Below are 144,179 nucleotides of genomic sequence, written 5' to 3'. Positions count from 1 at the left end.
CTTAGATTTTATCTGCAAGATGACTCTGATAATTTTTACATAAGATGCCAAACAGAACATGAATGGGAAAACTGCATATATTAATAAATCTGCATAGATTACAATATGAACATATTTACTGCCAGCACAGGCGATGTTAAGCAGAGCTTTAGCATCACAGGAAAACTGGTGTATGGTGCGAGACTGACAGAAGGACATGTGCGATGCTGGGATTGTAATCAGAAGTGAATTTAAGCATCCTAATATCCAAGTGCCTGATGCCAATAAGAAACAATGTTTCCTATTAAAAATATTGCTATAGTGTAAAGGATCACATATAGCAACATATCTATCATATGACATAATGAATATAACATAAACCTCTGAAGAATCAGCCAAAACATGAAAGTACATCTGGGTGAAGCATTGTATGAAGGACACTGTATTATCTCCAGATAGTAACATGTACAGCAGGTTAGGGACAGTAGTGGTTGTATAACAGATATCTACTAAGGCCAGGTTACAGATGAATACATACATGGGGGTGTGTAAATGGTAATCTATGTATATCACTGCTATTATAATAGCATTAATCAGTGATCCAAATATATATAGGAAGAAAAATACACATACAGAAAACAATATATAATTTGATTTTGCATAAAATGGTAGCAAAAAGAATCCTGTCATGTAAGTCTGGTTCTCCATATCATATCCAGGTTACTGTGTAAAGAAACATACACATAACTTATTACGTTAAACAATTTGTATGGCTGAATGGCTATAGCTTCCTCAATAGAACAATCTGTCTTTTGTATCACAAAGTATATAGGTCAGTGTTAGGCAGCCAGACATCTCCACTCATGCAGGTGTGATGAAGATGTAGCACAGGTGAGACAGGTGACATGATGTGCAGTCACAACTGATGGGAATAATGGGTGTTAAGATAACTTCATTGAAAAAACTATTCTTTCACATGCTTCTTCCGTCTAGTATCTATATCAGTTCTCCTTCTTGATCAGTAATCTTACTTGTCCAGAAGGTAGGACTGACTGACAGTGTTAATCATTAGACCACATAACTTCATTTAGCTCAGTTCTGGCCAATGTTGTTCAGTGGTTCCAGTCAAGAGCCCAAATCTAACTCAGAATCTTACAGTTTTCACTAGGAAAATGGACTGGAAGGGAAAACAAACTCAATCGGCAGATTCCATACAACATCTGGTGAATTGACTAATTAAACAATAAGTGACACAAGGTCAAGTGATGCATTTCCTGGAAAGGGACTCTCCCCGTCTTACACGTGACAGAGCCACTTCTGTTCTCAAGAACCTCAAGTTACTGCCAATTGCTCTATTCCTCTTCTTAATCTACCTACATTAGAGAAAATTGCTGGCAATCCTAAACTTTACAGAGGAATCCTTAATCATTGTGGGTTTCATTTTGAACTACAACTGATCAAATGTCCTTAAGCTCGTACCATGATGATCGCTTACAGTTTATTATTTGTTTGCTTTCGTGATAAGATTTTGTCATTACCCTAGTAAATAAATAGGATACAAAAGGGCTTACCAGCACTCGTTGGTTCTAGAGCAGCCAGGAATTTTATTACCTCAGCGATTGTTCATGAGATGGACAATACTGTAAGATCTTTGCAGATACCTACAGTATTTGTCTCATCATTGCTGAAGGTAGCTGCATACCATTACTCATCACACTGTCTTTCTATTGTGTTGGCCGATTAGCATTCAATCACCTCACAATAGTATCTGACAGTCTTCAGTTGAGAATTTGGACTGAGTGTTGATGTTCACCTGTATTACTTTATTTTTTTTACATCTATAATCTGCTATATATATCATTTGTTAATAGCTACAAAACTTGCTACCCCTGTATTGTGATATTAACTTCAGGTTTTATGTTCTTTTTTTATACCACAAGATTTTGTACTTTTCAAATATCAATTCATTCTTAATTAATTAAATTTACAACAGTATGAGACTGTGAGAGTTGGGTCTTTAAACAAATGAAACCAATACTACAGTAGCTGACATATGTTGGAAAATGTAATCAACAGAACAGCACTAAATCAGTCTAAATCAAACATCCAAACTTTTGAAGAAACATTCTAGGGAGATTGTGAAAGTAACATTTACTGTATAAGGACGTGTACTGCTACATTTGAGAGGCTTGTCATAAAAATGACTTACATCCAAATAAAAATGATTCCCAATGAAGTTAGTATGATCTACTTGTTGGTTTAAAGACAGATCATTTTCAGGGCTTGAACATGTAGTGTGTTTACAAGAGGTTCCATATAGGTGGCCATGAGAAACATAGCCATAGGGATCATTGTGCCTTATACCCAATGCATAGAAATGGCACTGATGATCCCAATTGAATGTATAACTCTGATGTATATTTCTTCCCAAAAATATAACAGCTACATAATGTGGGTAATGGGCAAACAGGGAGATTTGTAGACTCTTCAGGGTGGCAGCAAGATTGCTATCATTTTAGGGAGTCTCACTGTCAATCAGGGAGAGTTGGTAAGTATGGTCTAAATACTCAAAGTGGGGGAAATGTTGTAGCATGTGGCTTGCAGGCATTAGTGAGATCACGGTAAGTATGCCACATTAAAACATTTGGCAGACTGTCAGATTTGTGACAATGGCAGGCTGTTATATATCCACCCTCAGTCTGTATATTTTGCACAAATTAGATTTCTTTTGCGCTTACACTGTGCCATTTTGTTGCAGGCTGTCGGGCAGATGGATGAGCCTGCTTGTTTGAACCATAAAGTATTATTCCCATGACAATATGGCCCTATAACGTTGAGGCCTACTGGTAAACTGGATCATGCAACTGCAATGCCAATACCCTGAGATCCATGTGCATGCACAGAAGGGACCATAGATCCCAGTTCTCACCTTGTCTGCCTCTTTGACTTGCATAGCCATAGAATTGCCCTGTGGCTCCCATCAGCACCCACCTAGTGTGTGATTTTACAGGTGTAACAATGATGCTATTTATATGGGATGTAGTCAGGATCCCGGCGGTCAGAATACCGATGCCAAGATCCCGACCACAAGAATGCTGGCAACGGTGCCACGGCTATTCCCACTAATGGAAGTCCACTACACCCATAGAATGGGAATATAACCTTTGGCAAGCGCAGCGAGCCACCAAGCCCGCGGGGTGGCGGGCAGGCCAAGCCTGTAATGGGGCTTCATTGAGCTTATCTCCAAGCTGGCATAATGGCGGTCAGGATCCTGTTGCCGAGATCTCAACCACCGGGTTCCCGACTGCCGGGATCCCGTTTCCAACGCATTTAGATTGCATGCAACCGATATGTAGGAATGTACTGTAAGTTTTACATTTTTAAAACACTGGCACACAAACTCTCTTCCAGTTTAAGGGCCTAATTCAGACCTGTATGTAACAGCAACATTGTTCTCTAATGGGAAAAACCATGTGCAGTGCAGGTGGGGCAGATGTAACGTGCAGAGAGAGTTAGATTTGGGTGGGGTGTGTTTAAACTGAACTCTAAATTGCAGTGTAAAAATAAAGCAGCCAGTATTTACCCTGCACAGAAACAAAATAACACACCCAAATCTAACTCTCTCTGCACATGTTTTATCTGCCCCCCCTGCAGTGCACATGGTTTTTACCCATTAGAGAAAGATTTTGCTTTTGCGATCAGGTCTGAATTAGGCCCTAAATACAGTAGAAGTCTTTTTGTAAGGGAAGAAGAAAAAAAAAATGTGAAGTAACTTATGAAGCTGTCATTTTATTTACTCTTTTCCTTTATGATGATGGAACATGAATCTGTATTTCTGTATATAATGTATACTGTAAGTATATTAAAGTTTTGCACAAACATTCCATTTTGATTTTTACATGACAAAAACTTATATATTTTTGGGATGACATAGAGAACATATTGTATCTATTTTTTTAAGCTGATCACAGCTCTCAGTTGTTTAAACCTTGAATGACATAAACATGCTGTCAGGAATCGACTCACCACAGCCACATCTGTCCGTCGGTGCGGACTCCGTCCGGGGTCCCTACGTTCTGCTGTCGTCCGCTCCTCTGCCGCCAGACGTCATCCTGGGCCTAGGAACGCTCCTGTAACAGCGGGCGTGTGAGCACGCTGCGTTCCCGCCGGGCCGCGGCATGGGCGCCGCCATGACAGTGTCCATCGGTCAGAGTACGGCGGCCAATCCGGAGCTTGGCCGCACCTCCTTTTTCCACTCCAACCAATGTCTGCACACCAGGGGTATATCAGGAGCTGCAGGGTGAGCCTGTGGTTGTCCTGAACTTTGTGTCACTCCTGCGACCCATGTGCCTGGATCCTCCGTGTTCCTGGTTACCTTCCTGTTTCTCCGTGTTCCTGGTTACCTTGCTACATCTCCGTGGAACTACAAGCATCAGCAACCCCTGCATCTGTATTTGGCTCCACACCTAACTACAACCACAGTGTGCTTCAGCCTCTGCAGTAGAGACTCTCTCCAGGTGCATTCCATCACCTCACCTGTGAAGCAGCTTGCTAGCTGCCTGTGCTTAACGAACTGCACTGTGGACTTCCACCTGAGTCTCCTGCATCTGCTACCAGGTTTGCTACACATATATCACCATCTCTGCTGGCTCCACGTTTTAAACCATTCTGATTCTCACACCAGTGAACTTATCCATCATTACCATTTCCTCCATAGACTCTCAGCTTCCAAGCTGCACCATTTCCATTGCATACTTTTTATTGTTTATTCCTGCACGTTATTCTGCTGTCTTATTGTGTGAACTTTTATGTTAATAAAACACCATTGCGCTGATGCGCAGAAACCCAATCCAGCCTCCTCACTTCTTCCATCCTACCTCCACTGACCCACTAGCGCCCCCTCCGGGGACACAAGTAAAACCGAACCTGACACATGCCTAATAACACGTACAGTATATACAGGATGAATAACTTTTATATATGAATATTTTCTCAATGTACTGTATAATATATTAATGTTTAGAGTAGTTAAACCTGTATTTTATAGATTGTAGTTATTTTTTATTTTTATATTAACATTGATTGAATTAATTGGATGCACTTTATGTGAGGACTATAATTATGTAGAATGTAGAAATGTCTATATTAGTAATAAATTACGGGTGTGTATTGTGTGACTGGTGGTGAGGAGACTGCCAGTAAGTATACTGATGCTGGCATCCCGGCAGCGGTATGCCGGCAAAGGGGGAGCGCAACAAACCCCTTGTGGGTTTGCTGCACTCGCCACGTTGTGGGCTCGATGGCAACTTATGGTCGCCATAAGTTCTATTCCCACTCTATGGGTGTCGTGGACACCCACAAGTGGTAATAGTCCCTGATGGTTGGTTGGCATGCCACCGTCGGGATTGTGAGGATGCAGGATGTAGGGGGAGGTACTGTGACCGGCGGTCTCCTGACCGCCAGTCACATATCTACATTCCCTAACTTACACCACTACGATGTTATGAGACACATTACATTAATTTCTTTTTATGTTCATTAATTATTCAATTATAGATAATGTGAATGTGTTTTCATTATTGGGGTTTTTAAAAAAAAGATTTAGTTAACATTTTGATAAAACATTTATAATTCCAGTTGTATCTTATTTATATTAAAATAATAATAATAATAATAATAATAATAATAATAATAATAATACATTGTTATTTTTACTGTTATTATTATTATTATTTAAAAAAGCAAATTTTATCATTAGCATATACAAATGTTTGATACTCTACATTAGTTGCTATAGCAATTATTGGTTACATTAATAGATTAAAGTGATAAGCTTCAGAGACAGGATGATTTAGACAAATAGTGGACATCATTTGGGTATGTTGATAAATGCAGTACATTAAGACTGATATTGGGCCTTATTGCTTGAAAACCAAAAAAGTTAGCAATTGGGTAAAACCATGTTGCACTGCAGGTGGGGCAGATGTATGTGCACAGAGATTTAGATTTGGATGGGGTATGTTTAAACTGAAATCTGAATTGCAGAGTAGAAATTAAGCAGCCAGTATTTACCATTCACAGAAACAATATAAACGACCCACATCTACCTCTCTGCACATCTTACATCTGCCCCATCTGCAGTGCAACATGGTTTTGCCCAATTGCTAGCTTTTTTGGTTTGCTAGGATAACCTTAATAACCCCCATAGTCTTATAGGTTTATGGGAACTACTATAAATAAACTGTTACTAAAGACTTGAAATTCAGCTGTGTTCTTACAGCCACAAAAAACCACGATGCAAGTTAGAGCTAGAAAACCAGGGTCGGCCTTTTATGGAAGTTTTATGTTTGTCAAAACACTTAGACTAGGTGGGGAAATGCATTCCATGTGCAAGAAGACAAAGGAATGTGGTACAGTAATGAAGATACTATAAATATATTGTCCTTATATTCCTTCTGCTAGCATTGACCCAAATGTCCTTTTGACTGATCATGTTAGTAAGAGTGGATTTTTTTTTTAAATACAATTTTTTATTGTTTAAAGATAAAGGTGTATACAAACAAAGGATGTATCATCAAATAAACATAATGCAAGAATCCAAATTTCCAAAAATAATCAATATGTTGATACATTCAGTTTACAATGTATTAAGTCAGGAGGAAACATCAGCAAGTACAATGCAGATTAGGCTACGACAAAGGATTCGAGCATTTTAGTGCATCTAAAACAATAACGATACCTAATAGAAAGGTAATAAAAAAGAAAAAATGAGACAGGGGAGGGAAGGGAAGGGAAAGGGGGTATCTGATCCTTAATATCAAAAAGAAATCTGATATGAAGTAAATCAACCTATGCTAAGTTAAATAGTAAACCAATGTCAATGTGGCATTAGGAAATGGCAATGATGCATAATAAATGCCATTCCATATTTTCATACACCTTCATAATCCGATCTTGAGTAGCCAGATCTAGAGATTGTATAAATGGAGACCATTTAGTATAAAGTTTTTCAACATGTCTACCCATATCGGGAAAAGTATTGTTTCTATCAAAGCAAAGGAGTTGTAGTAGCTTTAGTTTAAGTTCCTGTAAGGAAGGAGAAGAACAGGAAATCCAATGTGTAAGAATGATTTTCTTTGCAAGTGTCACCAACAACGGTATATGGGGTGAAAGTTCTCTATTAGGGAGCCAATTTTTTAAATTTGCAAATAAGCAGGCTAAAGGATCAGGGAAAAAATGTGTGGAAAATAAGGAGTTTAGATAGACAATTACTTTTTTCCAGAAGCGCTTTATTTTACCGCATTCCCAAAAACAATGGAAAAAGTTAGCGTGTGAGCAATTACATTTAAAACAGGAATCTGGTGTGTTCGGTAATATATGTCATCTTTGAGCAGGGGATATGTAGGCTCTATGTATAGTTCTCCTGTGCACTTCCTGGAGATAGGAGGATTTCAAAAATGTTAGAGTTTTATAGCAATGTTCGGTAAGTATCAGGGAGGAATCAATGTCAGGGACATCCCCTTGCCAGGTTAACGCCAGTGATTGCCATGATTTCGTATTAGAGATAGGTAATAGGATAGTATAGAGAAGTTTAATACAATAGGGGATAGTATCAATAGAGTTTAGATGCCTAGTATTAGAGTCTAAAGAAAAGACATAGTGTCATGTTTGTAAGTACATGAAAAAATTAGAAGTGTGTAAAGAAAATTGTGTCTGGAGAGTGGAGAAAGTCAATATTTGTCCCCCAGGATCAAAGACCTGTGAGGTGAGAGATAGACCCTTATCTTTCCACGTGAGGAAAATTGGATTAGAAAGTGAAGGGTAAAATGAGGGATTGCCCCAAAGTGTATTGTATGGAGAAGAAGATGGATTTCTCGCCAATGTTTTATTGATAGTAAGCCAAACTGAATAAGTGTCATGAAATAAAATATGATGTAAAATATTTGTGGGAATGTCAGATTTTTTAGAGTGAAGAAGAGCGCTGGGAGAGTAAGGACTAAAGAGAGCAGTGTCTAAAGAAATTGAAGTGTAAGAGGATTTAGAGAGTAGCCAATCTGAAATATATCTAAAATGAGTAGCTAAAGTATATAATTTTAGATTTGGGAGGGACATACCTCCATGAGATCGATGAGTTTGCAGTTTGTGAAAAGCGATTCTAGGGCGTTTATTTTGCCACAAAAATATTGAGGTAAGCTGGTCAAAGCGTTTCAAGTCAGAAATATAAAAACTAATTGGTAGCATTTGTAGTAAATAAAATTTTTTAGGAAAGATAATGCATTTAACTACAGCTAACCTACCAAGAATAGATAGTGGTAAGTTTAGCCAAGAATCATAAAGCGAGGATATTTTAACGAGAATCGGTGTGTAATTGAGTTTATATAGAGAGGATAGATCAGAAGGAATGCGTAAGCCTAAATATTTAATATCTGGTTTGATTAAGGATAAGGAGAGAAAGTTAGGGGGAAGCTGTGTGACAATACCGGGGTCTGCAATCGGCAAGATTTCTGACTTAGAAGTGTTTATCTTAAATCCTGCTTGGGCACCAAAATTAGATATTAAAGAAAATAGTGAGAGTAGCGAGGAAGAAGGGTTAGATAAGAAAAGTAAGAGATCATCTGCGTAAAGGGCAAGTTTTAATGGGATATTTCCAACTAGAATACCTTGAATGCTAGGGGAGTTCCTGATAGAGATTGCTAAAGGCTCGATAGCTATAGCGAAAAGTAAAGGAGAAAGGGGGCAACCCTGACGAGTACCCCGAAAAACCGTGAAAGGAGCAGATAATTGTAGGTTGCAGTAGAGCTGAGAAACCGGGGAGGAGTATAGGGTTTGTATAATGGAGATAAAGGATGAGGGGTAACCAAAGAGTTGCATAGATTTAAAAAGATGGGACCAAGTCAAAAGATCAAATGCCTTTTCTGCGTCTAAGGATAGAATAATATTGTGTGTCAGTGTGGGGTATGTTTTCAAATGTTGAATTACAGAAAGTACTTTGCGTCACAGAATGTCGGCCCCAAATAAAACCAGATTGGTCCGGGTGAATTATGTGAGGAAGGGAGAATTTTAGACGGTCAGCTATGATTTTTGTAAAAATTTTATAATCCGAATTTAATAGAGAGATTGGGCGGTAGGAACTTGGGAGAGAGGGGTCCCATCCTGGTTTTAAGAGAACTTTTATTATGGCACTGTTAAAGTATAAGGGGAGAGACTTGGTAAGAATTATTGAGTTATACAATGCCAAAAGGTGCTTGTCAATTCTGTCTATTAATAATTTATAAAATTCACTAGAAAAACCGTTGGGTCCCAGAGCTTTATTAGGTTTCAGGTGGCTAATAGTGGAGCGAACTTCTTCTAACGTAAAGGGGTATCTAGAGAATCAAGAAAATCAGGAGGTATTTGGGGCAGCTGAGGAAAAGACCAGGGTTGAAGAGTCTCATCAGGGGGGGATAAACATTCAGAATACAAAGTTTCATAGAATGATTTCATAACAGTTGCAATGTTTTGAGGGTCATTAGTTAAGGAACCATCAGGGAGTTTTAAAGGGTGTACTATCATAGGTGGAGAGGTACCTTTCAGAATATTAGTAAGAAGCTTACCTACTTTATTTCCGAATTTATGAAAACAAAAGTCGACTTTGAATTTATATTTGTCCCCCATCAAGGAGAGAAATTCATTAAACTGAAGTTTTAACATTAAATATGCAGATTTAGTGGACGGTGAGGGACAGGTTTTGAAAGCTTGAAAAGCTGCAGTGAGGGCATGTTGTATCTCTAAATAGGACTGAGCATATTTTTTCTTCAAGGCCATGGAATATGAATTAATGTTACCCCGAAGTACTGATTTAGCTGTTTGCCAAAATAGAGGGGGTTCTATTTCCGAATGTTGTTCATTTGAAAAATAAAAGGAGTCCCATGCAGCCTGTACGGAGTCACAAAATTTCGTAGTTAGAAAGATGAGAGGGAAATCTCCATTGAGGGGTCGGAGTGTAAGAAGGTTGTAAAATGAAAGAATACCAAATCATAGCGTGGTCAGAGATAAAAATGGGTTCGATGGCTGTATCTGTTACTGTTGGGAAGAGATGTTGAGATCTAAACACATAATCAATTATAGAGAATGTATCGTGAGCAGAGGAGTGGCAAGAAAATTATCTTTCTATCGGGTGAAGTGCACGCCATATATCAGTTAGCTGTAAAGTTTCAGAGAAATTAGGTATTCCAAGTTTAGGAAGGTGTTGAGGTGTCCTAGAAGTATTGGAGCGGTCTAAGTAAGTAGAAGAGATTAAATTAAAATCACACCAAACGATAAGATTATCATTGGAATATGGAGTCAGTTTAACTAGCAACATCTGAAAGAAAGATTTTTTATAAATGTTAGGGGCGTAAATATTGCAAAGGACAAAGACACGTGAATTAATGGAAAGTTTAGCGAGTAAGAACCGGCTATTAGGGTCTATATCAGAAAATAGTACATCAATGTTGAGGTTACGTTTTGCTAAGAGAACAACCCCCCTAGATTTAGAATTGTATGGAGCTGCCGCTATAAGGGACCAGTGTGACATCTGCAATTTCATGGATTCCTGTTGTGTTAAATGAGTTTCCTGTAAGAAAGCAATATTAATATTTGTCTTGGATAAATACATAAGAATTTTATGGCGTTTAGCCGGGGAGTTAATACCACCAACATTCAGTGTACCAATTTTAAGGTCAACCAATCGAAAATTGAAGATGGGTAAAAAAAGGAGTAACATTATATTAGAAGAATGGATCAGAAATAAGAAATAGGAAATGGGGATAGGGGGGGAGGGGCATAGGGAAAATGCAAGTACACATGAGGAAATGTGATAATTGTTTGACAAGCAAACAAACTTCCGGACCAAAAATAAAGCATGAGAGCTGAAATTAGACTAAACATAACTTCTAATCCGGTAGAGCACCCCAGATAACTTCCCGACAGCGGTATCTGGGTAAAATTAAACCATTTAATATAACGGAGCTAAGCCAATAAATGTAATGAGAATAATGAGAGATATTAAGTATTATACTGCCTTTAAAGAAAAGCATCTCCAGGTATAAATGATTAATATAATCACAGATGAGAAACAATATAACATGAAAGCCCACCTTGGCTTCACCTCCCTTTTTATATGATAGTTAGGTGGATAAAATATAGATAAAACTACTTAGGACGTATTCCATTATGGTGAATATTATCAGAGGATAAAACTATATTGAAACTTATCTTATTTAAGGGAACCAAACAGAGAGTGAGCAATAACCCTTATAATCAGGGCTTCTGGGTGGAGCTTAAGAATCAAGTGTCTGTGTTGGGGCTGACATCAGTAATGTCAGTGTGGTCATCCGCGGACCCCTCATGAAGGTAAGACGCTGCATCCTCTGGAACGGTGAAATCCAAGTGCTTGTCTCCATCATAGATCCAAAGTTTAGCTGGATAGAGTAGAGAGAATTTGCGTTTGGCAGATACTAATTTTCTACAAATGGGGTTAAAAGCCTTTCGAGCTCTTGACAGTTCGGCAGAAAAGTCTTGAAATATGAGCAGTCGGTTGTTTTCCCACTGAAGGGACCAAATCATTCTAGACGCAGTCCATTTGGCGACTTTGTGCAGATAGTTGAGGCACCTGAACAAAGTGACCTGAGGGCGACCATCAGGGGAACGAGGATGATACCCTACATGGTGCACACGTTCAATTACTAGGTCTTTGCAGACGTCAGTGATACCAAGAAGGGTAGGTAAAGTAGCCTGAACAAATTGAGTGAGACCATCACCTTTCACCGATTCTGGTAGGCCGACCAACCTAATATTATTTCTTCTAGACCTATTGTCTGCGTCGTCTAGCTTCATCCAAAGCTGATAATTTTATTTTTCAAGACGCTTAATACAGCCCTGAACATTAGCCATATCATGACAAAGACTGCCAATTCTGTTCTCGTTAACGGAGACTTTATGTGAGAGATGTTGTAATTGAAGTGAGATATCCGACACTGCCTTAGACAATAATGGAGATACAGCTTGCGTAATGGCTTCCGTCATATCAGCATACGTTATAGGTGAGTCAGGAGAACGGTCATTTAGTGGAGAACATGAAAGAGACTGCAATGCTATTAATTTTTTAGGAGCTGGAGAAGAAGGGGGGGGGTAGTAATGCCTGGAGCCATGGTAGAATTAGCTCTCCTTTTTTCCTGTCGAACAGGGAGGGAGGAAACTGGGCCCTTAGCTGCAGAGTTGGGGGACAGGAAACGGTCCATCAGTTTTAGCAGGGTAGGGAGAAAAAGGAGAACTGAGCACCATTAAGATGTCACTATATCCAGCGCAGGGAGTATTGTGAAAATGCTGGGTGACGCATTGAGATGGCCTTTTGGTAAAGGGTAAACGCAGTGAGTTGTTTATGTATAGCAAAATCTGTACCTTATGCTTGCAGTGTCCCTGGGGGTGACTGAACACTCTGTTTATCCATTGGCGGGACTGGGCTCCCTGAGGTGATGAGACGTGAGCGGTTGCTAAGGTGATCTCACCCGGCCTCGTGAATGCGGCTCACAGTATCCGTCCTCGGCGGCTTCCCAGGCTATGTTTACCCGATGCGCTGGCTGGCGGAGACCCCACACGGCTGGAAGGAATGCTGCAGCCTAAGGTACACGACCTCTCCCATTGAAAGCTCCGGGGAAAGCAGCTGATCACGCGCTGATCGGCGGGGGGTTCCAGCGATACTGTAGCGGCCTGGCGTGATCGGCTGATGCCGGGGGTGTCTCTCGGCATGTCACCGCTAAGGATGTAACAAGGTGGCTGGCTCTTGGAGACTGTGAAACAGTCGTTATAGCGATACTGGTGTCGGGTGTTATCGGAGCTCTGCTGTGGAGTGTCTTCACAGCATGAGACAGGAACCGGAAGTCAGTAAGAGTGGATTTATAAATTTGGCAAAGGCAGCCAATTAATCTACTTTTTTATTTGGATGAAGTCACTATCCCAGCGTTTGGGATCCCGGAGGTCAGCATACCGACGCTCGGATCCCGGCCACCAGAATGCTGGCAGGGGGCTAAGGGATTTTTCCTCTTGTGGGTGTCCATGACACCCATAGATTGGGAATAGAACCTGTGGCAAGTGCAGCGAGCCACAGAGCCTGAAAGGAGCTTCATTGTGCTCACCCCCCTGCCGGCAATCTGGTGGCCAGGATCCCAGCATCGGTTTGCTGACCTTAATATTTGACCTTCCCCCTCTCGCCGGCCCTGGGCACAGCTCACTGAAGTTGAGTGTTTTGTGCCATATGGCATATTGAGGCTTGGGGGTAAATTTACAAAAGCTTATAAAACAGAGAATTGGTGATGTTGTCCATAGCAACCAATCAGATGCTGTCTATCATTTCTTTATTGCCTTTTAGAAAATGATAGGCAGCAACTGATTGGTTGCTATTGGCAACATGGACAATTTTCTGTATTAGAAGCTATAGAACACTTACCCCCTAGTGTATGAAGTCACCTCTCTACCTACCTCCATAGATGAATCTCAAGTACTTAAAAAAAGATTTGTGAAGATCATGTATGTGTTTTTTATCATTATTATTTGGGCCAAAACAGGGCAGGGATGGTGAATTTATTTCCAATCAATTTTTAGCCTTTCAGAAAAATAATGTATTCAAAATGATTAAAAAAAATGTAAAATAAATAAATAAATCAAACACTCAGGTTATTATTATTTACAAAATTAAAGCTTAATTATACAGGAGTAAGTTTGTGACATACAGTATATATCCCAAATGTCATCCTGACTAGTCAGCTGTTTGATCCCATAGTTTAGGAACTTCTGTTAACCTTTTGCCATTAATTTTGTTGTTGGCTTTCCCTTAGTAAATTGTTTCATATGTCACATATATTGTTGATGTAAGTCAACAGAGAGGGAAAAAAATATATCATTATTTTAAAAGCATTTTGAAAGTTAAATGTACTGGAAAAAAATGTGTATATATTAATTTTTCTGTTTTAATTCTTCTTTAAAACCCTGGAAGCATTTTTAAAGGGACAATTATTTACAAGGCAAAACCAGGATGGAACAATAAATGCACTTACCTATAACTTCTCACCTTGTTATTATCACATTTACAGGAGTAATCTTTTAGTTGTTCACTGTAGTTACATGATTGAGAAATTACTTAATACTTTCATGTGGTGTCTAAGCAAAAAGAAATAAGACACTAATTAGACATTTTTATTTTTTTCATCTTCATTCAATAATAATATTTTTATTCATTTGAATCTTTTTGTTGTGCTAGACACGGGCACAATATCAGTCAATCAATCAATCAATCAATTTTGCAATCACCCTTCATCTCCTGCGTATTTGTTGTCCCATGATGACCCAGATACAGTAAATCATCAGCATGTTTACAGAGAATTTCAGAAGAGCAGCATCTAACCTTATATAATACAGCGACCTGTCCCTCTGTCTGATTGTGTATGAGAGGACAGGTCTGCATGTGACATGTCAGTGTTATGCTGTGAAGATGATCAGACACACAAGGAGGATAGGTAGATGGAGGGAAGAGCTGGGTCTCCCTTTAGCAAGGACTATTGATAGGAGGCTCCTACTGTGTATATCTGCTGCAGGGAGATTGTAGTTTCAAACACCAGAAATTAAATAAAGGTTTTACAGTATATATCACATCTTCTATCATTATAAGTATGGCTAATGCATGTAGTAATGAAAATAAACTTTAGTACTAGTATAGTGTAATATTAGGGTTTTATACTATACCTGGCTCTGTGGGATGTTTGTAGAGTTTTATTTAGAAGCAACTCTGTACTAAGAAGCTCAATTTCATAATCTGAAAATAACTCTATAAATGTATATCCAGACCATTCATTCAGAGAATACATTTATTCTATAATTGACGTTGGAGACATATATATATATATATATATATATATATATATATATATATATATAAAAGCATTTATGACATTAAGCAAAAAGAACAGGAGGATTACGTCATTAAAAAAAAGTCTTGTACAAATCTATAATTTCTTTCCCCTGTTTTCCCTATTGTGAATCTATGATCTAGTCAGTGATACAGAACTGTTTTAAAATTCTCATTTTTAAATACTATCTTGTAATATCTAGCAATTTGTTAAAATGCACACATATTGAATTCTTACACATTGTATTTACTGTAAGTATAGAGCTTAGTGCACTCATAAAATCCTGTGTAATCGGCCTCTTCATGTATCATCCTACAGAGATCCACATAGAACCTACAGATGGACCAACTCTAGTCGTGGCTCCGTCTGTACCAAGGCGTGCTTAAGACTCGGCATCTCCGTCTCCAATTGGGCTCACGCGCCCGTGACAGAGACGTTCTGAATGGGAGCGTCTCTTTGCACTCCCAGCGTGACTAGGTGGACGGATCACCTAGTCACGCCATGAGTGCCCGTTTGCGATGGAGCCGCTATAGATAAGAGCGTAGATGGGAAATATTCCTAAGTCAGTTATAATCTTATATGTTGTTAAATTATTTTTAAGCTCTTGATACTTTAAAAATACAATTTGTAATGAAATCTGTAATTATTTTATATAAGACAATCTGTATGCAATGTACACGGTCATAAAATAGTTGTACAGTAGATATAATGTTTTGCATTACCTCAAAAGAAGCACCAATGAGAGAAATTATAAAGTAAGAACAATATTACACAAAATGTTCTTTAATACCAGAACCATCACAGATATAGATCAGGTAATTTGCATTATATATGATGATGTAGTAGTTGGATCAAAACTCACCTTTAGATTGCCTTTTTTTAAAAAGGACCCAGGAAAGGACAGACACTTATTTATACAGTGTTGATCCATAATCAATGTGTATTTAGGATGTTACTATGTGGATTTGAAACACTGAATTGCATCACCCATATATTTTGCCTTTGGGATTTGATTAAAAAGTTTGTAGAACTAAATTAGCAAAACTTTTAAATTATACTTGTCAGTACTAACTTACAGTAAAGTTTTGTTGTTATACATTAACATTATAGCATTCATTTTAGTCAAAATATTGTAAAAAATTTACAAAATTCAAACTGAATATTTTACCACATAGCTTGACAATATTTATATCATCTGTTTTATTACAAATAAATAAATAAAATATGAAGATAGAAGGTGTTTCAGCTACATTTTGGAAAATAAACTACTCAGCTGTTTTAGAATACATTTATGAGCGAGGGTTTAAAATTTAAGGAGCATTTACTCATGGATGATTTGTATAGTTCTGTTACAATTAATGGGCTGAGTTTTGGGGATGAGTTGATGGATTATAATGGTGGTTTCCTGTTGGGTGTTCTCTTGCCTCTTTGGAAGTTCCCAAACTCACCCACCTACTGTACTGTAATTGTTGGGTTGTGATTGAATGATTCTAGTGGCTATCTTTTTATAGGCCTTGAGGTGATATACAAGATTATACTGATTCAACTATATTGCGGTCAATGACTCCACAGGTCCCAGTAGGCTTTTTTGTGCAATATTTGCAGAGGAATTTGTATATCTTGAGTTGTTGGCAATGGGCCGGCAGTGTACCACCATTTAGGCTCTTAGTTGTTGATGATAGGCTGGCAATTGGCTCCCATCTAGCATTGAGTTGCTGGAGATGGGCTGGCATTTGGCTTCCATCTAGCCTTTATTTTTGGAGATGGGATGACATAAGACCCAATCAAATAATTGAATTGTTAGTAATGGGATGCCAGTTGGCCCTCATCTAAGCTTTGAGTTGTTGGTAATGAGTTGGAAGTTAGCCCCCACCTACACCTGTTATTGGATTATTTGGGCAAGATGGCGATACTGTGTGTATGGCCATTATCTCTTCACCACCATTTCTTGTTTACTCCTTTCAATAAAAAATAAGTTAAACTGACCCTTTTCCCCTCAAATCAAGTGGAAGCATAGGTTATATAAAATGGAATTCTGACTTTTTGTTTTGGCAATTACATGGACTTACTGTACCACTGGAACATAAGGATGCACTGACTTTTGTTCTGGCATTACAAGAACATTTTTGCATTTTTAGATTTGCACCCAGGCAATAAATGCTTCTGTTTTGTAAAGAAGTCACTTCATCTAACTATTCCATTACTTTTATTAGAAGATTCAAAGAGTAAGTAGAGCCATGTACTTCTGGAAAAATTGGACACATTCACACAAAGATACCGCATCTGATGTGACACAACATCACATGTGATTCATGGAGGCAACCTTGACAAAATATGCAGCAGCCAATGTGTATGGATCTATCTCTTATATAGGCCTAAAGTCTTCTATTAAGTCTACTAAGCTGAGTGAATATATGGACACAATTAAGTGAATTCATAGGATATTCTCCAAGTATCAACACTACTGGGTGGCGATTGCTCCACTTGGGAAAACTACAGTGCTGATAACAATAGCAGCGGATGAATATGTCACTACAGAATATCATTATATACAGTAGCAAGCACCAACAAGCAGGCCAGTCAGTTACAGTGTACTGTAAGAAGTGGCACCAAGAGGGGGGGAGTGGATAATTGTTATGCAGGTCCCACTGTCCTTCCCCTTCCCCGCCACATGTCATATGGGGAGAGAGGACTGGCCCCCACTACAACAGCCTCTCTTCCAGCCAAACACAAACTGGCAAGCACTGGGGAGAAAGGCAGCCCAACAGTGGCCAGTCCTTTCTCCCGTGATGAAAGGAAGGGGAGAGATCAAGCCTTCACTTCCGCAACCACCTACTACCCACAGGCTCTGACACTGGCACCCCCACCCTCCCCCATGTGGCCTGAAATAACATAGTACAATAGCGTGGTGAAAGTGTCACTTGAGAACAAATCTGGATGTATTGTAAATAGGTAGCAGTAGACTTGCTGTTAAAGGAACAGCAGAAGTGGATGTAGTTTGCTGCAATGGGTAACCACAGAAACACATAGACATGGCAGGAGCCTCTATACAGATCAGGACCAGATACGAGAGTAACAAGAGGGCCACGGCTAGACAAGTAGCAGGAATGGACACTGGATAGCAGGTAAGGGCAGAATCCAGCAGGGCACAGATGCAGGACTGGTAGGGACAGCCTACTGAGGATTGGGGCAGAATACAAAGAAGCAAGAACATGATGGCAGGGTACCAGGATGCAGGAACAGACAAGCAGTCTGGGGACTGTACAGGGTACAGTGACCATATGACAAGCTCACTAGGTGCAGGAACTAGATATTACCAGTGGCAAAAGGAACTGGTCAGAATCCCTAATGCAAGGGAGAGCAACCAATCACAGGAGTCATCATCATGTAGTCAGGGAATGAGGCATTACAAACAGGTGTGTTGCTACACGTAGCAGCCAGCATCCTAGTTGCTAGGAGACAGGCAAAAATATAAACAGGAATGAGCCGCAGTGACTCTTAACACATGGCTGCTCCTGGAGCCCACCATTTATGTGCAAGCTTGCTGCAGTATCACTGCATCTCTGCTGCAAGTCACTGCCAAAATTACAATGTCCATGAGCATGGCATAAGTGGTCTTGTTGAAATAACATTAGATATGTAAATTATACAGTTCTTAATATGCAGCATAATATTGATAACTTCTAAATTGTTTTAAAAAGTGTAATCATATGAATTATCTTGGAATCAAACTTGGGTGTAATGGTATGCGAGGTTGCCACACTAATGCTAGACCAAACAAGCCACATAGTTAGCTTTTGCACCACACCAGCAGTGACATAATGATGTAACTGATTGAAATTATTATTATTGAGACTTCCGGTGCATGGACCTACTTAATGGCTGCATTTTAGTGGAGCTCTCCGCTCCCACAGACCATCACCACTGGTATCCGGTATCCTGCATCCTCTACCTACGGGCACCTGAGATAGAGGTGGGCAAGAGGATGTGGTTCCCCGGCTCCCCACCACCTGGTACACACCAGAATCTAGGCATTTGGAGGGATACCTTATGATGGGCAACATCTTGTAGCCCAGTCTCCCCCCTTGCTCCCGCTATCAAACTACTCCATAGAGCCACCTCCTACCTTCCTCCAGACCGTGGTTTAGAGGTGCAGGACATTGTGCTGCTTCACTGCACGGGATATTTGCTCACCTCTGGCTCCCCGCTGCTCTGTCTGCACTGATCACGCGGTGCCTGTGGGATAGGTTCGCTGCGGCTGCCGGATTACAGCCCTGTCCATCCCCATACCATCACCTCACCGCTGCTGTATTAAATACTGAGGCACAACACCCTGCCACCTCACTTTTAAGTAAGGATTGTGCCTGCAGCTCAGTAACTTAAAGAGACAGCCGTGGACACCCACACACTCCACTGGAACTGTTAACACCTAACTCTGTGGCTGCCATCCTGCTACCTGCATCCCTTTCCATATCACCACTGCTCACCTGCTATACTAGAGGCTGGGACACAGCAACTTACTATTGCCATATAGGTAATTGTTTGCACTTAATATAATATTAGGGTAATGGATATTGTTTTAATTCAAATATAATTCATTATAAATAGGTATTTTAACCATAATGAATAGTACAGGTCTATATATAATAAGGAATAGTTATAACATACAGTAGGTTTGAACATATGAGGCAATGTTTAGATGATTTAGAAAAAAATTATTTATATATGTGTTTATATTAGTGATGTGCACCGGACATTTTTCGGGTTTTGTGTTTTGGTTTTGGATTCAGTTCCGCGGCCGTGTTTTGGATTCGGAGCCGTTTTGGCAAAACTTCCCTGAAATTTTTTTGTCGGATTCGGGTGTGTTTTGGATTTGGGTTTTTTTTTTAAAACCCCTCAAAAACAGCTTAAATCATAGAATTTGGGGGTCATTTTGAACCCATAGTATTATTAACCTCAATAACCATAATTTCCACTCATTTACTGTCTATTCTGAACACCTCACAATATTATTTTTAGTCCTAAAATTTGCACCGAGGTTGCTGGATGACTAAGCTAAGCGAACCAAGTGGCCGGCACAAACACCTGGCCCATCTAGGAGTGGCACTGCAGTGTCAGACAAGAGAGCACTTAAAAAAAGTCCCCAAATAGCACATGATGCAAAGAAAAAAAGAGGTGCACCAAGGTTGCTGGATGGCTAAGCTAAGCGACCCAAGTGGCCGACACAAACACCTGGACCATCTAGGAGTGGCACTGCAGTGTCAGACAGGATGGCAATTATAAAAAAAATAGTCCCCGAACAGCACATGATGCAAAGAAACAAAGAGGTGCACCAAGGTCGCTCGATGGCTAAACTAAGCGACACAAGTGGCCGACACAAACACCTGGCCCATCTAGGAGTGGCACTGCAGGGTCAGACAGGATGGCACTTAAAAAATAGTCCCCAAACAGCACATGATGCAAAGAAAAAAGAGGTACACCAAGGTCGCTGGATGGCTAAGCTAAGCGACCCAAGTGGCCGAACAAACACCTGGCCCATCTAGGAGTGGCAATGCAGTGTCAGACAGGATGGCACTTAAAAAATAGTCCCCAAACAGCACATGATGCAGAGATAAATATACATATATATATATATATATATATATATATATATAGGAATCGCAGGTCCGGCACTCCATGCTTCAAACTGTAGCTGCAGCTGTGCCCTCGCAGGAAAGGAATATAATTTGCAGAGTTGCGGCACTCATATCAAATAACGGAAACTCAGAGCCGTGGTCAATTTTGCATCAACGTTTCAATATTTACATATTGTCATCAGGATCCTGATGACAATATGTAAATATTGAAATGTTGATGCAAAATTGACCACGGCTCTGAGTTTCCGTTATTTGGTATGAGTGCCACACCTCTGCAATTATATATATATATATATATATATATATATATATATACTGGTGGTCAGCAAAATTCTGCACTATCCTCCTACTATAATACTGCGTACAACTACAATACAGCTCAGATATGGATAGTATACAAAGATAAGTGTCTTAGATTGCTAGATGATGTCAATAATTACTGTAAATTAACAGTGGATCCCACGAATAGATTTAAGAAAGAGCTATGTGCTTTAGTACAGGATGGAGTCAGCAAGGGTATTATTGATAGTAATACTAAAGCCTTTTTGTGTAAGACAGCGCCGACTGTCCCTGTTTTCTATACCATCCCTAAATTGCACAAAGATCTGCAGCGGACCCCTGGTAGACCAATCATCTTTGCCCGGGGGTCGCTTTGTCAGCCGGTATCTAGTTTCTTAGATTTCTATCTTCAACCAGTTATTCAACATACTGACACACATCTGAAAGACACTTCTTCATTACTTAGAAATTTTGCAGAAATTACTATAGTCACTGAAGTTTTAGTGATGGCTAGTATTGATGTTACCAGTCTTTACACATGTATACCGCATGAGCTGGGATTGGCAGCAGTCTTTAAACTGATTTCCAGTAATGCGGTATACACGGGTCCTGACGTGGGTTTCTTTTGTTATCCTTCAACTTAATTCTTCAGTGAGTCCAGCCAAACTCACAGCTAATATTAGTCAGCAGAGAGTCCATTTTCTAGACGTAGATATCAGTGTGGTGGATCAGCAGCTGGAAACCAGTCTGTATGTTAAACCCACTGATCGTAACACTCTACTTAGCTACAATAGGTTCCATCCACAGGCCACCAGAGACAGTTTGCCGTTCTTACAATTTGTGAGAGCATGTCGCATCGCCAGTGATGCGAGTGATAGAAAGGCACAAGTGGATAGCATTGCCAATAAATTTCTAGCCAGGGGATAACCCAATGAACTATCAGATCAGGCCAAAAGCAGGTCTTTTTCTCTTGACCGACAGGACCTAATTAAAGAAAAAGTACCCAAATCGGTTACTACACAGAGGTTTCCATGGGTTAATAGATATACGTCCAAAAGCAAATATATATGCAAAAAGGCCAAACATCTTTGGCCTATCATTAGCTCGGATCCCGAATTGCTATCTCTGTGTGATATATGGCTACTCCGCAGCTTTACTAGGAATCCTAGCATTAAAGATCTGATAGTGCACACAGACATCACAGGTATAGGACTCCCTAAACAGCATTTTCTGTCTAGACAGGGAGGTTGATATAGATGCATAGGTTGCACTACGTGTAGTGCACTTATCACGGGTAATAAATTTAGTCACTCGTATTCAGGCAAGCAGTTTATCATCAAGTCTGTCCTGTCATTTTCATATAGGTTTGTTGTCTATCTCCTGTCTTGCCCATGTGGTCTTCACTATGTGTGCAAGACAGAGAGACAATTTAAAGAGAGAATTGGCCAGCATCGTGCTGCCATTAGGGCGGCACTGCTGGTAGGTACCAGTGACCAGGCGGTGGCAAGACATTTTGCGCAGGCCAGGCATGGTATGTCGGCTCTGCGGTACAGAATGATTGCACAGGTCCCGGACTCTTTACGTAGGGGAGATCGAGCTAAGAAACTTCTTCAATTAGAGGCGTGGTGGATCTATACGCATGACACCGTCAGTCCAAAGGAACTTAATGAGTCCTTAAGGCTTTCTGTCTTTTTATAAATTATGGTTATTGTTTTGTAAGGTTATACATTTTTACTTGGGTGTTTAATAACTGCATTTTCAGTGATAATCTTGGGAGATAGCTGTTTTCTTTTTCTTTTTAAAAAAAGAATATATATATATATTTAAAAAAATATATGTTTACAATATGCTGCAAGCTAGACATGACTATATGGATATATTTTTACCCTAAGCATAGAGATGCTAACGTCTTTTTGAGTAATGAATAGCGATTCCGTATAGGTCATAAATATCTGCGTGTGGTCAGGTAGGCTGTGCTGTTTTATTGAGGTAGTTACCACATACATGTATCAGTTATGTTTTGTTTTGCACGTAGTTTTTATTGTGGGGTTTGTTCCCGCATCTTAAAGGTTTTTTCACTTGAATGTTTACATGTTGCTATGGTAACTTATCGGAGTTCTGTTGCTTTTTCCTAGACCCTCCCGGCGCAGGTCACATCTCTCCTTGTCTTCCACTGATGCCAGTGGTCCAGTTCACTGACGGAGATCGTGGCGGCGGCCGGTGACGGGGGGGAGCACAGAAGACCGGTGAGTATAAATCTGTTCACTTTGTATTAAGTGTGTTATCCTGATGATGGGGTGAGACCCCCCGAAACGTTGCTATAAAGTTTCTTTTTCACCTTTACAAGTCTGGGATTGCCGCCTGTGTTTTACAATATATATATATATATATATATATATATATATATATATATATATAGAAGAGAAAAGGTGTGGGCCGGCACTCCTCCCAATGGCTGGAAATTACCCTGGTGCCCTCTGGTAGAAATTTTTGCAGAGTCCCAATACAGAACACAGCGGCACTTGGGGATTTTCAAAAATGTAAAGTTGTATTCAGAGTGTACAAGAAAGCCGACATTTCGGGGCTCACCCGCCCCTTTGTCAAGGTGAGTAACAGTAAAAACAAGCAGAAACATACCTTATATCTAGAAGAAGCCCGCCAGTGCTCGTGCGCGGACCGGAGTCGTGGCTTCCCGCTGCACTTCCGGTCCCACTGTGATGACCTCACTATGGCTACGTCTTTTGGTTGTCAAGGCAACCCTGACGCTCCTCCGTGTACAGGTCCATTCTGTTGAACAAAAACAACGTGACAGAAGTGTGTCCTCACAATCTACAGAACCCTCCACCTTATCACTGATTAGAGCGCACATCTCATTTCACCTATTAGGCAACCCGGTCTGTGTGTATACAAATACATGTATAATAGTGATGTCCAAAATAGACATACTTCAGTACCAGCTCCATAACTGTAAACTACAGAGGCCTCTCTCTAAGGGCCGGGGTCTGTGCTGGCCTCGAAGCTCCAAACTGGGCAGCTGTCCCCTTGTGGGTAGTGTACAGTGTGCGCACAAAAAAGGTGTGTGATGCTAGCCACCTGTGACCTATGTTAGGTATGCGGGTGGTGCATTATAATACAATGCACGCAGACGCCGACCAAGTGTGATGCAGTGGGGTGTGTGTGTGACACACAGTGAACTTCAGCCACTGGCGAGGGATAAAAGGTGAAAACAATTAACATGAAAAAAGATAAGTGAAAACAATAAAATGAAAATGACCCAGTAACCACCCCTGTATAGTAGAGTGGAAATTTTATAACTATATGGAACAAACCAAAATGTACAGGCATCAGAAGGTCAATGCTGTGATAACTGCTAAATGGTGTTAGGAGTGCCTCACTGGCAAGGCCCAACACATAGTGCCCAAAGGTGCAAGTGTGTGGATGGACTATACTGAAAGCGCCGAGGGGTTATGTCCGATAGTGTGAAGCTGCAAAAAAACAAAAAGCCGACATATAAAAACCAACATCTAAAAACGTGCGGGTTGCCAGCTTACCGGTTACCTTAAGGGTTCATGAGAAGTGCGCTGGCAATAAACAAGCAACTTGTTGGACAATAGTCCAATCCAACATGGATCTAATGACCATACTAGACAGTATCCAATGGAGTAATAGACAGATGCAACTTGACTCAAAGTCCTCAATCATCAGTTAGGATAATTTCAAAAACTTGAAGACTCAAAAAACTCTGATGGCCGATAACATGATCCCATTTTTTCTGTTAGCATGAAAAGGCCAATCATCGTCTGTGGGGAGCTGAGTGCAGACTTCCTTTACAGGAAGACATTCCATGAGAATTTCTCGTTTAGTCCTCCCGGACTGACCGTGCCCAGCTCGTGGATCCACTTAGATTCTACTTGTAGAAGCTTACGGTCGCGGTCGCCCCCTCTGGGGTTTCTGGGTACATGGTCAATGATCTGATGTTTCATGTCACTAAGGGAGTGGCCCGCAGATACATAGTGGCGCGCCACCGGCTGATCTGATGCTTTACCCGACAGTGCATGCTTAACTTCCGTTCTGTGCAGGGCCATTCTCTCCCTCATTGTCCTGATTGATTTCCCTACATAAACTAACCCACAGGGGCATGTGAGTAGATATACTATGTGCGTCGTTGTACATGACAGCACATGTCTGATGTGGTATCTCTTTTCGCTGTGGGGATGTTTGAAGGAGGTCCCTACTATCATACTGGTACATGTTGTACATCCAAGGCACTTGTAGCACCCTGGTGCCTTGGACAAGAAGGAGGACAATTACTTCTGTGTCTCCCCTTGGAACCCTGTGATGTCAGTATGGACGATAATATCTTTGATATTCTTGCCCCTGGAGAAGCACAACATGGGTCTTTTGCCCTTCATTGATGGAAGTGTCTTATCAGTTGAAATGATCGACAATAAAGCCCTAGTCGCTCTCTGGAATATCGGGCTGGCGGTGTTGAAAGTGTTTACAAATGGGATCACTGCTTTGATGTGTTTAAGGGTGGGTCTCAAGAGAGTGTCTCTAGGGATCAGCATGACTTCTGCCTTTTGTTGCTGTAATTTATGTGGATCATATCCCCTCTGCTCAAACTTCCTCACCATCAGATCCAACTCCTGGTCCAGGAGGGAGCGGTCACTAATGATTCTGGAGGCCCTTATCATTTGCGACCTTGGAAGGCCGTCCTTAAGTGGCTTCGGGTGGTGGCTGTTGGCACGCAGCAATACATTTTTGTCTGTCGGCTTAGAGTAAAGACTGGTCGAAAGTCTGCCTTCTGTAAGGGTCACTTTGACATCCAGGTAATTTAAGGTCTCACCATTAATTTGATGTGTATATTTGATAGTAGACTGTCTGTTGTTAGTATCCGCCATCAGTCGTTCAAAGGCCTCCCGACCCCCAGACCACAATAGGAACAGGTCGTCTATGTACCTGGTGAACATGAGTATATGCTGTGAAACTGCCTTGTTGTCAAAAAAGACTGACTGCTCTTCCTGGAAGATGAAAATGTTGGTGAACGATGGGGAGACATTGCTCCCCATCGCACACCCCGTTTTTTGGCGATAGAATTTGCCATTGAAAAGAAAGAAGTTCTTTTCAAGAGTCATGGTTAAAAGTTCCATGAAGAGGTATATGCTGATGACTTCCATTTTTTCTGCAATTAGGAAATTCCTCATGGCGCATAAACCCGCCTCATGGGGGATGCTTGTATATAGGCTATTAACATCAATGACGCACAGCAAGGTGTCTGGCGGCACTGTCCCCACTTAATTGATCCGCACCAGTTTCTTTTTCACATTTACAAGTCTGGGATTGCCGCCTGTGTTTTACTATATATATATATATATATATATATATATATACTGGTGGTCAGCAAAATTCTGCACTGTCCTTCTACTATAATACTGCACACAACTACAATGCAGCACAGATATGGATAGTATCCTTGATGACACAGAGGTAAAGAAATGGACTACTGTACCATACTGCTATATATATATATATACTGGTGGTCAGCAAACTTCTGCACTGTCTTCCTACTATATACTGCGCACAACTACAATGCAGCACAGATATGGATAGTATACTTGATGACACAGAGATAGAGCAATGGACTAATGGACCATACTGCTAAATATATACTGTTGGTCAGCAAAATTCTGCACTGTCCTACTACTATATACTGCGCACAACTACAATGCAGCACAAATATGGATAGTAGACTTGATGACACAGAAATAGAGCAATGGACTACTGTACCATACTGCTATATATATACTGGTGGTCAGCAAAATTCTGCACTGTCCTCCTACTATATACTGCGCGCAACTACAATGCAGCACAGATATGGATAGTATACTTGACACAGAGGTAGAGCAATGGACTACTGTACTTTACTGCTATATATATATATATCTATATATATATATACTGGTGGTCAGCAAATTTCTGCACTGTCTTCCTACTATATACTGCACACAACTACAGTACAGCACAGATATGGATAGTTTACTTGACGACACAGAGGTAAAGCAATGGACTACTGTACCATACTGCTATATATATATATACTGGTTGTCAGCAAAATTCTGCACTGTCCTCCTACTATATACTGCGCACAACTACAGTACAGCACAGATATGGATAGTATACTTGACGACACAGAGGTAAAGCAATGGACTACTGTACCATACTGCTATATATATATACTGGTGGTCAGCAAAATTCTGCACTGTCCTTCTACTATAATACTGCGCACAACTACAATGCAGCACAGATATGGATAGTATCCTTGATGACACAGAGGTAAAGAAATGGACTACTGTACCATACTGGTATATATATATATATATATATATATATATACTGGTGGTCAGCAAAATTCTGCACTGTCTTCCTACTATATACTGCGCACAACTACAATGCAGCACAGATATGGATAGTATACTTGACAACACAGAGATAGAGCAATGGACTAATGTACCATACTGCTATATATATACTGGTGGTCAGCAAAATTCTGCACTGTCCTACTACTGTATACTGCGTACAACTATAATGCAGCACAGATATGGATAGTAGACTTGATGACACAGAAATAAAGCAATGGACTACTGTACCGTACTGCTATATATATACTGGTGGTCAGCAAAATTCTGCACTGTCCTCCTACTATATACTGCGCACAACTACAATGCAGCACTGATATGGATAGTATACTTGACGACAAAAAGACAGAGCAATGGACTACTGTACCGTACTACTATATATATACTGGTGGTCAGCAAAATTCTGCACTGTCCTACTACTATATACTGCGCACAACTACAATGCAGCACAGATATGGATAGTATACTTGACACAGAGGTAGAGCAATGGACTACTGTACCTTACTGCTATATATATACTGGTGGTCAGCAAAATTTTGCACTGTCCTACTACTATATACTGCGCACAACTACAATGCAGCACAGATATGGATAGTATACTTGACGACACAGAGGTAAAGCAATGGACTACTGTACCATACTGCTATATATATATACTGGTGGTCAGCAAAATTATGCACTGCCCTCCTACTATATACTGAGCACAACTACAATGCAGCACAGCAATGGACTACTGTACCATACTGCTATATATATACTGGTTGTCAGCAAAATTCTGCACTGTCCTCCTACTATATACTGCGCACAACTACAGTACAGCACAGATATGGATAGTATACTTGATGACACAGAGGTAAAGCAATGGACTACTGTACCATACTGCTATATATATATACTGGTGGTCAGCAAAATTCTGCACTGTCCTCCTACTATATACTGAGCACAACTACAATGCAGCACAGATATGGATAGTATACTTGACGACACAGAGGTAGAGCAATGGACTACTGTACCATACTGCTATATATATATACTGGTGGTCAGAAAATTTCTGTACTGTCCTCCTACTATATACTGCGCACAACTACAGTACAGCACAGGTATGAATAGGTTACTTGACGACACAGAGGTAGAGCAATTTACTACTGTACCGTACTGCTATATATATATATATATATATATATACTGGTGGTCAGCAAAATTCTGCACTATCCTTCAGCTATATACTGCGCACAACTACAATGCAACACAAATATGGATAGTATACTTGACGACACAAAGTTAGATCAATGGACTACTGTACCTACTGCTATATATATAAACAGGTGGTCAGCAAAATTTTGCACTGTCCTCCTATTATATGCTGCGCACAACTACAATGCAGCACAGATATGGATAGTATACTTGACGACACAGATGTAGAGCAATGGAATACTGTACTGTACTGCTATTTATATATATATATATATATATATATATATATTGAAAAAAATAGGCTGCGGCACTCGAGGTCTTGTAAAGCAGTCAAATGTGTATTAGCATCACAAAATAAAACACCAATGTTTCGGGGTGTCTAGCCCCGTTGTCAAGATGTAAGAGTGAGTATAGAGAAGTAACTACTTACCCTTGTAGAGACAGAACCTGCCAACCCAGAGGGGAAGCCGCCTACGGTCCCGGCGTGCGCGCTGCGTGTCGCTGATTGATGACGCATATGCACGTCATGGGACGTATCTGTGTTGTCACGTTGCTAGGCAACGGACCAAGCGCGAAGGCCCGGAACAGTGCGGCTGTGCAGACCGAAAAGCATAGTGTGAACACCACTTAGTGAACTGTACAAATGAACCAAGCACTAACGGGACAGGCTGCTGTGGCCACTACAAAGCAAATAGAAACTGCATAGGCTGGGCTACCCCATATGTACTGCTGTATATTTTACATTAATTTGGGGGCCGTTCAACGAGTAGTGAATCAGCCTTATGCATTAATCGAACGTTAGCAGCTGAAGATATATACGGGGAACATGAAGAAAAAGCCTCACACAAACCCCTATTCAGTCATAGAAACAAAGATCGAGGTAGAAAAAGAAAAGTAAAGGGAAACTAAAAGTGCATACACCTAGTGCAATATAAATACATTGATATGTAAATACAGTAATTTAATCAAAAGCACCAGATGGGTGTTCCTCATGCCATGTCCGCCTTGGGGACCTGCACTCAATCTGTCACTTATACTGCACAGAAGCCTGTTGGCCACATATGCTGCAATGTGACAGAGAGCGGGGTCCCAATTGCATATCTGGAACAATATTGTCTGTGATCAGTGGACATAGTAAAGTCCTCCACTAAAAACTACCCGAAGATGCTCCATGTTATCCTCTCATTTAGACCAGTTGGGTGTATGCTGTTAAGCTTAAATATCCAGGACGCCTCCTTGCGAAGGAGCAGGCCCTCCCGGTCTCCTCCACGCAGGGATCTGGGTACATGGTCTATGATGATGTGTTTAAGGTCAGAGAGCCGGTGTTGGGATTCCTGAAAGTGCCTGGCTACAGGCTGGTCGGAGGAGTTACCAGAGATGGCCGCTTTTATTGCCGAGCGGTGCAAGGCCATACGTTCCCGTAGGGTTCGAATAGTTTTTCCCACGTAGCATAAGCCACAGGGACAAACAATTAAATAGATGATGAAAGAAGACGTGCAGGTTAATGTGTGACGAATATAGATCTTCTTGTTGGTTAGAGGTACGGTAAATACGGCTCCCGTGATCATATGGCTGTACGTGGTGCAACCCAGACAACGGTAGCAGCCAGGATTTTAAAAAAAAAACGTATCGGTCTGCGTTTGAGGGGGAGTCCTGGCAATGCTGGTTATATCTGCATGGACAACCATGTCCTTGATGTTACATCCCCTCCTGTAGCACATCATCGGGGTCTTTTGCTTGAAGGGAAGATGGGTATCTGAGGAAACAATGGGCCAAAGGGCCCTGTTGGCCCTGTTGAGCACCGGACTGGAGGTATCAAATGTCGTGTTCCAGATAATTCTATTATCAGTGGATCTTTCTTTCGTATGCATTAAATCGTTGCGTGACATTTGGAGCACCTCGTGCTTGATGGTTTTTAAAGAGGTGCAGGTGTATCCTCTAGCTGTGAACTTTGACACCATCTTGTCTAGTTCGCTCTCTAGGCATTCCGCTTGACTATTGATCCGGGCAACCCTGATCATTTGTGACTTTGGAAGTCCAAGTTTCAGTGAGCGTGGGTGATGACTATTGGCCCGTAAAAAGGTGTTTCTATCAGTGGGTTTGCTGTACACTCCTGTCTGCAGTTTTCCATTGTGGATGGTGACTTGGACATCTAGATAGTGGATAGTTGTGGTGGACCACTGAAAGGTGATCTTGATTGGAGAGGGCCTGAAATTAATGGACTCCAGCAGCGTTTGTAGAGTTGATTCTCCTCCGGTCCAGATTATAATCAGATCGTCAATATATCTTGTAAAAAGGGCTATATGCCTTGCCATATTGTGATCTTGAAAGAACATCTGTGCCTCCTCTTGGAGCATGTAGATATTAGCGTAGGAAGGAGCTACATTACTTCCCATCGCACATCCGGTTCTCTGTTGATAGAACCGGCCGTCGAATAGGAAGTAGTTCCTTGTTAGTGTTAGCTCCAATAGGGTCAAAAAAAGGTCCAAATCAACATCATACATCTTTTCTGTAGTCAAAAAAGTCTTCATTGCCTCCAGGCCACCCATGTGCGGGATGCTGGTATAGAGACTACATATATCAACCGTGCACAGGATCGCACCTTCCGGAACCGTGCCAAATCCATCCAGCAGCTTCAAAAAGGAGGTTGTGTCCTTCAGGCAAGTACGCTGTTTTAACACTAAAGACTGGTTGGTATAGTGACTGGCAAGCTGAAATAATCGGGCGTCCGGGGGGTGTTTGTGGGTTCTTATGAATTTTGGGCACGGTGAACAGCAACGGGACCAGTGGGAATTTCTGCGTGAGTGCCTTGTGTAGTTTATCAGAGATTAAGTCTTGTGAGAGAGCTGTGGACAGAATGGCATCAAGTTCCTGCTTATATGCTGAAGTGGGATCATTTTCCAAAAGACTGTACGTATTGGTGTCTGCCAATTGGGATAGGGTCTCCGATCGGTAGTATTCCATGTCAAGAACAACTACCCCGCCCCCTTTATCGGCGGGGCGGATAACAATGTCGGTATATGCTCCTAAGTTCTTGAGGGCTGACCATTCTTTTTTGGAAAGGTTACGATGGACTTGCGGTTTTGCTTTGGTGTATTTGCTTGCAGCTTCATCAACCAAACGGATGTAGGATTTAATAGATGGATTAGTGGATGGAGGATCGAAGGAAGACTGACTGCGCTTATTTAAAAAGGGCTGAAAAATAGGGTTGGGTGTAGAAGCTTGCTTCGGATGGAGAGCAAAATATTCCTGTCTCCGTAATCTCCTGGCAAATTGGTAGAGATCAATCTTCCAGTCAAGTTCTTTATGCTGGTTAGTAGGGACGAACGAGAGGCCGTAATTCAGCACATCTACTTCAACTGGAGTAAGGATGCGTTTGGAAAGGTTAAAGATTAAGTTTTGTTTTTTGCAGCTCGTTCTATTGAGTCTCGTGTTCTACCCACCCCGACGGGTGGGCGCCCTTTGGTTTTGGAGCCTGTTCCGACTGCTTGACCTAAAGGGGCAGCCTGGGCTCCCTGCGACCCATCCGAGTCTGCTACTGCGAATTCGCTGTCGCTGTTTGACGATGCTGTTGGTTTAGATGCATTCTCCCTACGACTGCGCCAGCCCTGTCTGGGTCTGGGACGGGATGTTTGGGAATTGTCGGTGCCACTCCCCATCAGCCACCTGTAGACTCTGTTGTTATCATAGTCGTCTTGGACCGCGCTCAACTTGTTCTTCTTGAATTTAATAAGGTCTCTGCGATAATTATCGCATTGAGAGCGTAATTTTAGGAGCCAGTCGTGTGATTCATCTTGCTGTAGGGTAGATAAGTGGTCCACTTCAAAGGTGGTGATTTTTTCTTTGACCACCTTGAGCTCCCTACCGGCTTCCTCTATCACCAACAACATAAGGTCCAGGCTACATTTGTTGGTGATGCCGATCCACTTCTTACAGAAGTCGGGGTTATATCTCCCGATAGTCGGTGAGTTTCTGACCCTAAAACCCCTAGGAATCATGCATTCTCTGTGGTAATCGGACAGAGAGATGCCATGCAGCAGGAAGTCTATCTCTATCCATTTTAGTTTGAATAGTTGTTGGTACAGCTCATCAGAACCCTGCTGCTGGTCGGTGGGGGAGAGTTGTTCCTTAAAGCGTAGTCGGTCGGCGTCCTCGTCCGTGAAGCTATAGACGTCTCCTTTCTTGATATCAAGGTGTTTGAATCCACGGACATCCTCCATGGTATAGTCTAAGGTGCTGTTAGTTTATGCAGGGCTGCAGACACAGGGCCTGCAGCATGCAGTGTCCAGTAAAGTGCAAGAACGTGTTGTAAAGTGCTTACTGCAATATAAAAGTGCCTTGTGCCATTAAAGAAAGTGTTTTCAGTGCACCAACCCGTGAAGGTAATAGTGGGAAGAGCTCCTCCGCAACTGCGTGAGGCAGCTACTCTTTCATCCTGCTGCAGGGAGAATGGTAATAGTTTATAAAAAATGTTGGGGTGCCTTGGTTCTGGCAGTGAGCCAAACTGATGACTCCTGAATGGATATTGTAGAAAATTAACCCGGCACTCCTGTAGAGGATCTACATGCCCCGGTGCCCTCAGTAGAACTGGATATTGAAAAAAATAGGCTGCGGCATTCGAGGTCTTGTAAAGCAGTCAAATGTGTATTAGCATCACAAAATAAAACACCAACGTTTCGGGGTGTCTAGCCCCGTTGTCAAGATGTGAGAGTGAGTATAGAGAAGAAACTACTTACCCTTGTAGAGAAAGAACCCGCCAACCCAGAGGGGAAGCCGCCTACGGTCCCGGCGTGCGCGCTGAGTGTCACTGATTGATGACGCGTATGCGCGTATGCGCGTCATGGGACGTATCTGTGTTGTCACGTTGCTAGGCAACGGACCAAGCGCGAAGGCCCGGAACAGTGCGGCTGTGCAGACCGAAAAGCATAGTGTGAACACCAGTGAACTGTACAAATGAACCAAGCACTAACGGGACAGGCTGCTGTGGCCACTACAAAGCAAATAGAAACTGCATAGGCTGGGCTACCCCATATGTACTGCTGTATATATTAAATTAAATTGGGGGCTGTTCAACGAGTAGTGAATCAGCCTTATGCATTGATCGAACGTTAGCAGCTGAAGGTATGTACGGGGAACATGAAGAAAAAGCCTCACACAAACCCCTATTCAGCCATAGAAACAAAGATCGAGGTAGAAAAATAAAATTATATATACTGGTGGTCAGCAAAATTCTGCACTGTCCTCCTACTATATACTGCGCACAACTACAATGCAGCACAAATATGGATCGTATACTTGATGACACAAAGTTAGATCAATGGACTAGTGGAAAGTTTGGGAAACATAAGGCATTTCACAACTGCTATCTGACCTAGAAGTGACAGTGGTAATTTTATCCATGAATCATAAAGCAAGGACATTTTTGAAAGGACTGGGGTAAAATTAAGATTATATAAGTAGGAAAGATCTGAAGGAATATGTAGGCCTAGATATTTTATATCTTTCTTAAGTGTAGTTGAAGAAAAGGACAAGAGGAAAGCTATGGAGCTGTATCTTAAACAGAAACGGTTAGGTTTTCTGATTTGGAGGAATTTTTCTTAAATCCAGCATGGGCACCAAAACGACCTATTAAAGATAGTAATGAGGGGAGCGGGGTTTGAGGATTGGATAAAAGTAGTAGATTTTCATCCGCTTAAAGAGCAAGTTTCAGAGTGACATCACCCACCGACATGCCATAAATGTTAGGGAAATTTCTGATGTGAAAAGCAAGGGGTTTAATAGCTAAAGCAATAAGTAAAGGTGAAAGGGGATAACCTTGACGAGTACCTCGATATACAGTGAAAGGGGTAGATAAATGTCCGTTATAGTATAATTGAGAGGTAGGTGAAGAAATTAATGTCTTTATAAGGGAAATGAAGGATGGAGGTTAACCAAAGAGCTGCACAGATTTAAAAAGATGGGACCATGTCAAAAGGTCAAAGGCTTTTTCTGCATCTAAAGCCAGTATGATATTGTGACCATGTGAGTGTAGTGTTGATAAATTTTGAATTACAGATAATATTTTGCGTACGTTAGTCACGGAATGTCGATCCCAGATAAATCCAGATTGGAATGTGTGAACTGTGTGTGGGAGAAAAAATTTAAGATGATCATCAAAGATTTTTGTGAACATTTTGTAATCCAAATTAAATAGGGAGATAGAGCAATAAGAACTTGTAAGAGAGTAATCATGGCCAGGCTTTAAGAGTACTTTAATTATAGCACTATTAAAATATAAGGGAAGGGTCTTAGATTTTATTGTGGAGTTGAACAATGCAAGAAGATGTATGTCAATTTTGTCCAATAATAATTTGTAAATTCACTAGAAAATCCAATTGAACCTGGTGCTTTATTGGATTTCAAGTGTTGGATAGTGAAATGGACTTCTTCTAAGGTGATTGGTTCGGTGAGAGAAAAAAGAAATTCTGAAGGGATTTGAGGCATTTGAGGAAAAGACCAGGGGGTAAATTTAAGGTTTCGATTTTGGTCGAGTTTTTTTTTTTTCCCCCAAAGTGTCATCTCGGGAATTTACGAGACACAAATCACGGCAGAGATGATGGCATTTGTATTTTTTTTTGATGGCAGAGTCCACAAATACGAATGAATACACCATCCGTCAAACACAGCTATTTAGGTATACAACACAGTAATTTACCAAGCCTTCATATTTGTAATCTCCACCGTGAAAGGGCAATTGCGACCATGAAAAAATATGAAATGTTAAAAAACACTGAAAAAAATAGACCTTCTTTTGTGAAGCGTGTTTACATGTGTTTCAACTTCACCATTAATCACACCTGCATTTTTGAGCCTTTAAAAGAGGCCTAAGCACATTATTCAAATCCCTCACTCTGAAATGGCTGCTGGCCTCCGTAGCAGTGAAGTATTGTGTGCTGTAGGAATCCTGAGACTGCTCCATCAGTCTGGAAGAAACCAAGGTCATGAAACTGAACATGGTCAGCAGGTTGAACAGGTTTGGTGGAGGCTGCGCAGGCCTCATTTTATTATTGGGCGTTTAAACTTAAACACATTGGCCGATGACCAGGTCATACAGATGTTCTGGCTTCATAGAAACAACATTATCTTTCTGTGTGACCTTGTCAAACTGGATCTAGACCCTAAGATAGCACGCTTTCACTCTGTCTCAGGCCTGCACAAACTCCTGGCTGTGTTGCACTTTCTGGCTACTGGTAGCTTTCACGCTGTGTGTGGTGATGTCATTGGAATCTCAAAGCCCACCTTTTCAAAATAATTCAATCAGGTGAAGTGTACGATACATACTCCTCTATGGGAAAGTATTTTATGTGTAATGTTACATTATACAGTGTTGTTATTAGTACTAATGTCACTCACCTTATTTGTTCAAATGTACATACAGATGTTGGATGCATTGCAACCCCACATAGATGCCATCTATCAGCCTCCCTACCCAGGAGTCTCAGTGGCATGCAGTCAGGGTAGCTTTCTATGGGCTTGATGGCATGCCCAATGTGCTCAGTACCATAAATTATACACACATTGACCTGAGACCACCTAGGGGCAGGCAGTATATTTATACTAATTGACAGCTTGACCACTCCACTATTGTCCAGGTGGTTTGTGATGCAAGCCTTAAAATAATGAGTATTGTTGCAGATTACCCTGGTGGCTGCCATGATTCCTTCATCCTCAGTCAGTCATCCCTCTTTGATAAATTTGAGGCCGGACAAATGCCCGACAGATGGCTGCTGGGTATGTAACTAAATATGTGTGTAAATCCTTTTTTATAAAAACTGTACATTTTGTCAGCAATGTGTCACCGAATACCTACTTTACAATCTAGCATAAATATATATTTCAGGTGATGTGGATATGGCTGTTTCTCTTGGCTTCTGACTCCATTGTCCCGTCCTGATTCCCCTGCTGAACACAATTACAATCGTGCACATAAGTCCACGCGGAATGTGATAGAAAGATGTTTTGGGGTACTGAAATCTAGGTTTCGGTGTGTTGATAAGTCTGCTGGCCTTTTTTTGTATAGTCCTTTAATGGTGACTTGGATTGTGTTCTACTGCTGTTTTCTTCATAACATGTGTTTGAAACAACATCTGCCACATGTTGAGGATGAGGAGGATGATGAAGAAAATATTCAGCAAGTAGGGTAGTGAGAAATATCTGGAAACACTTTGAGTACAGATGTAGGGAGGCAGGTAAGGCAAGAATTGATCCAGCACCATTTTAGCAGTAAGTATACGTGTTTGTGGTGTTATTGTTGTAGATTGTTATTTCCACGTTCCAAATGAGTGTTCTATATTTCTCTCTCTCTCTCTCTATATATATATATATATATATATGTATATATATATATATATACACAGATATATTTAGAGTTCTTGACCTATATATGTGTATCTCTATATCTATTGTGTCACAGTTGTATCTATCTGTCTATCTATCTATCTATCTATCTATATACAGATGTGTCCTCATACACCTCTCCTATATCCTGCCATGTATATTATGGTTTGGCATGCCATAGAGTCAGAGATTAGCCATGCTTTATTATGCTACTTTATACATATTCTATTATGGGAAACAACATTTTTTTTTTTAAATCCATACACTCGCTGAATGCAGAAAAAGTTTAGCCATGGTATGTATAGAAAAGGTGTAAGTGGACACATCTGTATATACATTTATATATTTATCTACATATATATATATATATATATATATATATGAACTAAGCCTTCCTCATATATCAAAGATGTATGTGTGTTTTTTTCTTTGTCCTTGATGTTTTGTAAAGAATATGTGTGCTGCTCATGTGTTGTTCAGTAAGCCAAGCATGTTTTTGATAGTAGACCACATTTATTGTGCATTTTTCCATGCTTAAGGCCACATGATTGTGTGGCAAAACCACACTGTACCAATACAAGTCATTAACTCACTCATGCCTTTTTGGTGTTATAGGTCAATTGACTCGATGTGATGAATGAATGATGACATTGACATAATGAACAAACATTACAACCTAACAAGAACTTTGCCTTTTGGCACAAACCACACACATCATACTCAAGTATGATGAAATTGTTTTGTACATGCAAACAATATGGGTAACGACCGGCGAGTTTGATTGTAATAAGGAATGCATAATATCTGGTTACAGACCAATAATTAATGATTATTGCTTTTAGTTAGGACTGCAAAGAAGTAGGATGCTGACCAGTAACTAATTAGTGATTATTGATTATAATTAGGACTGCAAAGAAGTAGGATGCTGACCAGTAACTGATTAACGTTTTATTTAGTAATATTAGGCCTGCAGATTTTATTGTTACTAACCAAGCCATAATGGCAATAGACAAAGGTAAAAAAATCTGTATTGCCAACATTATCAAAATATACATTAATACATTTTTTTTTAAATGATATGTATAATTGAGGCTGTTAACTATTTGGTTATTCATCAGGGTAATATTATGATTTAAAATTATAAAAATAACTGTCTGAATGGTCCTGTTAGACTGACAGTGAATCAGACTTCCATCATAAAACAGAAAGCGTGACTTAAATTATGTACCAAGCTCAATTTCAGTGTTGGTCATACACTTCAACTGACACTGTTTTTCCCTCCTACACAGATTCAACCTGCAGAGGGGGAGTCTATTTTTGGGGTGAAAATTTGGAGGCTGCAGTGTCTTTCCCAGTCATGTTTGTCCGTGTCCGGCTGGATCTCCTTATTGGGGAGGTAACTGGGGTCATGCTCGGAGTTGTGTTTCCTGAGCTGGTGCTTGCTTGTCTAGGTTGGAGTAAACTTGCTCAGATTCATAGGTATGCACAGGGGGGGTGCCTGGTGTGCACAGGCACCCCCTAATGTCTGGCACCCCGATCTCACATGCCTGATGCAGCGATCGCTGAGCAGGCTGATTACTGTCCCCTCTGCGCTGCACCCTGTCAGGACTGCATTACCGACCGGACGCCTAGGTTAATCAAGGGTGCCACTGACACCGGCTTTCAAATTCCCAGCTCCACCTCCATGTATAAAAACATGCCCACCTCTCTCCTTCTATGCTATGCCAACACCAGCCACTGACTATGTATCTTCTTTATTAGGATTGGTACAAAGGGGATTATTTTATATGCGTTGACAATCAATGATGGTGCTAGACACGCCCAAAAGGCGGTGCTAGACACACCCCTCCAACGGTGCACCCCTAATAAAATGTGCTGCGCACGCCAGTGCTCAGATTACTCAGAGTAACATTGAGTTCTGTGGTTGTTGCAGTGTGATTTTCAATTATTTGGCTAATGCTTTCTTTTATCATTAGGATGTTTTCAAGAATGTTGATGTAGTTTTGCTGCTATACAGAAATGGGTTCACTGAGGTGTTAATATGAGTCGAGGTGTGCTGCTGGTAATGAGGGGTGTCCCACCCCACCTAAATGGTAAGTATACAGATGTGGATGAATCCACAGGGAACCAGCGCTCAACCCCTAGTTGTAGTAGTAAATTATACGGTTATAAGGTGGTGTTAAAACTAAAAAGCACTAATGAAAAGGCAAGTAATGTACTTAAGTTATTTATTCAAAGGTGCTAAGAAAATGTCTTTCCTAAAAAGAGAAAAATCAGTTTAAATATTCAATGGGTGATTAGAGCATGCTCCTGGTTTGAGCTTAGTTTATGAAATGCAAGGTTCAATTGAAAGAGTAAATGCTGTAATCTTTGCAAAGTCGAAAATGAAAAAAAGGAAAAAGAAAAAGAAAGAAAAAATGCCACAAAAAGTGTACTGAGGACCCAACAGTTTATAAAGTCTGTACAGACTGCGGTATCCCGCTGGTCTGTGCTTTGATGTAAAGGATTCTCTTGTACAATGATGAACAGTGGACAGCGGTAGTGTGTGCTTTGGTTAAAGTGGAGAATAAAGACCCTGGACTGTCGCTCTTCCTCCTGCAGCGTGTCCCACAGTAGAGCGCCTGAATCAGACATGCTCTGTGGGGCCGCTGGCCTGGGGTGCGCGCCTGTCATGGAGGTGAAGTGAACCCGGCCGGAGCTCTCCGAACGGCTGCCCGTGCCTCTCCTCCTCCTACAGTGACTTACCTTCTCCCTTCCCCTCCACCTTCCACCACACGCTGTCTCGGGCTCCTTCTGTCGCTTAGCAACCGGTTGCTTCCGGAACTCCGGATCACGTGACCGGACGGTTTGCAGAAAAGATTAGCTGTGCTGTCCCTCCTTGCAGGGAACATTCGTCCTCAGTCCAATATAGTTTACCTGGGTAACTCCAACGTGTTTCGACCTATTAGGGTCTTCCTCTGGGAGTCTATTTTTGGGGTGGAAATTTGGAGGCTGCAGTGTCTTTCCCAGTCACGTTTGTGCGTGTCCGGCTGGATCTCCTTATTGGAGCGGTAACTGGGGTCATGCTCGGAGTTGTGTTTCCTGAGCTGGTGCTTGCTGATGTTGTTGCTCAGATTACTCAGAGTAACATTGAGTTCTGTGGTTGATGCAGTGTGATTTTCAATTATTCGGCTTATGCTTTCTGTTATCATTTGATTGTTTTCAAGAATGTTGATGTAGTTTTGCTGCTGTCTGTGTTGTTCATCCATTACTCTTTGGAAAGTGTTCATCATATGTGTGTTATCTGCACGCATTAGTTCCATAGTATTGGCAATTCTTGTGATTTGCACATTATGGCGGCTACTATTCCTACTTACTTGGGGAAGCTGATGTGGCAGACTAGCAAGAAATAGGGTTTGTCTGTACAGAAAATCAAGATTATTGGACTGTTTGGTTGCCCAACTGTTTAAAAAGGCCTGATCCTGTGTTGTAGCATGTGGTGATGTCGGCTCATTTGTGGTGCAGGTGTTTTTTGTGTTGGTGGTGTACTCACAGGTGGCATTGTTTTTCTTGTTGGGTCTATTAGCTGGATTTGAAGGACAAAGGTTTCCTCCATTTCTGTGTCCTGCTGGGTGTCCGGGGACATGTTGTCAGCACCTGTATGTGGTATAATGGGACATCATTTTAGTTACGTTAGACATATATGTACCCACTGATAGGAGTGAGGAATCGGATGCTGATGGCGACATTGTTCCTATTTAAAGTCCTAAAGCCAGATTGTGCACTGCCGATTGCCAACTTGTTTTGTGGGGGTCCAAACAAACCAATAATTTCCGACACAAGTGACGGTCCATGTTGCTGAAATGATTGGTTTGTTAAACTGTGCATGTCCTGCTTAATGTACAACATAATTGTGGGAGGGCCCAAGGACAATTCCATATTGCACCTCTTTTCTTTGCATTATGTGTTCTTTTGAGCATTCTTTGGCATAGTTTATAAAACTGCCATCCTGTCTGCCACTGCATTGCCACTCCTAGAAGTGCCATATGTTTGTACCACCCATTTCTGTCGCTTAGTCATCCAGCTACCTTGGATACCTACCTTTTGGCCAAAACTGGATAAAAACAATATTGTGTGCTGTGAGATGTTCAAAATTAACTGAAAATGAGTGGAAATGAATGTTATTGAGGTTAATAATACTGTAAGAACAAAAATACTGTATCCCTAAATTCTGTTATTTTGGCAGTTTTCTGGGTTTTTTTTTTCAAAATAATCCAGATACAAAACCAAACCAAAAACCGCAAGGGTGGTTATGGTAAAACCCAATCTTGATACAAAACACGAAGGAGATCCAGATTTAAACCCAAAACCCGAAAAATGGCCCGGTGCAAACCCCTAATTACAGTATGAAACAATTTACATACTGATTTTTTTTATTTTAATATGCATTCCCTTTTACAGCTCCATGTAGACTTGTATGCCAGATTGAGTACTGATTATATTATTTCAAAATGCCACCAAATTTTCCCCAAACCTAGGTAGTAAAATCTTATAGAATTCTGCTGTTAGGCGATCCGGACCAGGGGCTTTTAGGGGTTTGGAATGTTGAATAACTCTTGTGACTTCGTCAATGGAGATAGGGGCCTCCAATAAATGTGAGAATTCCTCAGGGAACTGTGGATGGGAGGGAAACGTCCAAGAATGAGAGGAGTCATTAGCAGTGAAGGGAGAATTTTCGTGATGAGGGTCAGAATATATTTTTTCATAGAAAGATTTCATAACATCAGTGATCTGGTCTCTCAAATTTGCTAAGAAGCCATCCTCACAATGGAGGGGGTGAACTAGCATTGGTGACTGTGAGCCTCTTAGTAGATTGGAAAGAAGACGTCCCGTCTTGTCTCCAAATCTGTGGAATTTGTAGTTAGTAGTGAAAAGTGAGCGTTCGCTTTTAAGTTTAAAATATTCATCAAAGTGAACTTTCGCTGTGGTATATGCCAATTTATTAGATGGTGAAGGGGCAGATTTATATGCTTGATAAGACTCAGTCAATTTGGATTGTAAATCCAAATAAGATGCAGCTAAACGTGAGATAATGACACCGCGAAGGAATGCCTTACCCGTTTACCAAAATAAAGAAGGACCAAGCTGGATTCGGGATCCTGGTTCACATATAGCATGAAGATGGGTGATCCTGGCTTGAGAGCTTGATGGAGCTGTCTTGAATAACGTCCAATGCTCAGGAGCAGTGCTCCTGACCATTGGACGTTATTCAAGACAGCTCTAAGTAAGGAAAATTTTCCAGGATTCATTTACAAACGGAACACAGCGTGCTGGACATTAAGGTGTCAATCAAAACAGACTGTGAACCAGAATCCATTCCACAGATAAAGACCCGGATCCGGATCCATGTATTGGAACACCTGATGGGTAATTAATCACACTGGTCTTGGTGAAAATTAGACCTTGTGTCCAAATATTATCATATGGACCTTTGCCTTAATAAGGTTATTGCTGAGGAGCCTATTATATGTCCATGAATTGGTCTATGAGCATTTTATTAATTTTATTCACATTTGATATATCAGTCTGTTTTAATGAATAAATCCATATATCATTAGCATCAGTTGTATTAGCGCTGTAATTCTTTTCTATTCTTCTGTTTATGTAAATAGTTGAGACAACGAAAAAGGGCAACCTGTGGGCAGTTAGCAGTAGAGGACGACTGGTGACCCACTCAGTAAACTCTTTCTATGACGAGGTCACGGCATTCAGATTCAACCCCCAAAATGGTCGGTAGGGTAGAACGCACAAAGTGGGCTAAGGCTGGGCCCTTAACTGATTCTGTAAGACCCACAAGGCGAATATTATTTCTTCTTGACCGATTCTCCAGGTCGTCTACTTTATTCCAGAGATGATAGTTATCCTTCTCCAGTTTGGGAACTACATGAGTAAGATGTGAAACGTCTTGAAACAAGGTGCCGACTCTGTGTTCCGTTTCTTCAACACGATGAGTGAGTCAGTTTAATTGCGAGGTGATATCCGATACTGCTTGTGATAATAATGGCCCCATGGTCGCCTTGATTGCCTCCACCACATCATTGTAAGTAACATAGGTGTCTGGAGGAGTAACTGACTTTTTGGCAGCCAGAGATAAAGCCATAGTGTCTGCGTCAGAAGTTATATTTGCGTCTGCTCTATGCTTCTCTTGGCGTTGTTGAATAGGCTGCGTGGATGTAGAGGATGTGAGGTATTTTTCCATATAAGCAGTAACAAGGACCCAGGAGGCAAGTGTCGGAGTTGTAGTGACGCTGTCTAATTGATCAAGCTGAGGCCTGCGAGGAAGGCTATCAGCGCATTACATAAGCACAGTTACATATCAAATCTTGTGGATGATTTTTCCTGTGAATGCATCCCTGGCAGAGCAAATAGAAATCTCAAATTGTATTGTAGCGAAGGACTGTAGTCTGACCAGCAGCACCGCAGTTTCCTCCACAATGTATTGAAAATCACAGGGACTGAGATTGGGATATTTATCTTTGTAGATATAGAAAACTCAGGAAATGTGGGTTAGGAGTGGATGATGATAAAATCCACAGGTAGCAACAGACCGGGTGCACTGGGGTACTGCAGATATAGTGATAAGGTCTATAGTAATATATTAAACTGCGGTGTAAGTCCAGCCAGTGAAATATGCCCTTGCAATGCTGATGTGAGGATTTTGATATCTAACAACAATGCCAAAGAAAACAGCACAAGGAGGGAGGGTGATAAAGGGTATGGGATAGAGTTATACATGTATGATGCATAAGTGCTGGGGAGAGCTTGCAAGTCAGATATAAAATGGCTGCAGCAGCAGAAGAGGCCAGTATGAGTGTTCCACAGCTCAGAAAGACTCTTCCCTCCCTTGTTGTGATGCAGGGCTAACTACCCTGTGCGTCAGTGAAGTCCGCTGGGCCCCTGGAGGTGAGACAGGCGCTGTAAGGCTGCTGGATGGTATGGCAGCGGTGCACACGGTTCCATTTCCCCGCAATCTCTGGTGTGGAGCTCAGCCGCCGGGCAACCGCGGAAATCGAGTCCCCGGCTTAACAGGAGATCAAGGCCGCAACCCGTAGAGACCTCTAGTAGCGTCTCCCGGCTCTGCAGCTCATCGCAGAGTTGACTGCTGGTAGCAGGAGGTAAAGGGGTCAGGGCAGGGAGCACAATCACAGGTCTGTAGTAGGCAAAAGTAGCACTTTTATCAGATGTAAGGAGGGAGCTCTGCAGAAATGCTGCTATCCGCCATCCCGGTCAGGCCACGCCCCATATTTAAATTATTTAAAAAAGAAGTAGTATCAAGCAAAAAGCTAAATTAATCCTGTATGAGCGGTTGAATTAAACCATCAAAATAAATAGCCAAAGGTTGTAATAATGAGCGTCTATTCAACACAATAGGCCCACAAGGGGGTGGATCCAAATTCTTATGGATTTTGGGCAATAAATAAAAAATAGGAACCAAAGGAAAAGAAGAAATTAAAGTATCCATTATTTCTTTACTAAATAATCCCACTGATAGTGCTTGATGTAAAACATCCAGCAACTGATTTTTACACGCAGCTGTTGGATTTGCATGAAGTTTGATATATACATCAGACAGTTTCTTTAGTTGCTACAGTTTCTATTCAAAGTCTAGGAGGTGGATTTTGCCATGGAGGATACAAATTACCAGGGCAGTCATTTTAAATATCCCATAGTAGACACTTACTCATATTCAGAGTCAGACGCTAAAGCAATTCTTTACACTAAAGGGATGCAAGATGAGGCTGAATAAGCAGTGTCCCCCATATTGTATACAGAAACTTATTGAACCTCAAGAAAAAATAAATTGATTTCTATTTACTTGGTCTTTCACTTAGTGATTACTACAAATTGAAAAATATCCCTAGAGGATTTTGCGTTTGTAATTGCCCCACCATTGGCAGACATGATGCCACCTTTTGTCACTGGTGGATTGCAATATTAAATAAGTGTTTGCTAGATCTAATTCTATTGGTCATAGAACAATCCACACAAGAATTAGAGACCACCAGAAAGAAAATAACTGCCTTTGAGAGTGTGAATGTATCAATTCCTACTGTGGACCAGGAAGGCGATTGGATGAACATGATTCAACAACAACTTGCCCAGTTCAAGAAAGAGCTCATTGACTTGTGAAAGTGGAAATTGATTACGAGAGACATATGGTGTACCGGTGGTTGGGAATAGATCATATGAGAATAAATTTCCTTTTTTTCGGAGATCCGACAAATTCCAGTCCAGATTTGACACAGATTCGTCTATGGACACAAAGAGTGAATCAGAAAAATCCAGCCAGACTGCAGCCCCTTTAGGTGTCACCACAAGGGCTACAATAAATGTAAAAAATGCAGATATATGAGAAGAGGCCACCAGCACGAAAGGCAGAGATCGAGCAGGCAGACCACCAACTTTAAGAAAGAAGTAATCTGTAATATATCCTTATATGAATTGTCTGATTCTGAAATTAGTTTGCTGAGTAAAGGCTTATCATTTATGCCTTCAGTACCTTTTAATCACTTACTATGGAATATTGAGAAGCATGCATTGCAGCGGAAAATTAAACTCAAAGAGTTTTTTGACCCTCGTGAGACATCTGATAAAACAAATCTTATTCCCCAGAAACTGCAACAATTTCATCCCAAATCTTCATTTAAACCAATAATTCAAGCTTCAAAACCTGTCTGCGTATTTTGGAACATGAAGTAAAAGACACGGACATTGCTGGAAATACTATACACCCAAATTTAACAGTCTTGGAGAGAAAAGCTTTGGACTCGTCAAGTAATCACAATCTAATAATTAGACCAGCCAAAAAGGGTGGCGCGGTAGTTCTGCAGTACTTTCAGGATTATAATGAGGAAGCCTTGTGACAATTAACTATGTCTGATGCATATGTCAAACTTCATGCTAATCCAACAGCTGCATGTAAAAATCAGTTGCTGGATGTTTTACAGCAAGCACTATCAGTGGGATTATTTAGTAAAGAAATATTGGATACTTTAATCCCTTCTTTTCTGTTGGTTCCTTTTTTTTTATTTTTTGCCCAAAATCCATAATAATTTGGATTCACCCCCTTGTCGGCCTATTGTGTTGGCTAGGGGCTCGTTACTATAACCTTTGGATGGTTTACTTCAACCGCTCATACAGGACGAACTTAGTTTTTTGCTTGATACTACTTATTTTTTGATTAATTTAAATACAGTCCTAAAAATACCTGATGGCTGCTGGCTGGCAACAATCAATGTTGTCAGCTTTTATACTTCTACACCATGTGCAGTACGTTTAGCAGCAGTGAGACGGTTTCTGTTTAAGAAAAATGTCTTTAACATGAGTAAAATGTAAGTAATTTTGCTATTACTGGAATTAATTTTAATTCATAATTTTTTCCTATATGATAAAAATGTTATCTCCAAATCCAGGGTGGCGCCATGGGTTCTGCCGTGGCACCGACATACACAAAATATAGTGATGTTTGCAGTAGAGGAAGAGATCTTCTACAGTAACCCTTGATTTAGCTCACAAGCAATGTTATTTAATCTTTATATAGATGATCTCTTCGTGCTATGGATAGCAGACCAGAAAGAGTTAATTGGCCTGTTTGAACAATTTAACTCTAATATAGGATCTATTAAATTTATGTTTACTCTGAATCAAACTGATTGATTTTTTAGATGTGAAGATTAAAATAAATGAACGGTCACTTAGTACATCCATTTTTACTAAGCCAACTGACCGGAATCAATTATTACATGCCCACAGTTGTCACCCTCCCTCTTTAAAAAGAGGTCTACCATATTCTCAGATGGTCCGCATCAGAAGAGTCAATGGCGATACAGTTCTGGCTTCTAAACAGATTGATGATTTTATTAACAAGCTGTTATTTAGTGGTTACTCTAGAAAATTATTGATAGCAGCTAAATCTAAGCCCACGGCTCTGGATAGGGAGGTGATTCTTAAGAAAACTATGAAGCCAATGTACCAGCAAAATAGATTTCCCTGGGTTAACAAATTTACTATACAGTCAGGGGCAATTTCCAAAGTAGCTAAGAAACTGGCCCAATATTGAAACAGATACTCAATTACATATGTCTGGTACCAGATTAAGACCATGCTATTCCAGAGGGAGGAACCTTAGGGATTATCTGGGAAAAACAATATTTCCAAAATGAATGTGGATAAAGATCAGCCAGTGCGACAGTTCTTTCCAGGTCATAGCAAAAAATTAGGATGCATAAAATGTTCTTGTGTAACTTGCCAATATTTGGTGATTATTTTAATTATCCTCAAATGGGCAAAACAATTATGATTAGACATCTGTTAATGTTAACCTGTAACACAATTTATGTAGTTTACCAAAATGTATGTCCATGTGGTTTCTGCTATATCGGAAAAACCAAAAGAAAGTTTAAAGAATGTATGACGTGTCATCGTTCAGCTATCCGCAATGCCTTGGAGACTGGCAGCAGTAAGAAGCCGATCACTAGGCATTTTGCATTGATGAAACATCCGATTAGCAGTATTCTTTATCGCATGATCGACCAGTTCTCCTGGATATCAGGGGTGGCGATCTTGCGTCAAATCTGCTTCAGCTTGAGGCTAGATGGATTGCTAAATTAGATGTAATTCAACCGAAGGGGTTAAATGAGTATGTATCCTATTCCTGTTTTGTAAAATAGATGTAGTTTCCTGCTGTAGTATTGAAAGTGTTACATTACACTGGATGGTACTGTTGCAATGTGATTGTAACCAGTGAATATGCTACTTTTATATTTTGTTATAGAAATCTGTGCAGCGCATGCTCTCTCATTTCATGGTGATGGTAAACTTTTGCTTAGCATGATCTCAGCCCTCTGATGTCATGTCCGAAGATAAATGGCGGCACTCATCAGACTTGATGCAACAGAGTTACAAATATTCCATTTAATTCCGCCTTAGGGCCCTAAGGCGGAATTAAATGGAATATTTGTAACTCTGTTGCATCAAGTCTGACGAGTGCCGCCATTTATCTTCTGCATTGCATTGTGATAATTTATCACCTGGAGGTCACCACAGCATTCAAGCAAGGGGATTTAGGAGTGATGGGCCTTTTTTGGACTCCCCCCCCTCTCTCTCTCTCTCTCTATATATATATATATATATATATATACAGTATATTATTATTTTGTTTGATCTCATGGATGTTTAAGGATTACAGATATATGTCCTATGAATCCATTACTATGCAGTGAATAAAATCCCAATTTTTAAAAGCTTCATCATAAAATAAATTTACCATAAATTAATGGATAAATAACTGATATTATATGTATTAACATTTACTCTAAATTATAATTGACTCCATGGATGTTTAAGGATTGCAAATATATATTGTATAGTAGCCACATCAATTACAATAGGCTAAATTCATGAATGAAACTCTTACATCTATTTAGATTCCTGGAGAGGGGATACAAGGAAAAGGAAGTCAGGTAACTAGTAATGCCTTGACAAAGCCTCATGGTGAAATGGACATAGGTTCTGTCTAATTGGGGGCTGTTGTTCTTATTATATGTATACACTGTGAATGTCAGAATGCACCTGTTAATATCATAATAATGTAACCCAGGCTAACCAAGTGGCGGAGCTACTGCCGGGCGCCGGGCGGCACACATTAGGCAGGCATAGACAGTAATTACAGAGAGAAACAGAGGCACACATGAGATACTTACAAGTGAGCATGCTGACATCTAGATCAGCGGGGTGAGAATAGGCATGGAGGGAGCAATGGAGCCATTATTGTCCTGGGCCCCATCCTAAACTAGCGTGATCTTACCACTGTGCAGTATACATCACCAAGACAGGGAGCCACTGAAATACGTGGTACCACGAAGATTGCCTAATATACTTACCCATGTGCTGAGAAAGCGCCCACATACTATAGATATACTGTAGAAACTGATATCTGAAAAAATTATTGTGAAATCTGTATGTCTCCACGGTAATTTCTAAGAGCATCTGCAGAGTAACTAATATCCCTTTCACACCGCACAAATAACCTGGTATCGATGACTGACCCCGTAATTCAACATGGAAATAATGAAGGGTTATTCTTGAGTTATTACTGGGTCAGGTGCATCGTGAACGGGTTTTCCAGGTTGATGAGACCCGGTACCCATATACAGCATAGGGAGAGGCGACGCAGAGGTGATCTCATCTCGCAGCGTTGCCTCTACCCCCACCCCTGATGGCAATTCAACCCAGCATATTTCCTGGTCGGTAAACCACTCCTCAGGGTCTTATGCTGGGTTGTACCCAGGAAGGACTCGTTTCCAATTCCCGGTGAGAGCCAGCATTTACGGTGTCAATGAAGTAAAAAAGAGATAACACGACAGGATAGCTGTAACAGGTGGAACTATTCAGTGATAACAGAGTATTCATTAGTTGCATGGATCATCTACATTATATTACAAGACTCCTCACTGTGAGAGATGACAGTATTTTACTCAAGTCACTGGCTAAACAAATGTTACAGTGTATCAGTATATAATATGTACTTATGAAGTGATTGTAATATACCAGAAAAGAACGATACAGACCATGATTAGTTTTCTTGAAAATGTATTTTCATATTTTATACAAATTTCTATCTTTTTTGCACATCTTTCAATTTTATATTTCATCAAATTTGTTCTTTAATATGTATCATTTCAATATTTAGCAATAAAGTTTAAATCTTGTAATTAATATATTGGTCCGAGTGTACCCTAGAGACTACTTATCTTTTCCTCTTTGTTTTTGAGTTATGTTGAAAATTAGAAGTGGGTAGCAACTCGGATAAGAGGGAGAATGTACGGTAGGGATGACTAATCCAGACCACGGATAATCCAGAGAGAAAGATTTCCCTAATATTATATACACAAGATAATATACTGGTGCAGGATTCATTGTCCCTAAATCTAGAGATCTGTGATCCTGCATTAGACTGAACATTTACTTCATTTTCGATCTGGATGACTCACATTGTGATTGGACAGCTAATATAATACAGTAGTTGAAGGTTATTATAGTTTTTGCAAAGTTACTATTAGATATTGTTTGCTTTTGAGCATGTGATACATTTAGTGTATTGATTCAAGTAATAATATGACTCTCCACTTCTGGAAGGTGGTTTTCTATATATTGATTGTTTTTTTGCTTGAGAAAATAACATTTATATAATTTACACTGATGTTCTTGTGTGTAATGTTTTACACATGACATTAAGTTATTTTGCACAATGATGATATCCTTAGGCATAAGAGTGCAAGTGTGTACACATGACACAAATGTGTGTGGTTCATCAAATCGACAGTGTCTAGGTCAACCACTATAGGTCGATAGTCACTAGGTCGACATGGATGGAAGGTCGACAGGGTTTCTAGGTCGACAGGTCTAAAGGTCGACATGAGTTGTTGTTTTTTGGGTGTCGTTTTCTTCGTAGAGTGACCGGGATACCAAATTAGTGCACCGCGTCCCCTCGCATGGCTCACTTCGCTCGCCATGCTTCGGGCATGGTGCCTTCGCTCCTCTACTGCTTCGCTCGGCACACTTTACCGTTCCAATCGTAGTCCACGTGTATCGAAAAGTATGAAAAAAAAAAAAGACAAAAATGTGAAAAACTCATGTCGACCTTTAGACCTGTCGACCGAGCACATGTCGACATAGAAACCCTGTCGACCTTCCATCCATGTCGAACTAGTAAATGTCGACCTATAGTGGTCGACCTAAACATTGTCGACCTAGACACTGTCGATCTTCAGACCGGATCCCACACAAATACTGTACTACTATTTCTAAACAGGACTTATCTTCATCTATGCCCAACTCAGCATAATGCATAAAATAAGACAGTAATTATTCAGTGGCATCACAATGGGAGTGTGAGGTGCAGGACACATCCGAGTGACACCCGCCGATGGGTTACACCAAAATGCCGGCACCACCTGACTGGAGCCGGGTGCTGCAGTGTAACATTATGTGCAGCAATCGGCTCCTGTAATAGTGTAGGACCTGACACTGCAGACTGCACCGGTCTCGGGGGCAACCTAGCATCTCCTAATCCCTGGAGGTATGGGTCGCTAGGCCATTCCCCTGTCACATGAGACCAAGCCCCTTTTGCCAATGTGTTCCTTAGGAGAATGCAGGGACCCTTATACTGCAGCAGGTGTTGTAAGACGTAGGAATGCCTTTGAATTGGATTGTAAGCTATTTTTCTGAGTGTGTTCACAGTGCAAATGTGTCTAACTGTAAATGTGCCGCACAGTGAATAAGCCACAACAGAACAAACTGGTGAGACAGATGTCTTAGAATAAAAGGCTCAGCAAGTTCAAATTCAAAAACTACTGTATCATCATTTAATGTACTAAAAATAAATAGCTTAAAGATAGTTATAAATCACATAGTTTTATTTAAATATTTCCCAAATTCTCTCTCACTGTTCAATATTTTTTTTGCCCCCCATAAGTCTTCGCAGAGCACTTTTCACATCTTTATTCCGTAGACTGTAGATCAGAGGGTTTATCATGGGAGTGACAACTGAATACATTGCACTAGACACTGGTTCTATGACATCGGAGTATTGTGATGTTGGTGTCATGTACACAGACATAGCCGTCATATAGAACATAATGACAACGGTAAGGTGGGATGAGCAGGTGGAGAAGGCTTTCTTTCTGCCATCCTTAGATTTTATCTGCAAGATGACCCTGATAATTTTTATATAAGATGTCAGACAGAACATGACTGGGAAAACTCCATATACCAATACAACCAAATAGATTGCAATATGAACATCTCTACTGCCAGCACAGGAAATGTTTATCAGAGCTTTAGCATCACAGAAAAACTGGTGTATGGTGCGACACTGACAGAACGACAGGTGTGATGCTGGGATTGTAAGCACAAATGAGTTTAAGCATCCTAATATCCAAGTGCCAGCTGCAAATAAAAGTGAGTGTTTTCTATTAAAAATATTGTGATAGTGTAAAGGATCACATATAGCAACATATCGGTCATATGCCATAATAAATATTACAGAAACCTCTGAAGTATCAGCCATAAAATGAAAGTACATCTGGGAGAAGCATTGTATGAAGGACACTGTATTATCTCCAGATAGTAACATGTACAGCAGGTTAGGAACAGTAATGGTTGTATAACATATATCTACTAAGGCCAGGTTACAGATAAATACATACATGGGGGTGTGCAGTTGAGCATCTATATATATCACTGTTATTATAACAGCATTAATAAATACTCCAAATATATATAGGAAGAAAAATATACATATAGTTGACAATATATAATTTGATTTTGCATAAAATGGTAACAAGATGAATCCAGTCATGTAAGTCTGGTTCTCCATGCCATATCCAGGTTACTCTGTAAAGAAACAAACAGTACTTATTACTTTAAACAATTTGTATGTTGTTTGGTTATAGCATTCTCATCTGTCTTTTGTATGACAAAGTATAAAGGTCTATGTTAGTTAGCTAGACATCTTCACTCATGTAAGTGTGATGAAGATGTAGCACAGGTGAGACAGGTGACGTGATGTGCAGTCACAACTGATGGGAATAATGGGTGTTAAACTAAATTAATTGAAAAGACAATTCTCTTCACCTGCTTCTTCCATTTAGTATCTATATCAGTGATCCCAAAGTTAACACTGAATAATGGTGTTTGTTATCAGACCACATAACTTCATCCAGTTCAGTTCTGACCAGTCTTGTTCAGTGGTTCCAGTCAAGAGCCCAACTCTAACTCAGAATCTTACAATTTTCACTAGGAAAATGGACTGGAAGGGAACACAAACTCAAACGGCAGATTACATGCAACATCTGGTGAATTGACTAATAAAACAATAAGTGACACAAGGTCAAGTGATGCCATTCCTGCAAAATGTTTCTATCTTTATGGACTCTCTCCAACTTACACGTGATAGTCACTTCTGTTCTCAAACATCTCAGTCACTGCCAATTCCTCTGTTCCTCTTCTTAATCTACCTACACCAGATAAAATTTACCAGCAATCCTAAACTTTACAGAGGATTCCTTAATCATTGAGGGTTTCATTTTGAACTACAACTGATCAAATGTCCTTAAGCTAGCCATACATCAGGACGATATCTTTCCAACCAGCCAACTAGTTGGCTGGTTGGAAAGATAATGTGGCAGTGTGTGGGAGCAAACGATTATCAGCCGTTTGCTCCCACACGCTGAAAAACGGACAGAAACGGTCTGTCCAACTAGTTGGGAAAATCAAACCTGTTTGATTTTCCCAACCAATCGTTCAGGTGTAGGGGAAACTTTCCCCCCAACTGAACGATAAGTAGGCGGACACTGCCTGCCAGTGTCCGCCTACTGCGCCGGCAGCATGAAAAGCCCCCCCCCAATACCTGTGACAGCAGGCTGTGCAGTGCGGGGCCTGAAAAGGGGGCGTAGCTACGGCGGCTCGAGGGGCGGAGCTACATGGAATAGAGGGGCGGAGCTACATGGGACCAGACAGCTTTGTAGTGACGGCCAGCCAGACTTGGCAAGTGGAGGGTGAGAGAAAAGTGAGTGTGTGTGTGTGTGTGTATATGGTGGTGTGTGTGTGTGTGTGTATATGGTGGGGTGTGTGTGAAGTGTGTGTGTGTGTGTTTGTATGTATGTTTGTGTGTGTGTGTGTATGGTGGGGGTGTGTGTGTGTTTGTATATATGTGTGAAGTGTGTGTGTGTGAGGTATGCCTGTGTGTGCGCACTTTATGGACGCCACTGCTGGGGGGGCCATTACATGCAAGGACGCTACTACTATAGGGGGGGCATTACGTATAAGGATGCTACTATTGCTGGGGGGGGCATTACATATAATGATACTACTGCTGGGGGGGCATTATGTATAAGGACGCTACTATTACTGGCGGGGCATTACCTATAACAATGCTACTACTAATGGGGGGCATTATGTATAAGAACGCTACTACTACATGGGGGCAATACATATAACGATGCTACTACTACTGGGGGGGCATTATGTATAAGAACGCTACTACTACAGGGGGGCATTACATATAACGATGCTACTACTACTGGGGGGGCATTATGTATAAGGAGGCTACTAATACTGGGGGGGCATTACATATAAGGACGCTACTACTGGGGGGGCATTATGTATAAGGACTCTTACTACTGGGGGGCATTATGTATAAGGCCGGTGCTACTACTGGGAGGGCATTACATGTAAGGATGCTAGTACTACTGGGGGGTCATTATGTATAAGGATGCTACTACTACTGGGGGGGCATTATGTATAAGGACGGTACTACTACTGGGGGCACATTACGTATAAGGATGCTACTACTACAGGGGTGGCATTACGTATAAGGACGCTGGATCAGATGAGTATAATTATCTTTTATTTTCAGGTACCCGTGGATTCTACTTGGAGAAGAGGACCGACTGCTTCGTGTCAACATAGGTAAGTATGTGTGTGTCGACATGTGTGAAATAAAGTTTTACTGTCACGGTGTGTGTCTCCTGTTTTTATTTGGGTATTTTTTTTCCATTAGAACTACAGGTACAAGTGGGCCCGTTTTTCTCAAGCATGCTGGTACTTGTGGTTCTCCAAGTACCAGCTTGCGGGGGAGGCTTGCTGGGATTTGTAGTACTAATGGAAAAAACAATATTCTTTCAATTTTCTCAAGGCTATCAGCCCCCCATCCGCAGCCTTTGGATGGGGGGGACAGCCTCGGGCTTCACCCCTGGCCCTTGGGTGGCTGAGGGGGGGGGACCCCTTGATTGAAGTGGTCCCCACTCCCCCAGGGTACCCCGGCCAGGGGTGACTAGTTGGATATTTAATGCCATGGCCGCAGGGCACTGTATAAAAGTGACCCCCGGCTGTGGCATTATCTGTCCAGCTAGTGGAGCCTGATGCTGGTGTAAAAAATATGGGGGACCCCTACTCTTTTTGTCTACCGTATTTTTTGCACCAGTACCAGGCGCAGAGCCCGGTGCTGGTTTTAAAAATACGGGGGATCCCCTGTCCATTTTTCCCCCGGATTTTTAGAACCAGGACCGGCTCGAAGAGCCCGAGGCTGGTTATGCTTTGGAGGGGGGACCCCACGCAATTTTTTTTCGGGTTTTTCCTATTCCATTTAAAAAAAAAAAAAATCTATATATATATATATATATATATATAATAATCTTGTAAAAAATATATAAATAATACTTGTGCCTCCAAAAAAGCGGGCACCAGGCAAGCTGTACATTTTACTACATTGGGAGTGCCGAATATCTAGATCATATATATATATATATATATATATATATATTTGCCTTGGCAGCCCAACCATGCTGGTATCCATAGTTCAGTATAAAAATAAGTAAATCTAATAAATGTATGGTGGTGAAAGAAAAGCCCAGTTTCACTGAAAAAAAGACACTTCTGCATGTTTAGAAATTAAAAAACAAAACTGAAGAACTGTAGGAAGGCACTGTCCGCCTACTTCGGTGACATCACAAGTTGGACAGAAGTTGGAAGGTTGGTTGGTCTGATGAAAAGTTGGTTAGATGTGTGGAGCACTGGTAAAAAGTTGGTGAGATGTGTGGGGCACTGTTTTAGTTGAACAGACAAGTTGGATGGTTGGAAGTTTGGAGTGATGGAGAAAAGTTGGTCTGATGTATGGCTAGCATTAGGCTGGTACCATGATGATCGCTTACAGTTTATCATTTTTTTGCTTTTGTGATAAGATTTTTTCATTAACCTAGAAAATTATATGGACACAAAGGGCTTACCTGCCCTTGTTGGTTCTGTAGCAGTCAGGAATTACATTACCTCAGCAATTGTTCATGAGATGGACAATACTGTAAGATCTTTGCAGATACCTACAGTATTTGTCTCATCACTGCTGATGGTAGCTGCATACCATTACTCATCACACTATTGTGTTGGCCTAATAGCATTCAATCACCTCACAATAGTATCTGACAGTCCTCAGTTGAGAATTTGGGCTGAGTGTTGATGTTCAACTGTATTACTTTATTTTTTTTACAACTATCAGCTGCTATGTGTATCATTTGTTCATATCTACAAAGGTTGCTGCCCCTGTATTGTGATATTCACTTCAGGTTTTATGTTATTTTTTATACCGCAAGATTTTGTACTTTTCAAATATCAATGAATTCTTAATTAATGAAATTTGAAAGAGTATGACACAGCAAGATTTGGGTCTTTGAACAAATGATACCAATAGTACAGTAGCTAAAATATGTTGGAAAATCAAATCAACAGAACACCACTAAATCAGTCTAAATCACATGTGCAAACATTTAAAGAAACATTTCAGGGAGATTGTGAAAGTAACACCTATAAGCGCGGACGTGTACTGATACATCTGAGTGGCTTGTCATAAGAATGACTTACATCCAAATAAAAATGAGCCCCAATGAAGTTTGTATGATCTACTTGTTGGTGAAAAGACAGATAATTTTCATGGCTTGAAATGTAGTGTGTTTACAAGTGATTTCATATAGGTGGCCATGAGAAACCTTATTTATAAATGTATCTAGCTACAGGGATCATTGTGCCTTATACCCAATGCATAGGAAGGGCACTGAGATCCCAATTTAATGTATAATTGATGCATTTTTCTTCACAAAAATATAACAGCTACATAATGTGGGTAAGGTGCAAACAGGGAGATTTCTGGACTCTTCAGTGTGGCAGGGAGATTGTTATTATTTTTGGGAGTCTCCCTATCAGTCATGTACAGTTGGTAAGTATGGTCTAAACACTCAAAATGGGGGAAATGTTGTATAATGTGACTTGCAGACATTAGTGAGATCCTGGTGAGTATGCCACAATAAAACATTTGGCAGACTCGTCGATTCCAGGCTGTCACATATCCATCCTCAGTCTGTCTATTTTGCACAAATTAGATTTCTTTAGAGCTCACACTGTGCCATTTTGTTGCAGGCTGTCAGGCAGATGGATGAGCCTGCTTGTTTGAACCACAAAATATTATTCCCACCACAATCTGGCCCTATAATGTTGAGGCCTACTGGTAAACTGGAATATGCAACTGCAATGCCAATACCCTGAGATCCATGTGCATGCACAGAAGGGATCAGAGATCTCAGTTCTCACCTTGTCTGCCCCTATGACTTGCATAGCCATAGAAGTGTCCTGTGGCTCCCATCAGCACCAACCTAGTGTGTGATTTTACAGGTGTAACAGTGATGCTATTTATATGGGATGTAGTCAGGATCCCGGCGGTCAGAATACCGGCAGCAGTGCCACAGCTATGCATAGAATGGGAATATAACCTGTGGCAAGTGCAGTGAGTCCCTAAACCTACATCGTGGCAAATGGAGCAAGCCCGCATGGGGCTTAATTACGCTTGCCCCCCTGCTGGCACACTGGTGGTCGGGATCCCGACTGCCAGGATCCTGATCAGCGAGAACCCGTACCCAACGCATTTAGATTGCATACAACACACAAAATCTCTTCCAGTTTAAGGACCTAATTCAGACCTGATTGCAACAGCAAAAAAATTATTTAATGGGCATAACCATGTACACTGCAGGTGGGGCAGATGTAAAACGTGCAGAGAGAGTTAGATTTGGGTGTGGTGTGTTCAAACTGAAATCTAAATTGCAGTGTAAGAATAAAGCAGCCAGTATTTATCCTGCACAGAAACAATATAATCCAGCCACATCTAACTCTCTCTGCACATGTTATATCTCCCCCCCTGCACTGCACATGGTTTTGCCCATTATAGAAAAATTTTGCTTTTGCAGTCATGTCTGAATTAGGCCTTAATACAGTAGAAGTCTTTTTCTAAGGTAAGAGGAAGAAAATGTGTAGTAACTTATGAAGCTTTCAGTTTATTTACTCTTTTCCTTTATGATGATGGAACATGAATCTGTATTTCTGTATATAATATAGTGATGTGCACCAGGAATTTTTTCGGGTTTTGTGTTTTGGTTTTGGATTTGGTTCCACGGCCATGTTTCGGATTCAGACGCGTTTTGGCAAAACCACCCTGAATATTTTTTGTTGGATTCGGGTGTGTTTTGGATTTGGGTGTTTTTTTACAAAAAACCCTCAAAAACAGCTTAAATCATAGAATTTGGGGGTCATTTTGATCCCATAGTATTATTAACCTTAATAACCATAATTTCCAATCATTTCCAGTTTATTCTGAATACCTCACACCTCACAATATTATTTTTAGTTCAAAAATTTCCACTGAGGTCGCTGGATGGCTAAGCTAAGCGACCCAAGTGGCCGACACAAATACTTGGCCCATCTAGGAGTGGCACTGCAGTGTCAGACAGGATGGCACTTCAAAAAATAGTCCCCAAACAACACATGATGCAAAGAAAAAAAGAGGTGCACCAAGGTTGCTCGATGGCTAAGCTAAGCGACCCAAGTGGCCGACACAAACACCTGGCCCATCTAGGAGTGGCACTGCAGTGTCAGACAGGATGGCAGATTTAAAAATAGTCCCCAAACAGCACATGATGCAAAGAAAAAAAGAGGTGCAATGAGGTAGCTGTGTGACTAAGCTAAGTGACCCAAGTGGCCGACACAAGCACCTGGCACATCGAGGAGTGGCACTGCAGTGTCAGAAAGGATGCCAGATTTAAAAAATAGTCCCCAAACAGCACATGATGCAAAGAAAAAAAGAGGTGCAATGAGGTAGCTGTGTGACTAAGCTAAGTGACGCAAGTGGCCGACACAAACACCTGGCCCATCTAGGAGTGGCACTGCAGTGTCAGGCAGGATGCCAGATTTAAAAAATAGTCCCCAAACAGCACATGATGCAAAGAAAAAAAGAGGTGCAATGAGGTAGCTGTGTTACTAAGCTAAGTGACCCAAGTGGCCGACACAAACACCTGGCCCATCTAGGAGTGGCACTGCAGTGTCAGGCAGGATGCCAGATTTAAAAAATAGTCCCCAAACAGCACATGATGCAAAGAAAAAAGAGGTGCAATGAGGTAGCTGTGTGACTAAGCTAAGCGACCCAAGTGGCTGACACAAAAACACCTGGACCATATAGAAGTGGCACTGCAGTTTTCTAGCGAGAGGATGAGTGCTTCTGTCCTTATGTGAATCTGAACCACTAGCCATGAACATAGGCCAGGGCCTTAGCCATTCCTTGCCACTCCGTGTCGTGAATGGCATATTGGCAAGTTTACGCTTCTCATCAGACGCTTTTAATTTTGATTTTTGGGTCATTTTACTGAACTTTTGTAGTATACTTGACGACACAGAGGTAGAGCAGTGGACTACTGTACCGTACTGCTATATATATACTGGTGGTCACAGCAACATTCTGCACTGTCCCCTCCTACTATATACTGTGCACAACTAAAATGCAGCACACGTATGGATGCATAGTATACTTGACGACACAGAGGTAGAACAGTGGACTACTGTACGGTACTGCTATATATATACTGGTGGTCACAGCAACATTCTGCACTGTCCCCTCCTACTATATACTGCGCACAATTAAAATGCAGCACAGGTATGGATGCATAGTATATGTGACGACACAGAGGTAGAGCAGTGGACTACTGTACCGTACTGCTATATATATACTGGTGGTAACAGCAACATTCTGCACTGTACCCTCCTACTATATACTGTGCACAACTAAAATGCAGCACAAGTATGGATGCATAGTATACTTGACGACACAGAGGTAGAGCAGTGGACTACTGTACGGTACTGCTATATATATACTGGTGGTCACAGCAACATTCTGCACTGTCCCCTCCTACTATATACTGCACACAACTAAAATGCAGCACAGGTATGGATGCATAGTATATTTGACGACACAGAGGTAGAGCAGTGGACTACTGTACCGTACTGCTATATACAGTATATACTGGTGGTCACAGCAACATTCTACACTGTCCCCTCCTACTATATATTAGTGATGAGCGGGTTCGGTTCCTCGGAATCCGAACCCCCCCTCGAACTTCACCCATTTTACACGGATCCGAGGCAGACTCGGATCCTCCCGCCTTGCTCGGTTAACCCAAGCGCACCCGAACGTCATCATCCCGCTGACGGATTCTCGCGAGATTCGGATTCTATATAAGGAGCCGCGCGTCGCCGCCATTTTTCACTCGTGCATTGGAAATGATAGTGAGAGGACGTGGCTGGCGTTCTCTCAGTTTTGTTCAGGGGGCTGCAAATATCGGTGCTCACTGCTTTATTGTGGGGACTGGGGATCAGCAGTATTATAAAAGAGGAGTACAGTGCAGAGTTTTGCTGACCAGTGACCACCAGTATTATACGTTTTCTGCATGAAAAACGCTCCATATCTGTGATCAGTGTGCTGCATATATCTGTGCTCACACTGCTTTATTGTGGGGACTGGGGACCACCAGTATTATATAGGAGGAGTACAGTGCAGAGTTTTGCTTACCAGTGACCAGTGACCACCAGTATTATATGTTCTCTGCCTGAAAAACGCTCCATATCTGTGCTAAGTGTGCTACATATATCTGTGCTCACACTGCTTTATTGTGGGGACTGGGGACCACCAGTATTATATAGGAGGAGTACAGTGCAGAGTTTTGCTGACCAGTGACCAGTGACCACCATTATTATACGTTCTCTGCCTGAAAAACGCTCCATATCTATGCTCAGTGTGCTGCATATATCTGTGCTCACACTGCTTTATTGTGGGGACTGGGGACCACCAGTATTATATAGGAGGAGTACAGTGCAGAGTTTTGCTGACGAGTGACCAGTGACCACCAGTATTATACGTTCTCTGCCTAAAAAACGCTCCATATCTGTGCTCAGTATGCTGCATATATCTGTGCTCACACTGCTTTATTGTGCGTACTGGGGACCACCAATATTATATAGGAGGAGTACAGTGCAGAGTTTTGCTGACGAGTGACCAGTGACCACCAGTATTATACGTTCTCTGCCTGAAAAACGCTCCATATCTGTGCTGCATTGTAGTATATAGTAGGAGTACAGTGCATCATTTTGCTGACCACCAGTATATAATATATAGCAGCACGGTACAGAAGGCCACTGCTCTACCTACCTCTGTGTCGTCAAGTATACTATCCATCCATACCTGTGGTGCATTTCAGTTTTGCACAGTTTGCTGACCACCAGTATATAATATATAGCAGTACGGTACAGTAGGCCACTGCTCTACCTATCTCTGTGTCGTCAAGTATACTATCCATACATACCTGTGGTGCATTTCAGTTTTGCACAGTTTGCTGACCACCAGTATATAATATATAGCAGTACGGTACAGCCGGGGAGGAAATGCAGCGGCTGGTGTCGGGTTTCCAGGCAACGCATGACGTGTCTCCAGGAGACCGCCGGCGCCCGTGTGCTGATGTCACCGGAGGCGATCAACGTGGACGGACATGCTGCGGGAAACCGTCCGGATCCGGCTTCCTTCAGCGCCGGGGGTTTTGGTATTTAGGTAAGTGCTTTTGTGCTTATTCTGTTTATTTCCACAGCTTGTCAGTAAGCAGCTTGACAACGGTACCTGCGTGTACCGAAACGTTGCAGCCACCTTTTCTTGCTATGATGATTGTGTAAATCAATACATGGTTTACAATTGGAGTGCCGCAGCTTCTCGTGTCTTATTCTATATATATATATATATATATATATATATATATATAAATTTCAAGAAGAGCTGGCACTCACCCCAAATATGTTGCTCCGGTGCCCTCTGGAATAATAAGTATAGACAAAATTGGAAACATGCAGCGGCACTCAGAGACTGATCCCAAAAGTTAAGGTGCAAAAGTAGATTCTTTAATCCATAAAAAGCAGCAACACAAAAGGTGACAAACGTTTCGGGGCACTGACGCCCCTTTGTCAAGAAGATACAAGTGTACACAACATCTACATACCTTTAAATAAGCCAAGAAGACCCGCGAACGGGACACACGCAACGGAAGGAGAGTGAGGACAGAGTCTGCTCTGTGCGCTTCCGGGTGTGGTGACGTCAGCACGCTCGTACGCCGGAGTCCGTCACTTCCTGGATACCCAAAGCTTACCCAGTCGCCTGGGGGACCGGCGCTGGATGGTAACCATAGGACAGATAGACGTAGGTGTAGCTGGTGAAAAAAAATGTGAACCATGTATATAATCAACTGAGTGAAAAGTGTTTGACAAAAGCAGAACATAAAAACATAAAATTTGCTGTAAATTACATTAAACACGAAAATACCTTGAAATGATAAGCTAATTTTGGGTGCTAGAAAAAACAAGATATAGAGCTCAGAGATAAATAGCTGGATGCAACCTGCAAAGAAAAAGGTTAAAGAGGTGTACTTCTTTAAAATCACCTCAGAAAAACTTTTCTTGCAAAAATAATAATAAATTGATGTAAACAAGTAGATTTCAGTTAGGCCTACTGAGGTAACACTGGCATAAGATTAACCACTTAAACTTGAAACACGCTCCAGGCAATCTTATCATTAAGACCTTTTGGTCTGATGGTATCGAGAGTGTAAATCCATCTAGCCTCAAGGCGTAAAAGCTGTCCCCCACGGTCACCTCCACGTATGGATTTAGGAATATGATCAATGATCTGAAAATTCAGATCATGAAGTGAATGTTGAAGTTCAGCATAGTGTTTGGCAACCGGTTGGTCAGAAGACTTCCCTGAAATCGCATATTTAATGGCGGATCTGTGCATAGCAAAACGTTCTCGGGCAGTACGCACGGTCTTGCCCACGTATTGTAGCTTGCAGGGGCATGTAATTAAATACACAATGTGGGTAGTAGTATGTGTGATAACATGCCTGATATTAAATGATTTACCGGTAGAGGTAGATAAAAAAGATGGCCCTGGTTGAATATTGGCACATGTCTTACACCCGAGGCACCTATAACACCCTGGAAGCTTAGTCAAAAAGTTAGCTGCAGGTTGTACCCCAAAACCCGTTATATCAGAATGCACCACATAGTCCTTAATACTTCTATTTTTCTTAAAGCATGTAAGCGGTCTCTTTTTCTTAAAGACAGACAACTTCTTGTCAGTGGATATTATAGGCCACATTGCTTTGAGGGCTCGTGGTACAACAGGGCTGGCGGTGGTGTATTTGGTGACTAGCGGCACCAATTCCTCTTGTTTCTTGGGTCTTTGCTGTAACAGCTCCTGTTGCGGAATGGCTGCAACTTCTAACTTGTGTTTGGAAAGTTCATTTGCATCGTAACCTCTGGCTGTAAAGCGATTCACTACAGTGGACAAAGCCTGTTCCAATTTAGCTGGGTCGCTGGTTATTCTTGCGGCCCTTATTAATTGGGACCTTGGTAGGCCTTTTTTCAATGCTCTTGGATGGTGACTGTTAGCTCGCAGTAAAGTGTTCTTATCGGTGGGCTTGTAAAAGATGTCAGTAGTAATATGGCCATCGATAATGGAAATCTGCACATTCAGATAATTGAGGGTATGTGCATTGCTTTCTGCTGTGATCTTAATTGGTGAATCTCGATTGTTAATTGTGTTAACCAGTTGTTCAAAGAGCAATTGACCACCCGTCCAGAGGATGAACACGTCATCAATATAGCGTGAATAGTGTAGAATATGGTCACGGATGGAAACATCAGCAAAAAACATGTCATATTCCTCCTGCATCATGTATACGTTAGCAAAGGAAGGGGAGACGTTACTTCCCATAGCACACCCGCTTGTTTGGCAATAGTACTTCCCATCAAACAAAAAATAGTTCCTAGTTAAGGTAAGTTCCAACAACTTAAGAAATAAATCCAAGTTGAAGGTAGCCAGATTTTCTTTAATAAGGAACTGCCTTATGGCCGCCAGGCCCTGGGTATGGGGGATGCATGTGAATAAACTACAAATATCGATGGTACAAATTAAAGTGCCTTCAGGTATATTAGACAGACCCGCCAAGCGATTCAAAAAGGAAGTAGTGTCCTTCACAAAATTGGTCTGTTTCAAAATGAGTGGTTGAAGTATGCTATCCAAAAAAACAGACACAGGTTGATATAGTGATTGATGGGCAGAGATTGTGGGTCTGCCGGGGGGATGAGTGGAATTTTTATGTACCTTGGGCACAGTAAACAAAATCGGAACCTTGTGATGGTCTTGTTTTAAAGCCCGACATAATTTTGTAATGTATGAAGACTCACAGGCTTGTTCCAAGATGTTGTCTACCTCCTGTTTATACTTGAAAGTAGGATCAGAAGGCAGACTCTTATAAACAGATTCATCACTCAGCTGCTAATATATTTCTGTCTTGTAATCGGCCAGATTCAATATCACAGTTCCGCCCCCCTTATCTGCGGGGCGGATAACGATGTCTTGGTATGATCCAAGCTGTTTCAAGGCTCTGAACTCAGATCTAGAAAGATTGTGATGTTTCTCTTGTGAAGCAGCCGTGTATTTGGTGACGGAGTCATCTAGGAGCCTAGTGAAAGTCTTGATTGACGCATTGCTGGATTGGGGATCAAACGAAGAACCATGGAGGTCATTCCGAGTTGTTCGCTCGCATGGCGATTTTAGCAGAGTTGCTCAAGCTAAGCCGCCGCCTACTGGGAGTGAATCTTAGCATCTTAAAATTGCGAATGAAGTAATCGCAATATTGCGATTACACACCTCGTAGCAGTTTCTGAGTAGCTTCAGACTTGCTCGGCATCTGCGATCAGTTCAGTGCTTGTCGTTCCTGGTTTGACGTCACAAACACACCCAGCGTTCGCCCAGACACTCCTCCGTTTCTCCGGCCACTCCTGCGTTTTTTCCGGAAACGGTAGCGTTTTTTCCCACACGCCCATAAAATGGCCTGTTTCCGCCCAGTAACACCCATTTCCTGTCAATCACATTACGATCGCCAGACCGATGAAAAAGCCGTGAGTAAAATTCCTAAGTGCATAGCAAATTTACTTGGCGCAGTCGCAGTGTGGACATTGCGCATGCGCATTAAGCGGAAAATCGCTGCGATGCGAAGATTTTTACCGAGCGAACAACTCGGAATGAGGGCCCGCCCATGTGTAGAGTTGATAAATGCCTGATGTGGCTCAGTGGGTGACACCGAATGATGGTCCTGGAAATACTCTTGTAACCTCAGCTTGCGGGAAAAGTGATGTAGCTCGGCTTGCCACGTGAGGCTATCAAATTTACTAGTGGGAATAAAAGATAGGCCGTTGTTAAGCACTTTGATTTCTGTTCCCGTAAGGATGCGGTCGGAGAGATTAAAGATTAAACTTTCCTCCTTGTGGAGGTGTTTCTGTATCCGGCGGTTTTGTTTGCCCCTGCGGGTGGACGACCTCTTGTTTTGGTGGTTTCTGCTACCACGGGAGAGGTCCTTAAAGGGACAACAGTAGGATCTACGGGTCCATCGGAATCGGCCACGTTGAATTCATTGTCGCTGTTTGAAGCAGCGTAATCGCGATTACGTGATTCCCCTCGTTTGCGCCAAGTATACTTTGATCTCTGATTATATGGTCGATGGTTCCCTGGTTCCCCTCCAGCCACCCATCTATAAACTCTGTTTAATTCATAGTCCTCTCGGACGGTAGCGCATTTGTTGCGTTTAAATCTGACTAACTCTTTACGATAATTTTCACACTGTGTCTTCAGTTTTTGAACTAAAGCTTGGTTAGCTTCCAGCAATAAAGTGTCTTTGTGCTCCTGTTCTAGCTCGTGAATTCTTTCTCTGGTAATTTTCAATTCTCTCCCCGACTCTTCCACTACCAACAAAATTAAATCAAAACTACATTTGTTTAATATGGCCATCCATTTGTTACAAAACTCAGAGTTGAAACGGCCTATAGTAGGCACATTGCGGATTCTAAATCCGCGCGGGATCATTTTTTCACGAAAATAATCAGACAATGAGATGCCGTGCATTAAATAGTCCGTCTCGCGACGTTTGAGTTTAATGAGCTGCTAATAAATGTCCTCCATACTTAATTGTTTTTCAGAGTCTGCCAAATCTTCTGTAAACAACACCCGTTCAGCATCCATTTCGCTGAAGCTAAAACTGTTAATTGGGCTGGGAGATGCATTAATATTGCTCATTGATGTCCCTTGAGTCATGGTAAAACAGATGGGCGGCACTGGATTTAAGTGCAAAAAGGACCAAATGGTAGGTAATACGTCGAGGGAGAGAATCAGTGAGAAATAAAGTGCTGAATAATTTTCTGCAAAAAGTGGCAAGTGTCCAAAAAAGTGTCCAGTGCATACAAAGTGCTAAAGTGCTAAGTGGCAAAACTTCACCTGGCAAGGTTTAAAGGTAACGTTGAAAAAAGAGTTCCAATAAGAATTGGTTACTCCAATGCTTAGAACAATTAATGTAAGCAAATGGTAACAATGAATACTAAAATAGTGGGGGTGCCTCGGTCCAAGGTTGTTGAACAAAAAGTCAAAAACGAAATAAATTTCAAGAAGAGCTGGCACTCACCCCAAATATGTTGCTCCGGTGCCCTCTGGAATAATAAGTATAGACAAAATTGGAAACATGCAGCGGCACTCAGAGACTGATCCCAAAAGTTAAGGTGCAAAAGTAGATTCTCCTTCCGTTGCGTGTGTCCCGTTCGCGGGTCTTCTTGGCTTATTTAAAGGTATGTAGATGTTGTGTACACTTGTATCACCTTGACAAAGGGGCGTCAGCACCCCGAAACGTTGGTCACCTTTTGTGTTGCTGCTTTTTATGGATTAAAGAATCTACTTTTGCACCTTAACTTTTGGGATCAGTCTCTGAGTGCCGCTGCATGTTTCCAATTTTGTCTATACTTATTATTCCAGAGGGCACCGGAGCAACATATTTGGGGTGAGTGCCAGCTCTTCTTGAAATTTATTTCGTTTTTGACTTTTTGTTCAACAACCTTGGACCGAGGCACCCCCACTATTTTAGTATTCATTGTTACCATTTGCTTACATTAATTGTTCTAAGCATTGGAGTAACCAATTCTTATTGGAACTCTTTTTTCAACGTTACCTTTAAACCTTGCCAGGTGAAGTTTTGCCACTTAGCACTTTAGCACTTTGTATGCACTGGACACTTTTTTGGACACTTGCCACTTTTTGCAGAAAATTATTCAGCACTTTATTTCTCACTGATTCTCTCCCTCGACGTATTACCTACCATTTGGTCCTTTTTGCACTTAAATCCAGTGCCGCCCATCTGTTTTACCATGACTCAAGGGACATCAATGAGCAATATTAATGCATCTCCCAGCCCAATTAACAGTTTTAGCTTCAGCGAAATGGATGCTGAACGGGTGTTGTTTACAGAAGATTTGGCAGACTCTGAAAAACAATTAAGTATGGAGGACATTTATCATCAGCTCATTAAACTCAAACGTCGCGAGATGGACTATTTAATGCACGGCATCTCATTGTCTGATTATTTTCGTGAAAAAATGATCCCGCGCGGATTTAGAATCCGCAATGTGCCTACTATAGGCCGTTTCAACTCTGAGTTTTGTAACAAATGGATGGCCATATTAAACAAATGTAGTTTTGATTTAATTTTGTTGGTAGTGGAAGAGTCGGGGAGAGAATTGAAAATTACCAGAGAAAGAATTCACGAGCTAGAACAGGAGCACAAAGACACTTTATTGCTGGAAGCTAACCAAGCTTTAGTTCAAAAACTGAAGACACAGTGTGAAAATTATCGTAAAGAGTTAGTCAGATTTAAACGCAACAAATGCACTACCGTCCGAGAGGACTATGAATTAAATAGAGTTTATAGATGGGTGGCTGGAGGGGAACCAGGGAACCATCAACCATATAATCAGAGATCAAAGTATACTTGGCGCAAACGAGGGGAATCACGTAATCGCGATTACGCTACTTCAAACAGCGACAATGAATTCAACGTGGCCGATTCCGATGGACCCGTAGATCCTACTGTTGTCCCTTTAGGGACCTCTCCCGTGGTAGCAGAAACCACCAAAACAAGAGGTCGTCCACACGCAGGGGCAAACAAAACCGCCGGATCCAGAAACACCTCCACAAGGAGGAAAGTTTAATCTTTCTTCTCTCCGACCGCATCCTTACGGGAACAGAAATCAAAGTGCTTAACAACGGCCTATCTTTTATTCCCACTAGTAAATTTGATGGCCTCACGTGGCAAGCCGAGCTACATCACTTTTCCCGCAAGCTGAGGTTACAAGAGTATTTCCAGGACCATCATTCGGTGTCACCCACTGAACCACATCAGGCATTTATCAACTCTACACATGGGCCCTCATTCCGAGTTGTTCGCTCGGTAAAAATCTTCGCATCGCAGCGATTTTCCGCTTAATGTGCATGCGCAATGTCCGCACTGCGACTGCGCCAAGTAAATTTGCTATGCACTTAGGAATTTTACTCACGGCTTTTTCATCGGTCTGGCGATCGTAATGTGATTGACAGGAAATGGGTGTTACTGGGCGGAAAAAGGCCATTTTATGGGCGTGTGGGAAAAAACGCTACCGTTTCCGGAAAAAACGCAGGAGTGGCCGGAGAAACGGAGGAGTGTCTGGGCGAACGCTGGGTGTGTTTGTGATGTCAAACCAGGAATGACAAGCACTGAACTGATCGCAGATGCCGAGTAAGTCTGAAGCTACTCAGAAACTGCTACGAGGTGTGTAATCGCAATATTGCGATTACTTCGTTCGCAATTTTAAGATGCTAATATTCACTCCCAGTAGGCGGCGGCTTAGCTTGAGCAACTCTGCTAAAATCGCCTTGCGAGCGAACAACTCGGAATGACCTCCATGGTTCTTCGTTTGATCCCCAATCCAGCAATGCGTCAATCAAGACTTTCACTAGGCTCCTAGATGACTCCGTCACCAAATACACGGCTGCTTCACAAGAGAAACATCACAATCTTTCTAGATCTGAGTTCAGAGCCTTGAAACAGCTTGGATCATACCAAGACATCGTTATCCGCCCCGCCGATAAGGGGGGCGGAACTGTGATATTGAATCTGGCCGATTACAAGACAGAAATATATAAGCAGCTGAGTGATGTATCTGTTTATAAGAGTCTGCCTTCTGATCCTACTTTCAAGTATAAACAGGAGGTAGACAACATCTTGGAACAAGCCTGTGAGTCTTCATAAATCTCTAAAAAATTATGTCGGGCTTTAAAACAAGACCATCACAAGGTTCCGATTTTGTTTACTGTGCCCAAGGTACATAAAAATTCCACTCATCCCCCCGGCAGACCCATAATCTCTGCCCATCAATCACTATATCAACCTGTGTCTGTTTTTTTGGATAGCATACTTCAACCACTCATTTTGAAACAGCCCAATTTTGTGAAGGACACTACTTCCTTTTTGAATCGCTTGGCGGGTCTGTCTAATATACCTGAAGGCACTTTAATTTGTACCATCGATATTTGTAGTTTATTCACATGCATCCCCCATACCCAGGGCCTGGCGGCCATAAGGCAGTTCCTTATTAAAGAAAATCTGGCTACCTTCAACTTGGATTTATTTCTTAAGTTGTTGGAACTTACCTTAACTAGGAACTATTTTTTGTTTGATGGGAAGTACTATTGCCAAACAAGCGGGTGTGCTATGGGAAGTAACGTCTCCCCTTCCTTTGCTAATGTATACATGATGCAGGAGGAATATGACATGTTTTTTGCTGATGTTTCCATCCGTGACCATATTCTACACTATTCACGCTATATTGATGACGTGTTCATCCTCTGGACGGATGATCAATTGCTCTTTGAACAACTGGTTAACACAATTAACAATCGAGATTCACCAATTAAGATCACAGCAGAAAGTAATGCACATACCCTCAATTATCTGGATGTGCAGATTTCCATTATCGATGGCCATATTACTACTGACATCTTTTACAAGCCCACCGATAAGAACACTTTACTGCGAGCTAACAGTCACCATCCAAGAGCATTGAAAAAAGGCCTACCAAGGTCCCAATTAATAAGGGCCGCAAGAATAACCAGCGACCCAGCTAAATTGGAACAGGCTTTGTCCACTGTAGTGAATCGCTTTACAGCCAGAGGTTACGATGCAAATGAACTTTCCAAACACAAGTTAGAAGTTGCAGCCATTCCGCGACAGGAGCTGTTACAGCAAAGACCCAAGAAACAAGAGGAATTGGTGCCGCTAGTCACCAAATACACCACCGCCAGCCCTGTTGTACCACGAGCCCTCAAAGCAATGTGGCCTATAATATCCACTGACAAGAAGTTGTCTGTCTTTAAGAAAAAGAGACCGCTTACATGCTTTAAGAAAAATAGAAGTATTAAGGACTATGTGGTGCATTCTGATATAACGGGTTTTGGGGTACAACCTGCAGCTAACTTTTTGACTAAGCTTCCAGGGTGTTATAGGTGCCTCGGGTGTAAGACATGTGCCAATATTCAACCATGGCCATCTTTTTTATCCACCTCTACCGGTAAATCATTTAATATCAGGCATGTTATCACACGTACTACTACCCACATTGTGTATTTAATTACATGCCCCTGCAAGCTACAATACGTGGGCAAGACCGTGCGTACTGCCCAAGAACGTTTTGCTATGCACAGATCCGCCATTAAATATGCGATTTCAGGGAAGTCTTCTGACCAACCGGTTGCCAAACACTATGCTGAACTTCAACATTCACTTCATGATCTGAATTTTCAGATCATTGATCATATTCCTAAATCCATACGTGGAGGTGACCGTGGGGGACAGCTTTTACGCCTTGAGGCTAGATGGATTTACACTCTCGATACCATCAGACCAAAATGTCTTAATGATAAGATTGCCTGGAGCGTGTTTCAAGTTTAAGTGGTTAATCTTATGCCAGTGTTACCTCAGTAGGCCTAACTGAAATCTACTTGTTTACATCAATTTATTATTATTTTTGCAAGAAAAGTTTTTCTGAGGTGATTTTAAAGAAGTACACCTCTTTAACCTTTTTCTTTGCAGGTTGCATCCAGCTATTTATCTCTGAGCTCTATATCTTGTTTTTTCTAGCACCCAAAATTAGCTTATCATTTCAGGGTATTTTCGTGTTTAATGTAATTTACAGCAAATTTTATGTTTTTATGTTCTGCTTTTGTCAAACACTTTTCACTCAGTTGATTATATACATGGTTTACATTTTTTTTCACCAGCTACACCTACGTCTATCTGTCCTATGGTTACCATCCAGCGCCGGTCTCCCAGGCGACCGGGTAAGCTGTGGGTATCCAGGAAGTGACGGACTCCAGCGTACGAGCGTGCTGACGTCACCACACCCGGAAGCGCACAGAGCAGACTCTGGGGTATATTTACTAAGATTCGTAATTTCCGAAAAAAGGTCAAAGTTCAATCACGAATGACATCGACAGTGTAAAACTGCAACTTTTTGAATTGATTACGATGGATTTACTAAGCTGTCGTATTCGGGTTTTTCTTTTCTTCCGATGTCGATGTCATTCGTGTTTTTTTACCTAATTTTACGGCAGTGATTAGCAAAACACTGCCGTTTTTTTTTACAATCAATCTCGGCTGGATCTGTGTGATCCGTGCTGGGGTTCGTATTTTTTTTTTTTTAAATTAAACAAAGTAAAATCCCAAAAAAAATTGCGTGGGGTCCCCCCTCCTAAGCATAACCAGCCTCGGGCTCTTTGAGCCGATCCTGGTTGCAGAAATATGGGGAAAAAATTGACAGGGGTTCCCCCATATTTAAGCAACCAGCATCGGGCTCTGCGCCTGGTCCTGGTCCCAAAAATACGGGGGACAAAAAGAGTAGGGGTCCCCCGTATTTTTAAAACCAGCACCGGGCTCCACTAGCTGGACAGATAATGCCACAGCCGGGGGTCACTTTTATATAGTGCCCTGCGGCCGTGGCATCAAAAATCCAACTAGTCACCCCTGGCCGGGGTACCCTGGGGGAGTGGGGACCCCTTCAATCAAGGGGTCCCCCCCCAGCCACCCAAGGGCCAGGGGTGAAGCCCGAGGCTGTCCCCCCCCATCCAATGGGCTGCGGATGGGAGGGCTGATAGCCTTTGTTGTAAAATAAAAGATATTGTTTTTAGTAGCAGTACTACAAGTCCCAGCAAGCCTCCCCCGCATGCTGGTACTTGGAGAACCACAAGTACCAGCATGCGGCGGAAAAATGGGCCCGCTGGTACCTGTAGTACTACCACTAAAAAAATACCCCAAAAAACACAAGACACACACACCGTGAAAGTAAAATTTTATTACATACATACACACATACATACATACTTACCTTATGTTCCCACGCAGGTCGGTCCTCTTCTCCAGTAGAATCCAAGGGGTACCTGTTGAAGAAATTATACTCACCAGATCCAGGGGTCCAGGCTCCTCGGCAAATCCAGGGTTAATCCACGTACTTGAAAAAAACAAAAAAACGGTGTCCCGACCACGAACTGAAAGGGGACCCATGTTTGCACATGGGTCACCTTTCCACGAATGCCAGAAACCCACTTTGACTTCTGTCTAAGTGGGTTTCTTCAGCCAATCAGGGAGTGCCACGTTGTAGCACTCTCCTGATCAGCTGTGTGCTGCTGTCCTCACTGACAGGCAGCACGCGGCAGTGTTACAATGTAGCGCCTATGCGCTACATTGTAACCAATGATGGGAACTTTCTGCCCTGCGGTTGACCTAAAGTGACGTCACCGCTGAGCAGAAAGTTCCCATCATTGGTTACAATGTAGCGCATAGGCGCTACATTGTAACACTGCCGCGTGCTGCCTGTCAGTGAGGACAGCAGCACACAGCTGATCAGGAGAGTGCTACAACGTGGCACTCCCTGATTGGCTGAAGAAACCCACTTAGACAGAAGTCAAAGTGGGTTTCTGGCATTCGTGGAAAGGTGACCCATGTGCAAACATGGGTCCCCTTTCAGTTCGTGGTCGGGACACCGTTTTTTTGTTTTTTTCAAGTACGTGGATTAACCCAGGATTTGCCGAGGAGCCTGGACCCCTGGATCTGGTGAGTATAATTTCTTCAACAGGTACCCCTTGGATTCTACTGGAGAAGAGGACCGACCTGCGTGGGAACATAAGGTAAGTATGTATGTAATAAAATTTAACTTTCACGGTGTGTGTGTCTTGTGTTTTTTTGGGTATTTTTTTAGTAATAGTACTACAGGTACCAGAGGGCCCATTTTTCCGCCGCATGCTGGTACTTGTGGTTCTCCAAGTACCAGCATGCGGGGGAGGCTTGCTGGGACTTGTAGTACTGCTACTAAAAACAATATCTTTTATTTTACAACAAAGGCTATCAGCCCTCCCATCCGCAGCCCATTGGATGGGGGGGGGACAGCCTCGGGCTTCACCCCTGGCCCTTGGGTGGCTGGGGGGGACCCCTTGATTGAAGGGGTCCCCACTCCCCCAGGGTACCCCGGCCAGGGGTGACTAGTTGGATTTTTGATGCCACGGCCGCAGGGCACTATATAAAAGTGACCCCCGGCTGTGGCATTATCTGTCCAGCTAGTGGAGCCCGGTGCTGGTTTCTAAAATACGGGGGACCCCTACTCTTTATGTCCCCCGTATTTTTGGGACCAGGACCAGGCGCAGAGCCCGATGCTGGTTGCTTAAATATGGGGGAACCCCTGTCATTTTTTTCCCCATATTTCTGCAACCAGGATCGGCTCAAAGAGCCCGAGGCTGGTTATGCTTAGGAGGGGGGACCCCACGCAATTTATTTTGCAAAAATAAGCACTTTCCCACCCCTTCCCACTGATATACATGCACGGATCTCATGGATCCCTGCATGCCTCTCAAATCACGGAAAAAAAAAGCAGGTCTGTTTTTTTTTAGCACTTTTTTACGAGTTGTAATTTTTCACGGCAGTGTTTTGTGTTTTTTTGCTTTGCACTTCTTAGTAAATGACCGAGATTCATACTTAAACAGCCGCGTTTTGACCGATGGTGTATTCATTCGTAATTTTTTACCTGAACTTGGAAAAAATTACGAATGCCCTCATCACTGCCGTGATTAGTGTTTAGTAAATGACCGAGATGACACTTTGAAGAAAAAACGCCATCTCGGTCAAAATCGGGAGCTTAGTAAATATACCCCTCTGTCCTCACTCTCCTTCCGTTGCGTGTGTCCCGTTCGCGGGTCTTCTTGGCTTATTTAAAGGTATGTAGATGTTGTGTACACTTGTATCACCTTGACAAAGGGGCGTCAGCGCCCCGAAACGTTGGTCACCTTTTGTGTTGCTGCTTTTTATGGATTAAAGAATCTACTTTTGCACCTTAACTTTTGGGATCAGTCTCTGAGTGCCGCTGCATGCTTCCAATTTTGTCTATATATATATATATATATATATATATATATAAAATGTACACAACTTTCATGTGTCATGCACTCCACAGCATGTAATAAACCAGTCAAATACACAATGATAAAGGGGTCTATGCCCCAAATCATTGATTGCTACCCATGATGTCTATCTGACTAGTTTGTTACAGTGGGTGTGTGAGTGTCTGACGTACAGTCAGTGCATAACTAATTATATATATATGTGTGTGTGGGACCCTCCCCAACACCAACACAGCAGCAGCCTAGCACATAGAAACTCTTTCCCACGGCAGCATCTCCCCTGTCCCCAACCTCCCCACCCCCTCTCACCTCAGATCACAGCAGCGGCAGTCTCTCTCTCCCCTTTCACCAGCACTCCAATTACAGTGGCGGCTAGCTCTCTTGCGCCTCCTCACCCCGCTAACTGTCTCCCGCCCCCGATCAAAGCGGATCAGTCTCTCCCCCATATTATCCATGTCTTGATCACAGTAGTGGGTGGTGGGTGACTCTCACCACCACTACAATAACCCCTTTACAGAACACAGTGGCGGGTTGCTGTCTCCCGCCCCCGAGTACATGAGCTGCAGTCTCACTTTCTCCTGACCTCACAGTGGGTCAATCTCTCCCCCTTCCCCCACATTCCAATGACAGTGGCGACTGGCTCTTGTCTGTCCAACCACTCCTCTGGTTTGGGGGACGACGACGACGGCTGTGCCGCCCTCATCAGGTGCCACCCCTAGGCATGTGCCTCACGTGACTAGTGGGAAATCTAGTACTGACACTAGGGTTAATTTTGTTGGGAACCAATTAACCTATCAGTATATTTTTGGATTGTAAGAGGAAACTGGAGTACCCGGCGGAAAACCACGCAAGTACGGGGAGAATATACAAACTCCACACAGTTAGGGCCATGCTGGGAATTGAATCCATGACTTGAGGGATGAGAGGCATGCTGCCCTTAAAATTACACTGTAGGCTCTGCGCACAGGCAAGTACAGGCACCTGGCAGCTATGTGGTCACTGACAGCCTGCTGGTAGTATTCAACCAGCACAGCACTCGGACAATTTCAGTGGAAATCAGAAATGACCTCCCAACTCCATGCTCTGTTGATAAGCCCTCTTGGACCTGTTGGGCCCTTGCGGCTACTTTGGTTGCCTAGTGGTAAGTCCGCGAGTTTGCTTTCATAATTGTCATACCTCTTATAATGGAGTCACACTAAAGGCACTGATATATAGTCAATACAGTCACTAACTGAGGGGAGCAATAATGGATATTATAAGGGATGCTAATAGGGGATGGGGGATGTGCTACAATCAGTGGTGGGGCACTGATATATAATACAGGCACCCATACCTTATAATTATTATTATTATACCCAATTACATTAGGGTTGGTTACATTAGATATGAGTGCCTCTCCCCCTATTACTGAATGCAGAAGCCTAGCAGGTCCCCCACCCCTTATAATTCTCATTTTTACACCACTCAGTAAGTGTGACTGTAATGATTATATATCAATGCCCCACTGATTGTAGTAGGCTTCTCTTATACATGGTTAAACTTAAAACAGAGTATTATAGCATATTGATATATAACCAGTCTGTGTTTGCCCCCACACCCCCCCCCCCCCCAACTCAGCCATCGATTGCAGCAGACGGATGTTAGAAACTGTACTTAAAATAACATTGTCCCCCTCCTCTTCCATCCCCCTCTCCCACCTGATTGAAATTTAAAGTAGGTGGATGTTATATAAAATGTAAAAAATACTGTAATATAGTACACTGGAAGACCTCATGGGTTTTTTTCTGTGCACATATTGGCTCATCTCTCTAAGCATTTGATGTCATACACACATGTGTCATGACTGGTCACATTCACAGTACTGCAGGACTGGAGACACAGGCATGTAATGGAGCCGGCAACCAACCGCTTTCTAATCGCTGGGAGTATTCAGCCAGCCAAGCTCTCTGACAACTTTGGTGAAGCTCATGGTCTGCCAGAACTGCCCTTTATAAAGGCTTGTCGGCAGGCCCCTGGGACCAGCAGGGCCCTAAGCAGCTGCTTTGGTTGCCTTGTGGTAAATCCTCCTCTGGTTGGGAGGTATACACAAGAATGTAGAAGTGACTATCTTGGTACTAAATTATGGGTGTGTATTGTCAGGAGACCGCCAGTCAGTATACCGACGCTGGAATCCCTGTAGTGGAATGCCGATGGGTGCGAGCACAACAAGCCCCTTGTGGGCTCGCTGTACTCGCCACGTTGAGGGCTCGGGGTTCTATTCCCACTCTATGAGTAATGTGGACACCCACAAGTGGGAATAGAACCTGTTGGTTGGCATGCCGGCCGTCGGGATTGTGAGGGTGCGGGATGTAGGGGGAGGTCATGTGACCGGTGGTCTCCTGACTGCCGGTCACCTAACTACATCCCCTACATTACACCACTAAGATGTTATTAGACACACTGCATTCATTTATTTTTAAGTTAATGAATTATTCATTTATAGATAATGTGAATGTGTTTTCATTATTGTTTGTTTTTATAAAAATATTTTGTTAACATTTTGATAAAACATTTATAATTCCAGCTGTATCTTATTTTTTTCAAATAATAATAATAATAATAATAATAATAATAATAATAATAATATTATTATTATTATTATTATTATTATTATTATTATTATTATTTGTATTATTATTATTATTGTTGTTATTATTATTATTATTATTATTATTTAAAAAAGTACATTTTATTATTAACATATACAAACAAAGTTTAGTTGCTAAAGCAATTAATGGTTACATTAATAGATTAAAGTGATAAGCTTCAGAGACAGGGTGAATAAGACAATTAGGGGACGTAATTTGGGTATGTTGATACATGCAGTACATTAAGACAGATATTGGTCCTTATTTAGGTTTATTAGCAAACAAAAATAGTTAGCAATTGGGCAAAACCATGTTGCACTGCAGGTGGGGCAGATGTAACATGTGCAGAGAGATTTAAATTTGGGTGAGGTATGTTTAAACTGAAATCTAAATTGCAGAGTAGAAATAAAGCAGCCAGTATTTACCATTCACAGAAACAATATAACCAACCCAAATCTAACTCTCTCTGCACATGTTACATCTGCCCCACCTGCAGTACAACATGGTTTTGCCCAATTGCTAACTTTTTTGGTTTGCTAAGAAAACCTGAATAACCCACATAGTCTTATAGGTATATGGAAACTACTATAACGATTCTGTAACGGAAGATTTTAAATTCAGCTGTATTCTTATAGGCCCTACACACTGGTCGATTTTATGAAAGATATGAACGATCTCGTTCATAAATGAACGAGAACTCGTTCATATCTGTCAGTGTGGAGACTCCAGCGATGAACGATGCGCGTCCCCGCGCTCGCTCATCGCTGGTCTCCCGTCGGCTGTGCATGCAGGCCAATATGGACGATCTCGTCCATATTTGCCTGCACTTCAATGCAGCCGGGTGACGGGGGGAGTGAAGAAACTTCACTCCCCCCGTCACTGCCCCCCCCGCCGCCGGGTTGCTCGTCGGCCGTATCGGCCGTCGGGCACCTCGGCGGCGCATCGCCAAGTGAGTAGGGCCCTTTACAGCAACAAACACCACGATGCAAGTTACAGCTAGAAAACCAGGATCAGCCTTTTATAAAAGTTTTGTGTTTGTTAAATAAACATAAATAAATAAATAAAGGGTTTTTAATTTGCTTAAATAGACTAGGTGGGGTAATGCATTCCATGTACAAGAAGACAAAGGAATGTGGTACAGTAATGAAGATACTGTAATTATATTGTCCTTATATTCCTTTTGCTAACATTTGCCCAAATGACCTTTTGACTGATCATGTTAGTAAGAGTGGATTTATAAGTTTAGCAAACTTTAGGTCAAAGATCATCTACTTTCTTATTGGGATGAAGTCACTATACCAGCGGTCGGATCCCGGTGGTCAGCATGCCAATGCTGGGATCCTGGCAGCCAGAATTCCAGCAGGGGGCCAAGGGTTATTCCTTTAGAGTGGAAATAGAACTGTGGCAAGCACAGTGAGCCACCGGCCAGTAAGAAGCTTAGTTGTGCTGACCTCTCTGCCAGCATTCTGGCAGCCGATATCCTGGCCTCGGTATGCTGACCTTCCCCCCACTGCCGGCCCTGTTTACAGCTCACTGATGTTGGGTGTTTTGTGCCATATGGCATATTGAGGCTTAGGTGTAAATTTACTAAATCTTCTAAAACAGAGAATTGGTGATGTGGCCCATAGCAACCAATCAGATGCTGTCTATCATTTCTTTATTGCCTTTTTGAAATTGATAGGCAGCTACTGATTGGTTGCTATGGGCAACATAGTCAATTCTCTGTTTTAAAAGCTTTAGTGAATTTACTCCAATGAGTGCAATATAGCAGAAGTTTTAATGATATAATAAATTCACATTTTTGTATCATAGAGGATTTTAAAATAACATAAATTGTGGAGGTCCTGTATCTAGCAGGTTTATATGAATAGTAAGGGAAACGCTCTTATAGGGGTGTATTCAAAGCATGTTGGATCCTTTCCGACAGAAAGGATCTGAGAATGCAGTGATCAATTCTTGGACAAATCCGATAGGATTTGGCCGTTCCCAACAATGCCAATCTGACTTTTTTTAAAGTCGGATTGATATTGGGGGTCGTTCCAAGTTGATCGCACGCTGCAGTTTTTTGCAGTGCAGCGATCAGGTAACTACTGCGCATGCATATGTTCCGCAATGCGCAGGCGCTTCGTACGGGTACAAAGCGGATCGTTGCTGAGCGATGGTTTTAACAAAGTATCCATTCGCACAGCTGATTGCAAGGAGATTGACAGGAAGAAGGCATTTGTGGGTGTAAACTGACAGTTTTCTGGGAGTGTTTGGAAAAATGCAGGCATCTCCAAGCATTTGCAGGGCGGGTGTCTGATGTCAATTCTGGGATCAAAAAGACTAAAGTGATCGCAAGGGCTGAGTAAGTTCAGAAACTGCACAAAATAATTTTTTTCGCCACACTTGCAAAGCAAAAATTCACTCCCCTGTGCGCGGGGACAATGTGTTTTCATGGCTGCAAAGAGTAGATAGAGAACGATCAACTCGGACTGAACCCCATCGTTGGAAACGGGGCCAAAACCATCGAATCCGACAAAACACGTGAATACCACCCTTAGAAGCAAATTAAGTGCATGCTATTTTGCCTTACAGTATATAAAGAAAAAAAAAATACAATACACTTACCTATAATTCCTCAACTTGTTATTGTCACATTTACAGGAGTAATCTTTTAGTTGTTCACTGTACAGTAGTTACATGATTTAGAAATTATTTTAAACTTTTATGTGGTGTCTATGCAAAAATAATATGACACTAATTAGACATGTTTGATTTTTTCATCTTCATTAAATAATAAGATTTTTATTAATTTGACTATTTCTGTTGTGATAGACACAGGCAAAATATAAATTTTTTTGCAATCACCCTTCATCTCCTATTTGATGTCTCATGATGGCCCAGATAAATCAGCAGAAGGTTCTCAGAGAATTTCAGAAGAGAAGTATCTAACCTTATCTAATGCTGGGGCAGATTTATTAAGCTCGGTGAAGTGATAAAATGGATGGTGATAAAGGATTGGCCAGTCAGCTCCTAACTGTCATTTTTCAAACCCAGCCTGTGACATGGTAGTTAGGATCTGATTGGCTGGTGCTTTATCACCTTCCACTTTATCACTTCACCGAGCTTAATAAATCTGCCCCACAGTGAGCTGTCTGATTGTGTATGAGAGGACAGGTCTGCATGTCACATGTCAGTGTTATGCTGTGAGGGGGATCAGACACACACAGGACAGGTAGATGGAGGGAATAGCAGGGTCACCCTTCAGCACTGATGATAGGAGGCTCCTGTAAAGCTGCTGCAGGGAGATTGTGGTTTCAAACACCAGACATGAAATAAAGGTTATACAGTATATCACATCTGTCTGTTATTATAAGTGTGGCTATAATAAAAGAAACTTTAGTACTGGTATAGTGTAAAATTAGGGTTTTACCTTATGTCGGGCTCTGTGGAATGTTTGCAGGAGTTTATTTAGAAGTAACTGTGTACTGAGAAGCTCAATTTCATACACTGAAAATCACTCTATATATCAAGACCATTGACTCATATGTATAAGCTCTTATTAAAATAAAATTATAACAATGTACTGTAGATGGTTCTCATAGAATCAATCCACCCAGAGTAGCCATGATATACTGTAGCATTATGTTGTGACGTGTGATTATATAGATCTACTGTACCATGTTTAGGGGGTTTATAGCTAATTGGCTAAGTCGAAGTACATTGTCAATCAGATGCTAAGGCAATATTAATCCTCCATTATGCATTTATAAAAGTGACATTCAGCAAAAAGAACAGGATTACAGGCCATAAAAAAACTTGTACAAATCTATAATTTATTTTTCCTATTTTCCCTACTGTAAATCTATAATCCTTTCAGTGATACAGAACTAATTTAATAATGTTCATTTTTAAATACTATCTTGTAATACTGTATCTATCAATTTGTTAATATGCACGCATATTGAAATCTCATACATTGTATTTACTGTAAGTACAGAGCTTAGTGCAAATATAAAATCCTGTGTAATTGGCCTCTTCCTGTATTTTCCTGCAGAGATCCACATAGAACCTAGAAAGGAATTATTCCTCTGTCAGTCATAATCTTATATTTTGTTAAATGTTTTTTAAGATCCTGATACTTTAAAAATACAATTTGTAATAATAGTAGCAAGTCTTTTATATAGGGGAATCTGTATGTAATGTACATGTTCAAAAAATTGTTATAGATACAATGTTTTGCTTTGCACTATTGAGAGAAATTAAGAACACTATTACACAAAATGTTCTTTATTACCAGAACCATCACAGCTATAGATCAGGTATTTTGCATTATATATTATTATGTAGTAGATGGATCACAACTCACCTTTAGATTGCCTTTAAAAAAAAGGACACATGAAAGGACAGACTCTTATTTATACAGTGTTGATTCATAATCAATGTGTAATTAGGATGTTACTATGTGGATTAGAAACACTGAATTGCATCACCCATATATTTTGCCTTCGGGATTTGATTAAAAGGTTTGTAGAAGTAAGTTAGCAAAACTTTTAAATTATACTTGTCAGTAATAACTTACAGTAAAGTTTTGTTATTGTACATTAACATTATAGCATTCATTTTAGTCAAAATATTGTAAAATATTTTCAAAATTTAAATTGTATATTTTTGCACATTGTTTGTTTTGACAATATTTCTGATATCATCAGATTTAATTAAAATAAATAAATAAAATTGGAAAACAGAAGTTGTTCCATCTATATGTTGGAAAATAAACTACTTGACTGTTCTAGAATACATTTATGAGCGAGGGTTAAAAATGTAAGGGGTATCTACTTATGAATGATTTGTATAGTTCCATTACAAATAATGGTTTGAGTTTTGGGGATGAGTTGATGGTTTACAATGGCAGTTTCCTGGCTGGGTGGTCTCTTACCTCTTTGGAAGTTCCCAAACCCACCCACCCACCTACTGTGATTGCTGAGTTGCGATTGATTATAGTTGCTATCTTTTTGTAGGTCTTGAGGTGATATAAAAGTTTACACTGTTATTACTGTATTGTGGTCAATGACTTTACTAGTCCCAGTGGGCCTTGCACATTATTTGCAGAGGAATTTGGATATCTTGAGTTGTTGGCAATGGGCTGGCAGTGTACCCCCCATTTAGGCCTTTAGTTGTTTATGATGGGCTGGCAATTGGCTCCCATCTAGGCATTGAGTTGCTGTCATTTGGCTTCCACCTATCCTGTAGTTTTTGGAGATGGGATGGCATATGTCCCATTCAAGTAATTGAGTTTTTAGCAATGGGTTGCCAGTTGGCCCTTATCTAAGCTTTGAGTTGTTGGTAATGGGTTGGAAGTTAGCCCCAATCTACACCTTTTATTGGATTATTTGAACAAAGTTGGCGATACTGTGTTCATGGCCATTAACTCTTCACCACAATTTCTTGTTTACTCCTTTCAAATAATAATTAAAAATAACTGACCCTTTTCCCCACAAACATGTCTCCCTGTCCTTATTGTAGATTTTTTTTCTTCTATCTATTTCCTGGTTTAGAAATGTAGGCAGATATCAGCTGATAGAAAGTCTAATGTGTTTCAGTAATTAAGCAGAGTTTAAAATTTTCAAGTGCAAGCGTAGGATATATAAAATTGAATTATGACTTTTTGTTTTGGCAATTACCTGGACTTACTGTACCAATGGAACATAAAGATGCACTTACTCTTTTTCTGGCATCACATGATAATTTTTTGCATTTCTAGATTAGCATCCATGCAATAAATGCTACTGATTTTTAAAGAAGTCACTCCATCTCACTCCTCAGTTCCATTTTATGAAATTATTCAAAGTGTAATTGGATGCATTTGCACAAATTTACCTTATTTGATGTCACACAACATCACATGTCCTTCATGGAGGCTACTTTGACAACATATGCAGAAGCAAATGTGTATAATTCCAGATCTGATTCAGGCATAATGTCTTCTATAAAGTATATTAAGCTGAGTGAATGCATGGATATGAATGAGTGAATTCATAGGATATTATCCAAGTATCAGCACCAATGAGTGGCGATTGCTCCGCTAATGAAAACTACAGTGCTGAAAACAATAGCAGTGGATGGATATGGCACTACAGAATACCACTATATGCAATAGCAAGCCCTGACAAGCAGGCCAGTCACTTACAGACCTGATACATAATTATTTACACTGCATCTGTGTCCTCCACCCTGAAATGGAAAATGCTGATATGTGGCCAGGTGCATACATAATGTGCCTGTTTTTTCCCCCAATATACACCATACTGAGGTAAGATGAGCGTTGCTACATCTGTACCTCTTAGTACCAGTGGTGGATTTAGCAGTCAGGCCACCCCTAGGCACAACATAGTTGCCCAGTCCCCCCCAAAAAAATCTCTAACGGTTGCCTCTCTCCATATCTCCCCATAGCCATCTCATTGCCTCTTTCATATTTTAGCTCTCTACAGTTCCATCCATATCTCACTGGGAACCCTCCATATCTCACTGGAGGATATGGCCCTACAGAATACCACTGTATACAATAGCAAGCCTGGACAAGTGAGCCAGTCACTTACAGTATACTGTAAGTAGTTGTGCCAAGAGGAGGGGAGCGGATACTTGTTACTCAGGTCCCTATGTCCTCCCCCTACCCTGACACATGTCAGATGGGTAGAGACAACTGTCCACCACTACAACAGCCTCTCTCCCAGCCAAACTTACACTGGTGTGCGCTGGGAAAAGAGGCTGCTCAGCGGTGGTCAGTCCTCTCTCCCATGATGAAAGTAAGGAAAAAGATCAAGCCATCACTTCCGTTGTCGCTGCCCACTGCCCACAGGCTCTGGCAACTGGCACCCTCCCCACATGTGTGGCCTAAAATAACATAGTGCAACAGAGTGGTGAAACTGTGACTTGAGAACAAATCCAGATGTATTGTAAACAGGTAGCTGCAGACGTGCTGTTAAAAGCACAGCAGAAGTGGATGTACTGTGCTGCAATGGGTAACCATGGACACACTAAGACTTGGCAGAAGCCTCTACATGGATCAGGACCAGACACAAGAGTAACTGGAGGGCCACAGCTAGAGAAGAACATGGAGCAGGAATGAACACTAGATAACAGGTACAGGGCAGAATTAAGCAGGGCATGGATGCAGGACTGGCAGGGACAGCACACAGACAACTGCGGCAGAATATAAGTATGCAGGAACATGATGGCAGGGTACCAGGATGCAGGAACAGACAAGTTTGCTGTGGACTGTACAGGGTACAGTGACCATGTGTTAAGATCACCAGGTTCAGGATCTAGAGATTATCAGATGCATTCCAAACAGGTGTATTAGTACACATAGCAGCCAGCATCCTAGTTGCTAGGAGACAGGCAAAAATATAAACAGGAATGAGCCACAGCAGTGACTCATAACAGACTTCCCGTGGAGGTCTGACTAAGGTTAGCTGAAAAACATTGTTCGAACTGATGGTGTCCTCTATCAAAGGGAATTCACTAGCTTCAAGATTACAATCTGAGTTGGTATCTACATCCAAAGGTAGATATACTGTATTCTTCTAAGAGACACATGGTACTAGCAAGACAGAAACATGGCTTGTCTGGGTATAGGCAGGAAATTTGACAGACTAACATAGTAACATAGTAATTAAGGTTGAAAAGAGGCAATTTGCCCATCGTGTTCAACCTGTATTAAGTTGTGATGAATCTTCATACCCATTCAGTAATGTTTTATGACTAGTTAACTACTATAGCTCATATAACCCCCAGATTAACCATTTTGATATTTTAAATATTATAAACTTGGATATAATTTTCATTCAGAAATGTATCTATTCCTTTTTTAAATCCATTTACAGAGTCCGCCATTACCACCTTCCCTGACAAGGAATTCCACACCCTAATTGCCCTAACAGTGAAGAACCCTTTCCTCCGTCGCGTTCGGAACTTTCCTCCAGCCGCAGTGAGTGCCCACATGTCCTAAACTGTGTTTGTCACAACTGAGGGTTTGAGCTGACGGAGGAAGCCTCAGTTGTAGGGGCTGAGATGAAATTAAACTTGGGAGGTTTAATCAGACCCCTGGACATGTAAGTGCAGAATGATTACCCGAAGGTGTGACCATGACAACCAGTTTAAAATTCAAAATAAAAGTTTATTAATAGACTGAATGTGATAACAAGCAGCATTCAAGGTTCAGCAAAGACAGTGGCAAATAACACAGTTCCTGGAACACATAACCATAGAAGGTATCTCAGAGCACTGGTAGGTTTAGAACAGATGTAAAAGTACTTTGATGGAATCACCTTACCAGGCCTGGTTGTAGTAGTAGAAATAGCCAAGTAACATGCCGGTAGTTGTAACAGGTGAATCTGGTAACTTGAGTAAGCTGCTGTATCAGCTGGATGGAACCAGCCAGGTGGTAAGACACGGAGTGGATGCTGAGTGGAATCAGCCAGGCGATGAAACACAGGATGGATGCTGAATGGAATCAGCCAGGTACTAAAGTCACGGAGTGGATGCTGGATGGAACCAGCCAGGTGATAAAACACAGAGTGGATGATGTGAGATGCGTAGAAACAGAATAGCGTAGAAACAGAATAGCTGATAAATGATTACCGGTGGTAGTGGATACTGCTGGTGAGATAGGATACGCTGGATCAGCACCGGTGTTTAATAGAAGCTGAAATCTGTTGAAAGCTGGCTGCTGGAAGCAGATAGTAAATAGCTGGAAACTGGACAGCCACGGAAGACTGTAGAGTCAGGCTGCACCGCAAGATGGAAAGCAGGTGCAGGTCTCTTTGTGGATGCTGGAGACAGGAACTGGAACCTGGAGAAACAAACCACAGGAAAGAGAGACTGGAACAAGGTATGACATTCAAAGCACTGACATCTATCTGGCCCAGACACAGGATACTTATACCTGCTGCTATGCAGGCATTGGCTGGGCAATTATGCAGATTCCCAGGGATGGTGGATTGGAGGAATTGGAGCATGTGATCAAATCCAACATGGCTGCGCCCATGCTGGAACCTGGAGGTAAAACTGGTTTGAAATGAAATGTGCAAACATAGTGATAATGGTGGCGCCGGCCGCGGAGGACAGGAGACGCCAGATAATAGTTATATGCTGAGACACTTGGAGGGCAGCAGAGGCCGTGGCAGGCATGATACACAATTCTGAGAACCTGCAGCAATAACACAGTAACGGCGGCGGAGGACGGGAGACGCCATGTTGGATTCAAACATGGCACCGCTATGGTAGTGTCTCAGAATGACAGGAGAGATGTGCAGAGTGTTGACACAGATTAGATCTGTACTTGGAACGCTGGGCCAGTCTCAGAAGACACCTAAACGGCAGGTAATGGCGTCCAGATACCCGGATCGTGACAGCACTACCCCTTTAGGAGTGGCCCCAGGACACTTCTTAGGCTTTAAAGGAAACTTTGAGTGGAAATTTTGGACCAAGGCAGGAGCATGGACGTCGGAGGCATTGGTCCAAGATCGTTCTTCAGGACCATAGCCCTTCCAGTCAATGAGGTATTGTAACTGACCATAACGGAAACGTGAGTCCAAAATCTTGGCCACCTCGTACTCGACTCCCCGTTGAGTCTGAACTTTGGGAGCTGGAGGAAGTGCGGAATGAAACCGATTCAGGATCAGCGGTTTCAACAAGGAAACATGAAATGTCCTGGGTATTTTCAAGAAGGGTGGTAACTGTAATCTGTAGGCAACAGGATTGATGACTTGTTCAATCTTGAAAGGACCGATGTAGCAAGGTGCAAATTTCATGCTGGGAACAATCAAACCTCAAATTCTTCGTGGACAACCACACACGATCACCCACCTTGAGAGCAGGAACCGCTCTACGCTTCCTATCTGCAAACTTCTTATACCTGAATGAGGCTTTAAGCAGGGCTGTGCAGACGTTCTTCCAGTTATTTGGAAACTGACGCAAGGTGACATCCACTGCTGGAACAGAAGTTGCGGGAATCGGTTGGAATTCTGGGACTTTAGGGTGGAATCCATAATTTATGAAGAATGGTGTCGAAGAAGATGAGGAATGGTATTGATTGTTGTGGCTGAACTCGGCCCAAGGAAGGAGTTGAACCCAGTCATCTTGAGAGGAAGACACATATATACGGAGGAAGGCCTCCAAGTCCTGATTCACCCTCTCGGTTTGACCATTGGTCTGAGGATGGTAAGCTGTGGAAAACTTTAATTTGACTTGGAGGGCTTGACACAAACTTCGCCAAAATTTGGCTACAAATTTTTCTCCACGATCCGAGATGATCTCTTCAGGAAGACTGTGAAGTCGGAAGATCTCTTGTATAAACACTTGAGCCAACTTGGAAGCTGACGGAAGACCAGTGAGAGGGATGAAATGTGCCATCTTGGTGAACCGGTCAACAACCAGCCAGATGGTATTAAACTTGTTGCACATAGGTAGATCAGTAACAAAGTCCATCGACAAATGGGTCCATGGTCGACGGGGAACAGATAATGGAACCAGTTGCCCCGCAGGCGACTGGCAGGAGACTTTGTGTTGGGCACACTTTGGGCAGGAGGCAATAAATTCCATAATGTCCTTCTTCAGAGTTGGCCACCAGTAGGACCTAGAGATAAACTCCAGGGTTTTCTGAATGCCTGTATGTCCAGCAAAGCGGGAAGCGTGGGCCCAATGCATGAGCTTCTTCCTTAGAACTGGCTTAACAAGACTTTTCCCTGGCGGGGGCGTAGAGTCCATCCCTACCATGGAGAATGCCAATGGATTAATAATAGGATGCTTGTCTGCAGATTCGGACTCATTTTCTTGCTCCCATGAGCGGGAAAGGGCATCGGCCTTACGATTCTGAGAATCCGGACAGAACTGGAGTTTAAAGTCAAACCTAGAGAAGAAAAGTGCCCATCTGGCCTGACGAGGGTTCAGACATTGTGCGCCTTTGAGATATAAAAGATTCTTGTGGTCGGTAAGTATGGTGATTGAATGAGAAGCTCCCTCCAACAGGTATCTCCACTCCTTCAGAGCGAGCTTGATGGCTAGCAACTCCTGATCGCCAATGGCATAGTTGCGCTCAGCTGGGGAGAACTTCCGGGAGAAGAAACAGCAAGGATATAGATGACCATATTTAGCCCTCTGGGATAACACCGCTCCTACTCCAACGGAGGAGGCATCCACCTCCAAGATGAAAGGAGAGTCGGTGTCGGGCTGTTTCAGAACTGGTGCAGAGATGAACCGTTGCTTCAGAAGGTGAAAGGCCTGCGTAGCATCTTCAGACCACTTGGACGGATTAGCACCTTTCTTGGTTAATGCAGTGATAGGCGCCACAATGGTGGAAAAGTCTCGTATAAACTTTCTATAATAATTGGCGAACCCTAAGAACCTCTGGACCCCTTTGAGGGTTAAGGGTATAGGCCAATTCTGGATTGCTTGGAGTTTCTCAGGATCCATCTCTAGTCCGGAACCGGACACAATGTAACCTAGAAACGGAATGGTTTTAACTTCAAACACAAACTTCTCCAATTTACAATAGAGGTGATTGACACGGAGACGGGAAAGAACCTCCTTTACCCAGAAACGATGATCTTCTAGATTATTAGCAAAGATGAGGATGTCATCTAGATAAACCACGACATGGCGGTATAAGATGTCCCTGAAGATCTCATTCACGAAGTGCTGAAAGACTGCTGGAGCGTTGCTCAATCCGAAGGGCATGACGAGGTACTCATAATGTCCGTCTCGTGTGTTAAAGGCGGTCTTCCACTCGTCACCCTCACGGATTCGGATGAGATTGTAGGCACCCCTCAAGTCCAGCTTTGTGAAAATGGTTGCACCACTAACTCTATCGAAGAGTTCTGTAATCAGGGGCAAAGGGTATCGGTTCTTAACGGTAATGTCGTTCAGACCTCTGTAGTCGATGCACGGACGCAGACCACCGTCTTTCTTCTTAACGAAGAAGAGGCCTGCGCCGGCTGGAGAAGAAGATGGTTGGATGAAACCCTTCGCCAGGTTCTCTTTGATGTACTCTTCCATGGAGTGTGTCTCAGGCAGAGACAATGGATAAGTTCGACTTCGCGGTGGAACCTTCCCTGGAATGAGGTCGATTGGGCAGTCCCATTCTCTATGAGGAGGAAGGATATCAGCAGAGGCTTTACTGAACACGTCCGTGAAGTCTTGATATGGAGGAGGTGGAACATCAGATGACCTAGGGAAGGAAGAACAAACAGGAAGAACTTTGGCTAAACAAGTCTCAGCACAGGAGGGACCCCATGCCAGTATTTGCGTAGTCGTCCAGTCAATCGATGGGTTGTGAAGACGGAGCCATGGAAGGCCTAAAACCACTGGATGTGTGGCTCTTGGAATCACTAGGAAAGAAATATACTCAAAATGAAGAACTCCCACTCTCAGACGAACTGGAAGAGTCCTTAAGGAAATGACTGCATCAAAAATCTTACTGCCATCCACAGCAGTCAAAGAGATGGACGAGGACAGTCTCTCGGTGGGTAGGGACCACCGTTTAACATAAGCTGCAGTTTTGAAATTCCCAGCTGCTCCGGAATCAAGGAGGGCAATGACGTTCCTGTAACGTTGAGCAATTTGGAGCGACACTGGGAGGTTACAATCATGAGGAGATGGAGAGGAGATCATAACTCCTAGCCGGCCCTCTCTATGGCGAGCTAGGATCTAGAGTTTCCCGGACGTTTGGGACAGGCATTGATAGTGTGCGACGGAACTGCACAGTAGAGACATAGAGACTCGGAGAGGCGTCTTCGGCGCTCAGCGGGAGATAGACGGGAATGACCAATTTGCATAGGCTCATCCTTGGATGGAGATGGTTGACGAGTAGGAGGAGCAGAAGATTTAGGAACGGATGATCTTCCTCGCTCGGTTGCTCTCTCTCTGAACCGTAGATCAACCTTCGTGCATAGTGAAATTAGCTCATCCACCTTTGAAGGCAAGTCTCTGGTAGCTAACTCATCTTTAATGCGTTCTGACAAGCCATGCCAGAATGCAGCATACAGGGCCTCGTCATTCCAGACCAGTTCAGATGCCAGGATTTTGAACTATATAAGATACTGTCCCACAGTACGTGTTTCCTGGCGTAGATGGAGAATCTCAGATGAAGCAGAGGATACCCGGCCCGGCTCGTCGAAGATGCGCCTGAATGATGCTACAAAGTCAGTATAGGAGGACAGCAGGGGATCAGATTTCTCCCATAATGGTGATGCCCAATCAAGGGCTTAGCCACTGAGAAGAGAAAAAATATAAGCAACTTTGGTACGGTCACTGGGGAAGTTGCCAGGTTGAAACTCAAAATGAATTTCGCATTGGTTGAGAAATCCCCTGCAGAACTTTGGAGATCCGTCAAATTTTGCAGGCGTTGGAAGATGAAGACGTGGTATGGAAATGGGTAAGGTGAGTGGGGTTACAGCTGGAGTCACTGTGGTGGACGCATCAGACGTGACAGGTCCACGGAGGGTCGTCTGAATCCCATCCAGCCGAGTAGAGAGATCCTGGAGACCGCGGATGATGTGACCTTGTGCAGCCTCATGATGTTCGAGTCTGGCTGCTAGTTCTTGCATAGGTCTAGCCGCTTGATCCTGGTCTCCGGCTAGATTCATATGGACAGTGCTTACTGTCACAACTGAGGGTTTGAGCTGATGGAGGAAGCCTCAGTTGTAGGGGCTGAGATGAAATTAAACTTGGGAGGTTTAATCAGACATCTGGACATGTAAGTGCAGAATGATTACCCGAAGGTGTGACCATGACAACCAGTTTAAAATTCAAAATAAAAGTTTATTAACAGACTCCGTGTGATAACAAGCAGCATTCAAGGTTCAGCAAAGACAGTGGCAAATAACACAGTTCCTGGAACATATAACCATAGAAGGTATCTTAGAGCACTGGTAGGTTTAGAACAGATGTAAAAGTCCTTTGATGGAATCACCTTACCAGGCCTGGTTGTAGTAGTAGAAATATCCAAGTAACATGCCGGTAGTTGTAATAGGTGAATCTGGTAACTTGAGTAAGCTGCTGTATCAGCTGGATGGAACCAGCCAGGTGGTAAGACACGGAGTGGATGCTGAGTGGAATCAGCCAGGTGATTAAACACAGGATGGATGCTGAATGGAATCAGCCAGGTACTAAAGTCACGGAGTGGATGCTGGATGGAACCAGCCAGGTGATAAAACACAGAGTGGATGATGTGAGATGCGTAGAAACAGAATAGCGTAGAAACAGAATAGCTGATAAATGATTACCGGTGGTAGTGGATACTGCTGGTGAGATAGGATCCGCTGGATCAGCACCGGTGTTTAATAGAAGCTGAAATCTGTTGAAAGCTGGCTGCTGGAAGCAGATAGTAAATAGCTGGAAACTGGACAGCCACGGAAGACTGTAGAGTCAGGCTGCACCGCAAGATGGAAAGCAGGTGCAGGTCTCTTTGTGGATGCTGGAGACAGGAACTGGAACCTGGAGAAACAAACCACAGCAGAGAGAGACTGGAACAAGGTATGACATTCAACGCACTGACATCTATCTGGCCCAGACACAGGATACTTATACCTGCTGCTATGCAGGCATTGGCTGGGCAATTATGCAGATTCCCAGGGATGGTGGATTTTCAGGAATTGGAGCATGTGATCAAATCCAACATGGCTGCGCCCATGCTGGAACCTGGAGGGAAAACTGGTTTGAAATGAAATGTGCAAACATAGTGATAATGGCGGCGCCGGCCGCGGAGGACAGGAGACGCCAGATAATAGTTATATGCTGAGACACTTGGAGGGCAGCAGAGGCCGCGGCAGGCATGATACACAATTCTGAGAACCTGCAGCAATAACATAGTAACGGCGGCGGAGGACGGGAGACGCCATGTTGGATTCAAACATGGCGCCGCTGTGGTAGTGTCTCAGAATGACAGAAGAGATGTGCAGAGTGTTGACACAGATGAGATCCGGACTTGGAACGCTGGGCCAGTATCAGAAGACACCTAAACGGCAGGTAATGGCGTCCAGATACCCGGATCGTGACAGTGTTCTTTTAATAAAAAATTCCTCTGATAACTCTTTCTAATTTCCCTTTACATATTTGAAGACATTAATAATATACCCTCTTAGCCGCCTCTTTTCTACTGTATACATATGCAACCTATTAAGCCTTTCCTCATATTCCCTTTCGAGTTCACCGATATCTTTTTTATACAGTGGTGCCCAAGACTGAACACAATATTCCAGGTGTGGAGGTACCAATGCTTTATACAGCGGCAGGATTACATCCGAGTCCCTTGACTCAATTCCCCATTTTATGCACGCTAGCACCTTACTTGCCTTCATTACTGTGCTTTGACATTGTGTATGTGTTAGGGTCTCCTGCCCTGTGCTGCCACGTCGTCATGGCAACCGGGAGACAAGTGCTAGTGGAGTAACCTGAGCGCAGCTGGTACTCCGGTTCGGGTCTTTTGCTGTGCAGTGGTTATAGGCTCTGTGCACGGCAAGGGATCCGGTGCTGGTTTTTGTGCTCACAGTCTGTGAGGTCTGAGTGGGGCGTGGACAGCACCTGCTTTATAAGGCCTCTTTTCAGGGTAAGCAGATGCTGCTGAATCTTTGTTGGTTAGTCAGTTCATGAAAGTTAGCCAGTACTGTGAACTGTGTATTTGTTTGTTGCTTACTGCAAATAGGCCTGGGGATTTGGTATTACACTCTGTCAATCCAGACCTAGCAGTAAGACTGGAGTCAGTCGTTTAGCTTGCTGGGGTTCTGTTACTACTCTGTGAACTTAGCAAGTTTGCGGCTGTATTCTAAGACTTGCCTGTCTAATCCTGTCTCACTGTGCTAGGTGTCAGGGGTCAGTTTAGTGGCAGTAAGCTAAAACCTGTGCACTGCAAGTGAGAAATAGGATTGTGGAGACTCTCCTTGTGTCTATCATTCCATCTCTGACCAAGGAGTTTACTGCCACACCCGTTGGTAACCCTTTAGGGTTTTGCTGTTGCCCTTAGCAACAGCATTTCGGGTTTTCTACGTATTAAAACACAACATCTTGCTTTTTCCATCTGTGCAGTTCTAATACAAGGAGATACCCAGTTCCTTAGCCTCTGGGCTTCTCTGTTCACTTTGTGTGTATTTTGTTACCCTATTACCTTCTGTGTACGTTATGTCATATTCCCCAGTTTGTCTGTGAGTCCATTTGTTTTGCATAACAGTTCAAACACCAGTACATTCCTGCAGACACTGGAGTGCATAACAGTTCTGACACCAGTACTTTCCTGCAGGCACTGGTGTGCATAACAGTATGGTTATTAAGCCTTTTATAATTGACTACCCCCAAAACCTTTTCCAAATCTGTTATACCTAGTCGTTCCCCATTTAGTATGTAGGCTGCAAGTTTGTTTTTAGTCCCGAAATGCATAACCTTGCTTTTGTCTGTATTGACCCTCATTTTCCATTTAGACGCCCAGAATTCAAGTTTAGATAGATAATTCTGTAAGGACTCCAAATCCAATTCCAAGTTAATTACCTTACACAGTTTAGTGTCATCTGCAAAGATTGACACTGTGCTTTCCAGGCCTATTTCTAGGTCATTGATGAATATGTTGAACAGTAGTGGACCGAGTACAGAGCCTTGTGGTATACTGCTGGCTACTGGGGACCAGGTTGAGTACTTCCCGTTGACCACTTCCCTGCTATCCAACCAGTTGCTTATCCATGTGCAAATAGTTTTTCCTAGGGCAAGCCCCTTTAATTTGATGATCAGTCTTCTGTGAGGCACTGTATCAAATGATTTTGCAAAATCTAGGAAGACTACATCTACTGCTTTTCCCTGATCAAGATTTTTGCTCACTTCCTCATAGAAGTTAAATAAGTTAGTGTGACATGACTTATCCCTCATAAACCCATAATGGTTCTTGCTAATAATCCTAGTGGTCTGTAGATACTCCTGTATGCTGTCCCTTAGAATTCCTTCCATTATTTTCCCCACAATAGATGTCAAACTAATTGGTCTGTAGTTACCCAGAAGATTTTTGGATCCCTTTTTAAATAATGGCACTACCTCAGCTAAACGCCAATCCTTCAGTACCATGCCTGTTCTAATTGAACTATTGAAAATGAAGTATAGGGGTCGTACTAGTTGTGAACTAAGCTCCATAAGAACCCTCAGGTGAAGCCCATCCGGCCCTGGTGATTTATTAACCTTAATTTTACTTAGTCTCTCCTGGATTACTTCTTCACTTAAACAAGTTTCTAGCCATGGAAATTTACTGTCACAAATGGTATGCTCTACTCCCACCAACAGTTCTTCTCTGGTGAATACTGATGAAAAAAAATGTGTTCAGTATTTCCGCTTTTATTTCGTCATCATTTATCAATTCTCCAATTTCATCTTTTACCGTTTATGTATTTAAAAACATTTTTAGGATTGGTTTTACTCACTATAGCAATTTGCTTTTCATTTTCCAATGTAGCTGCTCTTATTGCTTTTTTGTGTTTCTTAAAACATTCCTTGTCATACTTGAAGGACTCATCCTTTCCATTAGATCTAAATGCTATGAAAGCCCGCTTTTTTTTTATCCATTTCTGTCTTAACCTTCTTGTTAAGCCACACTGGCTTGAGTTTAACATTCCTGCGTTTACTGCCCAAGGGAATAAATTTATGAATATTGCTATCCAGCAACCCCTTTAAAACATCCCACATTTCCAAAGTATTCTTGTTATTAAACAAAATCTCCCACTCTATGTCGTTAAGTGCACATCTAAGCATACTGAAATTAGCTTTCCTAAAATTAAAGGTTTTGGTGGAACCCCTGTAGCTATGTTTGCTGAAACTAATGTTGAATGTGATCATATAGTGGTCACTGTTACCCAAGGTCTCCCCAACTTTAGTGTTTGATATAATATCCACATAATTAGTAATTACTAGATCCAAGGTAGTTTTACCCCTAGTTAGGTCCTCGACTAATTGAGATAAATAGTGATCCTTTAACATATTAAAGAACTTATTACCCCTCGTTTTAGCACATGAATCATTACTGCAGATTTTATCTGGGTAATTAAAATCCCCATTCACAAGGGTGTCCCCCAATCCCTCAGCCTTTTTGATTTGTTGCAAGAGTTGTTCTTCCTCCTGTATGCTAATATCCGGCTATTTGTAGCACGTGCCTATGACTAGTTTATTTACATTAATACCCCCACTTGAGATTTCAACCCATAGTGACTCCACATTATCATCAGTTTCCTCATAGATAACTAACTTTAAGTATGGTTTAAGTGATAGTTTAACATAAAGACATACACCCCCTCCTCTTTTGCTTGCCCTGTCCCTCTTGAAGAGAGAATACCCCTCCAAGTTTGCAACCCAGTCGTGAGAGTTGTCCCACCATGTTTCCTTAATACCTATAATGTAATACTCAGCCTTTGATGCTAGCAATTCCAATTCCCCCATTTTACCTGCTAGACTTCTAGCGTTTGCAAGCATACATTTTAATTTAGCTGTTCCTATATTCGTTTGTTTTTTTAAAGATATACTATCCTTTACTAGTGCATCCCTTGAGTTACTGATACAGACTGTCCTTCTCACTCCCGGTCCAACCCCACTGTACTTAGTATTGTCCACCTTACATTTCTCTTTGATCAACCCAATATTCCCATCTAAATTTACCACCCTGACATAAGTATTATCCCTTATGTCCCGTACATTATTTTCTATAGGCTGTAAAGATGACACATAATTGTTTTTAGTTAATGCTTTGGCAATACCTTTTTTATACCCTTATTAGAACCCATGTAAATGCCCTTACCGGCTGCACTTTCCCACCCCCCTGCTCCACCCCCATTTAACTTACTACCACCATCCCTACTGTTCTCACTGCTTGACCCATAGTCTCTAGCTAAACCCTCCCCCCCAGCTCCTAGTTTAAAAGCTTCTCCAACCTACTAACCATCCTTCCCCCCAGCACCGCAGCCCCTTCCTCATTCAGGTGCAATCCATAGCAAGAAAAAAGATGGCGCCTGACTGAGAAGTCCGCCCAGTGTTCCAAGAACACAAACCCTTCTTTCCTACACCAGTCTATGAGCCACACATTTACCTCCCTAATGCGCTAGCCCAGGAAGTCTCTGTCTTCCTGGGCTAGCGCATGGCACTGGTAATATTTCAGAAAATATTACCTTAGATGTCCTTTTTTTAAGTTTCTGGCCTAAGTCCCTATAGCCGCTCTTAAGGATATCCCACCTTCCGCTATCTTTGTTGTTGGTGCCAACGTGCACCAAGACTGCCGGGTCTTTCCCAGCCCCTCCCAATAATCTATCCACCCGGTCCGCGATGTGCCATACCCGAGCACCCGGGAGACAACAGACCATACGGCGATCACGTTCCCAATAGCAGATTGCCCTATCTGCCTTCCTGATGATAGAGTCCCCTACCACCAACATCTGCCTTGGCGCCTCTCTAGCTTTCATCCCATCTGAGCCAGAGGGACCACTCCTCCGGTTGCTAGAGGGAGCAGTCTCCTCCGACTCTGTCATTTCGTCGCTATCATCCACCGAATCTTCGTCCACTTGAGCAAATTTGTTCGGGTTTGATATATCCGAGATGTCGTGGCTCCCCCTCTTTTTCTTCCTCCTAACAGTGACCCAACTGCCTACCTGATTATCCTCGTTTACCAGTGACCCCTGCTTCAACTCCTCCATCTAAACTTTGGTCGAGATTGTGGATGTCCCTCAGTTGCGTAACGGTTTGCTCAAGATCAGTTACCTGTGCTTCCAGGGCAACCATTCACTCGCATCTCACGTATTTGCCCTGGGTCGGTTGCTCCAGGTGCTCATACATCTTGCATGCATGCACTGAGTGAGACTCTCAATCATGGCCCCTCCCATCTTTTTAAAAAAACTAACTCCCTATTACATTACACTCCGAAAGAACAATAAGAAAATAAAAACCAACTAGCCAATACAATCAATGTACAATGAGGAAAAAAAATATTTACTAATACAATCAATACACAATAGGTAGGTCCTTAATACTAATCTGAAAGGAAACTCTTTGACTCTGATACTTCTCCTTACAGCTGCTACAGTCTTCTGCACCACCTCCTCACTCGACTTCCGGCTCCTGCTTCGTCCGCAGACCTCACGTACGCAGGCTGTGGCTTCAGTAGCACACACTCAATTCACGTAGCAGCAGCCACACACACTTTCACTCCCCTGGCAGCACTCTCTCACACTCTTCAGCAGAACACTCACTCTTTCTTATTCCCAGAAGCGCACCCCCAGACGCTCACCCTGCAGCAGCACTCACCTTTCCCTCTTCCTCACAGCAGTGCCCTCTCACTCACACAATCACACACACACATACACACTCAAGCAGCATTGTAGTCAGCCCACACTCACACTCCTGCAGCAGTGACCCCCCCTGCTGGACTCTGCACCCAGACGCTGCTCACACACTCTGACCTGCCCACACACAGACTTGACAGGTAGAGGATACAGCTGCTCTGACTTGTTCATAACTCTATTCCAAGATAAGGACAATGAGGCATAGCCAACAGTTAAATTCCGGGCTTGAGATCTAGGTATAGAGGTTACTGTGCTGCAACCATCCTCAGACTGACAAACCTTTTAGAATGAGCATCCAAATCTCTAATGGGGTCAAGCCATCTGCTGAGACATTGGTACCAATCCCTGTGAGATCAGGGATTACCTTGGAATTGAGGGATTCTTATACCCTCAGTTGGTTCCCAATTCTTAACATGGGGCTCCAGGTCACAGGACCCCAGATATAGACTTGATCCTTCTTTTGGGAACATATGGCACCTTCATTGTAAATAGGGGAGACTGCAACAACCACAGCGGTGACTTATCAGCCTGAACTTTGATAAGTTGAGAGTTGTCATTTTTTTCTGACCTGGGAGCAGTCCTTTATGAAGTGACTTGCACTTCAACAGTACATGCAAAGCTGACATTCTTTTTGTCCCTGGCATTCTGCCTCGGAAAGCTTGGGATGCATAAAACTCCAGAATCTCCTCTCAGTCAGCACAGAAGGAGTGAACTCAGTACTAGGGGAAACAGAGTCTTCAGTCATTTCTTCCCCAGTTGATAGGGAAGTAACTTCCGTGGTGTCTGAGGAACTTCCAAATATTTCAGAAATTTGCCAACTTATTTAAAAAATTGTTTTAACAACTGCTCTGTTAAGGACTACAGATTCCTCAGTTGTTCAAATTTCTCAATGCTGGCCAACTGAGAAATTAGCAAACAGTTGTTTTGAGAGGTGCCATCAACACTTTGCCCACATGATTGACAAAGGTTAAAATTGTCCAAAAAAAATTGTGTGCAGAGAATTTCTTCTGCAGAGCATCTACATGAATTGACAGCCCCAGGAATGCTTGTAATGTTAGATTTTGCATATCCTCCTAGTAGTTCCTCATCCTGCTGAATAGGACTGGAACTGACACTTCTTCTGGATTCAGACTTGAGGTGGAGGACTGGTCCAGATTTTGAGGAGCAGGAATCATCTTGCTATTCTCAAGTATGTGTGGCCAGTGATAATATAAGGGAACTCCAGCACTATGTGTATGAGACCCCTAGAGCCAGTGAGATGGTCTTCTGCCAATAACAGCAGCTCCTGTTCCCATAGAACTGTATGCGCTCACGGTACTTGAGATGCCATCTGGTCTTAAACCTCTAGCAGTAGGGACTCACCCAATAGGTTGGAGACCACAAGGTAGAAAACCTGGAGTGTAGCTGCAGTATGACTGTCAAGGCAAGGGATAACAGCAGACAGACTGAATACTGTAATGGTAACTTCAGACAGGCTTAACAAGATATGGTGACTGAAGACTAAAGCCTGAATATGTACTGTTAACTAAAGAATGATTACTGAAGTAATAAAGTCTAGCAGGTGAACATAACCAGGCAATGGCTAAATTCTGGGAAGCACACAGGTACCGAGTGTGTACTGTGATTGAAAGCATAGTGAACCTAGTTGCAGAGAACCTAGTTGCAGCATGAACCTAGTTGCAGAGAGACTTGCTGGATGAACATTTACTAGGTCGCAGCCTAAAATAACAGTGCAACAAAGTGGTGAAACTGTGACTTGAGAACAAATCTGGATGTATTGTAAAAAGGTAGCTATAGACTTGCTGTAGGCACAGTAGAAGTGGGTGTTCTTTGGAGCAATGGGTAACCACAGACACACAGGCAGGATGGACACAAAATCAGAGTTGGTAGGGTATTTTCATAGAGACTTGGCAGGACCCTTGACATGGATCAGGATCAAAAATGAGAGTAACTGGAGTGCCATGGCTAGACAAAGACAATGAGCAGGAATGGACATTGGATAGCAGGTACAAGGCAGAATCCTAAAGAGCATGGGTACAGGACTAGCAGGGACAACACACTGAGGACTGGGGCAGGATTCAAGGATACAGGAACACAATGGCAGGGTACCAATATGCAGCAACAGACAAGCAGGTTAGGGACTGTACAGCAACTGTGTGACCAGTTCACTAGGTGCAGGAACTGGGGAATATTAGCAGCAACAGGAACTGGGCAGAATCCCTAATAACAGGGAAAGAGACCAATTACAGGAGTCATTAGGCTGGAGTCAGGTAAAGTGGCATTCCAAACAGGTGTGCTGCTACATATAGCAGCCAGCATCCTAGTTGCTAGGAGACAGGTAAAATGTAAACAGAAATGAGCAGCAGCAGCGACTCATAACACATGGCCCATCTAGGAGTGGCACTGCAGTGTCAGGCAGAATGGCACTTCAAAAAAATAGTCCCCAAACAGCACATGATGCAAAGAAAAAAAGAGGCGTACCAAGGTCGCTGTGTGACTAAGCTAAGCGACACAAGTGGCCAACACAAACACCTGGCCCATCTAGGAGTGGCACTGCAGTGTCAGGCAGGATGGCACTTCAAAAAAATAGTCCCCAAACCGCACATGATGCAAAGATAAAAAGAGGCGTACCAAGGTCGCTGTGTGACTAAGCTAAGCGACACAAGTGTCCTACACAAACACCTGGCCCATCTAGGAGTGGCACTGCAGTGGCAGGAAGGATGGCACTTCAAAATGTTTTTCCCCAAACAGCACATGATGGAAAGAAAAAATGAGGTGCACCAAGGTCGCTGTGTGACTAAGCTAAGCGACACAAGTGGCCGACACAAACACCTGGCCCATCTAGGAATGTTACTGCAGTGTCAGGCAGGATGTCACTTCAAAAAAATTGTCCCCAAATAGCACATGATGCAAAGAAAAAAAGAAACGCACCAAGGTCACTGTGTGACTAAGCTAAGCGACACAAGTGGCTGACACAAACATATATATACTAAAATGCACCACAGGTATAAAATCTATATGGATAGTATACTTGACTACACAGAGGTAGGTAGAGCAGTGGCCTTCCGTACCGTACTGCTATATATACTGGTGGTCACTGTCACCAAACTGCAAAACTAAAATGCTCCACAGGTATGGATGGATAGTATACTTGATGACACAGAGGTAGGTAGAGCAGTGGCCTTCTGTACCATTCTGCTATATATACTGGTGGTCACTGTCAGCAAACTGCAAAACTAAAATGTTCCACAGGTATTGAATCTAGATGTATAGTGTACTTGATGACACAGAGGTAGGTAGAGCAGTGGCCTTCTGTAACATACTGCTATATATACTGGTGGTCAGTGTCAGCAAACTGCAAAACTAAAATGCACCACAGGTATGGATGGATAGTATACTTGACGACACAGAGGTAGGTAGAGCAGTGGCCTTCTGTACCGTACTGCTTTATATACTGGTGGTTAATGTCAGCAAACTGCAAAACTAAAATGCACCACAGGTATAGAATCAAGATGGATAGTATACTTGATGACACAGAGGTAGGTAGAGCAGTGGCCTTCCGTACCGTATTGCTATATATACTGGTGGTCACTGTCAGCAAACTGCAAAACTAAAATGCTCCACAGGTATAGAATCTAGATGGATAGTATACTTGATGACACAGAGGTATGTAGAGCAGTGGCCTTCTGTGCCATTCTGCTATATATACTGGTGGTCACTGTCAGCAAACAGCAAATCTAAAATGCTCCACAGGTAAAGAATCTAGATGGATAGTTTACTTGTCGACACAGAGGTAGGTAGAGCAGTGGCCTTCTGTACCATACTGCCATATATACTGGTGGTCACTGTCAGCAAACTGCAAAACTAAAATGCACCACAGGTATGGATGGATAATATACTTGATGACACAGAGGTAGGTAGAGCAGTGGCCTTCCGTACCGTACTGCTATATATACTGGTGGTTACTGTCAGCAAACTGCAAAACTAAAAGGCACCACAGGTATAGAATCTAGATGGATAGTATACTTGATGACACAGAGGTAGGTAGAGCAGTGGCCTTCCGTACCGTACTGCTATATATACTGGTGGTCACTGTCAGCAAACTGCAAAACTAAAATGCACCACAGGTATGGATGGATAGTATACTTGACGAAACAGAGGTAGGTAGAGCAGTGTTCTTCCGTACCATACTGCTATATATACTGGTGGTCACTGTCAGCAAACTGCAAAACTAAAATGCACCACAGGTATAGAATCTAGATTGATAGTATAATTGACGACACAGAGGTAGGTAGAGCAGTGGCCTTCCGTACCGTACTGCTATATACTGGTGGTCACTGTCAGCAAAACTCTGCACTGTACTCCTCCTATATAATACTGCTGCTCCCCTGTCCCCACAATAAAGTAGCACACTGTGAGCACAGATATGGAGTGTTTTTCAGGCAGACAACGTATACTGGTGGTCATTGTCAGCAAAACTCTGCACTGTACTCCTCCTATATAATACAGCTGCTCCCCAGTCCCCACAATTAAGCAAGAAGCACAAATATTTGCAATGCATCAACATTAATAAACAGAGATGACGCCAGCCAAGTCCTCTCCCTAACATTTCCAATGCAAGACTGAAAATGACGGCGACACGCGGCTGCATATATAGAATCCGAATCTCGCGAGAATCCGACAGCGGGATGATGATGTTCGGGCGCGCTCGGGTTAACCGTGCCATATGGGAAATCCGAGAATCCACCAGGCCCTGACAAAGCAGCCTCTGTGAAACATGCGTTGGCGTTTTTCAGAGACTGCTGTTATGCTGTGATAATGCAGTGATAATCTGTTGCTAATATAAATGGAAATATAATGTCATTTAATATGTGTTACACTGCAGCGAACTGATCCATGCTGAACTGAGTATCGGTGGGGCAGGGAAAGTGTTTAGCTAGTGCCTACCCGACACACAGTAGCGGGAACGAGAGCGGGTGCAGTGGCGTGCTAGCCAAGACCATTTGCTAGCCGTACGCGGTGGCTATCTGGAGCCGCTGCACTCACCTTCAGTGAGAGACAGCATCATTGTTATTGAGCACAGGGCTATATGCCCATATATCTAACGGATACTGCATTATAAGAATAACAGTATACTGCTACTGAGCAATTCGTATGCAATTAACAAAAATAATATGGTCCAGCACCCGATCCTGTGAAACTAGGGGCACTACTGGCGTCTGCCATATACATTATATTAATTAATGTTTAATCATTAAAGGGGAATCTAAAATATATGGTGGGCACAGTGTGTCATGTGATGACAGCAGTGGCGTGCAAGACATTGATGTAGCCAGTTTAAACCCATTCAATAAAGCACATGAATCTATAGACTGAAAATAAAGGAAATATAAGGAAAATTATAATCATATGGGAAATAAATCTGTTTAATTCTGGTGCTGAGATAAAGCCATTTCAGTTGGAATGGTCAGAGTGACTTGGGAACATTCATTCAGAATATAGCTGCGGGGCAAGGTATAGAGACAGGAACGTGCAGACCAAGACAAACAGCTGGCCGCATGTGGCTGATACCTGAAGCCGCTATATAAGGCTAAAGTTATACACATTAGAAATTGTTGCACTAATGTGAGTCTGGTTATAGATATATGTTCTAATCATACATAGGATTGTGATCAATAAATAACTGCATAACCTGGCACAGGTAATGCAGCCGAACACCCGGGCTATAGAGAGTTAAGACGGTGCTGGCATTTAGTATCAATGTATTAAAGACATACTTCTGTGTATTGACAGTCGCCACATATGTAACAAACTAAAACAACAGTGTATCTACAGGATATATGAATAAGTGAGTAGTTTCTAGTGCATTAATAAAGACTACAGTAAAGACATATATTTTTTAAAAATTAAGCTTTATTGAGATGAAACACCAGATGTAATTTATTTTCTGTCATAGATGTTCGGTCTAAACAGATCACAAAGATTACTGGTGGTTGCTGGATAGAGACATAGAAAATTAGCAGAACTATGGCCCTCATTCCGAGTCGTTCGCTCGTTCTTTTTCATCGCATCGCAATGAAAATCCGCTTAGTACGCATGCGCAATGTTCGCACTGCGACTGCGCCAAGTATCTTTGCTATGAAGATAGTATTTTTACTCACGGCTTTTTCATCGCTCCGGCGATCGTAATGTGATTGACAGGAAATGGGTGTTACTGGGCGCAAACACGGCGTTTTAGGGGCGTGTGGATGAAAACGCTACCGTTTCCGGAAAAAACGCAGGAGTGGCTGGAGAAACGGGGGAGTGTCTGGGCGAACGCTGGGTGTGTTTATGACGTCAAACCAGGAACGACAAGCACTGAACTGATCGCACAGGCAGAGTAAGTGTGGAGCTACTCTAAAACTGCTAAGTAGTTTGTGATCGCAATATTGCGAATACATCGGTCGCAATTTTAAGAAGCTAAGATACACTCCCAGTAGGCGTAGGCTTAGCGTGTGTAACTCTGCTAAATTCGCCTTGCGACCGATCAACTCGGAATGAGGGCCCATATGTAATTAACATCTCAATAACAGCAGGGGCCACTGAGCCTTTATTATGAGAGGAATTTTTGTCACAGCAACAGCAGTCTCTGTGGAAAATAATTAATTTTTAAAAATTCACCAATTTTTATTTTATTTTCACACAAAAAATATATATTTCATATGGCTGAAAAATATACATTTTAATGAAAGAAATAAAAGTTATATATTCATTCACAATTATTTGAATCTCGGTGAACCAATAAAAAAGGCTTCTTTTTCTGTGTGTGTGTGTGTGTGTGTGTGTGTGTGTGTGTGTGTGTGTGTGTACTATAGTCTCCTAAGCCAGGGGTAGCACTCCCAGACAATTATAAGGTGCATAATCCACTATTTAAATTTGTCATAAGGGAAAGAGAACAACTATTTGGAAAAATCTTTGCTGGTGCAGGAATATCTTTTGCTTTTATCACATGCACTGTGTTAGCATATGCAGAAGTGATTGTGTAAAGATAAGGAATTTTCAACTTCCACTTCCGGTCTCATGCAGATCGTAGCTTAACTCCTCTGCTCCGTTCTTCACCCAATGATCTTCCCTTGAAAAGGCAGTCAAACGCCTCCAACACCTCTCCCCCTTCTGCACAAGTCTATAGAGAGCCCAGATGGAGAAGTTTCTGGCTTCTCCGCCCGCCACCAAGCTGCTGCAGCCCCGTCAGGAGAAGCGCCGCGCTGATCCCATCATGGTGCCGGACACAGACACTGATCCCAGCATCCCTGCACATAAGAAAGCTGCTGGAGCAGCAACAGAGAATCCTGACTCACCTCAGGTACGGTGCTCCCCTGACTCCCCTGTTACATACAGGGATATAGTAGAAGCAATTCAAAACACTATGACCCCATTACTGACACAGGCAGTGTCAGAAATTACCCAGCAGCTACAGCATCTACAAGGATGGGTCTCTGATACAGAAAATCATATTGGCACAATCTCTCATGATTTATCTGAAGCTCAGTGCCATATTATACGGCTCCAAAAAGAAAATCACCAGCTTTGGAATAAAGTTGATGATATTGATAACAGATCAAGAAGATGCAATTTCAGATAGTTGGAGTCACAGAATCAGTAAAAGGTTCTGATATAACATCCTTTATAACCACCACCTTCCCAAAGCTCCTGAAGATAGAAGTAGAATGCAAAGACCTAGTGATCAAAAGGGCCCATAGAGTAGGCCCCCCACCTAAACCACATGACAAAAGTTCTCGGGTTATTATATTTAAATGCCTAAACTATTTACACAAGCTTGCTATCTGGAAGGCATCCAGACAGATTCAAGATCTGACATGGGAGGGCAAACATCTTCGTCTCTTTCAAGACTTTTCAGTTGAGCTCTCCAGGGCGAGAAAAGCCTTTTCACCAATCTGCTCATCCCTCGTCTCAGAGAAAAGAAGGTTTGCACTTATGTACCCAGCGCGCTTACGCATCTTCGTTGGCGATAAACATTATGACTTTAACTCCCCAGATGATGCTCAAGACTTTCTGAGAGAAGAGAGCCGCCTGATGCCTGAAGATATCTCTGACCCACCTCCTTCACAAAAATAGACTTCGCTCTATTACCCATGTTCAGCTATGCCTTGTTATTGTTATGTTTTAAGCAAGTTCTTAAATCTAAATTTATTTACGTTGTTCTACACATCCTCACTAGGCAGGTTACCCTCTCTGTAGTATAACCACCAGGTCTTCTGAATATCTAGGTCACACAAACTCCCCCCAACCTCCCTTCCCTCACCCCCCCTTCACATACTCCTCCCCCCTCACCCCCCTCTTCTATCCTATACTAAATACCTTCTACTACTACTAGCTTCACAGAATACACTGTATCTCTCGCTCTCCTCTTTATCTTTATTCTTTCTTCTATTACTGATGTATAAATATTCTCATACTCAATTGACTTCTATAATATGCTCAAAGAGGTCTCCTTAACTATTGTTTAGGGTGCTTGAATGCCTGTCATGTTTCGATATGCTTCATTCTGATTATTCAAGCACTTTAATAAGTGCTGTCTGGTTCTTTATATGTTTTCACATGCTGCGTAAGCGATATGCCACAAGGCATACAGAACCACCATATGTCATGAGGTCCACACCCATGAAAAATGTATTTTCTTTTGTTGCTTCGTTGTCTTGTCTACCCACCCCCTTCTTGTCTTCTCTCCTTGTGTGTCCCCTCTACATCCAGGTCTCCCAGCAAGATTACTAAAGTATATACTGTGCAGCTGAAGTACTCTATCAACGACTTCACATGACTTCACTAAAGATTGGCTCGATCAATTTGGGAGGCTTCAACTCTCCAGCAAAGCGATGTAAGGTATTGGTTTATCTAAATAGACAGAATTTAGATATAGTATTTATTCAAGAATCTCACCTCACAGCAAAGGAAACAGCCAAATTACAGATGCTCAATTGGTGACTCCTAGCCTCCTCTCCCTTTAATTCTAAATCTAGAGGAGTTGTTGTACTGATTTCTAAAACTATCCCATTAGAAGCTTTATCCACTGAGATGGATCCAGAGGGCAGGTTTATCATAGTCTCGGTTAAAATATACTCCACCACTTACACTTTATGCTCCCTATACGCTCCTAATTCCAAACCCAAACCTTTCCTTCACACTTTAAGTCAGAAGTTATTACCTTATGCCTCCTCTAATATAATTTTAGGAGGTGATTTTAATTTAATATCTCATTCCTATCTAGACAAATCTCAACATAAGAAATCACTACAGCCTTTGCCTAAATTAGGTATACCCTCATTTCTATCTATGCTTCCAGCTGGTTGATGTATGGAGAGCTCTTAACCCTACCGAATGTGAAAACACCTATTTATCCTCTGCTCACAATACCCTATCCCATATAGACTATATCACTTTATCTGATACCCTCTTTACCCATGTCACAGACTCTGGTATTGAGCCAATAATTGTGTCAGACCATGCTTTGGTATGGCTAACATTAAAAACCCATAATGAAATGTCCACTCACAGAACTTGGAGGTTTCCAGCACAACTGAATAATTCTCCTAAATGTAATGCATACTTAGACAAAGCTTGGGAAGATTACCATGAGCACAACACACACCTTCTTGCCTCAGATCTGTCGCTTTATTGGATGTCTGCGAAAGCAGTACTTAGAGGTTCCATCATGTCTTACGAATCTCAGGTAAAGAAACGAAATTCAGAGTCATATATATCTCTCCAACAAACACTTTCTAATGCCTATTCTGCATATAGCTTAAACCCAGCAAACTTTTAGCTAATATTCTAAATGGGACCAGGCCCCCAATGAGAGTACACCCATTACTCCTTCCATATGGAACACACACTTCCTCGAATAAACAGATAACCCAAATAATGAGAGAGTTTTTAGCTGATATATATGCTTCTAACCAGCCCACCTTTTCCTCTAATCCTACTGACATGTCTCCTGATACACCTACCCCTGCCTCCTCCTCTTCCTCAGATATTTCTCAATCCACGTGGCATGAACTACCATACCCTCAAGTTCCTCAAGACCTAATCCCATCACTAACTCAGCCAATTACAGTCGAAGAAGTTAGAAAGACTATCAAGTCCTTAAAGTCAGATAAAACGCCTGGCCCGGATGGATTCTGCGGGGATTTTTATAAACTATTTATCGAACGTCTTACCTCAATATTAAACATTTTTACAACAATATTCTATCTAATGGTTCACTTCCTTTATATTTCAATTCAGCAATAATTAAATTGCTACCAAAGCCGGGAAAAGACCCCACTCTCCCAGGATTATATAGACCCATCTCATTATTAAATTGTGAGTACATACTTTTCACAAAAATTCTAGCAACTAGGCTAAATCCACTCCTTACCGCAGTGGTCCATCCGGATCAGACAGGATTCATTAAAGGCAGTCATTCAGTTACGAACATTCGCAATGTACTGGCTACAGTCCAGGCTGAAAGGAAGGGAACAAATGAGTCAGATGGAAAAATCATCCTTTCCATAGACGCCGAGAAGGCTTTTGATCTAGTACATTGGCCGCATTTGTTCCTTACACTAGAATGCTTTGGATTTCCTCCCACCTTCATAGCTTTCCTTAAGACAATTTATTCTTTACCATCTTCCCAAATAGCCTGTAATGGGTTCCTTTCCTCCCCATTCCCAATACAGAAAGGAACACGGCAGGGATGTCCCCTTTCACCCCTTCTATTCGCCCTGGCAATCGAACCCCTTGCAATCGTCCTCCACATAACAACACAATTTTCAGGTATCTGTATTTCTTCCTCAGAGTTAAAAGTCTTGTTATTTGCAGACAACATGATCCTCTTTATCTCCAATCCGATAAAATCCCTCCCAGTAATACTAGACATCATTGCCTCTTTTAGTCCCATCTCAGGATATAAAATAAATATATCTAAGTCAGTAATCCTACCCATCCATCCTACACCTCCCACACTTAGCTCCAATCCTGCCTTGTCCCAATTTCAGATTCAACGCTCACAAGTCACATATCTAGGAGTCCAAATTACTAATATCCCTTCAACACTTTACTCAGCTAACTTTACTCCTCTAAAAAATCTTCACTCAATTAGAGTTTTGGTCTAAACTTCCGTTATCTTTATTTGGTAGAGCAGCAGTCCTAAAAAGCGTTATCTTTCCAAAAATATACTACTTCTTACAAATGTTGCCATGTCTCCTTACTAAACATGATATGCGCAATCTGGAAAAAGCTATCTCCTCTTTACTATGGAATGGTAAGAGATCGAGATAAGCCTTTAAAAACTCTATAAATCAAAAACTTCCAGTGGCCGAAATCTCCCAAATTTTTATCTATATGCTCTCACCACCTATTTCCGCTATATTGCTGATTGGCTCATGGAAACATCCAACCACACAGATAAAACTCTAGAACAACATATCTTCCACCCATTCTCTCCCGGAGCACTTCTCCATACACCAACCGGTCTCATACCTAAGCACATTTTGCATCATATTTTATTCCGAGATACCTATAATAGCTGGATTAAAATAAATAAAACCCTTAAATCCTCTTATACCAGATCCTCATTCATTCCACTCTGGGGTAACCCTAACTTTGAACCTTCCATTTCAAACAATAGGTTTCACCAATGGTCTGAGAAAGGCCTTAACCTAGCAACAAAATTATTTGACCCAGGAGGATTCATTCTATACTTCTCCTCCCTCAAAGACTCCTATAATCTTCCTAACTCCCATTTTTATTTATATATACAAGCTTGATACTTTGCCCAATCTTTAAAACCAAACAACACAAGGCACACTTTAACCCACCTTCTGGACACATTTCTTAACTCACTCTCTAAGAAAACCTTTAAATCCAAATCACTCCATCTTATTATTACTACACCCCAAAAGATAATTATCTTGAAACAGTAAGTCGTACCTGGAGTGCTGATATTCCTTCAATTTCAGGAAACAATCTATTTAACACTCAGACCCCTAAGATAATGAGCATTCTACAGTCAGTATATCTACAAGAAGTTCACTTCAAATCATTTCACAGAATATATATAGCTCCTGCCCAAAGAAAGCATATATCAAATTTAGAATCTGGCATATGCCCTAAATGCTCTATGACTAATGTAAAAATGTTTCACTCCTTCTGGGCCTGTGCAAAAATATTGAAATTCTGGCATAAAGTTCTAGCTTTCCTTAACTCTACTATTCAAGTGAAACTAGAGCTGAACCCTCTATCTTGTCTATGTCTAAATTTTGAGAGTTGGAGCCTTACCACAAAAGATCGCAATCTCACCACTATTCTTATTATAACTTTAACTATGGCAAAGAAACTCATTCTTATACACTGGATTGAGAAATCCTCTCCATCCATCCAAGAACTGAAGCACAAACTCTTACAACTGATCTATTTTGATAAGAGAGCTTTTTTTCTCAATCCCAATGGTCAAGTCAATAAATTTACACAAAAATGGGGAAGATACATCGCCTCTCTGGATGATGAGACTAAAAAAGATATTTGGTATAATCTTGCTGTTACTCCCGACAACCCACAACTATAACCTCACCCACTCTTTTGATTGCTGTACACATATATGCTTGGTAAAGTACCATGGCCTTCTTTTCCTCTCCCTTCTCCCCTCCCATACCCCCTTCAATGTCTCCATCTTTTTCCTTTTTGGTTTTATTTTCCTTTATTTCTGTTTATGACATTTAATGCTCGCAATTATTCATGTTGCTCCAATAATATGTAACTCAAACAGCTATGATTACTATGGCATTGTACAAACACCTATATATTTGTTTAAAATGTTTACTTCTTATATAACTCTATGAATGTTCACTTTGCAACGTCATTGTACATCAGTCCACATGGACAATGTTGTTTATTGCTCTCTCTTGTAGTATTATATAATGCTTATAAATGTTAAAATGAATAAAAATCTTCAACCAAAAGAGAAGGAATTTTCGCTGAATCTCTCAGGAAATATTCCTGTTGGAACTCCATAGGAAGGCTCAGTGACATTTTCCAAGTGAATTCCTGTTGAAAGAAAACAAAAAGATCAGGCTTTTAACCTCCACTGAAAAAGGTGGGGTATTAATATATTGCTGTTAATACTTCATACTTCCAGTGCTGAGGGGTCTGGTAGGGTCCTCGCTATGTATGCGGGAAATCACAGAAAGTGTGGCCCTTGGTAATGTCCAGAGGAGATGGAGTGGGTGAGAAGCACTCAGAGGACTTTTCACCATCATCTTGCATTGGCCACATAGTGCTTGTGTTTAAAAAGTCCACAATGGGAGCTAAGTGTGCATGTGAGCAGCAGTCAGGAACCAGGGTTCAGGCTGAGGAGTAGGGGCTGAAAGTGTCAGCTGATTTTGTGATGCAAAGGAAATATAGTACATATGCAGAGGCTTTTTTGTGATGATTGGGTACGTATGACTGCTGAGTGTAGGGCAACATTCCCTAAGGTTGGTAGCTTTGATCCTGAGGTGTTACACAAAGTTAGAAATAAGATATGCAAAACAGTAGATAATAAGGAAAAGGTGCTCGTGCGCAATAAAGCAGCTGGAAGGGGTACACTCTCCTTGAAGGATCCCTCACCTTCCACCAAAAGTGCAATAGTAAAAAAATGGAAAGTGTAACTTATCCTGCGCTGATTCCTTATTTCAGAATGGCACCACTATACTTTTCACAATTCAATGTATGTTTGTTTAGGACATGCAAGGAAAGAAGTTAAAAGGTATATGGTGAAGCACAATTTAATATAAATTCATAAATGATACATCAAAAAAATTAAAAAATTGGTACAATAATTTATAGCAGCATATTTGAATTGCACAGCCTTTGATTAGGAAAAACAGATGGGTAATTACCAAACTTTCAGAACTGTAAACAGTTCATAGCCAGCTTGTGGTTTGTATGTTTAAAGAGGATCCCGGAAATCCTCTATCTCCGCGGTGTGCTGGAACAGGATGGCAAGGTCCCCAATAGGTAGTCCCGTTTATGCTGTGCTCACCGACGCGTCCCATGATCCCTTGCGGGTGGTGACGTTCAAGTCCGGCAATCTGAGCCGAAGAGAAACGGGAGCCGCCGACACCCGGAAGTAACAGGGTATTCGGACTGTTTCCATAACAACAGCTAGACGCGGGACGTCGCTACGCAACTGAGGTCAGCAGACTTGTGACATCACCACCCGCAAGGGATCATGGGACTTGGTAGGTTCTAATTGTATAGGATCCAGCTGAGGTGGTGACGTTCCCATTGGTGGACTGAGGGCTTAAAATCCGGAGATAGAAGCAGCAGTACAATCACAAACACACCTTGAAAAAGACCCCGGTTTGGGGTAGAAACGCGTCGGTGAGCACAGCATAAACGGGACTACCTATTGGGGACCTTGCCATCCTGTTCCAGCACACCGCGGAGATAGAGGATTTCCGGGATCCTCTTTAAACATACAACCCGCAAGCTGGCTATGAACTGTTTACAGTTCTGAAAGTTTGGTAATTACCCATCTGTTTTTCCTAATCAAAGGCTGTGCAATTTAAATATGCTGCTATAAATTATTGTACCAATTTTTAAATTTTTTGATGTATCATTTATGAATTTATATTAAACTGTGCTTCACCATATACCTTTTAACTTCTTTCCTTGCATGTCCTAAACAAACATACATTGAATTGTGAAAAGTATAGTGGTGCCATTCTGAAATAAGGAACCAGCGCAGGATAAGTTACACTTTCCATTTTTTTACTATTAGAAATAAGATATGTTTGATCAAATCAAAGAAACTAAGGAATAAACATAATTACTTTTTGAATTTGTGGCAACAAGAGGGGTAATTGCAGCGACAATTCAGTTGCGCAGCGGTTACACAAAGTAAAAGCAAAAAGGGAAATCAAGTACACCACCGCCATATGTGGATGTGTAAACAGTTACAGCCAGTATACAAACTATAGACATTGAAAAAAAATATGAAAAATAAATGTAACCTATACTATGTACTAACGCATGTCAAAAGTTTTATTCAGGAGGAGATGGTGACCCGACTCTGGTTTCGACCATTTCTCATGCACTCATAGGAATAATATTCAACATATAAAAGAGGATCTATAGCCTGCAGGGGAAGTAGCTGAGACCAGTGGAACTGGTAAGTATGGTGCCATCCAAATACATATATAGTAAGACCCAAAAATAAAAATATCAGGAAATAAATTACATAAATGTAGAATTTCCTATCTGCGCATTAGTAGTTCCCAGTAGGAAAGTGGACAGAGAAGGGGTTATCCCAAGTGTGCTTCTTTTTAACTATCACTTAAGAAGTATTCATTTCTAGGAAACAGGTCATCGAGATAAGGGCAGCTAGTAATGCCCTTGTCTAGATAAGCTTGGTAATGTTTGTTGGAACATGTACAGACCCTTAATACAGGATGAGAAGGATTAAATGAATACTTTGCATGACCTAGAAGCTTTCTTTATGTAAAACTAGAAAATTCTCTGTTAGGATTGAAGATCACTGGTAAGAAAACAAAACACTAATTCGGCAAATGGAAGTAATGAGAGAAGTGCAACATTACCCTTTGACAAAACCTGCAGAAGTTACGATTAGGCCTCTATGATGATAAACCCTTTTCTTTTCTCCTGGCAGCAGTGGCGCCTGACTAACTTAGTCGACAGAGATTTTGTTGTGTAAATTGAAATGTGTAATACATATATTGTACTCCCACTCAGGAAGTACAAGGTATGTTAGATACTCTTTAAAGACAAATGTTGCATTCCACTGTTCCTGATTCATGTCAATCACAGGTTGTAAAATTATCTCGCAGATATCGGGTGCCCTATGAAATTAGGATGGACAGTATACTGGATTGATGGATGAGGTAGTCCCAGTAGTGACACAGTAAGCACAAGATTTTAAGGAGGGTAAACCCAAGTAATCCTCTCCACCTCTACTAACTTTACTGTCACCAATCTCTATTCTGTTTTCTTCACTGACTTCTCTTCATTTTTGCTTTCACAAAGGGGGTACAATACATGGACCGACTCTCCCAAGGTTTCATTGACAGCCTGAGTATTTTCTCCCAGGCCTTGCATAGCTGCTTACTATCCTTTCTGCCTGATAAGAGATCGGTATTGATACAATGTACAATAGATGACTTTATCAATGTGCTCTGATACATTTGTGTCTTACTGGCAGATACAAAAAAAAATACAACTTTTGTTTCATCTCTTCCAGACAGGACACAAGGTCTCAAAGGATAAACTGCAGTTGTGTAGGACAAGAGTCAAATACTTAGGACACTGACACACACGAAGATCTCAGACATTTAATGAAAGACAGGATTCAGGACATGACGCTACCATTTGAAACCCCAGGTTTCTCTGTTTTGACATTGTCATTACATGAAATGGTTTCATAAAACAAACCAGAAAGGGTTTATCATACTGAGGAATCCGAACTGGCAATTGGGAAGCTGAAGGAGTGCTTGACAAGAGCCCCTGTGCTGGGAATGCCTGATAACAAGAAATCATTTGAGTTACACAGTACAGAGACTGCTAGGTGCACTGTAGGGGTTTTTAATACAGAGAAATGGTGATGCCAGCTGACCACTAGCGTACTACAGTGCCTAATTGGACACTGTGGCATGTGCACTCTCCACTTGTATAAGAAATGTAGCCAAAATAGCGTTGTTGGTAAGTAAAAGTAAGGATGTAGTACTGGTACATGATTTGACAGTTCATACACCACATGCCGTATCCGGTCCTTCAAAATTCCTCCCGAACCTGGCATGTCTCATCAGCACGAGATATAAAATAGGACCTGTAACTGATGACACCAGTATATGACTGCATGTTCCTTGTAGTGCACAAATGGTGGAGGATGAGAATACTGGTTATGGAAAATTTTGTATGGACACTGATATGCATGATTGTATGGAATATCTGAATTAGACTTTTACTACCAGACATAAGTGATCGCCCATTAGTGAACACAGATCTGATTTTTTTTCTAGACTGATGACAAACTTATGCACAGGATATGCTGTTGTAGATGACCAAGGTATTATAAAAGCTGAAAGCTTTTGGGCAGACCGCATACAGCACTGGTTGTTGAGCTGGTCTCACTGATCAGGGCAGGTGAGTTGGCAGAAGATACAAGCCAATATATATAACAACTCTAGAGATGTTTTGGAGTAATGTTCATGGTACTCTACATTGCAAACACACACCAATTAAATTAAGATGCAAAAATTTGTGTTCCTTACAGGAAAAGAAGGTCTGAAAGGCTAAGGGATATGGCCAAGAGTCCTGCGGACTCTGGAGAGATATACAAGGTAAACCAGAAGCCCCCAGAGCATAAATCCTAAGATTAGAAGGTATGTGCAAATTGGTAAGAGCTTACTGGCATGCGCCAGGGTTCTCTTCTCAGTCAAGCAGTAAAGCAATGTCTTACTTGCATTAGGAAGAACATATGGGAAGGTAGTACCAACAGAGACATCCCATATTCCTCCTGCAAATGGACCTTTTCAGGTAATACAAATCGACTTTGTACAGTTATCACCCTGTAGGAATTTAAAATGTATTTGTATATGCACTGAATATATTTTCAAGTTTAGTAAAAACATTTCCAGATGCCACTTGTAATGCTGTTTTACCTAAGGAAAGTCATGTAAGAATTTGGTTGTAGATATGGTATCCCTAGGATTAGGAGAAAAGTGATACAGTAGCTAAAACTGGACTATTGTGGTCATATACACTACCACTAGTGTTATGTAGCATCGGAACCACTCCCAGAGCCCCACTTAACTAATCACCCTCTTTGATTTTTTTTTTTGGAAGGCAACCTCATGTTATGATCGATCAGCACCATGATCTGAAATACACTAATGAGGTGACAGCATTTGAGAACTTAGCAAAAGAACTTTAAATTGTTGATTCCTGATATGCCAACTACTAACTGTCTTCACTGTTATCCAAGAGACTGTGTGATTATTCTTACGCTCAGGTTGCCTAATAGACAGATGGGAAGGACCATATCAAGTTTTTTTGACAGCACGATTTCAGTGAAAGTAGCCGAGAGAGAGACTTGGGTCCACGATTCCAATTTCAAGAAAGTTGTTAGTCTGGAAGGAACTCATAAAGGGAGTAAAATCACAGAAATATCACTCGAGAATCTGTTCCGTGAACACTGAGAGGTGGCACTGTTGAACACTACCTGAGCGTACTAAAGGATTACGAAAAGACCAGTCATTGCAATGGATTTGCTATAAGCAAGATTTGGTTTGTTCTATCTTTCTTTTCCTTTTGATAAACATTTTTTTTTCTGGGACATTCTATTTTTGTGAGGGTTCCTCAGGAGTCGAGCGTGGGACTGCAACTGGTTCTGAAGTAAGAAGTGATGTCTTTATAGGATCCCAGGATCAGCCTATCACTTTGTTTAAAGCCAGAGTAAAATCAAAGGTCTAGTAGTTATGGAGTTTGGAGGCAATGTGATAGGCTATTGTCTGAGGAATATTGTATTTTGTAGTTACTACAACCCTATAATTGAAGATGAGTGTATCCAGAGATGTCAGTCAAACGGTAAGGTTGAAGTTGACAGACATAGTTTGAAGGGTTATCATTCATTAGTGGTTAAGGTCTTAAATAAAACAGAATGTTAGATGTGCTCACAGGTATCTCAAAGACAAAATGATGTGGGATTAGTGCCATATCCATTAAAATTAGCTGAGGTACTTGACTGGTGGACAGGGAATATAATATAACTAGATGTTGCACTCTTAAGATCCACCAGTACCATATAGCTAAATACCTGGTTTGTTTAAATCTCACCAATTTCAGGAAACCAGGAAATTGGGAGGTAAGCTGGAACAATCAGACAATGGCCTATTCACACAGAGCAGTTAAAGAGCTAATTAATACCATGATTATACAAAAGATTGTTATATGTGGAAGAAAATCATATGAGTGTCTCTCCCCGAACTCCGAAGGTTTATGTTATCTAGGAAGGATAGCACCTGAAATAATAACCCTTGTTTAATGATGAAACAGAATTTGCATACGACCCAGAAATTGAAACAATGTTCAAGGAGTGATAGGAATATACACCATTAAAATTTTATATGTCTCTTTCATGACTTGTTTGTGTTTTCTCCCTCTACCCAGCAAAACCTGTATCGAAACCGAACATCAGTGTACAAAGATGTAGGTACATATATGTATGCAATGATCATTCAGATCAGATATCATAGGCTATGGCACTGTCCCAGTATACTCTATAGGTTGAATGCCATGCCACATCCAACCAGTGGTCTCACGACCGCTGAGTGCACATAGGGAATGTCCCATCCTCTTCCGTGTCTTCTCCAACTATAGTCAATGTCTGATCTGCAAAATGAATACATACATGTGTCTAGGTCACCAATTATTGTTTGAAATATTTTTATTATGTTTAGTGTGACAGTTATGTGATAGTTTTTGGTGCCTATCAAAGGGTGATCTGTCAAAGTCAAATTGCATATTTCGATATTTAGAATACGCTATGGCATTTATTAATGGATGCATCTACGATGCATACATCGATACGGTAGGGCGCAAATGACCATAACAGCAAGTTACTATGCGCATTATGGTAGAAGATGTATTTGTTAATAAATATCATACTGTGACAAAAATAGCAAATAATTATTACACACACTCAAATGTGGTATCTCCAGGAATACAAATCAAACAGTGTCTTAAACATATCAGATTGTATTTTTTAAGCAGGTACTGTGTCCATGGAAGATGGACCTCTGACTGATTGAATGTGTAAAGACCATTATTTGCCTCAAGTGTTGTCATTGTTTGTAACAAACAAGAAGCCAGATACGATACAATAGCAAGGATTTGCAGATTCTTCATTGTGTGCTTAACACACGTCCATGCACTTCAGAATCCTGTGTATTTATATTCAATAAAATACAGACCAGATATTGATACTAGAATTAAGAGTGATATGTCATATGTATTATGTATTCTGGTTTTATGATTTACACAGCACTGACTTGTCCCCTACACAATGAGTTATACATAGCCTTTACAAAACTGGTTAACTGTGTAAATGTATATACGGTATATAAAGGTATTGTTCCATTAAATACTAAGGACACTACATAAGGATACCGTGCGGGGGGATCAATTGTTCAGGGTCACATAAGTAACAATTTGGCAGTTGCAAGGATATTGTCACATATTGCGGCAACAAGTTATTAGCAATACTGGATTCATGTATATTACTTTATGATAATGTGGTGGGTTTGACTGGTCTTGGGGTGGGAACTCAGATGTAAACAATGGTAATTACATCTCAGGACTTAGACATCGCCCACCATTTGAGCCGACCAATGATTCCCAGTGTACTGGATATATGCCATCCCTGGACCAATAGCAGAAGGCCCAGCCCCAGACATGTACTTTCTATAATACACAGTATATAAGTATTTTTCCTTACCGAGGAATTCAGTTGTTGCTCATTCTAAATGTATATGACTATATACTGAGCTAAGGGTGATATATGCTGGCTTTAACTGTTTCCCATTTAACTGTAACTCTGTACCACTTACTTAGGCTTATATATGTTATACTGAATTAAATACTGTACTTATGTTATTTTGTATGCATACCTTTTACTATCAAATACATATATATATGTATATATATATCTGTGAGCATTACACCTCAGTATACCATATGTGTGACTACTTGCTTTCTCTTAAGGGACATAATGCTGCGACATTTAGTGCACTATTATCGTATTTGGAAATAAGATGCAACTTGCATATGCAGTATATAATAACACTGGTATGAAAATGTTTATTTAAAATAATGGAACTTTACAACACATGCCTAACTCACAAGCAGCCAAGGATCTGCAGTAGCTCCATCTCTTTCTCTGACAGTAGCTCTCTGGTTCTTGTGTAGCTCCTCCCCACTGCTCATACTTAAGTCTCCCTCCCAGCCATGCCGATTAAAAAAACAAGGGCCTGCTGCTCAGATGCAGCAGTCAGTGTGTGAGGAGGGGATTCAGCCTGCTGTGCCTCCCTCAACAATTGGTGATCCTTTGGCATGTGCCTTTAATGCCTATTGTGAAATACACCACTGGTTATTACCAATGTTTATGTCCAGTGCTGTGTTTTGTAAAAGTGACCCAACATGGGAAGCCCTAGATGTACAACATACCGTGTAGCCATGACAGAATCACTGGATGGCACAGTTGCTGTACTGCAGAGATTGAATAACAGAATGAATGGGGACAATGCAGTGTGGTAGGCTGCTTGTCATATGGGATGGGGTCACATGACAACACACAAACCAGGACCCACAGACACATCGGCCTACTAGGAAACTTCCTGTTGAGCCCTATGACCAATCCACTCCTGTATACAGTACAGAGCAGCAACATCATTTTAAAATAATTTTAATAAACAATTTAGAAAGAAAAATCCTGAGCAAACATAGGTTATTATGACGCTATTCTTGGGGGGGGGGGGGGGGGGGGTTAATGTATTGCTTTATTGCTTCTTTTACTTTAGTGCTTTATTAGCAGGCAGTTATTTCATTTATACTTCAACTTTCTTTGTGTACTGTAATCCTGCACATAACAGTAAGTGCGGCAATTAATTTCCTTTTGCAAATACCAGTTACTTAAATACACACAGATACAGCAATAAATTTCAAGATTAGTAATAAAAAGTACCATCACTCAGCGTAACAAGTTTATGCTATTGACACCTAATCGCTATCCTCCTGTTTGACTCACTTCTCTCTCCTATTTATCTCTCTCTCATGCCCTGAACAAACCACTTCCCAATACAATGCATCCCTTTCTTCTGTTTGATTCTGTCGCTCCACCGACAACTATTCACCCTCACAGATTAAAATCTCAACCCTGGCACATCAACTGCACCAGATATCTACAAAAATGCTCATGTACTGATGAGCAACAGTGGAGGAAATTAGGCTCTAAGACAGACCTCATCCATTTCAATCTTATGCTCTCGTCCTTCAGTGCTGCCCTTTCCTTCAAAACATTCAAACATCAATATCAATAATGATAATAACCAACTAACAAATACTTATTTAAGTGAGGAGGTAGTCTGTAACCAATTATAACATTTAAAGATTTAAAATTCAGCGTGTCTCGAAGGAATTTATCCAAGAGTTCTAATGGAGCTTCACTCCGAACTTGCAAAACCGCTATTTTTGATCTTTAAAGATTTAGTTATATCAGGTATGGTTCACAAGGACTGGCATATAGTGGAAGGAGTACATATATTCAAAAAGGGAAGTAAAGCTGATCCTGGTAATTATAGACCAGTTAGTCTTACATTAATAGTGGGGAAAGTATTGGAAGGTATTCTAAGAGATAGTATTCAGAAGTTCATTGAAGCCAATAAGGTCATTAAATGGAATCAACATGGATTTGTGAACGACAGATCATGTCAAACCAACTTACTTGGCTTTTACAAAACAGTAAGTGTGAACCATTATCAGGGTAAGGAGGTAGATGTAATCTTTTTAGACTTTGCTGAAGCTTTCTACACAGTGCCACACATAGGGCTTATCTATAAGCTACAAGAAATAGAGCTAGGAAGCAAAATATGCACTTGGGTTAAAAATTGGTTAGATAATAGGGAGTAGTGCATTGTGGTTAATGGATCATTTTCAAATTGGGCTGAAGTGCTAAGTGGTGTGCCGCAAGGCTCGGTACTAGGACCACTATTGGTCAACATGTTAATTAACGACCTAACAGAAGGTCTAGAGAGCATGGTGTCAATTTTTGCAGACGATACAAAATTGTGTAAGATTATAAATACGGATGAGGATGCTGAGTCTCTTTAGAATGACTTAGGTAATCTAGAAGCATGGGTAGCCAAATTTAGAATGTGCTTTAATACAGACAAGTGTAAGGTAAGGCACTGTAGTAGCAAGAACAAAAATAACACCTACATATTAAATGGGGTAAAATTAGGGGATTCTGTACAGGAAAAGGACTTAGGTGTTCTCATAGATAGCAAACTAAGCAGCAGTACCCAAAGTAGGATTGCAGCAAAGAAGGCTAATAAGATATTAGCATGCAGAAAACAGGGGAATTGATGCAAGGGACAAGAGTGTTATACTGCCTTTATACAAATCAATAGTGAGGCCACATCTTGAATACTGTGCACAATTTTGGGCACCATACTACAAAAAGGATATCCTGGAGCTAAAAATGGTTCAGAGTTGGGCTACCAAACTAATTAAGGGCATGGAGTCACTGGATTACGAGAAAAGGCTTGCAAGGCTAGGCATGTTTACACTGGAAAAGAGGAGACTAAGAGGGGACATGATCAACATCTACAAATATATAAGGGGACAATACACAGAGCTTGCGCGGACCATTTTTTTATAAGATCAGCACAGGACTTGTGGACACTTGCTTAGGTTAGAGAAGAGGAGATTCTGCACAATGTGGCATAAAGGATTTTTCATGGTAAGGACAATACGTGTTTGGAATTCCCTGCCTGAGGGAGTTGTAATGGCGGACTCAGTCAATAGAATGGGTTAGATACATTCCTAGTCATGCACTATAGTTACTATAAAAAGAGGGATAAAACGCAATGGCTCACATCAGCATCAGACAAAATTATAGACCAAAATAATCCTGTATAGGAGACCACAAATAGGTTGAACTCGATGGACAATTGTCTTTTTTCAACCTTAGGTACTATGTTACTATGTTAAGAATGTCATCTGCTCCCAGTCTTCCAACCACCGGCATCTCTTTGACACTGTCAACTCCCTCAGCTGCCCTGAACTCGTCTTCCCTCCTCACTGTCTGCTTTTGATTTTGCCACTTATTTCACATCCAAGATTGACTCCATACATCAGGACATCATATCCCACCAGACCATCAGCAACCCGTGATTTCCTATCACTTACCACCCCTCCCAATCCCTCTCAACAATTCTGACATCTTACTCCCATGAATCTGACGAGGAGATCATGGCCCTCATCCGTTCCACCCCACCTCCTCCCCACTTGACCCTATCCCCTCCCACCTACTCCGCTATGTCTCTCCTTCTGCCTGTTCCCATATTGCCCACCTCCTCAATCTCTTTCTCTCATCAGGCACTGTCCCCTCTGCCTTTAAGCATGCACTCAATTCTCCTATACTTAAAAAAACCTACACTTGATCCAAACACCCTCTACAACTACCGACACATCTTTTTCCTCCCTTTTGCCTCCAAACTCCTTGAGCTTAACGTCTATAACCACCTTACTGCCTTTCTTTTCTCCCACTCACTGCTTAAACCATTACAGTTTGGCTTCCATTCTCTCTTCTCCACTGAAACTGCCCTCAAAAAAAGTCTGCTATGATCTCTATGCTGCCAAATATAAGGACCACTACCCTCTGCTTTTTCTTCTTGACCTCTTTGCTGCTTTTGACACTGTGGGTCACCCTCTTCTTCTGCAAATCATTCACTCCCTTGGTATGCATGATACTACCTTTTCCTGGCTGTCCTCCTACCTCTCTGACCGTTCTTTCTCTGTCTTCTTTGATGAATTCACCCCCCCTTCTACTAATTGTACATGATCCCATAAGGTTCTGTTCTTGGTCCTCTCCATTTCCCTTTCTATATAGCCTCTTTAGGTGAACACATAGGCTCTTCTAACTTCCAATATCATCTCTATGCTGATGATACTCAAATCTACCTTTCCTCCACTGATCTCTCCCCTGCTTTTCTCACTCATATCTCCAACAGTCTCTCTGAAATCTCTTCTTGGATGTCCCAGCACTTTCCTAAACTCAACATGTCTAAAACTGAGCTGATCATCATCCCACCCTCCCACACATCCTCAACTCCCACAATTTCATTATCTATTGATAGGATTACTATCTCCTCTAGCCCCTAAGTGCACTGTCAGAGAGTAATTCTTGTCTCGTCCCTCTCCTTCAAATCACACATTTAGCACCTCTCACATACTTGCCATTTTCATCTCTACAAAACTTCATACAGGCTCCTAAGACCCGCTTTTTCTCCAATCCCAGCCTAATTTCATCCTAACCCTCTGTTCCAAGTTCACTGCCTACCCCATTTTTGTCACCCCTGTCTGTCCCTCCCCTTAAGAATGTAAGCTCTCACAAGCAGGGCACTAAACCCTCATGTGATTATCCATCTCTTGCTTAAACCATTTTCAACGGCACCGAATCCTGCAAATTTATATCACCTTGATATTCATGTCAATGTCGTCTGCTGCTTTAGCTATTTTTATTTATCCTGTACTTGTCCAATATTGTCTTCAACTGTAAGTCACTATTTTCCTGTTTTGATTATTTGTTTATGTACACTGTAATTGGGCACTACAGATCCCTTGTGACACCATATAAATAATAATAATAATAATAATAATAATAATAATACTGTAAATAAAAAGAATGAAGCAGACAGAACAAAGCTACTGTAGTAGAAAGATTTCAGAAAAAGTAGGATCAATAAGATAAAATTCAAATACTGTTATTTATTTCATATGGTAAACAAATAATGGATACAATTGAGTTATCAATTACAGTTTTATTTAAACATATTGCACATTATCAATGCTGTTCAATACTTTGTTTTCTGCCCAGTAGTCTTAGCAGAGTACTTTTCACATCCTTATTCCAAAAACTGTAGATTACAGAGTTTAGTATGGGAGTTACAACTGAGTGAAGTGTCTAAGGGCCTATTTGAAATCTGATTGCTGGGCTGCATTTTTTGCTGCCCTGTGATCAGATAGTAGCTGCCTAAAGGTTGAGGGCAAAATTTGTGTGCAAGTGTGCATTCCTATGTGTTGCAGAGCTGCACAAAAATCAGATTGTGCAGACTCTGAACAGCCCAGGACTTACTCTTCCAGTGCGATTGAATACTTCTGATCGGGGCCGTAGCTAACGTTAGACAACTTCCCTGAAAATGAAAGCGCTCAGTCCTGTGTCAACATGAATGTCCCATGCAAAATGGCTTTTTTTCAGATGAAATGTCCTCCACAAATCAATTGAACCCTTATGGGAGATGTATCAGTCTTTGATCATCAGTCCGTACGATTTCTTCCAGTGATGGATGTGCCTCAAAATAAAACCAAATGGAGATAATATGGTGTAGTATATCTATATACAACCAAATGATTCAAGCAAATAAATTCCAGATGGTCTTTCAGGACCCCATTCTAAAACACCACCTACGAATAAGTCTCACAAGATTCTTTACACCAACAACACTTCTTACACCAAAAGATCTCAAATATTGTGACGTACCGTACTCACATAATCACTAGTGAGTACACTCCCATAAAGGTATCTTTGGTAACCGGTATCTCTTCAACGTGTCACTAGACTTCTTCTGAAAGTTGTGTTCTTATTCAACGATTCTTGTGATTACCTCCGATAAAGCATGAACCTCAGGACAAACCAGATACAGGTAATATGGTGTAGTACGTCTACTTAGGAATGATAGCACCCAGGTGAGAATGTGCAAAAAGGTGGATAACTTTGCATACCGGAACTCACACTAATATGAAGTGAAAGACTCCTAAAAAGGTTTCTTTAGTCACCAATCTCCAATGTCGTGAATGAGACCACTGTGCAGACACCTTCTTATACAAAACCACATGGAATGACGTACCATACTCACACAGTGTATGGCAAATATGTTCTCATAAAGGTATCTTTAGCCACCAATATTCAATCGAGTGAGTGAACTCCCCAGGGACACCCCTCCAAATAATTCAGCAGGTGCGGGACGTACCGTACTTACATAGCACTTAGCGACTGTAATCACGTAGCGGTTTCTTTGGTTTTCTTCGGGAACTTTATACCATATCCTCCCAAATGGGGGAATTATTACCCAAAAGAAACCAAAATTGCACTTAAAAATTCCATAAAATCCATATAGTTTAATAATACACAATAGCTAAAAAATTACAAAAAAATGGGGTAACAGGTGGCAGATGAAATAAACAGTATACCTGAGAGGCAATCTCGGCCGTGAAAACCAAACAGGAAAACTGAACCGTCTGTGCCCAAATGTTAATGATGATAAGTAGCACTCCTAGACCAACATGTTTCGACTAAAAAGTATTTTTCAAGGTGAAGGAGAGCTACTGAATGGAGATACTTTTATCAGTTCCTGTATGGGGTGTGATTTCCGGACGCCACATACACGTGGCCGTTTTTTAATTTCCTTCTGACACACTTCCGCCAACCAGCCAACCGCAGCCGGATGCAGGAAGTGAAAAAATCACAGCAATAGATCAGAGCCTATAAAGTATGATACATGCTTTTATCACTGGAGGGTGGCATGTTGGCTCCCTTTTAAAAACGAATTTGTCTACAAATGTGTATATATACATTATTCTTTCTCTCTCCGGGTGGCTACTGCCAACCGCTGGCATACTATTCTCTGACAGCCGGAAGTCTCCAACCGGATGTGACATAGTAGACGTGTGCACTGTTTCAGTCTGTTTCCGGCTGACTTCCGCCAACCACCAGCACGATGTTACGTGCCAATCACAACCGGAAGTCTCTATGTCCGGATACAGCATAGCAAGCGTGGTACATAATTATTTTGCTACTAACTCGTTAATGACAATACATTGAAAGTAGCATAACTTCCAATATATCTAATAACTATGCCTCCTACACAGCGGCATACACTCAAATTTATTTGAGTTAGGAAGCATCTTTTCCGATACGTCACTTCCGCCCTCCAGCATAAACGTATTGCCAACCACATCTAGATTCCTACATATCCCTTCTCATGAACAGACTGAATAAACATACAGCAGGTATCTAGATGAAAATAACTGTAAACATAAACCTAAACACTAAAAATCAATTCATCCCACCTACATATATGTGTGGAATAATAAAAAATAAAACACGAAATGAACATAAAAATTTGTATGAAAATCTGCATAAAAATTTGAAATATTATAAAATTACAAGAACCACTTTAACTCAAATTCGTGATTCAGTCCTTTCGGGGCCAGCGTATCCAAATCATATATCCACCTCATCTCTTTCCTAGCTAAAGCAGAATCTTTATTATGGTTCTGCCAGCTATCTTTAACCTGATCTATACCCCAAAAGTTCTTTATGTGTTTAACAGAACTGTTATGCACATTTCTAAAATGTAAAGAAAAAGGATGGTTCTCATTCCCCTTTTTTATGTTGCGAACATGTTCAGACCAACGTACTCCAAGTGTCCTGGTGGTCTTGCCAACATATAATTTATCACAGGTGCATCTAATAGCATAGATGCAATATTTGGAATTACATGTGATAAATGGTTTAATCTGATAAACAGAGCCCTCATGACTGAAGTTTAATGTCTTTTTCCCGTCATTGGTGCACGCTTTACACATGCTACAGTCAAGACATTTATGGAAGCCTTTTTGACGGGTCCGCATTCCTCCCTTATCATTACAGAATGCACTCGTAACTACTCTATTCTTAATGTTATCGGCTTTCCTATAAATGAACTGAGGACGCTCTGGCAATATAGTTGACAATACAGGATCTTTAAGTAGAATGTGCCAATTTTTATGGAAAATAGCTTCTACAGATTTATGTTGGCTATTGTATTTTGTATTCATCGCTAATGCTAATCAGCAAAGAAAAAGTTAATTTTTTAGATTTGAATATTATGATTAAAGAAGGTAAATTAGAGACTACCACCTATTTCAAACCGACTGACTCCAATACATACATACATACCTCAAGTAATCATTTACCCAGGTGGCTTAATAATGTTCCTAAGGGACAGTTAACTAGGTTACGAAGGAATTGTAGTAAAATTGAGGATTTTAAGAAGGAAGCTCATCTTCTAAAACATCGCTTCATGAAAAAAGGTTATGATTCGAAGAAAATTGATGGTTCGATTCATGAACTATCTGTCATGGATAGAGAGAAAATTTTACAAATAAAAGATAAAGAAAAAGGAAATAATCCATTTGCATTAGCGATGTATACAGAATACAAAATACAATAGCCAACATAAATCTGTAGAAGCTATTTTCCATAAAAATTGGCACATTCTACTTAAAGATCCTGTATTGTCAACTATATTGCCAGAGCGTCCTCAGTTCATTTATAGGAAAGCCGATAACATTAAGAATAGAGTAGTTACGAGTGCATTCTGTAATGATAAGGGAGGAATGCGGACCCGTCAAAAAGGCTTCCATAAATGTCTTGACTGTAGCATGTGTAAAGCGTGCACCAATGACGGGAAAAAGACATTAAACTTCAGTCATGAGGGCTCTGTTTATCAGATTAAACCATTTATCACATGTAATTCCAAATATTGCATCTATGCTATTAGATGCACCTGTGATAAATTATATGTTGGCAAGACCACCAGGACACTTGGAGTACGTTGGTCTGAACATGTTCGCAACATAAAAAAGGGGAATGAGAACCATCCTTTTCTTTACATTTTAAAAATGTGCATAACAGTTCTGTTAAACACATAAAGAACTTTTGGGGTATAGATCAGGTTAAAGATAGCTGGCGGAACCATAATAAAGATTCTGCTTTAGCTAGGAAAGAGATGAGGTGGATATATGATTTGGATACGCTGGCCACGAAAGGACTGAATCACGAATTTGAGTAAATTGGTTCTTGTAATTTTATAATATTTCAAATTTTTATGCAGATTTTCATACAAATTTTTATGTTCATTTCGTGTTTTATTTTTTATTATTCCACACATATATGTAGGTGGGATGAATTGATTTTTAGTGTTTAGGTTATGTTTACAGTTATTTTCATCTAGATAACTGCTATATGTTTATTCAGTCTGTTTATGAGAAGGGATATGTAGGAATCTAGATGTGGTTGGCAATAGGTTTATGCTGGAGGGCGGAAGTGACGTATCGGAAAAGATGCTTTCTAACTCAAATAAATTTGAGTGTATGCCGCTGTGTAGGAGGCATAGTTATTAGATATATTGGAAGTTATGCTACTTTCAATGTATTGTCATTAACGAGTTAGTAGCAAAATAATTATGTACCACGCTTGCTATGCTGCATCCGGACATAGAGACTTCCGGTTGTGATTGGCACGTAACATCGTGCTGGTGGTTAGCGGAAGTCAGCCGGAGACAGACTGAAACAGTGCACACGTCTACTATGTCACATCCGGTTGGAGACTTCCGGCTGTCAGAGAATAGTATGCCGGCGGTTGGCGGTAGCCACCCAGAGAGAGAAAGAATAATGTATATATACACATTTGTAGACGAATTCGTTTTTAAAGGAAGCCAACATGCCACCCTCCAGTGATAAAAGCATGTATCATACTTTATAGGCTCTGATCTATTGCTGTGATTTTTTCACTTCCTGCATCCGGCTGTGGTTGGCTGGTTGGCGGAAGTGTGTCAGAAGGAAATGAAAAAAACGGCCACGTGTATGTGGCGTCCAGAAATCACACCCCATACAGGAACTGATTAAAGTATCTCCATTCAGTAGCTCTCCTTCACCTTGAAAAAGACTTTTTAGTCGAAACATGTTGGTCTAGGAGTGCTACTTATCATCATTAACATTTGGGCACAGACGGTTCAGTTTTCCTGTTTGGTTTTCATGGCCGAGATTGCCTCTCAGGTATACTGTTTATTTCATCTGCCACCTGTTACCCCATTTTTTTGTCATTTTTTAGCTATTGTGTATTATTAAACTATATGGATTTTATGGAATTCTTAAGTGCAATTTTGGTTTCTTTTGGGTAATAATTCCCCCATTTGGGAGGATATGGTATAAAGTTCCAGAAGAAAACCAAAGAAACCTCTACGTGATAACAGTCGCTAAGTGCTATGTGAGTACGGTACGTCCCGCACCTGCTGAATTATTTGGAGGGGTGTCCCTGGGGAGTTCACTCACTCGATTGAATATTGGTGGCTAAAGATACCTTTATTAGAACATATTTGCCATACACTGTGTGAGTACGGTACGTCATTCCATGTGGTTTTGTATAAGAAGGTGTCTGCACGGTGGTCTCATTCACGACATTGGAGATTGGTGACTAAAGAAACCTTTTTAGGAGTCTTTCACTTCATAATAGTGTGAGTTCCGGTATGCAAAGTTATCCACATTTTTTCACATTCTCACCTGGGTGCTATCATTCCTAAGTAGACGTACTACACCATATTACCTGTATCTGGTTTGTCCTGAGGTTCATGCTTTATCGGAGATAATCACAAGAATCGTTGAATAAGAACACAACATTCAGAAGAAGTCTAGTGACACGTTGAAGAGATACCGGTTACCAAAGATACCTTTATGGGAGTGTACTCACTAGTGATTATGTGAGTACGGTACGTCACAATATTTGAGATCTTTTGGTGTAAGAAGTGTTGTTGGTGTAAAGAATCTTGTGGGACTTATTCGTAGGTGGTGTTTTAGAATGGGGTCCTGAAAGACCATCTGGTATTTATTTGTTTGAATCATTTGGTTGTATATAGACATACTACACCATATTATCTCCATTTGGTTTTATTTTGAGGCACATCCATCACTGGAAGAAATCGTACGGACTGATGATCAAAGACTGATACATCTCCCATAAGGGTTCAATTGATTTGTGGAGGACATTTCATCTGAAAAAAGCCATTTTGCATGGGACATTCATGTTGACACAGGACTGAGCGCTTTCATACATTATTTTCTCTGTATTCATTGTTTCCATTTTTAGGGCATTGGTGGTCCCTTTGTTTGTATTTAGCTGCATAAGTTTGTTTTGCGCCTTGGGACAGTTCACTTTCTGTATTTTTGACCTTCCCTGAAAATGCTTGAGCCCATCTGCGTTTTTCTGGACACTCCCTGAAAATGGTCAGTTGCCCCCACAAACGGCCTCTTCCTGTCAATCACTTTGAAGGTGCCCGTGCAAATAGATCCTGCACACCATCCCGTCGCTGACCGGCGATGCCCGTTGTAGCTGTCCAATGTGCCTGTTCATTGCGGTGCATACGCATGCGCAGATAGGATCTGAACGCCCGCTGTGCAAAAATGTACAGCAGCGATCAGATCTGAATTAGGCCCAAAGTCTGGTTCTAGGACATCGGAGTATTCTGATGGTGGCACCATGTACACATAAACACTATATGTGTGAGAGGGGGAGGGGGACACTGTATAGGAATATGTGTGAGAGGGGGAGGGGGGCACTGTATAGGAATATGTGTGAGACACTATAGGAATATGTGTGAGAGGGGAGAGGGAGACAATGTATAGGAATATGTGGGAGACACTATATAGGAATATGTGGGAGACACTGTATAGGAATATGTGTGAGAGGGGGGAGGGAGACACTGTATAGGAATATGTGTGAGAGGGGGGAGTGAGACACTGTATAGGAATATGTGGGAGACACTGTAAAGGAATCTGTGTGAGAGGGGGGAGGGAGACACTGTATAGGAATATGTGGGAGACACTATATAGGAATATGTGGGAGACACTGTATAGGAATATGTGTGAGAGGGGGAGGGAGACACTGTATAGGAATATGTGTGAGAGGGGGGAGTGAGACACTGTATAGGAATATGTGGGAGACACTGTAAAGGAATCTGTGTGAGAGGGGGGAGGGAGACACTGTATAGGAATATGTGTGAGAGGGGGGAGGGAGACACTGTATAGGAATATGTGTGAGAGGGGGGAGGGGGACACTGTATAGGAATATGTGTGAGAGGGGGGAGGGGGACACTGTATAGGAATATGTGTGAGAAGGGGGAGTGGGACACTGTATAGGAATATGTGTGAGAGGGGGGAGTGGGACACTGTATAGGAATATGTGGGAGACACTGTATAGGAATATGTGTGAGAGGGAGACACTGTATAGGAATATGTGTGAGAGGGGGGAGGGGGACACTATGTATATGTGTAAGAGGGATATGTTTATGTGTGTGACTATGTTTATGACTGTGTGACAGTGTATATATGTGTGATTGTATGCATGTGTGTCTAACTGTACATATGTATGTGTATATGTGTGTGACTACTTATGTGACAGTATGCATGTGACTGTGTGTGCGACTTTAGTATGTATATTTATGTGTGTGACAGTATGTATGTGTATAAGTACTGTATGTGACTGTATTTATGTGTGTGACAGTATATATGTATGTGTACTGTATATGTGCATATGCATATCGCCCCAACAATCACGATGTGATGGGACAGTACTGTTTTTTGGTTTCTGTCCCATCAGTGGGCAGGAGCAGAGGGAGGGACATAATGCTCATAAACTACTGTGCGCATGAGGCTGGGGCTGCTGCGGAAACATGAAGTGAAATGGGCGTGTGACTTGTGGCCACACCCCAGTTTATGTGCACACTGAAGGCTTGCGCACTAAGGAGGTCATTCAGATCTGATTGCTGGGCAGCGTTTTTTGCTGTCCTGCGTTCAGATAGTTGCCACCTACAGGGGAGTGTATTTTGGCTGTGCAAGTGTGAGATCACATGTGCAGCTGAGCTGCTAAAAAGCAGTGTGTGCAGTCTCTATGCAACCCGGGACTTACTCCTACAGTGCGATTTATTCCTACTGATCGGGGCTGGAGCTGACATCAGACACCCTCCCTGAAAACGCTTAAGCCCGTCTGCATTTTTCCGGACGCTCCCTGAAAACGGCCTCTTCCTGTCAATCACCTTGCGAACGCCCGTGCGAATGGTTCCTTCGCACCATCCCGTCGCTGACCACGTATGCCCATTGTAGCTGTCCGACGCGACTGCGCATTGTGGTACATACGCATGCACAGTTTGGATCTGATCACCTGCTGTGCGAAAACACACAGCAGCGATCGGATCTAAATGACCTCCTAAGACCCGATCCAAAAATGTTAATATTTAGGGCCCCCCATTATTAAGTGCCGCCGGCCACCCAAAGCCTTAATCCAGCTCTGCTCCAGGGTTCTCTTCTCAGGCGAGCAGTAAAGCAATGTCCTGTCTTACTTGCATTAGGAGGAAAATTTGGGAAGGTAGTACCAACAGAGCCATACCTTATTCCTCCTGCAGATGGACCTTTTCAGGTAATACAAATCGACTTTGTACAGTTATCACCCTGTAGGAGTTTAAAATGTATTGGTTTATGCACTGAATGTAATTTCAAGTTTAGTAGAAACATTTCCAGATGCCACAGGTAATACTGTTTTAAAATCATGCAATAATTTGGTTGTAGATATGTTATCCCTAGGATTAGGAGAAAAGTGATACAGTAGCTGAAACTGGACAATTATGGTCATAGACATTACCACTAGTGTTATGTAGCATCGAAACCACTCAAAAATCCCCACTTAACTAATCACCCTCTTTGAATTTTTTTTTTTGGGGGAAGACAACCTCATGTCATGACCGATCCGCACCATGATCTGAAATACACTAATGAGGTGACATCATTTGAGAAGTTAGCAAAAGAACTTTAAACTGTTGATTCCTGATATGCCAACTACTAACTGTCTTCATTGTGATCCTAGAGACAGTGTGATTATTCTTACGCTCAGGTTGCCTAGCAGACAGGTGGGAAGAACCGTATCAAGTTTTGTTGACACAGCACGATTTCCATGAAAGTAGCCGAGAGAGAGACTTGGGTCCACGAGTTCCATATCATGAAGGTCGTTAGTCCGGAAGGAACTCATAAAGGGAGTGAAATCGCAGAAATATCACTCGAGAATCTGTTCCGTGAAGTCTGAGAGGTGGCACTGTTGAACACTACCTGAGCATAGTAAAGGATTACAAAAAGACCAGTCGTTGTAATGGATTTGCTATAAACAAGATTTGTTTTGTTCTATCTTTCTTTTTCTTTTGATAAACATTTTTTTCTGCCACATTCTATTTTTGTGAGGGTTCCTGAGGAGTCGAGCATGGGACTGGAACTGGTTCTGAAGAAAGGAGTGATGTCTTTATAGGATCCCAGGATCAGCCTATCACTTTGTTTAAAGCCAGAGTAAAATCAATGGTCTAGTAGTTACGGAGTTCGGAGGCAATGTGATAGGCTATTGTCTGAGGAATATTGTATTTTGTAGTTACTGTAACCCTATAATTAAAGATGAGTACATCCAGAGGTGTCAGTAAAATGGTAAGGTTGAATTTGACAGACATCCTTTGAGGGGTTATCATTCATTAGGGGAGAAGGTTTTAAATGAAACAGAATGTTGGATGTGCTCACAGGTATCTCAAAGACAAAATCATTGCGGGATTAGTGCCATATCCATTAAAATTAGCTGAGGTACTTGAATTACACGGAGAAGGGGGGGGGGGGGCGGTGGACAAGGATTATAATATAACTAGATGTTGCACTCTTAAGATCCACCAGTACCATATAGCTAAGTACCTGGTATGTTTAAATCTCACCAATTTCAGGAAACCAGGAAATTGGGAGGTAGGCTGGAACAATCAGACAATGGCCTATTCACACAGAGCAGATAAAGAGCTAATTAATACCATGATTATACAAAAAATTGTTATATGTGGAAGAAAATTATATGAGTGTCTCTTTCCGAGCTATGAAGGTTTATGTTATCTAGGAAGGATACTACCTGAAATAATAATCCTTGTTCATTGATGAAACAGATTTTGTATACGACCCAGAAATTGAAACAATGTTCTGCCAGCTATCTTTAACCTGATCTATACCCCAAAAGTTCTTTATGTGTTTAACAGAACTGTTATGCACATTTCTAAAATGTAAAGAAAAAGGATGGTTCTCATTCCCCTTTTTTATGTTGCGAACATGTTCAGACCAACGTACTCCAAGTGTCCTGGTGGTCTTGCCAACATATAATTTATCACAGGTGCATCTAATAGCATAGATGCAATATTTGGAATTACATGTGATAAATGGTTTAATCTGATAAACAGAGCCCTCATGACTGAAGTTTAATGTCTTTTTCCCGTCATTGGTGCACGCTTTACACATGCTACAGTCAAGACATTTATGGAAGCCTTTTTGACGGGTCCGCATTCCTCCCTTATCATTACAGAATGCACTCGTAACTACTCTATTCTTAATGTTATCGGCTTTCCTATAAATGAACTGAGGACGCTCTGGCAATATAGTTGACAATACAGGATCTTTAAGTAGAATGTGCCAATTTTTATGGAAAATAGCTTCTACAGATTTATGTTGGCTATTGTATTTTGTATTCATCGCTAATGCTAATCAGCAAAGAAAAAGTAAATTTTTTAGATTTGAATATTATGATTAAAGAAGGTAAATTAGAGACTACCACCTATTTCAAACCGACTGACTCCAATACATACATACATACCTCAAGTAATCATTTACCCAGGTGGCTTAATAATGTTCCTAAGGGACAGTTAACTAGGTTACAAAGGAATTGTAGTAAAATTGAGGATTTTAAGAAGGAAGCTCATCTTCTAAAACATCGCTTCATGAAAAAAGGTTATGATTCGAAGAAAATTGATGGTTCGATTCATGAACTATCTGTCATGGATAGAGAGAAAATTTTACAAATAAAAGATAAAGAAAAAGGAAATAATCCATTTGCATTAGCGATGTATACAGAATACAAAATACAATAGCCAACATAAATCTGTAGAAGCTATTTTCCATAAAAATTGGCACATTCTACTTAAAGATCCTGTATTGTCAACTATATTGCCAGAGCGTCCTCAGTTCATTTATAGGAAAGCCGATAACATTAAGAATAGAGTAGTTACGAGTGCATTCTGTAATGATAAGGGAGGAATGCGGACCCGTCAAAAAGGCTTCCATAAATGTCTTGACTGTAGCATGTGTAAAGCGTGCACCAATGACGGGAAAAAGACATTAAACTTCAGTCATGAGGGCTCTGTTTATCAGATTAAACCATTTATCACATGTAATTCCAAATATTGCATCTATGCTATTAGATGCACCTGTGATAAATTATATGTTGGCAAGACCACCAGGACACTTGGAGTACGTTGGTCTGAACATGTTCGCAACATAAAAAAGGGGAATGAGAACCATCCTTTTCTTTACATTTTAAAAATGTGCATAACAGTTCTGTTAAACACATAAAGAACTTTTGGGGTATAGATCAGGTTAAAGATAGCTGGCGGAACCATAATAAAGATTCTGCTTTAGCTAGGAAAGAGATGAGGTGGATATATGATTTGGATACGCTGGCCACGAAAGGACTGAATCACGAATTTGAGTAAATTGGTTCTTGTAATTTTATATTATTTCAAATTTTTATGCAGATTTTCATACAAATTTTTATTTTCATTTCGTGTTTTATTTTTTATTATTCCACACATATATGTAGGTGGGATGAATTGATTTTTAGTGTTTAGGTTATGTTTACAGTTATTTTCATCTAGATAACTGCTATATGTTTATTCAGTCTGTTTATGAGAAGGGATATGTAGGAATCTAGATGTGGTTGGCAATAGGTTTATGCTGGAGGGCGGAAGTGACGTATCGGAAAAGATGCTTTCTAACTCAAATAAATTTGAGTGTATGCCGCTGTGTAGGAGGCATAGTTATTAGATATATTGGAAGTTATGCTACTTTCAATGTATTGTCATTAACGAGTTAGTAGCAAAATAATTATGTACCACGCTTGCTATGCTGCATCCGGACATAGAGACTTCCGGTTGTGATTGGCACGTAACATCGTGCTGGTGGTTAGCGGAAGTCAGCTGGAGACAGACTGAAACAGTGCACACGTCTACTATGTCACATCCGGTTGGAGACTTCCGGCTGTCAGAGAATAGTATGCCGGCGGTTGGCGGTAGCCACCCGGAGAGAGAAAGAATAATGTATATATACACATTTGTAGACGAATTCGTTTTTAAAGGAAGCCAACATGCCACCCTCCAGTGATAAAAGCATGTATCATACTTTATAGGCTCTGATCTATTGCTGTGATTTTTTCACTTCCTGCATCCGGCTGTGGTTGGCTGGTTGGCGGAAGTGTGTCAGAAGGAAATGAAAAAAACGGCCACGTGTATGTGGCGTCCAGAAATCACACCCCATACAGGAACTGATTAAAGTATCTCCATTCAGTAGCTCTCCTTCACCTTGAAAAATACTTTTTAGTCGAAACATGTTGGTCTAGGAGTGCTACTTATCATCATTAACATTTGGGCACAGACGGTTCAGTTTTCCTGTTTGGTTTTCATGGCCGAGATTGCCTCTCAGGTATACTGTTTATTTCATCTGCCACCTGTTACCCCATTTTTTTGTCATTTTTTAGCTATTGTGTATTATTAAACTATATGGATTTTATGGAATTCTTAAGTGCAATTTTGGTTTCTTTTGGGTAATAATTCCCCCATTTGGGAGGATATGGTATAAAGTTCCAGAAGAAAACCAAAGAAACCTCTACGTGATAACAGTCGCTAAGTGCTATGTAAGTACGGTACGTCCCGCACCTGCTGAATTATTTGGAGGGGTGTCCCTGGGGAGTTCACTCACTCGATTGAATATTGGTGGCTAAAGATACCTTTATTAGAACATATTTGCCATACACTGTGTGAGTACGGTACGTCATTCCATGTGGTTTTGTATAAGAAGGTGTCTGCACGGTGGTCTCATTCACGACATTGGAGATTGGTGACTAAAGAAACCTTTTTAGGAGTCTTTCACTTCATAATAGTGTGAGTTCCGGTATGCAAAGTTATCCACATTTTTTCACATTCTCACCTGGGTGCTATCATTCCTAAGTAGACGTACTACACCATATTACCTGTATCTGGTTTGTCCTGAGGTTCATGCTTTATCGGAGATAATCACAAGAATCGTTGAATAAGAACACAACATTCAGAAGAAGTCTAGTGACACGTTGAAGAGATACCGGTTACCAAAGATACCTTTATGGGAGTGTACTCACTAGTGATTATGTGAGTACGGTACGTCACAATATTTGAGATCTTTTGGTGTAAGAAGTGTTGTTGGTGTAAAGAATCTTGTGGGACTTATTCGTAGGTGGTGTTTTAGAATGGGGTCCTGAAAGACCATCTGGTATTTATTTGCTTGAATCATTTGGTTGTATATAGACATACTACACCATATTATCTCCATTTGGTTTTATTTTGAGGCACATCCATCACTGGAAGAAATCGTACGGACTGATGATCAAAGACTGATACATCTCCCATAAGGGTTCAATTGATTTGTGGAGGACATTTCATCTGAAAAAAGCCATTTTGCATGGGACATTCATGTTGACACAGGACTGAGCGCTTTCATACATTATTTTCTCTGCATTCATTGTTTCCATTTTTAGGGCATTGGTGGTCCCTTTGTTTGTATTTAGCTGCATAAGTTTGTTTTGCGCCTTGGGACAGTTCACTTTCTGTATTTTTGACCTTCCCTGAAAATGCTTGAGCCCATCTGCGTTTTTCTGGACACTCCCTGAAAATGGTCAGTTGCCCCCACAAACGGCCTCTTCCTGTCAATCACTTTGAAGGTGCCCGTGCAAATAGATCCTGCACACCATCCCGTCGCTGACCGGCGATGCCCGTTGTAGCTGTCCAATGTGCCTGCTCATTGCGGTGCATACGCATGCGCAGATAGGATCTGAACGCCCGCTGTGCAAAAATGTACAGCAGCGATCAGATCTGAATTAGGCCCAAAGTCTGGTTCTAGGACATCGGAGTATTCTGATGGTGGCACCATGTACACATAAACACTATATGTGTGAGAGGGGGAGGGGGACACTGTATAGGAATATGTGTGAGAGGGGGAGGGGGGCACTGTATAGGAATATGTGTGAGACACTATAGGAATATGTGTGAGAGGGGAGAGGGAGACAATGTATAGGAATATGTGGGAGACACTATATAGGAATATGTGGGAGACACTGTATAGGAATATGTGTGAGAGGGGGGAGGGAGACACTGTATAGGAATATGTGTGAGAGGGGGGAGTGAGACACTGTATAGGAATATGTGGGAGACACTGTAAAGGAATCTGTGTGAGAGGGGGGAGGGAGACACTGTATAGGAATATGTGGGAGACACTATATAGGAATATGTGGGAGACACTGTATAGGAATATGTGTGAGAGGGGGAGGGAGACACTGTATAGGAATATGTGTGAGAGGGGGGAGTGAGACACTGTATAGGAATATGTGGGAGACACTGTAAAGGAATCTGTGTGAGAGGGGGGAGGGAGACACTGTATAGGAATATGTGTGAGAGGGGGGAGGGAGACACTGTATAGGAATATGTGTGAGAGGGGGGAGGGGGACACTGTATAGGAATATGTGTGAGAGGGGGGAGGGGGACACTGTATAGGAATATGTGTGAGAAGGGGGAGTGGGACACTGTATAGGAATATGTGTGAGAGGGGGGAGTGGGACACTGTATAGGAATATGTGGGAGACACTGTATAGGAATATGTGTGAGAGGGAGACACTGTATAGGAATATGTGTGAGAGGGGGGAGGGGGACACTATGTATATGTGTAAGAGGGATATGTTTATGTGTGTGACTATGTTTATGACTGTGTGACAGTGTATATATGTGTGATTGTATGCATGTGTGTCTAACTGTACATATGTATGTGTATATGTGTGTGACTACTTATGTGACAGTATGCATGTGACTGTGTGTGCGACTTTAGTATGTATATTTATGTGTGTGACAGTATGTATGTGTATAAGTACTGTATGTGACTGTATTTATGTGTGTGACAGTATATATGTATGTGTACTGTATATGTGCATATGCATATCGCCCCAACAATCACGATGTGATGGGACAGTACTGTTTTTTGGTTTCTGTCCCATCAGTGGGCAGGAGCAGAGGGAGGGACATAATGCTCATAAACTACTGTGCGCATGAGGCTGGGGCTGCTGCGGAAACATGAAGTGAAATGGGCGTGTGACTTGTGGCCACACCCCAGTTTATGTGCACACTGAAGGCTTGCGCACTAAGGAGGTCATTCAGATCTGATTGCTGGGCAGCGTTTTTTGCTGTCCTGCGTTCAGATAGTTGCCACCTACAGGGGAGTGTATTTTGGCTGTGCAAGTGTGAGATCACATGTGCAGCTGAGCTGCTAAAAAGCAGTGTGTGCAGTCTCTATGCAACCCGGGACTTACTCCTACAGTGCGATTTATTCCTACTGATCGGGGCTGGAGCTGACATCAGACACCCTCCCTGAAAACGCTTAAGCCCGTCTGCATTTTTCCGGACGCTCCCTGAAAACGGCCTCTTCCTGTCAATCACCTTGCGAACGCCCGTGCGAATGGTTCCTTCGCACCATCCCGTCGCTGACCACGTATGCCCATTGTAGCTGTCCGACGCGACTGCGCATTGTGGTACATACGCATGCACAGTTTGGATCTGATCACCTGCTGTGCGAAAACACACAGCAGCGATCGGATCTAAATGACCTCCTAAGACCCGATCCAAAAATGTTAATATTTAGGGCCCCCCATTATTAAGTGCCGCCGGCCACCCAAAGCCTTAATCCAGCTCTGCTCCAGGGTTCTCTTCTCAGGCGAGCAGTAAAGCAATGTCCTGTCTTACTTGCATTAGGAGGAAAATTTGGGAAGGTAGTACCAACAGAGCCATACCTTATTCCTCCTGCAGATGGACCTTTTCAGGTAATACAAATCGACTTTGTACAGTTATCACCCTGTAGGAGTTTAAAATGTATTGGTTTATGCACTGAATGTAATTTCAAGTTTAGTAGAAACATTTCCAGATGCCACAGGTAATACTGTTTTAAAATCATGCAATAATTTGGTTGTAGATATGTTATCCCTAGGATTAGGAGAAAAGTGATACAGTAGCTGAAACTGGACAATTATGGTCATAGACATTACCACTAGTGTTATGTAGCATCGAAACCACTCAAAAATCCCCACTTAACTAATCACCCTCTTTGAATTTTTTTTTTTGGGGAAGACAACCTCATGTCATGACCGATCCGCACCATGATCTGAAATACACTAATGAGGTGACATCATTTGAGAAGTTAGCAAAAGAACTTTAAACTGTTGATTCCTGATATGCCAACTACTAACTGTCTTCATTGTGATCCTAGAGACAGTGTGATTATTCTTACGCTCAGGTTGCCTAGCAGACAGGTGGGAAGAACCGTATCAAGTTTTGTTGACACAGCACGATTTCAGTGAAAGTAGCCGAGAGAGAGACTTGGGTCCACGAGTTCCATATCATGAAGGTCGTTAGTCCGGAAGGAACTCATAAAGGGAGTGAAATCGCAGAAATATCACTCGAGAATCTGTTCCGTGAAGTCTGAGAGGTGGCACTGTTGAACACTACCTGAGCATAGTAAAGGATTACAAAAAGACCAGTCGTTGTAATGGATTTGCTATAAACAAGATTTGTTTTGTTCTATCTTTCTTTTTCTTTTGATAAACATTTTTTTCTGCCACATTCTATTTTTGTGAGGGTTCCTGAGGAGTCGAGCATGGGACTGGAACTGGTTCTGAAGAAAGGAGTGATGTCTTTATAGGATCCCAGGATCAGCCTATCACTTTGTTTAAAGCCAGAGTAAAATCAATGGTCTAGTAGTTACGGAGTTCGGAGGCAATGTGATAGGCTATTGTCTGAGGAATATTGTATTTTGTAGTTACTGTAACCCTATAATTAAAGATGAGTACATCCAGAGGTGTCAGTAAAATGGTAAGGTTGAATTTGACAGACATCCTTTGAGGGGTTATCATTCATTAGGGGAGAAGGTTTTAAATGAAACAGAATGTTGGATGTGCTCACAGGTATCTCAAAGACAAAATCATTGCGGGATTAGTGCCATATCCATTAAAATTAGCTGAGGTACTTGAATTACACGGAGAAGGGGGGGGGGGCGGTGGACAAGGATTATAATATAACTAGATGTTGCACTCTTAAGATCCACCAGTACCATATAGCTAAGTACCTGGTATGTTTAAATCTCACCAATTTCAGGAAACCAGGAAATTGGGAGGTAGGCTGGAACAATCAGACAATGGCCTATTCACACAGAGCAGATAAAGAGCTAATTAATACCATGATTATACAAAAAATTGTTATATGTGGAAGAAAATTATATGAGTGTCTCTTTCCGAGCTATGAAGGTTTATGTTATCTAGGAAGGATACTACCTGAAATAATAATCCTTGTTCATTGATGAAACAGATTTTGTATACGACCCAGAAATTGAAACAATGTTCAGGGAGTGTTAGTAATATATACCATGAAAATTTTATATGTCTCTTTCATGACTTGTTTGAGTTTTCTCCCTCTACCCAGCAAAACCTCTATTGAATCCGAACATCAGTGTACAAAAGACGTAGGTACATGTATGTATGCAACGATCATTCTGATCAGACATCATAGGCTATGGCACTGTCCCAGCATACTCTATAGGTTGAACGTCATCCCACATCCAACCAGTGGTCTCACGACCGCTGAGCGCACATAGAGGATGACCCGTCCTCTTCCGTGTCTTCTCCAACTATAGTCAATGTCTGATTTGTGAAATGAATACATACGTGTGTCTAAGTCACCAATTATTATTTGAAATATTTTTTATTATGTTTAGTGTGATAGTTATGTAATAGTTTTTGGTTAATATCAAAGGGTGATCTGTCAAAGTCAAATTGCATATTTTGATATTTAGAATATACTATGGTATTTATTAATGGATGCATCTATGATGCATGTGTCGATATGGTAGGGCGCGAATGAACATAATGGCAAGTTACTGTGTGCATTATGGTAAAATATGCATTTGTTAATAAATATCATACTGTGACAAAAAGTAGCAAATAATTCTTACACACACTCAAATGTGGTATCTCCAGGAATACAAAACAAACAGTGTCTTAAACATATCATATTGTCTTGTTTGAGCAGGCAATGTGTCCATGGAAGATGGACCTCTGACTGATTGAATGTCTAAAGACCATTATTTGCCTCAAGTGTTGTCATTGTTTCTAACAAACAAGAAGCCAGATACGATACAATAGCAATGATATGCAGATTCTTGATTGTGTGCTTAACACACATCCATGCACTTCAGAATCCTGTGTATTTATATTCAATAAAATACAGACCAGATTTTGATACTTGAATTAAGAGTTATATGTCATATGTATTATGTATTCTGGTTTTATGATTTACACATCACTGACCTGTCCCCTACGCAAAGAGTTATACATAGCCTTTACACATCTGGGTATCTGTGTGTATATATATATATATATATATATAAAAAAGGTAAGTTCCATTAAATATCAAGGACACTGCATAAGGATACCATGTGTGCGATCAAATTGTTCAGGGTCACATAAGTAATAATTTGGTGGTTGCAAGGATATTGTCACATAATTTGGCAACAAGTTATTAGCAATACCGGATTCATGTATATTACTTTATGATAATGTGGTGGGTTTGACTGCTCTTGGGGTGGGAACTCAGATGTAAACAATTGTAATCACATCTCAGGACTGAGTCATCTGCCACCATTTGAACCGACCAATAATCCCCAGTGTACTGGATATGTACCAACCCTGGACCAATAGCAGAAGATCCAGCCCCAGACAGGTACCTTCTCCAATACACAGTATATAAGTTTTTCCCCTTATACAGGATTTCAGTTGTTGCTGATTCTAAATGGAGATGACTGTCCACTGAGCTAAGGGTGATATATGCTGGCTGTAACTGTTTCCCATGTAACTGTTACTCTGTACAGCTTACTTAGGCTTATATATGTTATACTACATTATATACTGTACTTATGTTATTTTGTATGCATACATTTTAATATTAAATACATATATATATATATATATATATATATATCTGAGCGTTAGACCTCAGTATACCATGTGTGTGACTACTTGCTTTCTCTTATGGGACATAATGCTGCAACATTTAGTGCACTGTTATTGTATATGGAAATAATATGCAACTTGAAACCGCAGTATATAATAACACTGGTATGTAAATGTTTATTTAAAATAATGGAACTTTACAACACATGCCTAACTCACAAGCAGCCAAGGATCTGCAGTAGCTCCATCTCTTTCTTTGACAGTAGCTCTCTGGTTCTTGTGTAGCTCCTCCCCACTGCTCAAACTTCAGTCTCCCTCTCAGCCAAACCGATTAAAAAAACAAGGGCCTGCTGCTCAGATGCAGCAGTCAGTGTGTGAGGAGGGGATTCAGCCTGCTGTGCCTCCCTCGACAATTGGCGATCCTTTTGCATGTGCCTTTAATGCCTATTGTGAAATACACCACTGGTTATTACCAATGTTTATGTCCAGTGCTGTGTTTTGTAAAAGTGACCCAACATGGGCAGCACTAGAGGTATAACATACCATGTAGCCGTGGCAGCATCACTGAATGACACAGTTGCTGTACTGCAGAGATTTAATTACAGAATGAATGGGGACAATGCAGTATACTGAGTGTGGTGGGCTGCTTGTCATATGGGGGTGAGGTCACATGACAACACACAAACCAGGACCCACAGACACATTGGCCTACTAGGAAACTTCCTGGTGAGTCCTATGACCAATCCACCCCTGTATACAGTACAGAGCAGCAACATCATTTTAAAATCATTTTATTAAACAATTGAGAAAGAAAAATCCTGAGCAAAAATAGATTATTATGACTCTATTCTTGGGGGGTGTTTTTCAATGTATTGCTTTATTGCTTCTTTTACTTTAGTGCTTTATTAGCAGGAAGTTATTTCATTTATGCTACAGCGTTCTTTGTGTACTGTAATCCTGCACATAACAGTAAGTGCGGCAATTAATTCCCTTTTGCAAATACCAGTTACTTAAATACACACATATATAGCAATACATTTCAAGATTAGTAATAAAAAGTACCATCACTCAGCATAACAAGTTTATGCTATTGACACCTCATCGCTATCCTCCTGTTTGACTCACTTCTCTCTCCTATTTATCTCTCTCTCATGCCCTGAACAAACCACTTCCCAATACAATGCATCCCTTTCTTCTGTTTGACTCTGTCGCTCCACCGAAAACTATTCACCCTCACAGATTAAAACCTCAACCCTGGCACATCAACTGCACCAGATATCTACAAAAATGCTGATGTACTGATGAGCAACAGTGGAGGAAATTAGGCTCTAAGACAGGCCTCATCCATTTCAATCTTATGCTATCGTCCTTCAGTGCTGCCCTTTCCTTCAAAACATTCAAACATCAATATCAATAATGATAATAACCAACTAACAAGTACTTATTTAAGTGAGGAGGTAGTCTGTAACCAATTATAACATTTAAAGATTAAAAATTCACTGTGTCCCAAAGGAATTTATCCAAGAGTTCTAATGGAGCTTCACTCCGAACTTGCAAAACCGCTATTTTTGATCTTTAAAGATTTAGTTATATCAGGTATGGTTCACAAGGACTGGCATATAGCGGAAGTAGTGCCTATATTCAAAAAGGGAAGTAAAGCTGATCCTGGTAATTATAGACCAGTTAGTCTTACATTAATAGTGGGGAAAGTATTGGAAGGTATTCTATGGGATAGTATTCAGAAGTTCATTGAAGCCAATAAGGTCATTAAAAGGAATCAACATGGATTTGTTAACGACAGATCATGTCAAACCAACTTACTTGGCTTTTACAAAACAGTAAGTGCGAACCATGATCAGGGTAAGGAGGTAGATATAATCTTTTTAGACTTTGCTGAAGCTTCCTACACAGTACCACACATAGGGCTTATCTATAAGCTACAAGAAATAGAGCTAGAGAGCAAAATATGCACTTGGGTTAAAAATTGGTTAGATAATAGGGAGTAGTGCATTGTGGTTAATGGATCATTTTCAAATTGGGCTGAAGTGCTAAGTGGTGTGCTGCAAGGCTCTGTACTAGGACCACTATTGTTCAACATCTTCATTAACGACCTAACAGAAGGTCTAGAGAGCATGGTGTCAATTTTTGCAGACAATTCAAAATTGTGTAAGATTATAAATACGGATGAGGATGCTGAGTCTCTTCAGAATGACTTAGGTAATCTAGAAGCATGGGTAGCCAAATTTAGATTGTGCTTTAATACAGACGAGTGTAAGGTAAGGCACTGTGGTAGCAAGAACAAA

This window comes from Pseudophryne corroboree, chromosome 7, assembly GCF_028390025.1.
Source record: "Pseudophryne corroboree isolate aPseCor3 chromosome 7, aPseCor3.hap2, whole genome shotgun sequence".
In the NCBI taxonomy this organism is placed as follows: domain Eukaryota; kingdom Metazoa; phylum Chordata; class Amphibia; order Anura; family Myobatrachidae; genus Pseudophryne; species Pseudophryne corroboree.
This window is presented reverse-complemented; position numbering follows the sequence as displayed.